Raw genomic sequence first — 144,179 nt, forward strand, 5'->3', positions numbered from 1 at the left:
GATGAGAAGGCTGGCAAGGTCGATAGAAGTATATTGGATATACATTGTGTTAATGTGTACTTCACTAGTACTCCTAGTAGCACCAGGGTATTAGATACCGGTTCGGTTGCTAAGTGTTAGTAACTCGAAACAAAAGGCTACGGAATAAACGGAGACTAGCTAAAGGTGAGCTGACGATATGTGTTGGAAGTGTTTCCAGGGTTGATATGATCAAGCATCGCACGCTCCCTCTACCATCGAGATTGGTATTAAAACCTAAATAATTGTTATTTGGTGTTTGCGTTGAGCATAGACATGATTGGATTATGTCTATCGCAATATGGTTATTCATTTAAAGAGAATAATGGTTACTCTGTTTATTTGAATAATACCTTCAAATGGTCTTACACCTGAAATGAATGGTTTATTGAATCTCGATCGTAGTGATACACATGTTCATGCCAAAAGATATAAGATAGTAATGATAGTACCACCTACTTGTGGCACTGCCATGTAAGTCATATCGGTATAAAACGCATGAAGAAGCTCCATGTTGATGGATCTTTGGACTCACTCATTTTTGAAAGGATTGAGACATGCGAACCATGTTTGTTGGTAGATATGCATGAAGAAACTCTATACAGATGGATCGTTTGGACTCACTTGATTTTGAATCACTTGAGACATGCAAATCATACCACATGGGCAAGATGACTGAAAGCCTCATTTTCAGTAAAATGGAACTAGAAAGCAACTTGTTGGAAGTAATACATTTTGATGTGTGCAGTCCAATGAGTGCTGAGGCATGTAGTGGATATCGTTATGTTCTTACTTCACAGATGGTTTGAGTAGATGTTGAGTACATTTACTTGATGAATCACGAGTCTGAATTATTGAAAGGTTCGAGTAATTTCAGGGTGAAGTTGAAAGATCGTCGTGACAAGAGGATAAAAGATCTATGATATGATCATAGAGATGAATATCTGAATTACGAGTTTGGCACAGAATTAAGACATTGTGGAAATTGTTTCACAACTAATACAGCTTGGAACACCGTAGTGTGATGTCCGAACATCATAACTGCACCCTATTGGATATGATGCATACCATGATGTCTCTTATCGAATTACCACGATAGTTTATGGGTTAGGCATTAAAGACAACCAGGTTCACTTTAAATAGGGCACCACGTAATTCCGATGAGATGACACCGTATGAACTATGGTTTAGGGAAACCTAAGCTGTCATTTCTTAAAAGTTTGGGGCTGCGACGCTTATGTGAAAAAGTTTCAGGCTGATAAGCTCGAACCCAAAGCGGATAAATGCATCTTCATAGGACACCCAAAATAGTTGGGTATACCTCCTGTCTCAGATCCGAAAGCAATAAGGGATTGTTTCTAGAATCGGGTCCTTTCTCGAGGAAAAGTTTCTCTCGAAAGAATTGAGTGGGAGGATGGTGGAGACTTGATGAGGTTATTGAACCGTCTCTTCAACTAGTGTGTGACAGGGCACAGGGAGTTGTTCCTGTGGCACCTACACCAATTGAAGTGGAAGCTTATGATAGTGATCATGAAACTTCAGATCAAGTCACTACCAAACCTCGTGGGATGACAAGGATGCGTACTACTTCAGAGTGGTACGTAATCCTGTCTTGGAAGTCATGTTGCTAGACAACAATGAACCTACGAGCTATGGAGAAGCGATGGTGGGCCTGGATTCCAAAATGGCTTGAGGCCATATAATCCGAGAGAGGATCCATATATGAAAACATAGTGTAGACTTTGGAAGAACTACTTGATGGTCGTAAGGCTGTTAGGTACATATGGATTTTAAAAGGAAGACGGACAATGATGGTAAGTATCACCATTAAGAAAGCTCGACTTGTCGTTAAGATGTTTCCGACAAGTTCAAGGAGTTGACAACAATGAGACTTTCTCACTCGTAGCGATGCTAAGAGTCTGTTGGAATTATATTAGCGATTACTGCATTATTTATGAAATCTTGCAGATAGGATGTCAAAACATTGTTTCCTCGACGATTTTCTTGAGGAAAGGTTGTATGTGATACAACCGGAAGGTTTTGTCAATCCTGAAATATGCAAATAAGTATGCAAAGCTCCAGCAATCCTTCTAAGGACTGGAGTAAGCATCTCGGAGTTGGAATGTATGCTTTGATAAGATGATCAAAGTTTTGGGTGTATACAAAGTTTATGAGAAACTTGTATTTCCAAAGAAGTGAGTGGGAGCACTATAGAATTTCTGATGAGTATATGTTGTTGACATATTAAGGATCGGAAATGATGTAGAATTTCTGGAAAGCATATAGGGTTATTTGGAAAGTGTTTTTCAATGGAAAGCCTGGATTAAGCTGTTTGAACATTGAGCATCAAGATCTATAAGGATAGATCAAAACGCTTAATGGTACTTTCAAATGAGAACATACCTTGACATGATCTTGAAGGTGTTCAAGATGGACCAGTCAAAGAAGGAATTCTTGCCTGAGTTGTAAGGTATGAAGTTAAGACTTAAAGCTCGACCATGGCAAAATAGAGAGAAAGGACGAAGGTCGTCCCCTATGCTTAAGACATAGGCTCTGCAGTATGCTATGCTGTGTACCGCACCTGAAATGTGCCTTGCCATGAGTCAGTCAAGGGGTACAAGAGTGATCTAAGAATGGATCAGAGGACAGCGGTCAAAGTTATCCTTAGTAACTAGTGGACTAAGGAATTTTCTCGATTATGGAGGTGGTAAAAGAGTTCGGCGTAAAGAGTTATGTCGATGCAAGCTTAACGCCTATCCGGATAGCTCTGAGTAGAGATACCGGATACGTATAATGGAGCAACAATTTAGAATAGCTCCAAGTAGAACAGTTATTTGAAATGGCTCCAAATATAGCATAGTAGCTGCATCTACAAGATGACATAGAGATTTGCGAAGTACATACGGATCTGAAAGATTCAGACCCGTTGACTATAACACCTCTCACAAGCATAACATGTTCAAACCCAGAACTCATCGAGTGTTAATCACATGGTAATGTGAACTAGATAATTGACTCTAGTAAACTCTTTGGGTGTTAGTCACATGGGGATGTGACCTTGAGTGTTAATCACATATCGATGTGAACTAGATTATTGATTCTAGTGCAAGTGGGAGACTGTTGGAAATATGCCCTAGAGGCAATAATAAATTAGTTATTATTATATTTCCTTGTTCATGATAATCGTTTATTATCCATGCTAGAATTGTATTGAAAGGAAACTCAGATACATGTGTGGATACATAGACAACACCATGTCCCTAGTAAGCCTCTAGTTGACTAGCTCGTTGATCAATAGATGGTTACGGTTTCCTGACCATGGACATTGGATGTCGTTGATAACGGGATCACATCATTAGGAGAATGATGTGATGGACAAGACCCAATCCTAAGCATAGCACTAGATCGTGTAGCTCGTGTGCTAAAGCTTTCCTAATGTCAAGTATCATTTCCTTAGACCATGAGATTGTGCAACTCCCGGATATCGTAGGAGTGCTTTGGGTGTGACAAACGTCACAACGTAACTGGGTGGCTATAAAGGTACACTACGGGTATCTCCGAAAGTGTCTGTTGGGTTGGCACGAATCGAGACTGGGATTTGTCACTCCGTGTGACGGAGAGGTATCTCTGGGCCCACTCGGTAGGACATCATCATAATGTGCACAATGTGATCAAGGAGTTGATCACGGGATGATGTGTTATGGAACAAGTAAAGAGACTTGCCGGTAACGAGATTGAACAAGGTATCGGGATACCAACGATCGAATCTCGGGCAAGTGTCGTACCGATAGACAAAGGGAATTGTATACGGGATTGATTAAGTCCATGACATCGTGGTTCATCCGATGAGATCATCATGGAACATGTGGGAGCCAACATGGGTATCCAGATCCCGCTGTTGGTTATTGACCGGAGAGTCATCTCGGTCATGTCTGCATGTCTCCCGAACCCGTAGGGTCTACACACTTAAGGTTCGGTGACGCTAGGGTTATAGAGATATTAGTATGCGGTAACCCGAAAGTTTTTCGGAGTCCCGGATGAGATCTCGGACGTCACGAGTAGTTCCGGAATGGTCCGGAGGTAAAGAATTATATATAGGAAGTGCTATTTCGGCCATCGGGACAAGTTTCGGGGTCACCGGTATTGTACCGGGACCACCGGAAGGGTCCCGGGGGTCCACCGGGTGGGGCCACCTGCCCCGGGGGGCCACATGGGCTGTAGGGGGTGCGCCTTGGCCTACATGGGCCAAGGGCACCAGCCCCAAGAGGCCCATGCGCCAAGAGAAGAGGAAAAGGGGAGAGTCCTAAAGGGGGAAGGCACCTCCGAGGTGCCTTGGGGAGGATGGACTCCTCCCCCCCTTGGCCGCACCCTTCCTTGGAGGAAGGGGCAAGGCTGCGCCCTCCCCCTCTCCCTTGGCCCTATATATAGTGGGGGGAAGGGAGGGCAACCACACCTAAGGCCTGGCGCCTCCCTCTCCCTCCCGTGACACATCTCCCTCCTCCCGCAACGCTTAGCGAAGCCCTGTTGGAATCCCGCCACTTCCACCACGCTGTCGTGCTGCTGGATCTCCATCAACCTCTCCTCCCCCCTTGCTGGATCAAGAAGGAGGAGACATCGCTGCTCCGTACGTGTGTTGAACGCGGAGGTGCCGTCCGTTCGGCGCTAGGATCATCGGTGATTTGGATCACGACGAGTACGACTCCGTCAACCCCGTTCTCTTGAACGCTTCCGCTTAGCGATCTACAAGGGTATGTAGATGCACTATCCTTCCCTTCATTTCTAGTCTCTCCATAGATAGATCTTGGTGACACGTAGGAAAATTTTGAATTTCTGCTACGTTCCCCAACACATGCGTCACCGTTCCGTTCCTCGCTGCCACTAGTCGAGGAGGACGCGTCGGTGTTCCGCTCCTCGCCGCTACGCGACGCGTCGCTGTTCCGTTCCTTGCTGCCACTAGTCGAGGAGGACGCATCGGCGTTCCACTCCTCGCCGCGACGCGTCGAGGTGGACGCGTCGGCGTTCCCAATCTCGCCAGCACGCGCGCCGGAGGACGCGTCGGCTCCCTGCTACGAGGAGAACGCCGCGCCGCCCACCGAGCCCCCCAGCCTTGAGGAGCTTTGGAAAGAAATGGATGTCGCCTTGTGGGAGGCTTTGCCTCCAGCAGAGTGCGCCAAAATAGAGGCGGAGAAGAAGGCCGAGGAAGAGAAGCGCACCGCGGAACAAGCTGCCTGGGAGGCCTATGTCGCGTCCGAGAGAGTCAGGCAATTGGCTCTTTGGTAGAAGGCTCGTGCGAGGGCCGTGAGGGTGGCGGAGGACGCCCGTCCCGACGCCCTGAGTGCAGTCGGGCCCAAGCGCCTCATCTACGCTTGGCGGTACGTGGACCGGGTGCACGCTTCCAGCAAGGAGGAGTACCTGTTGGCACCGGATCACCACACCGGTGAGATCGCGCTCGCCCGCCTGCAAGTCACCAATCAGAACCTCGCGAGTTGCGAGGCTGAGGAAGAGGCATTGTGTCGGCGCGCTGGGAAACGTCCGTGCACCAGGGCACTCGTGGCGCGCCGCAAGCGCTCCTGCGAGCGTCGTGGCTTTTAGGAGGAGTATAATTTTTGTTTCGTAAGGCGATCTCATTAGTTTTGGGACGCAAATGATAAATCCTGAACGTTCAGGAATTTTTAGCGTCCTTAATTAAGTATGTAAAAGGAAAAGTTTGGAAACCTTGTGTATTCGTATGCATTTTGCAAGTACGTGCATATAGCACAAACTTTACTATGTACTATCACACTACACGTCTCTCTCGATATATGCTTGCAGACTGTGCTACTCCCTCCGTCCAGGTCAATAAGTCATCTTCGGTTGTGCACCGTGACCAAGAAGGAGGGAAGACTTATACACCTAGATGGAGGGAGTACTACTATTACTTATGTACGTGCAAATGCACATTTTAACATTACGATGCGGTTTTTGTAAAAGTGGAAAAACAACACTAGTCAAGCTTGTGAAACGATTCAATGCAAAACAAATGCAAAAATGCTCGTTTGATTGTTTACTTTTAGCTTCCTTCTCTATGGTTATTTCTCTGTCGTACTTTGTACGGAGTATCTCACTGGTTGGAAAGGCATGCAAATTCCCAAACCGCTTACTACACCCTGTATCGAATTTTTTGCCTAACAGGTTGTGCCGTGCAATTGGAATTCCAACTTGACTACTACTACTAGTAGGAGTACCAGGGACCAGTTCTTTTAGGTTTCTAGATTAGTAATCCCATAACTACTACCTCCGTCCTAGTTTATTGGTCCCCATTGTAATGTGTGTCAAACTTTTGGTCATAATTTAGCACAAATTACAATGGTGAGGAAAAACCAGTTAAATCTTTGGTCAAAATTTAGCACAAATTACAATGGTGAGGAATAAACCAGGACGGAATAGTAGTTTAGAAGCCCAAATAAATGAGTGAGGCGCCTTATTGTTACTCTCCACTGTGACTAGTCTTGTGGGAAAAGCTAGGGAAGCCGCCAAAAGAACTGGCCCTAGGAGTAGTAGCTAGGGATCGAGTGTGCGAGATGAACCGGAGAAAGTAAATGCAGAGAGATGAAATGCGAAAAGACGGAGGGATGTGATGGTTGCTTGTCCGTTTATTTTACCAGGCCACTTATTACTGGGAGTGGTTGGGTTTTGTGATATGACGGCTTTACTGTCGCGCCACGAGCGGGGTGAGAGGTGAGACTCCCATGCAGCGCCGCCCTCTACACGTACTACTACTCCCTCCATCCATTTTTACAGGGCCTAACTTGTCAATCTTTCGTACCAAGGCATGTCCGCAAAAAGAGGAACTGGTTTTGGAACTAGTATCTGGATCCCGTGTAATCTTGCATGCAGCCTCCTTTGAATGCCTAGCCGCTGGCCTCCCTTCCTTTAATCCCTCGCATGCAAATTACTCTCCTCCCTTTTCTACATGCACGCCCAACCATAATTCCTCAAATCATGCATGCCTTGGTTGAAATATAGAGCTTGCTCCTCCTTTGAAAATATGGTGGTGCTATCCATGCATGCAAATCAATGCGACGGCCAGAGCATTTTCACGATAAAGGGACCACTCACGACTTGCAAGAGAAAATTAAGATGGAGATGCCTCGGTTAGTTCATTTGGATAGGTTTGTTCGGATATTATTTCATCTCTAGAGCTCACAAACATCCGGGTGAAATAGATAAAAAAGTATCTTTTGCAAACAAAAGCGTTCAACTGTTCAACCTGCATCCAAAACTTGTGAAGAAATAACTCTTATTGTGCTTTGCAGGAAATGATCTTCAAGAATTAGTTTTTGAGTATCCATTGTTATACATGTTGGCTATAGATGACATGGCACTTTCTTGTAGCCAACAGTTGGCTATACTATTTAAGTATTAACCATGCCCTTATACACCTAGACGGAGCGATTAAATCAGGATGACTTGGGAGGGTGCAGAGGATATGTAAGAAATGGTTCATCATAAGTCTTTCATCAGTACTGTAGTAAAAATTCATACATGGAAGATTCTAGACTAAACCATAAATGGATACACTTTTATTCATGCGCGATACTCCAATAGAGCAAGATCATGCATGGAAGTCTCCACATGCTTAGACAGCGGATTACATTGAGCGAAGACTAATGATCAACATTTAACTTGAAAATGCAGATGTCCAGGTGAACCTCCTTGGAGTCCCCGTGCACATTGTTGGAGTCCAAATAACACCATGGGTTTTCCATGTCCACATCGGCGGGAAAGTCCCAGCTCCGCAGAGTCCAAGTATGCTCAGCGTAGCCAGTGTCGCCGCCCACGCGTGTAGGTCTCCTCTTCTCATGCTCATACAATTGGTAGAAGAGCTCACCTTATAAAGGTCTACTAGCAAAATTCCAACATCGACCAGGCCGTCCATGAAACGGGAGTGGCTGTAGGGGATGTTGCGCCAGTTGAATATATGAGCAAGTTACTACGAGATTTAATCCGAATAAGCACAAAATAAATCATGACGGCTATAACAGATATGGAACTAATAATGTGGACTAGCATAGTAGTAGGATACAGAGTAGAAACATGAATTCTACCACGATTTCGAACAGGAAGGACAGAAACACATACGGTGCAACGGGAGCAGCACCGTTGGCGTTGAGGTTGTCGCCCATGTCCAAACACCACGTAGACACGGTCTTTGAGCATGGTTCGTAGTCGTTCCATGCTCGGGCATTGAAGTTTGTAACTATTTTAGATTAGAATATACTACTCCTCCGGTGCTAGTAGTGGAGCAGAGTCCTACTCTACTACTCTACTCAAGCAAGTTAGGGCATAGGACTGCAGGGAGTACCAGTACTGTGATCACTCAAGCAAGTTGTCTGGCATCGACACGACCCTACGCTGCTGGTATGTGTCTCGTAAGTCAAGTGGCGTGCTGTAGTCATCATCACCTGTCCACTTCCCGCAGCACATATTCGCTTCTCCATCTTTGTCCGCACATAATCTCGTCCAATGTTCCATCCCCGCTAAGGCGCCTCCCCCCTCGTCCGAAACCCAAGAACTAACAATGGCAGAACAAAGCAGTGTCCGCCGAAAGAGTGGCTGGAATTCGCTCCCCACAAAGGTAATCAAGCTCATTGTTTCGCGTGTGGACAATCTCAGTACCATGCCGCTCGCCGCGTGCTCGTCGGGGCTGTACCGTTTACTCAAAGCCCTCAGGACGGAGCTTTTCAAGCCAGCTCCTTGCTTGCTGATGCCGCCTGATCTTCAGAAACAGCGTGTCACGCAGCATAACGATCGTAGGGTGGCGAGCATCAACCCCCTTGACTGCGATCCGATCCCCGTCAGCCTCAACTACATTAACGGTATGTACTGGGTCGGCATGAACACGTCTTGGATGGTGCTCGTCGACAGTCGCGGCAGCTGGATGCTCGTGGAGGTCTACACCCGGCGATTGATCCCCCTTCCTTCGATTAACACTGCACTGCTTTGGCACCGCAGCCCAGAATACTCGGAATCTTACAGTAGCCAACATGATACCAAGTTTGATTTGCTCAAGGTTGTAATCTGCCAAGTGCCCACAAGATCTGTGAATTATAAAGACTTCAGGCTAATTGCATTCTTCAACCGCGGTCTCGCCTATCTGACAGGTCACTGCGGTAAGTGGATAAATCTGCACGTCCATCGCAGGATCATACATCCTCCATGGTTCTCTGATGCTATTGAACACAAGGGCTTCATTTACGCTGTCGACTCCTTCTATGGCTGGACGTATTGCTGGCATACTCCAGTCATCGCTACAAACGGCTGTTACAGCAGTATGTTACTTTCCTATGATATCATGATGGCTTGCTTATATTACTGTCAACATTTGCTGAAAAAATATTCATGCTCATAACATGCTATTCTTAAGATTAACTAAACCAAGAGCCCTTTTTTATTTGACTCCAACCTGATATGATGTTGTAGGCCGCCTGGTGTCCCTACCCTTCCTAATCCCAGAACCTTTCAAAGAAAAGCGGCATGGCAGTTGGAGGTGGTTCCTGGCTCGATCAGATGACGACGAAAGATTGATGATCGTTCGCACGTACCGGATGTGTTGTTTCACGGAATACAATCACAGTCACTGCAAGGTCTTTGAGCAGGATCCCAGCTTCTCTGGGCCTTCAGGAATTTTTGACTGGAGGCTGGTAAGTAGCCTTGGTACATGCTCTTTGTTTGTCGGACTGAATTATCCGGTTAACCAGGAGATAACCGACGGCAAGGATCATGATGGCAGCGCGGTTTCGTTCATCAGGCAAAACTGTGTGTACACAGCGTACCATGCGTCTCTGCATGCACCATACCCTGATATGTGCCGCCATGCTCTACAGCCCAAAGTAGGAGAGAGGGTCGCAAGTATCATACTTCGACCTGCTGGCTGGAGTTTCCCCCGTCAGGCACCCATCTGGTTCAAGCCATCAGCCAATCTCCACAGCTTAATAAATAGTAACGTCTAACTGAACCAGTTAGTTAGATGTGTACACTTGGTGTAGTAGGAACTTTATTTAGTTTGATGCATACACTTGTTCTTTTTTTGGTAGCCCTTTTGTAATGATGGCTGATGTTTGGTTTGGAAGAGAGAGCTGCGTCTTCACTCTTCTGGCCTGCTTACTGCTTCTGTTGCACCCCCAGCCCTGGTTGCTGCTGCTGCTGTTTTCAATGTACAATCAGTAGTATATTTCGTCTGTTGGTTGAATAAATGTGTTGTTAGAACGACAAACACAATGTTTTGGAAGTCCTTGCACGGTTCGATCCTTTAGTGCCCCGTATCATACATAGCGCATACTACTTATCGTACGGAACACATTTTTTTTGAAACTCGAAACACATTTTCCACTTGTTGATAACATGTAGCCCACTGATGAAGGCCCAATAGAGAAGCCCATAATTAACTGGAAGGGAGGCTCTCACATGAATCCGGCCCAGGTACATGCTCATGGTCCCCTAAACATAAATAAGTAAATAAATAAATAAAGCTAAATGCTCATGCACCAGTTCTTTGGGAAAATAGCTAGCCCAGTATTTCTTTTTGAAGAATACCCAAGCTAGGTCTATTTGTTTTCTCCGAGTTACTGGGCTGCAAATCTTTCAAGATGAGGAGGGATGCATTTCGGCCTGGCTTAAGAGTATGGTAATGTCTGTTAAAAGTAATATCAAAAGGGGTTGAAAATTCCAAAAAAATTATAGCAAATGGGATATAAGTTTCTTTTTTTGTTTTTGTTCTTCACTGATATCTTATACGTATTTCATTGGATTTAACATGACATAGTACTAATTTATTTTTAAATTTGTTTTACTATGGCTATTAATGTTTGGATTAAGAATATTTCGTTCCCCAGCAAAAATTTGCGAATTTTCAAAATTTCCCACATATTTAGTTAATTTTTTGACCCTGGTACTCACCAGAAAATGGCCAGCAATTCTAAAAATGGAAAGCGGGCTGCAATAAATTCCATATGAATTAGAAAATGAGTAAAAAATATAAAAATAATAGCAAATGGGCTGTACACGCCACGGATTTTGAGGTTGACTTGTTTACGAAAGGCTTTGTCAGTGAACACATGACTCTAGCAGCAGTTAGTGTTGGATGTCCATCCAACGGCCGACGTGCTTCTTTAATCTCTGATCTTCCTGCTCCAGCCGCCTAAACTAGCACCGGCGGGACTGCCTGCTCCCTCCTCTTGTGGCCCGCTGTGATGCCGCGCAGGCTTCCCCGGCCCACCCTACTCCCTCCGTTGGCCTGGCCGCACGCAATCAACTGCCTCCTTATTACACAAAAAAATGATTCCTCCCACTGACATCTGGGGCGCATCGGTTGGGTGGCTAACCTGTGGGCCTACTAAGTTGACGCGTATGCAGGGCTTGTCAACTTAGTCAACAAACGATTCTAGCAGCAGTAACCGTTGGATTTGAATCAAACGGTCCTGCTGCTTCTTCAATCGCTGCTCTTCTTGCACCAGCCGCCCAAACCAGCGCCGGGGAGACCGCCTGCTCCTGCCTCCAGTGGCCGGTTGTGCTGCCGATGAGGCCTCATCGCCCCCTACTACTCCCACCACTAGCCAGGCCCTGCGGTGACGGTAGCCTCACACCGCAGCCGAACCAGTGAACCCTCGTACTCATCTTCGCATGGGCATCCACTGCCACGTCTTCCCCGGCTCTGCGTCCCCTTCCTAGGCCTCGCCGTCGTCCACCGCCTTGGTGCTCTCGGCGCGGTGTGGTCAACGTGGTCACCCACACCTGCTGTTATTCTCCAGCGACGGCAGACGAACCAGTAAACCCTCGTACAGTCGTACTCCCCTCCGCGTGGGAAACAACTACCGAGTCTTCCCTGCCTCCGTGTCGTTCCCTTCCTAGGCCTCGCCTGGTCAACGTGGTCAACGACCGACATGCATCTGAAGTGGACTTTAGGTGGAGAGGCCGACAGCTGGGTCCATGGCCGCACGCAAGGAAATGCCTCCTTATTACGCGCAAAATAATGATTCCTCCACCTGACATCTGGGACCCACCGAAAGGGCCTCTGTATTTCGCGAAAAAAACGTTACCACCGCTGATAGCTCGGACCCACCAGCTATATCTTCGCACGCAAGGAAGTGCCTCCTTATTACGCACAAAAAAATGAATACTCCCCTTGTTAGCTGGGACCCAGTATAGTGGTAGGCTGACTTGTGGGCCTACTAAGTTGACGGGGATGAAGGGCTTTGTCAACTTAGTCAATATGCACGATTCTAGCTCCAGTGACCGTACGATGTCCATCCAACGGCCGTCGTGCTTCTTCAACCTCTGGTCTTCTTGCTCCAGCCGCCCAAACCAGCGCTGGTCGTGCCTCGTGCTCCTGCCTCCCGTGGCCGGCTGTGATGCGGCGGAGGCCTCACCGCCCCCTACTACTCCCACCGTTGGCTAGGCCATCCCTCTACTCACCCACACCCCCTGTTACTCTGCGGCGACGGCAGCCTCACACCGCAGCGAACCAGTGCCCTCGTACTCCTCTACGCGTGGGCATCCACTGCTGCGTCTTCCCCGGCTCCGCGTCGTCCCCTTCCTAGGCCTCGTCGTCGTCCACCACCCTGGTGCTCTCAGTGCGGCGTGGTCAACGTGGTCAAGGAACAGCTTCCATCGGACGTGGACTGTATGTGGAGAGGCTGACAGCTGGGTCCACGGCCGCAGCAAGGAAGTGCCTCCTTATTACATGCAAAATAATTATTCCTCCACCTGACAGCGGGGACCCACTGGACGGGCCACCGTATTTCCCCCCCTGACTGCTGGGACCCACCAGCTACATCCTCGCAGGCAAGGAAGTGCCTGACAGTCGGGACCCACCTGGTCGAAGCGTACGTAGCGTTGACATTCTGGTCACGAACGTGTACGTACATACTGGTCGATGTAGAGGCGCGCACGTGTCGTAGTAGAGGCGCGCACGTAGCATGTACACGTACGTACAGCAGCCAGGGTGCAAGAAAGAAAATACGGCCACGTATGTGTACATACGGGCGGGGTCTCGAATGCCTACTCGCGCATACGTACGGCGAGGGCTCGTGTACATGGCTGGGTCGGAACGGAGAAACAGCGTCGTCGTCGTGTTCATGGGTCGGAACGGAATGCGTGGTCGTGTTCATCGGGAGGGCTTGGACGGAAGAGGCGATGGAAACAAGGTCTGGCGTACCGCACAACGGAGGAAACAGACCTCCTATGGTCGAAACGGGGGTCCTGTTGATCGGGAGGGGTGTGGCGTACCGCAAAACGAAGGAAACGGACCTCCTATGGTCGAAACGGGTGTCCTATTGATCGGGAGGGGTGTGGCGTACTGCAAAACGGAGGAAACGGACCTCCTACGGTCGAAACGGGGGTCCTGTTGATCGGGAGGGGTGTGGCGTACCGCAAAACGGAGGAAACGGACTTGTGTTGGAGCGCTACGGTCGAAACGGGGGTCCTGTTCATCGGGAGGGGTGTGGCGTACCGCAAAACGGGACTCCACGAGATACTGTTCATCTCCACCGTCGACCCCCTCCAGCCTCCATGAGCTACTGTTCATCCACCGTCGACCTCCTCCAGCCTCCACGGGCTCCTTTTCATCCAGCCTCCACCGCGCGCTACTCCACCGGCTACTGTTCAACCACCCCTCCACCGTCTATTGTTCATCCAGCCCTCCACACCACGGGGTCCTGTTCAACCACCCCTCCACGAGCACCCCTCCACCGTCTATTGTTCATCCTGCCCTCCACACCACGGGGTCCTGTTCATCCACCCCTCCACGGGCACCCCTCCACCGTCTACTGTTCATCCAGCCCTCCACCACACCACGGGGTCTTGTTCATCCAGAGGCAACGCCACCGCTCACTGTTCATCCAAACCCCCCTGCAACGCTCACTGTTCATCCCATCGATCGGCTTCAGTTAGCAGCAGTAGCCAAGGAATCGCTCGATCGGGTTCAGTTAACAGCCATCGATCGATCGCTCGGGTTCAGTAACGCGTAGCCTGCAGTGCAATCGCTCGGGTTCAGTTAGAGCCCAACGCCTCGCTCGGGTTCAGTTAGAGCCAACGCCTCGCACACACGCGCATACGTGTACGAGAGAAACGCGCATCGCTCGGCCCCCGACCTCCCACCGTAACCGGGAACTCCCCGAAATTTTCCTCCCCCTCGCTTCTACCACGGTTTTTTACGTCATGGACGGCCCAAAGAATGTCATGCAGCTACGTCTCCGGCCCGCCTAGGACGAAAAGCCCATTTTCTGTCATGATTTTTTGTCATAGAAGTAGGAGCCCACCACATCTATGATGATACCAGGTTTTGTCACAATTATCGTCATAGAAGTGTCATATGTATGACAGAAAAAAATTAGTTCGGCCCAAAATGCCACGGATGTGTCTTTTCTTGTAGTGTAACTTCCTCACTAATTGGTGTAGATGTCGCAGAAACCAGTTTCTGTGATGAATTACTTTCGAATAAGGGAGCAGGTACAGTTACCTCATCAAGTTCTACTTTCCTCCCACTCACTTCTTTCGAGAGAAACTCCTTCTCTAGAAAAACTCCGAATTTAGCAACAAAATTCTTGTCTTCGGATCTGTGATAGAAGGTGTACCCAACAGTCTCCTTTGGGTATCCTATGAAGACACATTTCTCTGATTTGGGTTCGAGCTTATCAGGTTGAAGCTTTTTCACATAAGCATCGCAGCCCCAAACTTTCAGAAATGATAACTTTGGTTTCTTGCCAAACCATAATTCATAAGGCGTCGTCTCAATGGATTTCGATGGTGCCCTATTTAATGTGAATGCGGCCGTCTCTAAAGCATAACCCCAAAACGATAGTGGTAAATCAATAATAGACATCATAGATCGTACCATATCTAGTAAACTACGATTACGACGTTCGGACACACCATTACACTGTGGTGTTCCGGGTGGCGTGAGTTGCGAAACTATTCCGCATTGTTTAAAATGAAGACCAAACTCATAACTCAAATATTCTCCTCCACGACCAGATCGTAGAAACTTTATTTTCTTGTTACGATGATTTTCAACTTCACTCCGAAATTCTTTGAACTTTTCAAATGTTTTAGACTTATGTTTCATTAAGTAGATATACCCATATCTGCTTAAATCATTTATGAAAGTGAGAAAATAACGATATCTGCCACGAGCCTCAACATTCATCGGACCACATACATTTGTATGTATGATTTCCAACAAATCTGTTGCTCTCTCCATAGTACCGGAGAACGGCGTTTTAGTCATCTTGCCCATGAGGCACGGTTCGCAAGTACCAAGTGACTCATAATCAAGTGGTTCCAAAAGTTCATCAATATGGAGTTTCTTCATTATCACAAATAAGTTGCACTATCATTATCAACTCTGTATCTTTTGGCCTCAATATTATGAATATGTGTATCACTACTATCGAGATTCAACAAAAATAGACCACTCTTCAAGGGTGCATGACCATAAAAGATATTACTCATATAAATAGAACAACCATTATTCTCTGATTTAAATGAATAACCGTCTCACATCAAACAAGATCAAGATATAATGTTCATGCTCAACGCTGGCACCAAATAATAATTATTTAGGTCTAATACTAATCCCGAAGGTAGATATGTAGAGGTAGCGTGCCGACTGCGATCACATAGACTTTGGAACCATTTCCCACGCGCATTGTCACCTCGTCCTTAGCCAATCTTCGCTTAATCTGTAGCCCCTGTTTCGAGTTGCAAATATTAGCAACAGAACCAGTATCAAATACCTAGGTGCTACTGCAAGCATTAGTAAGGTACACATCAATAACATGTATATCACATATACCTTTGTTCACCTTGCCGTCCTTCTTATCCGCCAAATACTTGGGGCAGTTCCGCTTCCAGTGACCAGTCTGCTTGCAGTAGAAGCACTCAGTCTCAGGCTTAGGTCCAGACTTAGGTTTCTTCTCCTAAGCAGCAACTTGCTTGTTGTTCTTCTTGAAGTTCCCCTTCTTCTTCCCTTTGCCCTTTTTCTTGAAACTGGTGGTCTTATTGACCATCAACACTTGATGCTCCTTTTTGATTTCTACCTCCGCAGCCTTTAGCATTGCGAAGAGCTCGAGAATCGTCTTATCCATCCCTTGCATGTTATAGTTCATCACGAAGCTCTTGTAGCTTGGTGGTAGTGATTAGAGAATTTTGTCAATGACGCTATCATCCGGAAGATTAACTCCCAATTGAATCAAGTGATTGCAGTACCCAAACATCTTGAGTATATGTTCACTGACAGAACTATTCTCCTCCATCTTGCAGTTGTAGAACTTATTGGAGACTTCATGTCTCTCAATCCGGGCATTCTTTTGAAATATTAAATTCAACTCCTGGAACATCTCATATGCTCCATGACATTCAAAACGTCGTTGAAGTCCCGGTTCTAAGCCGTAAAGCATGGCACACTGAACTATCGAGTAGTCATCAACACGTGACTGCCAGGCATTCACAATGTCTGCAGTTGCTGGCGCAGTTGGTACACCTAGTAGTGCTTCTAGGACGTAACTTTTCTGTGCAGCAATGAGGATAATCCTCAAGTTACGGACCCAGTCCGTGTAATTGCTACCATCATCTTTCAACTTTGCTTTCTCAAGGAACACATTAAAATTCACCGGAACAACGGCACGGGCCATCTATCTACAACCAACATAGACAAGCAAGATACTATCAGGTACTAAGTTCATGATAAATTTAAGTTCAATTAATCATATTACTTAAGAATTCCCACTTAGATAGACATCCATCTAATCTTCTAAGTGATCATGTGATCCATCTCAACTAAACCAAGTCCGATCAACACGTGAGATGGAGTAGTTTCAATGGTGAACATCACTATGTTGATCATATCTACTATATGATTCATGTTCGACCTTTCGGTCTCCGTGTTCCGAGGCCATATCTGTTATATGCTAGGCTCGTTAAGTTTAACCTGAGTATTCCGCGTGTGCAACTATTTTGCACCCGCTGTATTTGAACGTGGAGCCTATCACACCCGATCATCACGTGGTGTCTCAGCATGAAGAACTTTCGCAACGGTGCATACTCAGGGAGAACACTTATACTTTGATAATTTAGTGAGGGATCATCTTATAATGCTACCATTAATCAAAGCAAGATAAGATGCATAAAAGATAAACATCACATGCAATCAATATAAGTGATATGGTATGGCCATCATCATCTTGTGCTTGTGATCTCCATCTCCGAAGCACCGTCATGATCACCATTGTCACCGGCGCGACACCTTGATCTCCATCGTAGCATCGTTGTCGTCTCGCCAATCTTATGCTTCTACGACTATCGCTACCGCTTAGTGATAAAGTAAAGCATTACAGGGCGATTGCATTGCATACAATAAGGCGACAACCATATGGCTCCTGCCAGTTGTCGATAACTCGGTTACAAAACATGATCATCTCATACAATAGAATTTAGCATCATGTCTTGACCATATCACATCACAACATGCCCTGCAAAAACAAGTTAGACGTCCTCTACTTTGTTGTTGCAAATTTTACGTGGCTGCTACGGGCTGAGCAAGAACCGTTCTTACCTACGCATCAAAACCACAATGATAGTTTGTCAAGTTAGTGTTGTTTTAACCTTCTCAAAGACTGGGCGTAGCCACACTCGGTTCAACTAAAGTTGGAGAAACTGACACCCGCTAGTCACCTGTGTGCATAGCACGGCCATAAAACTAGTCTCGCGTAAGCGTATGCGTAATGTCGGTCCGGGCCGCTTCATCCAACAATATTGCCGAACCAAAGTGTGACATGCTGGTAAGCAGTATGACTTATATCGCCCACAACTCACTTGTGTTCTACTCGTGCATATTACATCAACGCATAAAACCTAGCTCGGATGCCACTGTTGGGGAATGTAGTAATTTCAAAAAAATTCCTACGCACACGCAAGATCATGGTGATGCATAGCAACGAGAGGGGAGAGTGTTGTCCACGTACCCTCGTAGACCGAAAGCAGAAGCGTTAGCATAACACGGTTGATGTAGTCGTACGTCTTCACGATCCGACCGATCAAGTACCGAACGCATGGCACCTCCGAGTTCAGCACACGTTCAGCCTGATGACGTCCCTTGAACTCCGATCCAGCCGAGTGTTGAGGGAGAGTTTCATCACCATGACGGCGTGGTGACTGATACGTCCATTTTGCATCATGCTTTTATATCGATATTTATTGCATTATGGACTGTTATTTCACTTTATGTCACAATACTTATGGCTATTCTCTTTTATTTTACAAGGTTTACATAAGGAGGGAGAATGCCGGCAGCTGGAATTCTGGGCTGGAAAAGGAGCAAATATTAGAGACCTATTCTACGCAACTCCAAAAGTCCTGAAACTCCACGGAACATCTTAAAATAAATAAAGAAAAATCCTCGCCAAAGATGAAGGCCAAGGGGCCCACACCCTGCTCACGAGGGTGGGGGGCGCGCCCCCCTACCTCGTGGGCCCCCTGGTGGGTCTCCGACGTCCATCTTCTGCTATATGAAGTCTTTCGATGAGAAAAAAAATAAGAGGGAACTTTTCGGGACAAGACTCCGCCGCCACGAGGCGGAACCTTGGCGGAACCAATCTAGAGCTCCGGCAAAGCTGTTCTGCCGGGGATACTTCCCTTCGGGAGGGGGAAATCATCACCATCGTCATCACCAACGCTCCTCTCATCGGGAGAGGGCAATATCCATCAACATCTTCACCAACACCATCTCATCTCCAAACCCTAGTTCATCTCTTGTATCCAATTCTTGTCTCAAAGTCCGGGATTGGTGCTAGTAGGTTGCTAGTAGTGTTGATTACTCCTTGTAGTTGATGCTAGTTGGTTTATCTGGTGGAAGATCATATGTTCAGATCCTATATGCATATTATTACCCCTCTGATTATGAACATGAATATGCTTTGTGAGTAATTACGTTTGTTCCTGAGGACAAGGGAGAAGTCTTGTTATTAGTAGTCATGTGAATTTGGTATTCGTTTGATATTTTGACAAGATGTATGTTGTCTAGACTCTAGTGGTGTTATGTGAACGTCGACTACATAACACTTCACCATTATTTGGGCCTAGAGGAAGGCATTGGTAAGTAATAAGTAGATGACGGGTTGCTAGAGTGACAGAAGCTTAAACCCTAGTTTATGCGTTGCTTCGTAAGGGGCTGATTTGGATCCGTATGTTTCATGCTATGGTTAGGTTTACCTTAATACTTTTGTTGTAGTTGCGGATGCTTGCAATAGAGGTTAATCATAAGTGGGATGCTTGTTCAAGTAAGAACAGCACCCAAGCACCGGTCCACCCACATATCAAATTATCAAAGTACCGAACGCGAATCATATGAACGTGATGAAAACTAACTTGACGATATTCCCATGTGTCCTCGGGAGAGCTTTTCCTATTATAAGAGTTTGTTCTGGCTTGTCCTTTGCTACAAAAAGGATTGGGCCACCTTGCTGAACTTTATTTACTTTTGTTACTTGTTGCTCGTTACAATTTATCTTATCAAAAAACTATCTATTACCACTTATTTCAGTACTTGCAGAGAATACCTTGCTAAAAACCACTTATCATTTCCTTCTGCTCCTCGTTGGGTTCGACACTCTTACTTATCGAAAGGACTATGATAGATCCCCTATACTTGTGGGTCATCAGTGACGATGATGATGTTCTACCAACGCAGGGCTTCGCCTAAGCACCGCTACAGTATTATCGAGGTGGACTATGGTGGAGGGGGGCACCGCACACGGCTAAAAGATCAAATGATCAATTGTTTTTTCTATGGGGTGCCCCCTGGCCACGTATATAAAGGAGTGGAGGAGGGGAGGGGCCGGCCCTCTCTATGGCACGCCCTAGGGGAGTCCTACTCCCACCGGGAGTAGAATTCCCCTTTTTCCTAGTAGAACTAGGAGCCCTTCCAAGTAGTAGGAGTAGGAGAGAAGGAAAGGGAAAAGAGAAGAGAAGGAAGGAGGGGGCGCAGCCCTTCCCCCTAGTCCAATTCGGACTAGGCCTTGGGGGCGCGCGGCCTGCCTCTCTCTCTTTCCCCTAAAGCCCAATAAGGCCCATACACTCCCCAGCGAATTCCCGTAACTCCCCGAGACTCCGATAAATACCCGAATCACTCGGAACCTTTCCGATGTCCGAATATAGTCGTCCAATATATCGATCTTTACATCTCGACCATTTCGAGACTCCTCGTCATGTCCCCGATCTCATCCGGGACTCCGAACTACCTTCGGTACATCAAAACACATAAACTCATAATATAACCGTCATCAAACTTTAAGCGTGCGGACCCTACGGGTTCGAGAACTATGTAGACATGACCGAGACACGTCTCCGGTCAATAACCAATGCAGAACCTGGATGCTCATATTGACTCCTACATATTCTACGAAGATCTTTATCGGTCAAACCGCATAACAACATACATTGTTCCCTTTGTCATCGGTATGTTACTTGCCCGAGATTCGATCGTCGGTATCTCAATACCTAGTTCAATCTCGTTACCGGCATGTCTCTTTACTTGTTCCGTAATACATCATCCCACAACTAACTCATTGGTTGCAATGCTTGCAAGGCTTAAGTGATGTGTATTACCGAGTGGGCCCAGAGATACCTCTCCGACAATCGGAGTCACAAATCCTAATCTCGAAATACGCCAACCCAACAAGTACCTTCGGAGACACCTGTAGAGCAGCTTTATAATTACACAGTTACGTTGTGACGTTTGGTATCACACAAAGTGTTCCTCCGGTAAACGGGAGTTGCATAATCTCATAGTCATAGGAACATGTATAAGTCATGAAGAAAGCAATAGCAACAAACTAAATGATCAAGCGCTAAGCTAACGAAATGGGTCAAGTCAATCACATCATTCTCCTAATGATGTGATCCCGTTAATCAAATGATAACTCATGTCTATGGTTAGGAAACATAACCATCTTTGATCAACGAGCTAGTCAAGTAGATGCATACTAGTGACACTATGTTTGTCTATATATTCACACATGTATTGTGTTTCCGGTTAATACAATTCTAGCATGAATAATAAACATTTATCATGATATAAGGAAATAAATAATAACTTTATTATTGCCTCTAGGGCATATTTCCTTCATATAGTGCTCAATTAATGGATCCACCCGGATCCCAAGGTATATCAAAGCCAAATTTAATTAACAACGATTTGTAATTTAGTGGTGAGCACAAGGTAACATATATCATTTAATGACGAAGTCTAACTCTCTTCCTATGCATCGGCATGTCATAAAAGAACAATTCATGCACACAAAGTAAAGGCCAATGCATAGTATAAACAGTTTCTTGCAATTTTATCATATGGGAAACATAGAGAGGTGGAGATATAGTTCCTCTCTCATAATAATTGCAAGTAAGAGCAGCAAGCACATGCATATTATATTCATCAAAATCATCATGTGCAACGGTAAAAGGCAACCAATCAATATATTCCTTAATAAGAGCAAACTTCTCCGATATGGTGTAGTTTGGAGAATTCAAAAAGATAATAGGACTATCATGTGTGGGTGCAATAGCAACAATTTCATGTTTAACATAAGGAACTATAGCAAGTTCATCTCCATAAGCATAATTCATATTGGCATCTTGGCCACAAGCATCATCAAAAAGGGATATTTCAAAAGAATCAATGGGATCATAACAGTCATCATAGCAATCACCCTCCGGTAAGCATGAAGGGAAATTAAACAATGTATGAATTGAAGAGTTATGCTCATTAGAAGGTGGGCACGGGTAGCTAATCCGCTCTTCCTCCTTTTGTTCTTCGCTCTCCTCCTCATCTTTTTCATCCAATGAGCTCACAGTTTCATCAATTTCTTCTTCCATAGACTCCTGCAAAATATTAGTCTCTTCTTGGACAGCGGAGACTTTCTCAATAAGCGCATTAATATAGGAATTATATTCATAATTATCATAGCAATATTTTAAGATAGCTAAATTTTCAGGCCTATAAACATCATCATCATAAGCTTCATGCTTTTCAAACAAAGATTCAATTTCATAAGCACCCTTAAAAGCAATAAATTCTTCTATTTGTTCCACATCATAGTAATCATGTATACCATTAGCATAAGAAGCTAAGGTTTCATTATCATTAAATTCACATGAAAAGGGAAGGTGTGGAGCCTTCACCTTAGAGCAACAAGTATAATCATATCTCAAGCATAGTTGCCTAGCATACTAATTCAATATATGAATTTGATCCCATAATAGTTTCCCTTTTTGTGTCAAGCGGTAATCCCTAAAGTATTCACGTTGATCCATCGTTACTCCCATTACATAATTGAATGGGGTTTTCTCAGGATTATTAAAGTAGTACATAATATTTTTCACATAACCAGCATCGAGGGTTTTAGGAGGTTCCCCATCTTCATGAGTAGCAAGTACACCTAATTTTTTTTGGTATTTCGTTCTCCATATCCATAACTAAAGATAGAGAACAACTAAGAACAGCAAATAAAAATTACTTAGTGATAAAGCAAACAAGCACACACGAGAATATTCACCCCACGCTATTGCTCCCTGGCAACGGCGCCAGAAAAAGGTCTTGATAACCCACAAGTATATGGGATCTCAACAGTTTTTGATAAGTAAGAGTATCGAACCCAACGAGGAGCTAAAGGCAGAACAAATATTCCCTCAAGTTCTATCGACCACCGATACAACTCTACGCACGCTTGACGTTCACTTTACCTAGAACATGTATGAAACTAGAAGTACTTTGTAGGTGTTGTTGGATAGGTTTGCAAGATAATAAAGAGTATGTAAATAAAAAGTAGGGGCTGTTGTAAGTAAAGAAGCAATAAAGTAAATATAGCGAGTGTGGAAAAGTGGTGGTAGGAGTTGCGAAACTGCCCCTAAGCAATTGACTACTTTACTAGACCGATAACAAGTATTATGTGGGAGAGGCCACTGCTAGCATGTCATCCCTGACTTGGAATTCTATGCACTTATGATTGGAACTATTAGCAATCATCCGCAACTAGTAACGTTCATTAAGGTAAAACCCAACCATAGCATTAATATATATTGGTCCCCCTTCAATCCCGTATCCATCAATTTCTATGCTAGGTTGAAGCTTCTGTCACTCTTGCCCTCCAATACATGGTCTTATCAACATACAACTAACCCTAGGGTTTGATCCACGCGCGCAATCATATGATGGGCACCAAAGGACGGCAACATAACCACAAGCAAATTAAATCAATCATAGCAATTCATCAACCACTGATAGGACAACAAAAATCTACTCAGACATCATAGGATGGCAACACATCATTGGATAATAATATGAAGCATAAAGCACCATGTTCAACTAGAGGGTACAGCGGGTTGCGGGAGAGTGGATCGTTGTAGATAGAGGGGGGAAGGTGATGGAGATGTTGGTGAAGATGGCGGAGGTGTTGGTGTAGATCGCGGTGATGATGATGGCCCCCGGTGGCACTCTGGTGCCACCGGAAGCGAGGGGGAGAGAGCCCCCCTCCTTCTTCTTCTTCCTTCACCTCCTCCCTAGATGGGAGAAGGGTTTCCCCTCTTGTCCATGGCCTCCATGGCACGGGAGGGGCGAGAAACCCTCCGAGATTGGATCTGTCTCTCTCTGTTTCCGCGTTCTCAGATTCTACCCTTTCACCGTTTCTTATATTCCCGGAGATCCGTGAATCCGATTGGGCTGAAATTTTGACACGATCTCTATCCGGAAATTTGCTTTCTTGCAGCGAAAGAAGGGCATCAACCGCCTTACGGGGTGGCCACGAGGGTCAGGGGCGCACCTGCCCCCTGGGGCGCGCCCCTGCCTCGTGGGCCCCTCGAGCATCGTCTTGCATGGATTTTTCTTCCCAAAAATCATATATATTCCAAAAAAATCTCCATCGGTTTTTATTCCGTTTGATATGGATATTCTGCGAAACAAAAAACGTGCAACAAACAGGAACTGGCACTAGGCACTGGATCAATATGTTAGTCCCAAAAATAGTATAAAAAGTTGCCAAAAGTATATGAAAGTTGTAGAATATTGGCATGGAACAATCAAAATTAATAGATACGACGGAGACGTATCACCTGACACCACACCCCGACCCCCGACACCCAGACCCCGAAACAGCACCCCGACTCCGACACGGCACCCCGACCCCGACACCCCGACCCCACCCCTGACACCACACCCCGACCCCGACCCCGACCCCGACACCCTGACCCCGACACCCCGACCACATGACTACTAGGGTGGACTCGTCCGAGGAGGAGGCTACACGGACTCCGGTCCACGAGCCTTGGGTCCACGGGCCTTCGGCCCACGATAGTTGGGCACACGAGACCACGGACGAGCACACGTCTGGATGGGGTACCTGGCCGGATTAGCCTGAGGGGCCGAGTGGCCATGTTGATGATGGCGGGGAGCCGACTGATATTGAGGAGGAGGGGGCACCGTCTACCAGCGTGGTTGTACACGGCTCCCGTCCGTGCCGGCGACCCGCGAGCAGAGGTGGTTGATTTTCCCTGATGGGGAGAGGTGAGTGCATTTAATATTTTTGTACCTTCTACATTCATGTTTCTTCAAATATCTAATGTGTTGGCCTTGTCATGCTACAGGGGTTAGGACCACCATGAGAAGGTCCACCGGCCCAACTCTGTCCTTGGAGTGCTTTGCCGGCAAAACTTCCCAGGGTTTTTCACGTTGCCCGGTGAGGGTCGGCTTCCAAAGCTTGGATTGAGTTGGGAGCACTACTTGGCTGCCCCGGCCCCACCGAGTGAGATTATTGATGGTGTCTTGTGCGACACGAGGGCAGACGTGGTGATCAGAAAGTTCTGGGTAATTTCTCCTTTACATAATTAAAAATCTTCAACTAGCTAGTTATTAATTGTACTAATCAATATTGTCTCACTTGATTGCAGACATTCTACAGGTGTGAGGAGGGATACAAGGAGGAGGCGGCAAATGTTATCGAAAACGTCTGCAAGCGCCTACTAAAGAACTTACGGCATGAGGCTTGGGTGCAGGCTGTTCGAGACTACTACACCTTGTGTGGTATCAAGAACCCAAGCTGGCGTGCCGCGAGAAGTTCCTGAGTAAGGAGCAATACATGAAGGTAATTCTTAAGGCCTTGTACTTACTTCCTTCATTTAGTAATTCATAGCTGTAGCGCTCAAGTTTCTATTTGTTAACTTAGGCGCCTTCGAGATGGTGTGTGGATCAGATGGATTGTTGGGAGGTGTTGGTCAATGAGTGGTGCTCAAAAGAATGGCTAGCCATCCACAACACGGCCAAGGACAAACGTGCCCAAATGAAAGGTGTGCCACACCATCAAGGCAGCTCCAACTTATATCAGTTCGGGCGGAACTGGGTATGTGGTTTTCTTCACGATTCATGCAATTTATTCATCATGCTAGCTTGAGCCCTTTAATTACTAATTTGCGTTGTTTCTCTCTTTCAGGCACGCTACAATATGATGGATAAGGTGCCAGAGGTGTACGACCTCTATGTCATGGCCCATACTACCTCTTACAAGAAAGTCAAGGCATTCGCTCCGTCTGACCTCGATGATGCAAACAACTTCATAAACATCTCCTCCCACGACAAGCTCATGAAATATAGAGATCAAGGGAAGGCGAGGAAAGGGGAGGACTTTAACCCGATCCAGGGTCCCATTGATCCAGAGCTGGTGATGATAGCTGGTGGCGGGAGGTCCCATGGCTCGATAGCCATTGGAGATGGACTTATCCGTTGTCCTAGAACTCTCTCGGAGATCAAGGCGCGCCAGTAGAGATCCGCTCCTGAGATAAGGCCTCGTGAACGGCCAGTCCAACTCGCCTTCAAGGTTAGTTATACGTACTCAGCTATCTTTCTCCATTACATTGTGTGCGCTTCCATCAATGATTATAAATGCTAATGAGGAGTGGTGTTGCAGGTTGCTATACAGAGTGAGAGAGATAGAACGGAGAAACTTCTGTCGGAGGCGGCGGAGAGGCAGCAGGAGTTGGAGGAGAGGACAACAAAGATGTTGGAGGAGGAGAGGGCATGGAATGACATGCAGGCAAGGGCAATGTACGAGCTCCTTGTGGTAAGTTTCTTCTGCTGATTAGCCAAAACATTCATTTAGTGTTTGTCTCATTACTAACTAGTATGACTAAGTCGTCAAAACCAAATGTGCAGTCTGTGTGCGAGAAGTCCGGTCAGACCACTCCGCCGATGCCAGTGATTGCTCCTGGGACGACGGTGAGTTTAATTTGAATGGACACTACTTGCTAGTCTTAACATTTGAGTGTCATCAAGCTAACGAGACATTGGAAATGATCTTTGGTGCAGTGTAACTCCAGACAAGCATCGCACGATCCTTCTCCAGGTACCGGCACGAGCCAGCCCGCTCCCACACCTCCATGATCACGGTAAGTTTCTCTAGTGTTTTGCTTAACAAATGCATAAAAACCTAGACTTGGCTTTATTTCCTCCAAAATGACTTAATAAGCTTACTGACCTTGAAAACCATCCATTTTACCTAAGTTAGCTCTAAAACGATCTATACTTAGCTTTGTTTCCTCCAAAATGACCAAAGTTAGCTCTAATATGCTTAGTTAACTAGGTTTGCTCAACAATGGCATGTACTTAGCTTACTTATGTCAAAAATGGCATAATTAGCTTAGTTAGCTCATAAACGATCCATTTTACCTAAGTTAGTTCTAAAATGATCCATTTTACCTTAGTTAGCTCATAAACGATCCATTTTACCTAAGTTAGCTCTAAAATGACCCATTTTACCTTACTTAGCTCATAAATGATCCATTTTACCCAAGTTAGCTCTAAAATGACCCATCTTACCTAGGTTAGCTCCAAATGATCCATCTTACCTAGGTTAGCTCTAAAATGATGCATTTTACCTAAGTTAGCTCATAAGCGATCCATTTCACCTAGGTTAGCTCATAAACGATCCATTTCACCTATGTTAGCTCACAAACGATCAATTTCACCTAAATTAGCTCATAAATGTCATATATTCTTCTTCTTCTTCATTTTCTTCTTCTTCTGTTAATCTTCTTCTTCTAACTTTCTTATTTCCCATTTTGCAGAATTCATTCGCTTCATGGAAGCTTGCATAGATGGAGTGCTTGTTTGGATGAACTATGCTTCTTTTGTATCGATGAACTATGCATGTATGGTAGGATGACACTATTGTAATCTGTATGGTTGGATGCATGTATGTGGAACTTGCTATGTATGGTTGATGGAACTATGCATGTATGATGAAATTATATGTGTTGGATATCTCATATGTTTTTTGTGAACTTGCCATGTGAAAAATATATATGTATCATCTATTTGTTGTGAAAATGGTTGGGTATAAGAAAAAACAGAAAAAAAAAAAGAGGCAATGCAGGCTCTTTGCCGTCTGCCACCGATGGCAACGGGCTCTTTGCCGTCCGGCGCGGACGGCAAAGAAGCCACGTGGCAACCACCTGTGTTTCCTGGCAGCTGACCATTTGGTCAATTTGCCTACAGTGGCAGATGGCAAAGGCCTGATGCTCTTTATTGTCAGCCACGGACGGCAAAGACTGTCGTTAGCCACCTAACGGACTAACAACGAATTTATTGTCGTCGGCTTTCTTTGCCGTCCGCCGCTGATGGCAAAGGCTCCTTTGCCGTCCGCGTCAGGAAGCAGACGGCAAAGAAGGTATTTGCTGATCCTTTCTTTGCCGGCGCCTTTTGCCGTCCGTGGCAGACGACAAAGGCCTTTGTCGTCCGCCTTCCGTGCCTTTGTCGTCCGCCTTGGCAGACGGCAAAGTAGATGATTCATGTAGCGTATAGGGCTTTATCACTCTCACTTAGCCATAGGAGCTTTAGGAAAGGAAGGTAGGCGCAGCCCCTGGTGTTCGGAAGACCGCACGAGGGGCTCTATAAGCACCTGATCGGACGAAAAGCCGATCCGTCGCATGCTGCATTGGTTATGGAATTATGCGGGATAAATCCTTCAAGATTTAGTAACCTCTCGAACAGCTGACCAGCTCTCGCCGTATCATGACAGCCAGTTTTCGGCTTTCTCTACTGAGGTGCTCGTCCGGAAGAACCGGGACACAATCGCAGTAGTTCTCCCTGTGCCGCCTTAGCCGATATAGCGGAACGTAAGGCAGCAAGACATGGGAGCCGGGCAAACCCAACATTTGACCCAAGACATGATTCAGAGCTAATGCATATAATGCTATAAGTTTGGGGTGCCGAACTACCATGAAGGTGTTCGGACTTTATTGTCGTATTATGGGTAAAACAAAGCCCCTAGCATATTTAAGGCATATCGCGGTGTATGGATGCCATTTGACAAAAGAATTTTAATAAGAGATAACGGCAGATAAGCGTCATATAAATCCACATGTCGTATTTAAATAGTACGTCGATGCGTATGAGTACATATAAAGTAATAAAAAAGAGAAAGTGACTACGGAACATACTGAGACCAGGCGGGAAGAAGCTGTGTGCGGATCCGGAGTGCAGTCGGATGGTTATCGAGGGGAATATCTAAGAGTTCCCTTGCGCGTTCGAGTTGTTTCCATGTCGCCGGTCCTTGCCTGGGCAAAAATGAACCTATACGGAAAATGCAAGATGTGTTTGTGTGCTGCGGAGCGGTTGAGCCACGGCATGTGGCTTGTTCTGGCTTTCGCCGCAGTGTTTAATTGAGCTCTAGATGAGCCAGGCTATCCTGCCGCGAAGTAGTTCGGAGTCCTTTGGTGGTGTCCGGGAGCTTGGCCGTCGACTCGAGGTTCGATTGAAAGGTGCCGCTCATTGCTTCTGCTGTTAAAGCAGCGGTATACTCTTCTGTACCGAGGGGGAGTTCGGCCTTGCCATTAACCGTGATGACGCCGCACGGACCGGGCATCTTGAGCTTATGGTAGGCATAATGTGGCACCGCGTTGAATCGAGCGAACGCAGTTCGTCCGAGCAGTGCCTGATAATCACTGCGAAAGGGGACGATGTCGAAGATTAACTCTTCGGCACGGTAATTGTCCGGTGATCCGAAGACTACCTGAAGGGCGATGGAGCCCGTACAGCTGGCCTCCACACCTGGTATAATACCTCTAAAGGTGGCTTTAGTGGGCTTGATCACCGAATGATCGATGCCCATCTTGCACACGGTGTCCTGGTAAAGCAGGTTTAGACTGCTGCCTCCGTCCATAAGGACTCGTGTGAGGTGGATCCCGTCAATTATTGGGTCGAGGACTAGTGCGGCTGAATTGCCCTAATTGGTGTTAACCGGATGATCCGTGCGGTTGAAGGTGATCGGCCCTAGTTTTTATTTTGGAACGACTGGTTCCGTTAAGTTGGCACCCCTAAGGGTGCGCACCCGGTCCGGGTTGGGAGTGTGGGTGGCGTTTACCACGTTCATCGTTTGGATCTGCGGGGGGAATTTCTTTTGCCCTCCTGTAGTCGGTGATCTGGGCTCATCGTCGCTATCATCGCTTTGAGACCCCTTCTCTTTGTTTCCGGCACCTGACCTGTTGGCTTGTTTGAAGACCCAGCATTCTATGTTGGTATGATTGGCTGGTGTTCCTGGGGTGCCATGAATTTGGCATGAACAGTCGAGTATGCGGTCCAAACTGGACGGGCCCGAATTGTCATTTTTGAATGGCCTTTTCCGCTGACCGGACTTAGAGCCACTAAATCCGGCATTGACTGCCGTATCTTCAGCGTTTTCACCATTTTTGCCACGCTTGTGTTTGTTGCGTCGGGTTTTGCCGTTGCTATCTCTGGCCTCTGATGTGCCAGGATTGCTTGTTGTGTTGTTGCTACGGGCCAACCAGCTATCCTCGCCCACGCAAAAGCGGGTCATGAGTGTCGTGAGGGCTGCCATGGATTTTGGCTTCTCTCGACCAAGATGTCGGGCAAGCCACTCGTCATGGATGTTATGTTTAAAGGCCGCTAGGGCTTCGGCATCCGGACAGTCGACAATTTGGTTCTTTTTAGTTAGAAACCGAGTCCAGAATTTCCCGGCTGACTCTCCAGGCTGTTGTGTTATGTGACTTAAATCATCAGCATCCGGTGGTCGCACATAAGTGCCCTGGAAGTTGTCTAGGAATGCGTCTGCCAGGTTCTCCCAACTTCCGATGGAGTTTGCCAGCAAGCTATTCAGCCAATGTCGAGCCGACCCTTTGAGTTTTAGTGGGAGATACTTGATGGCGTGTAGATCATCCCCGCGGGCCATGTGAATGTGGAGGAAGAAATCCTCTATCCATACTGCGGGGTCTGTAGTACCATCATATGATTCAATGTTCACGGGTTTAAACCCTTCTAGGAATTCATAATCCATTACTTCGTCAGTGAAGCATAGGGGGTGTGCGGTGCCTCTGTGCTGGGCTATATCACGACCCAATTCATACGAGTCTTGTCTGGTGTATTCGGCCTGGCCGGATTTTTTTTTTTAGTATATCTGGCGTGACGGTCGTCGTCACACGTTGGGGCACGCCCCCGCGATCCGTAGATCGATCTTATATGTCTTGCTTTGTTTTCCAATACATCTCGCAGGTCCTGCGTGTAGCCCCGTGACTTGGTGTTTTTGTTTGACTGGCGACGGGGTGCGGGCTGGACTTCGGGTTGATATGCCGCTCTGTCTTGGCCACGAGGTGGCCGGTCAGCCGCATCATACGCTGGTAGTGTAGGCTTTAATGCTTCATCCTCGAGTTGGGGTAGCAACCTGCACTTTGGGTAACTTTTGGTTGGGCGCTTGGGTTCGTATTCCTCGGCTGCAAGGACCTCGGTCCATCTAGTTAGCAGACCTTGATCAACTTGAAGCTGTTGCTGCTTTTTCTTCAGGCTTTTTGCTGTGGCTATAAGCCGGCGCTTGAAGCGCTCCTGCTCGACGGGATCCTCAGGCACGATGAATTCTTCGTCGCCGAGGCTCACCTCGTCTTCGGAGAGGGGCATATAATTGTCATCCCCTGGTTCTCTGTTTGTCGCCTGTTCCTTAGGGCTCGCTTGCCCATCCACCTGCTCGAAGCCTGGCTGGAGGGGATTGTCTTCATCTTCGGCCCTGTCCGCAGCGTTATTGTCTCTTGTGACGGTATCGCTGCTTTTGCTATGGCGGGGCTTAGAGCGGCGTCGATGACGCCGGTGCTTAGATTGCTTCTTGAGGGGGTTATCCTCCGTTGCCTTATTGCCATTGCTTTCTTTGGGGGTGTCCACCATGTATATATCATATGATGAGGTGGCTGTCCAGCGCCCTATGGGCGGTGGTTCCTATTCTTCTCCTGCATCGTCGTCCATACCGTCGATGTCTTCAGAGCCGAAATCAGGCATGTCGGTTAAGTCGTCGACAGTTGCTATTAAGTGGGTGGTGGGTGGGGAATGAATTTCGTCGTCCGCTTCCCACTCAAGCCGGACATAGTTCGTCCAAGGGTCTCCTGACAAGGAGAGAGACCTCAATGAATTTGGCATGTCGCCCAAGGGCGAGTGCGGAAAGATATCCGCAGAGGTAAACTCCATGATCGCTGCCCAGTCAGATTCGATAGGCACGGACGCAAGCGGTTCAGAGCCTATGGCCGGGGACGAATCCAAGGGCCTGGTAACACAGGTCTCATAGGAGGTGAAGTCAGTATTCGGCTCTATCGCCGCTGAGTCAGCCTGGCAATCGGGTCGGGTTTGATCGGGTGAACCCTTTCCAGACCCATGCCCGGATACCTTATCGGGTGCACCTCCTGCCCACGACCCTCCCCATGGGTCTGGAGTGAGACCCATGCCCGAACCCGGCGAGTAACGCGACCCTATAGGGCACCCATCGGGCTTCAAACAAATATTGATTTTATTTTATTTATACTATTAAATCAACACACGCCTTGCACTCTGCCTAGGTCTAAGTATTTGTTTAGATGGCCAAGTGTTTTCTCCGAATGAACTACAAGCTGCATATGTTTTATAGGCAGAGCTCCACCTCGCATGCCATTCACTAAGAGAGGTGGTACTAAAGAAGAGTTGCTCAGTGTTACGTACGCTAGGCAGCAGAGACTTTTTACGTGGGCTTTCGGCCTTTAGAGGCCCCACAGGACATATTACACATTTGCCATATAGGCCAACACTTAATTCATGTGTATAGGCCCAAATACTCCAGCGTGTGGATCAGTGAAAAGGCAATATGCAAGCCCTTTAAAACAAAATGAAATAAGACGACATGGATGTCAACTAGAATAGAAGGAATATAAGCAAGATGGTTGCATCGTTAGGCATAATTAGTGCACATTTGTCCTAAAAAATGTATTTATCATGTAAAATAAAAGAAATATTTAATTCATAATAAATCGGGCGACCCATGGGTAACCCATGGGCATGATTCCATGGCCATACCCTACCCACGACTAATCGGGTTACCCATGGGTAAGACCCATGGGCGAAGTCGACGACCCATACCCTACCCATTCGGGTCGGGTGCCCATGGGCACTCGTGCCCATGGGAAGGATTATCGGCTTGACCGCTGAGTGTGCGGCCTCCGTGGCGGGGTCTACCCACCCATCCTCGGATGGCACGATCTGCTCCGGATTGAGGGACGGAGTAGCCACAGGTGTGATCTCCCGAACACTGTCCGACGGCAGAGCTAAGTCACGCTCATCGTGACTGTGCAGCGCACCTGACATGGGCTCGAATCCGTCGAAGATCAAGTCTCCGCGGATGTCGGCAATATAGTTCAAGCTTCCGAACCTGACCTGATGGCCAGGGGCGTAGCTCTAGATCTGCTCCAGATGGCCAAGCGAGTTGGCCCGCAGTACGAGGTCGCCGAATACGAAGATCTGTCCGGGGAGAAAAACCTCACCCTGGATCACATCATTGCCGATGATCGAAGGAGCCGTCTAGCCTTTATCGTGACGGCGCAGTGGAACTCTCAATGAAAGCACCAATGTCGGTGTCAAAACCGGTGGATCTCGGGTAGGGGGTCCCGAACTGTGCATCTAAGGCTGATGGTAACAGGAGGCGGGGGACACAATGTTTACCCAGGTTCGGGCCCTCTCGATAGAGGTAATACCCTACTTCCTGCTTGATTGATCTTGATGATATAAGTATTACAAGAGTTGATCTACCACGAGATCGTAGAGGCTAAACCCTAGAAGCTAGCCTATGATTATGATTGTTGTCGTCCTACGGACTAAACCCTCTAGTTTATATAGACACCGGAGGGGGCTAGGGTTACACAGAGTCGGTTATAAGGGAGGAGATCCACATATCCGAATTGCCAAGCTTGCCTTCCACGCAAAGGAGAGTCCCACCTGGACACGGGACTAAGTCTTCAATCTTGTATCTTCATAGTCCAACAGTCCGGCCAAAGTATATAGTCTGGCTGTCCGAGGACCCCCTAATCCAGGACTCCCTCACACATCATAAGCACAACAGAGTATCAACTAGCATAATTCAGATATAAGCAGTAGAACACTCCATAACAGTTCAACGCATAAACCATAAACATGTTCAAAGCAGACTCGATAGTACGCTGGAAAGAGGTGGCCCGGCCCTACTCCTTGGCAGTGAAGGCTTCGTCGTGCTTCCCGCACTTGTTGACGACCTCAATGCCATCGCTGTCAAATATGATGACCTTGAGGGTGTCGGGAGTGAGGAGCTTGAACGTCACCATGTAGCCGATCTTGATCTGATGAACGCCTACGTAGGTGGTCCAACCATGATCCAGGGTCACCCTGCCATTCATCAGATTGACCGTCACCTTCTAGAAGCAGTCGGTGTTGTTCCTGAGCTTGAACTCCGTCGGCACCGCGACGAAGTGCTTGGTGAAGTCCAGGGGCATGGGGATGCACTCAAGCTTCGGTGCAAGGATGACCTTGCAGAAGTGAGTTCGGACATTCTCCTGATGATAGTGGTTGTAGTTGCGGCGCTTGTTGCTGGGAGGCTCCTCCATGCCCTTGTCGTCGCCACCCTCAGGCGTCTTCGGGTCTTCCTCGGCGGTGGGCGGCAGCACAATCCTATCGGGCATTGGGTGAAGGGGCTGCTTGCCCTTGTTGTCAAGGGCCAGGAGCACCTCCGTGCTCATCTCATTACTCTTCTCGATCTGCACACAATTCATGGAGTCAAGCACAACACAGAGTTCATAGCTAATTGAAGAGCAGTTCATGGCTAATTGAAGAGCATGTAGTTAAAACAACATGACTGTCACTCTTCTCCTCCTCTCCATCCCTCTATATTTACTCACCCTGCCCACCACTACTTATACCCACCCCCTCTCTCTTCTCTCACTGTCAACCTTCCTCCTCCCCATCGCCATGAGCTCTAGCTCCAGCTCCAACGCCAATCCCTTCCCTTGAGGTATTGGCTGGAGGGCTTTCTTTCTCGGGTGGTCGGCTGGTGACCGCACCAAGTTCGAGAGCACCATGGAGGTGTGCTCGAACTTCGGCTCCATGCCGGACATGCAGAACGAATCTAATGCAGTGCTCATGAAGGCCACTAAAGAAGAGCTGAAGACGCAGATTCCTGACCCAGCGAAGGGCGCGATGGCAGTTGACATCATTCGCTGGGCCATGAATCAGGCCATCTCCGACGACGCTAAACAGAGGAAGAAGTGGTGCAAGTACAAGACCTACTGGGCTCCTAATGACCGTCGTGCCGCAGTGTACTGGGAGACGGCTATCGCGCCGCCGGCGGTCATCGATGGGGAGCCTAAGGAGGAGGAAGAAGAAGCGGTGCACATGCCAACGAGGGCGCTGGAGCCAGGCCATCGTACCTGGCAGATCGACCTCGACTCCGCCGAGGACAACGACGACGACCCGCCGGCCCGCACGGCAATGAAGAAGAAGATGAAGGCCAGCGGCTCGACCAACCGCTTCGCACGCCGATGACGGCCGCCGCGGTTAGCCGGTGTCCATTGTGTACCCCCTATCCCCCAATCCCCCTTCTACATTCTGATCTTGCATGTATGAACTCGTATGAACTGCTATGAACTAGTATGAATTACCCCTATGCTTATCTACCCCATTCCCCTCCGTTGTGGATCGAATCTATCGCCGTGGATCGGATCTAGCATCCATGTCGAAGAGAGATAAGTGCTTACCACCATTGATGGAGTCCGGTGGTCTTCTTCCTCTACTCCGATCCGCCGCCGCCGGTGATGGAGTCCGGTGGTGTAACACCCCGGATGTAACTTGCCTCATATGTATTCCAACTCTTGCCTTTTCCGACACTAAGTTATTCTAATTCCTCATTGTCGGGTTTTTGTCTCCGTGTGTTTTTTTCTTTGTCATGCATCTCATATCATGTCATCATGTGCATTGCATTTGCATACGTGTTCGCCTCATGCATCCGAGCCTTTTCTGAAGGAAATATGCCCTAGAGGCAATAATAAAGTTATTATTTATTTCCTTATTTCATGATAAATGTTTATTATTCATGCTAGAATTGTATTAACCGGAAACATAATACATGTGTGAATACATAGACAAACAGAGTGTCACTAGTATGCCTCTACTTGACTAGCTCGTTGATCAAAGATGGTTATGTTTCCTAACCATAGACAAAGAGTTGTCATTTGATTAACGGGATCACATCATTAGGAGAATGATGTGATTGACATGACCCATTCCGTTAGCTTAGCACACGATCGTTTAGTATGTTGCTATTGCTTTCTTCATGACTTATACATGTTCCTATGACTATGAGATTATGCAACTCCCATTTACCGGAGGAACACTTAGTGTGCTACCAAACGTCACAACGTAACTGGGTGATTATAAAGGGGCTCTACATGTGCTAGAACTCGGAGGTGCCGTAGTTTTGGTGCCTTATCGGTCGGGCCGTGAAGACGTACGACTACATCAACCACGTTGTGCTAACGCTTCCGCTTCCGGTCTACGAGGGTACGTAGACAACACTCTCCCCTCTCGTTTCTATGCATCACCATGATCTTGCGTGTGTGTAGGAGAATTTTTGAAATTACTACGTTCCCCAACAGTGGCATCCGAGCCAGGTTTTATGCGTAGATGTCATATGCACGAGTAGAAAACAAGTGAGTTGTGGGCGATATAAGTCATACTGCTTACCAGCATGTCACACTTTGGTTCGGCAGTATTGTTGGATGAAGCGGCCCGGACCGACATTACGCGTACGCTTACGCGAGACTGGTTTTACCGCCGTGCTATGCACACAGGTGACTAGCGGGTGTCAGTTTCTCCAACTTTAGTTGAACTGAGTGTGGCTACGCCCGGTCCTTGAGAAGGTTAAAACAGCACTAACTTGACAAACTATCGTTGTGGTTTTCGATGCGTAGGTAAGAACGGTTCTTGCTCAGCCCATAGCAGCCACGTAAAACTTACAACAACAAAGTAGAGGACGTCTAACTTGCTTTTGGAGAGCATGTTGTGATGTGATATGGTCAAGAAATGATGCTAAATTTTATTGTATGAGATGATCATGTTTTGTAACCGAGTTATCGGCAACTGGCAGGAGCCATATGGTTGTCGCTTTATTGTATGCAATGCAATCGCGCTGTAATGCTTTACTTTATCACTAAGCGGTAGCGATAGTCGTGGAAGCATAAGATTGGCGAGACGACAATGATGCTACGATGGAGATCAAAGTGTCGCGCCGGTGACGATGGTGATCATGACAATGCTTCGGAGATGGAGATCACAAGCACAAGATGATGATGGCCATATCATATCACTTATATTGATTGCATGTGATGTTTATCTTTTATGCATCTTATCTTGCTTTGATTGACGGTAGCATTATAAGATGATCCCTCACTAAGTTATCATAGTAAAAGTGTTCTCCCTGAGTATGCACCGTTGCGAAAGTTCTTCGTGCTGAGACACCACGTGATGATCGGGTGTGATAGGCTCTACGTTCAAATACAACGGGTGCAAAATAGTTGCACACGCAGAATACTCAGGTTTAACTTGACGAGCCTAGCATATAACAGATATGTCCTCGGAACACGGAGACCGAAAGGTTGAGCGTGAATCATATAGTAGATATGATCAACATAGTGATGTTCACCATTGAAACTACTCCATCTCACGTGATGATCGGACATGGTTTAGTTGATTTGGATCACGTGATCACTTAGAGGATTAGAGGGATGTCTATCTAAGTGGGAGTTCTTAAGTAATATGATTAATTGAACTTTAATTTATCATGAACTTAGTCCTGGTAGTATTAGCATATCTATGTTGTAGATCAATAGCTCGCGATGTTGCTCCTCGTTTAATTTTGATATGTTCCTAGAGAAAACTAAGTTGAAATATGTTAGTAGCAATGATGCGGATTGGATCCGTGATATGAGGTTTATCCTCATTGCTGCACAGAAGAATTATGTCCTTAATGCACCGCTAGGTGACAGACCTATTGCAGGAGCAGATGCAGACGTCATGAACGTTTGGCTAGCTCAATATGATGACTACTTTATAGTTTCGTGCACCATGCTTAACAGCTTAGAATCGGGACTTCAAAGACGTTTTGAACGTCATGGACCATATGAGATGTTCCAGGAGTTGAAGTTAATATTTCAAGCGAATACCCGAGTTGAGAGATATGAAGTCTCCAACAAGTTCTATAGCTAAAAGATGGAGGAGAATAGCTCAAGCAGTGAGCATGTGCTCAGATTGTCTGGGTACTACAATCACTTGAATCAAGTGGGAGTTCATCTTCCAGATAAAATAGTGATTGATAGAATTCTCTAGTCACCATCACCAAGTTAGTAGAACTTCGTGATGAACTATAATATGCAAGGGATGACGAAAACAATTCCCAAGCTCTTCGCGATGCTGAAATCGACGAAGGTAGAAATCAAGAAAAGCATCAAGTGTTCATGGTTGACAAAGACCACTAGTTTCAAAAGGGGCAAAGGGAAGAAAGGGAACTTCAAGAAGAACGGCAAGCAAGTTGCTACTCAAGTGAAGAAGCCCAAGTCTGGTCCTAAGCCTGAGACTAAGTGCTTCTACTGCAAAGGGACTGGTCACTGGAAGCGGAGCTGCCCCAAGTATTTGGCGGATAAGAAGGATGGCAAAGTGAACAAAGGTATATTTGATATACAGATTATTGATGTGTATTTTACTAGTGCTCGTAGCAACCCCTTGGTATTTGATACTGGTTCAGTTGCTAAGAGTAGTAACTCCAAACGGGAGTTGCAGAATGAACAGAGACTAGTTAAGGGTGAAGTGACGATGTGTGTTGGAAGTGGTTCCAAGATTGATATGATCATCATCGCACACTCCCTATACTTTCGGGATTAGTGTTGAACCTAAATAAGTGTTATTTGGTGTTTGCGTTGAGCATGAATATGATTTGATCATGTTTATTGCAATACGGTTATTCATTTAGGTAAGAGAATAAATTGTTGTTCTGTTTACATGAATAAAACCTTATATGGTTACACACCCAATGAAAATGGTTCGTTGGATCTCGATCGTAGTGATACACATATTCATAATATTGAAACCAAAAGATGCAAAGTTAATAATGATAGTGCAACTTATTTGTGGCACTGTCGTTTAGGTCATATTGGTGTAAAGCGCATGAAGAAACTCCATGTTGATGGACTTTTGAAATCACTTGATTATGAATCACTTGATGCTTGTGAACCATGCCTCTTGGGCAAGATGACTAAAACTCCGTTCTCCGGAACAATGGAGCGATCAACTGACTTATTGGAAATAATACATACTGATGTATGCGGTCCGATGAGTGTTAAGGCTCGCGGCGGGTATCGTTATTTTCTAACCTTCACAGATGATTTGAGCAGATATGGGTATATCTACTTGATGAAACATAAGTCTGAAACATTTGAAAAGTTCAAAGAATTTCAGAGTGAAGTGGAAAATCATCATGACAAGAAAATAAGGTTTCTACGATCTGATCGCGGAGATAAATATTTGAGTTACGAGTTTGGTCTTCAACTAAAACAATGTGGAATAGTTTCACAAATTCGTGCCACCTGGAACACCACAGCATAATGGTGTATCCGAACGTCATAACCGTACTTTATTGGATATAGTACAATCTATGATGTTTCTTACCGATTTAGCACTATCGTTTTGGGGTCATGCATTAGAGACAGCTGCATTCACGTTAAAAAGGGGCACCATCTAAGTCCGTTGAGACGACACAATATGAACTGTGGTTTGGCAAGAAACCAAAGTTGTCGTTTCTTAAAGTTTGGGGTTGCGATGCTTATAAGAAAAAGCTTCATCCTGATAAGCTCAAACCCAAATCGGAGAAATGTGTCTTCATAGGATACCCAAAGGGGACAATTGGGTACACCTTCTATCACAGATCCGAAGGCAAGACATTCGTTGCTGAGAATGGATACTTTCTAGAGAAGGAGTTTCTCTCGAAAGAAGTGAGTGGGAGGAAAGTAGAACTTGACAAGGTAATTGTACCTTCTCCCTTATTGGAAAGTAGTTCATCACAGAAATCTGTTCCTGTGACTACTACACCAATTAGTGAGGAAGCTAATGATAATGATCATGTAACTTAAGATCAAGTTACTACCGAATCTCATAGGTAAACCAGAGTGAGATCCGCACCAGAGTGGTACGGTAATCCTGTTCTGGAAGTCATGTTACTAGACCATGACGAACTTGCGAACTATGAGGAAGCGATGATGAGCCTAGATTCCACGAAATGGTTTGAGGCCATGAAATCTGAGATGGGATCCATGTATGAGAACAAAGTGTGGACTTTGGTTGACTTGCCCGATGATCGGCAAGCAATTGAGAATAAATGGATCTTCAAGAGGAAGACGGACGCTGATAGTAGTGTTACTATCTACAAAGCTAGACTTGTCGAAAAAGGTTTTCGGCAAAGTTCAAGGTGTTGATTACGATGAGAGTTTCTCACTCGTATCTATGCTTAAGTCTGTCCGAATCATGTTAGCAATTGCCGCATTTTATGAAATCTGGCAAATGGATAAACAAAACTGCATTCCTTAATGGATTTATTAAAGAAGAGTTGTATATGATGCAACCAGAAGTTTTTGTCAATCCTAAAGGTGCTAACAAAATATGTAAGCTCCAGCGATCCATCTATGGACTGGTGCAAGCATCTCAAAGTTGGAATACACGCTTTGATAAGTTGATCAAAGAATATAGTTTTATACAGACTTGCGATGAAGCCTGTATTTACAAGAAAGTGAGTGGGAGCACTACAACATTTCTGATAAGTATATGTGAATGACATATTGTTGATCGGAAATAATGTAGAATTATTCTGCAAAGCATAAAGGAGTGTTTTGAAAGGAGTTTTTCAAAGAAAGACCTCGGTGAAGCTGCTTACATATTGAGTATCAAGATCTATAGAGATAGATCAAGATGCTTGATAAGTTTTTTCAATGAGTACATACCTTGACAAGATTTTGAAGTAGTTCAAAATGGAATAGTCAAAGAAGGAGTTCTTACCTGTGTTACAAGGTGTGAAGTTGAGTAAGACTCAAAACCCGACCACGGCAGAAGATAGAGAGAGAATAAAAGTCATTCCCTATGCCTTAGCCATAGGTTCTATAAAGTATGTCATGCTGTGTACCAGACCTATTGTATACCCTACCCTGAGTTTGGCAAGGGAGTACAATAGTGATCTAGGAGTAGATCACTGGACATTGGTCAAAATTATCCTTAGTGGAATAAGGATATGTTTCTCGATTATGGAGGTGACAAAAGGTTCGTCGTAAAAGGTTACGTCGATGCAAGTTTTGACACTGATCCAGATGACTCAAAGTCTCAATCTGGATACATATTGAAAGTGGGAGCAATTAGCTAGAATAGCTTAGTGCAGAGCATTGTTCACATAGAAATTTGCAAAATACTTACGGTTCTGAATGTGGCAGACTCGTTGACTAAACTTCTCTCACAAGCAAAACATGATCACACCTTAGTACTCTTTGGGCGTTAATCACATAGAGATGTGAACTCGATTATTCAATCTAGTAAACCCTTTGGGTGTTGGTCACATGACAATGTGAACTATGGGAGTTAATCACATGGTGATGTGAACTATTGATATTAAATCACATGGCGATGTGAACTAGATTATTGACACTAGTGCAAGTGGGAGACTGAAGGAAATATGCCCTAGAGGCAATAATAAAGTTACTATTTATTTCCTTATTTCATGATAAATGTTTATTATTCATGCTAGAATTGTATTAACCGGAAACATAATACATGTGTGAATACATAGACAAACAGAGTGTCACTAGTATGCCTCTACTTGACTAGCTCGTTGATCAAAGATGGTTATGTTTCCTAACCATAGACAAAGAGTTGTCATTTGATTAATGGGATCACATCATTAGGAGAATGATGTGATTGACATGACCCATTCCGTTAGCTTAGCACACGATCGTTTAGTATGTTGCTATTGCTTTCTTCATGACTTATAGATGTTCCTATGACTATGAGATTATGCAACTCCCGTTTACCGGAGGAACACTTTGTGTGCAACCAAACGTCACGACGTAACTGGGTGATTATAAAGGAGCTCTACAGGTGTCTCCGAAGGTACATGTTGGGTTGGCATATTTCGAGATTAGGATTTGTCACTCCAATTGTCGGAGAGGTATCTCTGGGCCCTCTCGGTAATGCACATCACTTAAGCCTTGCAAGCATTGCAACTAATGAGTTAGTTGCGGGATGATGTATTACAGAACGAGTAAAGAGACTTGCCGGTAACGAGATTGAACTAGGTATTGAGGTACCGACGATCGAATCTCGGGCAAGTAACATACCGATGACAAAGGGAACAACGTATGTTGTTATGCGGTCTGACCGATAAAGATCTTCGTAGAATATGTGGGAGCCAATATGAGCATCCAGGTTCCGCTATTGGTTATTGACCGGAGATGTGTCTCGGTCATTTCTACATTGTTCTCGAACCCGTAGGGTCCGCACGCTTAAGGTTTCGATGACAATTATATTATGAGTTTATGAGTTTTGATGTACCGAAGGAGTTCGGAGTCCCGGATGAGATCGGGGACATGACGAGGAGTCTCGAAATGGTCGAGACGTAAAGATCGATATATTGGACGACTATATTCGGACATCGGAAAGGTTCCGAATGATTTGGGTATTTTCGGAAGTACCGGGGAGTTACGGGAATTCGTATTGGGCCTTAATGGGCCATACGGGAAAGGAGAGAAAGGCCTCAAAAGGTGGCCGCACCCCTCCCCATTGGCTAGTCCGAATTGGACTAGGGAAGGGGGGGCGCCCCCTTCCTTCCTTCTCCTTTTTCCTTCCCTTTCCTTCCCTCCTACTCCTACTACTTGGAAGGGCTCCTAGTTCTACTAGGAAAGGGAGAATCCTACTCCCAGTGGGAGTAGGACTCCCCTAGGGCGCGCCATAGAGAGGGCCGGCCCTCCCCCTCCTCCACTCCTTTATATAAGGGGGCAGGGGGCATCCCATAGACACAACAATTGATCATTGATCTCTTAGCCGTGTGCGGTGCCCCCCTCCACCATAATCCTCGATAATATTGTAGCGGTGCTTAGGCGAAGCCCTGCGATGGTAGAACATCAAGATCGTCACCACGCCATCGTGCTGACGGAACTCATCCCCGACACTTTGCTGGATCGGAGTCCGGGGATCGTCATCGAGCTGAACGTGTGCTAGAACTCGGAGGTGTCGTAGTTTCGGTGCTTGATCGGTCGGGCCGTGAAGATGTACGACTACATCAACCGCGTTGTGCTAACGCTTCCGCTTCCGATCTACGAGGGTACGTATACAACACTCTCCCCTCTCGTTGCTATGCATCACCATGATCTTGCGTGTGCGTAGGAGAATTTTTGAAATTACTACGTTCCCCAACATTTTCCCTGTTGTCCGTTTTGCATTCTGGCACCCCTATGTCCTCCGGTGTCCCTTTCTACCTCTTTTTGTGTGGGGGGGTTAAACGTTTTCGGATTAGACCGAGACTTGCCATGCGGCCTTGGTTTACTACTGTTAGACCGCCTGTCAAGTTTCGTACCATTTGGACTTCGTTTGATACTCCAACGGTTAACCGAGGGACCGAAAAGGCCTCGTGTGTGTTGCAGCCCAACACCCCTCCAAAGTGGCTCAAAACTCACCTAAACCTCCTCCATCACCTAGGACGTTCGATCACGATCGCGTGGCCGCAAATCGCACCTCATTTGGAGCCTCCTAGCTCCCTCTACCTCTATAAATAGACACCTCCACGAAAATCCCGGGTCTCCTCCACCCCTAGACCTAGTTCCTCCTCCTTCTGCCGCGCCGGACATGTCCGTTTCGGCCGGACGTCCCGCCGCTGCCGCCCCAGACCAATAGATGGCCGCCACCTGTCCCGCGGGCGAGGCCCACTTCACCGCACCCGCCGCGGCCCGCCCGGGCCCGAGGAGGGCCCCCGAGCCCGGTCACCGTCTTCCCGCGCCGCCCCGCTCCTCCCTGGTTCGCGCCGCCGCCTCCCTGTGCGCCGGCCACCGCTCGATGCCGCGCGTCTCGCCGGCCGCAAGCTCTGGCCACCGCGAGCCGCCCTGCCTCCGATCGTCTCCCGCCGCCCGACCTCGCCGCGGAGGACGCCGGCGCTGCCACCAACTCCGGCCGGCCTCCTCCTCACCTCCTCACCGCCTCTCCCTCCTACTCCGGCGACGACGGGCAACTCTGGCCACCTCGGACCGCGTGCAGCTACAGTGCCCGACCTCGATCCGATCTGGATCTGGAGTTTTCCTCGGTTGACTTTCCCCCCCCCCCAAACCCTAACTTTTTGCATACTTTGACATGCCATAACTTCATCACCGTGGCTCTGATTCGTGCGTGTAGCATATCTAAATGTTCGTCTCGACGAGTACTTCATTTCATCTCATTGCATCATTTTTATTTAAGCTCATCTTGATGCCCGAAATGCTGTTGGAAGAGGGCTATGTGATGATAGTTTCAGATCTGTTTCAGCAAATGCACTTTTGTCATTTTTGCCGTGATAAATGTGTGCATGCTATGATCTTGAGCTCTACATGAGTTTTGTAGTATGTCATGTCATCTTTACAGGGGTGTATGCCATGTATTTTTGTGATCTTTGTGGTGACTAGCACAAGCATGCAAAGTAGCTTACTCAATGTTGCTGATTCCAGGGACTTAGAAATATTCTAAGTCATTGCCCTGTCCTTATTTTTATGTCATATGTTCATATTGTTTTCTAGTGATCCGTGCCTCTTTTGAGCATGATCAGTAAGGATGTTTTGTAGATATTGTGGTGTTATATCCATCCATGTCTTTGTTTGCATTTATGGAGCACCCTACCTTGAGTCAATCGAGCTCTACTTTTGCTATAAAATGTTCCTGGCAAATTGTTAACATGTTTAGCGATTTTGCCGAGCTTGTTGTAATTGATCCGTGCATGCTATGTTGTTGTTCTTGCCATGTCTAGCTTCTATGACATGTCTACTTGCTGGGTGTATGCTTATATTATCATACCATGCTTTGTAGTGAGTGCATCGAGCTCGTAAACATGCCTATTTAATATCTGTTTTGCATGCTCCAGTTTTTCACCAAGTCTGAATCTGTTTTCGTTAATTGCTATGTTCACATGCTTGCAATTGTATTTTCTGATCCCTTTTGGCTTATGGTCACTAAGGGACTTTTGTTTTATGCTTTGAGTAGCTTCATGCCATGCCTTGCTTTGCCATGATATGTTCCTGTAGCATGTAGTTATCATGCTCTAAAGATTGCTTCCTGATGTTAAATTCCTAATATGTTGTTAATTTCACTAAGTCTGAAACCTGTTATCATTTGCACTTTTGCCATGCTTGTTTGAACCTGATATTGAGTGAACTAGCCGTAGCTCAGTGTTCATCTTTTGTCAAGAATCATGAGTGGATCCCTAACATGTATTTTGTTGCCATGCTTGAGTGCAGTATCTTACTTATCTTGATGCATTTAGATGGCTTCCTGCTGTTAATCGCAGACCGGTGCCATATTTGTTTTGCTTGCCATTTCCAAACCGTGCATCCGATTTCGGCGATCTTTGTATCGATTTCGACCGAAATCAACTCCTCTTTCTAGTGGAACTCTTGGAGTTCCAAGTTGAGGCCAGGTTCAACCATTCCTTTTGCAAATCTTGCATATGCATCACATATCGCATCCCGCATATCATACCATGTTTGCATCATATTGTTTGTGCATTGCACGTGGTTGATTGTGTTCCCTTTTGCTTGTTGTTCTTGTTTGGGTAGAGCCGGGAGACGAGTACGTGATCGAGGAGCCCATTGAGTACGCTTACGAGGATCAAGGCAACTCTGAGAACTTTGCAGGCAAGATGACCATACCCCCGAAATCACTTCTATCTTTGCTTGCTAGATGCTCGCTCTTTCGCTATGCCTATACTACGAACCTACCACTTGCTTATCATGCCTCTCAAATTGCCATGTCAAACCTCTAACCCACCTTGTCCTAGCAAACCGTTGTTTGGCTATGTTACCGCTTTGCTCAGCCCCTCTTATAGCGTTGCTAGTTGCAGGTGAAGATTGGAGATCGTTCCTTGTTGGAACATGTTTATTGTTGGGATATCACAATATTATCTTGTTTATCTTAATGCACATATATACTTGGTAAATGGTGGAAGGCTCGGCCTTATGCCTGGTGTTTTGTTCCACTCTTGCCGCCCTAGTTTCCGTCATATCGGTGTTATATTCCCGAATTTTGCGTTCCTTACACGGTTGGGTTATAATGGGAACCCCTTGACAGTTTGCCTTGAATAAAACTCCTCCAGCAATGCCCAATCTTGGTTTTACCATTTGCCACCTAGCCTCTTTTTCCCTTGGGTTTTCGAAGCCCGAAGGTCATCTTTATTTAAACCCCCCTGGGCCAGTGCTCCTCTGATTGTTGGTCTGACCGAGTAGACTGCGGGGCCACCTCGGGGCAACTTGAGGGTTGGTTTTACTCGTAGGATGTCTCATCTGAGTGTGCCCTGAGAACGAGATATGTGCAGCTCCTATCGGGATTTGTCGGCACATTCGGGCGGTGTTGCTAGACTTGTTTTACCATTATCGAGATATCTTGTAACCGGGATGCCGAGTCTGATCGGATTGTCTTGAGAGAAGGAATATCCTTCGTTGACCGTGAGAGCTTGTGATGGGCTAAGTTGGGACTCCCCTGCAGGGATTTAAACTTTCGAAAGCCGTGCCCGCGGTTATGGGCAGATGGGAATTTGTTAATGTCCGGTTGTAGAAAACCTGAAACTTAACTTAATTAAAATGCCTCAACCGCGTGTGTAACCGTGATGGTCTCTTCTCGGCGGAGTCCGGTAAGTGAACACGGTGTTGGAGTAATGCTTGACGTAGGTTGTTCTAGGATCACTTCTTGATCATAGTTCATCGACCGTGCCTTTGCCTTCTCTTCTCGCTCTCATTTGCGTATGTTAGCCACCATATATGCTAGTCGCTTGCTGCAGCCCACATCATACCTTTACCCTTCCTATAAGCTTAAATAGTCTTGATCGCGAGGGTGTGAGATTGTTGAGTCCCCGTGACTCACAGATTACTTCCAAAACCAGATGCAGGGACCGATGATACCATTCCAGGTGATTCGACAGAGCTCAAGTGGGAGTTCGATGAGGACTCAGGACGATACTACGTGTCTTTCCCAGATGATCGGTAGTGGTGCCCGGTTGGGGCGATCGGGGACTATGTTGTATTTGGGGTTTATCTTCATTTTGGTTCCGTAGTCGGACCTTGAGTGTATTTGGATGAATGTAATATTATTTATGCTATTTGTGTGACGTGGCGAGTGTAAGCCAACTATGTATCCTTTTCCCTTATTGTATTACATGGGTTGTTGCGAAGATTACCTCACTTGCGACATTGCTTTCAATGCGGTTATGCCTCTAAGTCGTACTTTGACACGTGGGAGATATAGCCGCATCGAGGGTGTTATAGGTGGTCTTCTTCCTTTGCTTCGATCCGCCGCCGCCGGTGAGAGTTGGGAGAATGAGGAAGAGTGGGGAGAGGGGGCGGTGAGGCTAATAACTGCTGGCGTTTCAGGAAGCAATGCGGCTTCTCGAGCGTGGCCGCGCGCGTGCAGCCTCCGCCACCCACGTGCACCGCTCGGGCCTGGCCCTGAAGAAACTGCCGATTCATGTGTTTCCAATGAGCCAGGACTAGAAATGCTTTAAGAAGCGTGCGATGCAGGCCTAATAATGTATGCGGGCTATCAAACAGATTGGATACTTCCCGCGCGGGCCTGGTCGAGGCCTATGCAGGCAACCAAACACGTCCCTGATCAACACCCTCGCGCCTCTCCATGCCGCTGCGGCCGCCGCCGGTATCTGGACCAAGCTGATCGCTGCCCATGGACGCCGTTGTCTCACGCACGCATATACCCAAGCACCTCGCGTGGACGGTGTCTCCTCTTCTTGGGATGACGGCGGCACGCCTGGACGCTGCCGCCTCGCGTTTGGGCGGCAGCGGCGCTCGCGTGTGCGTTGTCGGGTCTCACGCACAACGGAGCAGGGTGAAAGCAGCAAGGGAGTTTGGGAAGCTGCGACAACGACGTCATGTCTCTCTTTGAGGTGCGTACGCGAGCACTATCATTATCCACTGGTGCTAGGGTTGATTATGGCGCTGTTCCTGAACGTGCTTATTCCTGGACATGAGATCTTGATTTCAGTTACCATCAGTTGGGAATTAGCTAAGAGAAAACGGACTAGCTACAATATTATACTGCACAGTTGCTAAAAGTTGTCAATGTGGTTATAATTCTGCTTGTTAACAGAGGCTTCAGTTGACCTGGACATAGTTGCTATAGTGTCCATGCCATTTAGCTCAACAAATTATATTGATCTCTTCCAGTTTAGCAATATAAACATAATTGCATATCATCCTGAGCTTTCTATTACCCTCCCGTAGAATTGTCAATTATATGCCTTTTTGCTATATAGATGATTCCATCACTGTCAGGCACAAGCAAAAGATTAAGGGGAATATCTATGTCTATGTTCGAAGTGTCCGGGTACGCCTTTCGGATTAATCCAATTGGACCTGCTTGCTTCTGACTTCACTTAAAAAATGGAACGACAATGTAGCAATAAATATGAAAAGGGGAGAGAAACACTTGTACTAATTTATGTTAATCTACGGCCATGCACTTTGCTCGTGAATGTTCAAAACAAAATATGAAGGGTCCTCCAGCTATCTCTAAGTCTCTCCTCTGGCACTACTACACGAAACTATGGCCCAGTTCTTTTGCCAGAATCTGGAAATTCTCCCAGAATCCGACCCCTACCCAGCTTCTCGCAGAATCTTTGAGCCCCATTTGTTTTACAATCCTATCTAATTAGACCCTAACTAGATAGGATTGTAAAACAAACGAGGCCCAAAGATTCTGGGAGAAGCTGAGTAGGGGTCGGATTCTGGGAGAATCCCCAGATTATGGCAAAAGAACTGGGCCTATATCAATGAACTTCCACACGATATTGCTTGAGACAATTTTAGGAATTGTTAGACCTACTTAGTAGATATGATCCCATTTTTGGTTAATTTGTGTCAGACTTTCAACAGTGCTTATATTTGACCTTTCCATTTGGTCTGTGAGATGGGATTTTTTTGTGTTCGGACCGCATGTTGAAGATAACATGGCGGATAGTTCGGACAATCACATTTCTCCTCAACATATGGGTTGGATTTGGGGAGGCCGGACTGTCACGGTTGAATTTTGAGGGGTCCGATGGGTGCCCGTTCGGTATCCGAATACGCCTGAACGTATGAGGAAGAAATGAGCTTCAACCTTGAAGACGGCCTTAATTATTTATTTGATTTATTTTTCTAGCCCGTAGCATTCGCGGTAGTAAAGGTCAGCGCCCCATCTTCGTTTCTTCCTCATCTATCCTATGGCATGTCCGAGTCTTGCGTCGTGTGCTACTGTGTTGTGCCTTAGCTGGAATGATTCCCACGCCATGCATGTGCGCATGGTGGGTTATTCACGACCTTTGCCTCTATGGTCGGGACTGGCATGAGCGAGGACAGATTGATTGTTCTCGGGGGCGGCGGCGAACATCGGCGGATCAGAGGGCAAGGGCCAAGGGTCGCCGTTTGTTGGCCAGGATGGGACGGGAACCATCGCGATGGCACGGATGGAGGAAGACTTGTGTTGGTCCGTCCAACATTGGGTTGTCAAGCTAATTGGTCCGTCAAGGCAAAGGTTCTTACTCTCTTTTTAACCTTCCGTGTCTTCTTCTTCCCTGTGAAGGTGAAGTTCACGTGTCTAGAACTCTGATTACTTAGAACTATGATTGCTTGCTAAACCTTGTTAACTCAACCACCTGATGTTACACTATGTACTACGTGTATGCCTAGATTGCGTACTAGCTAGCCCTTGCTTGTTGACTCTTATGTACGTGTATGTCTACATTATTTGTTGTATATGATGACCCATATTGCCGGTCATACAAAGTTTGTTTTTTTGAATTTTGTAAGTTCAGTTCAGATTTGAAGTTTTTCACACTTCTATTTGTCTTGATAGTGTGTGTTAGCTGAGATGTGCCAATATTGAAGCTATCATTTACATGGAGCTACACCTATGGTAGTCTTTAGGTCAGTCTACTCTTCATTATACACCAATTTGCGCATTTGACACTTATTACACTTAAATCAACACTGTTTTTTGTTGTTCATTTTCAAATTCATAATACATAAAATTTGTTTTTCCAGCATGTATATCTTTAGAAGACACCCAAATCTTTTTGTTCAGCGGCAAGTGTTGTTGAAAGTTCTAAGAGCCGTCAGCTAATGCATCTTTTTGTTCTCTGTTGCATAGATTATTCAACACTAATACATTTGTATCATTTACCAGTTGTTATGATACCCGGGTGACAATTAAAGTGCGGAGAGAAACATCGCAATCCTTGCCAAGGACCTAAAATTCCTAACAGGTGATCTTCCTCTTACCACGGTTGTCACTTGAATTATTTTTATGATCTACTCTGTATTTATTCTATCCCTGTTAGACGATGTGCTGAAGTATAGTTGGAGGTACCAATTTATGTACCATCACTCCTTCGTACATAGATAGAGATGTTATGCATGTGTTTCGCGTAACAAACAAATCCTTAAAGAGAATATGACTGTTGGCATTGACCACAATCCGTATCAATTCTAATTGCATATATGTAGTCTTTTTTTAATAAAAAACAACGGTATTCTGTTCCATTACCAGTAGGAGGAAATTTCTCATCGGTTAAAGAGATAATAAAATAAGGCAAGCAACACAGGAAAGATTTGATAAATATTTATTTACACAATCGCATTAGTATGGGCAGGTCATTACAAGCTAGTAACATACTATTAGACTATTTAATATTAATGATGATTGCATATGGACCTATAGCTATTTTGTTTACCTTAATTAGGAACAATACCAATCTTAGAAAGTAACAATTACATGATGTTTTTCGCCATTCCTACGCTAGCCTTAATTTTATTATGACATATGAGAGTATGCATCAAGGGGTTTGCAGAAAGTAAGAAAAACTAGGTGGATACAAGCCCTTGTCACCTTATATGGGGTGATGATGGAGGAGACACAATGAGGTGAAAGAGATGTGATGGGCATAGAAGAGTATAGCCATGAGGGGGGCGTTCGACACCACTCGCCGGCTTTAGGGTGGCGGTGGTAGGTAGTTAGGCAGGGAGAGGTGGGCGGGTCGATAAGGTGGACGACAAAAAAATAGCGGCTGGAGGAAAAAATAACTAGTAGCAAATGAAGTGGTTGTCGTTTTAGGAGAAGGGGCAGGGGATTAATGGATTCGAGTGTAGGTACGGGTCTCGGGTGGTAGGGTTTAAAGACGGTGCAACATGTTGCAACATTTCGTTTGCACAATCCATCTCGAGCAATTATAAAATAACAGAAATTGCTAAAACTATGTTAGAAATTAAAATCTATTTGGGTGGAGAGACCGTGAGTAATACAACTCATGGCAATCGCTTTCATCATCTACGTATTGTCGACATAAGAATGCAAATTATGTCCATTGTCTCCCGTAGCAACGCACGTGCATTCTAGTAGTCAACATAGCAATTGACAATTGTGTCATCAGTTGGCCCATCATGTGGTGGTGCTTATATACAATATGTGGCAACTAGAACTCGGAGTCAGCAACTAAGTGACCTACAACTCGGAGTCTACACCATATTTAATATTTACACCTAAATGTAAAGTGACTTGTTGTGAAGGGGAAGTAAATAGATCACCTTGTCCTATCACTGCTACATTCAGAAGGTTGTTGAACACATATCAATCAGTTCCAAAAATAAGTTTAACTCGAGTACTAGACCAATGAATGCAATTAATTTGTCCAAACACAAACCTAGTTGATGTATACATACTTGAAAATATAAATTGTGCATCGGTACATAAATATTGATAAAAACACAGTTGATGTTAGTAAATAAAATATAAGCCCCCCTCGAAAGAAAGTCAATGATCATGTGTTTTTTGTTTGTGTCTATAGTACCAAAAAACTTGGCATACCACTTTAAATCGATGGGACTAAATGCCCTTCTTACCTAGAGTTAACATTCAGATCGAAACACGGGATGGATAACTGCATCTAGAAGCATGAACAAAGTCCATATCAGTTCTAGGTACAGAGCAGTTACCGAGAATTCATTTTGTCTCTACTCTAGGATACACCATCTTCCTTGTCCAACCATTAGTAAATGGGAACAAAAAGGCATTCATCATTAAACGGGAATACACCTGGTTATTGAATGTGAGTGCTCCTTTTTGTAATACATAGTAAGTTGGAAGAACAATATTAAATGAACAGTACATGAGTCGCTATTTCCACATAGATTTTCCGCAACATGATACCTTATGATAACATCGTTGTAACAAACTATTAGTTGTATGAACTCTAGCTTATCTAAACAACTGAACTAACTAATATGATGTACCATATTACTAACTACCAAGGTCGATCTTTAACCTATGAATAGCAGCCATCTCTTACATACCATATTTACAATATAATGGAAGCATATTTCAACAACAAAAAGCTTACATACCTGTCAATAAAACTGAGAACTGAAAATGGTTAACCGGTCCCCAAAAAGTTAGAATGCTGGACACGTATTGCAGAACATACCACACTTAATGATTAGGATGTGTATTGCTACTAGAGGAAATTAAGAACAAAACAAGAAAAGAAAAAACACTAGGAGGTCGAAGGCAAAATGGATACATAGACGATGAATGTTTTGTTTTTACATGCTTATTTAATCATCTATTCTACTGCGAGTGGACATAGTGTTGGTGCATAATATGCCTTATGAAATCCTAGATATTTGACTACACTTTTAATAGTATTACATGCAGACTCTTGCTATGATAATAGAAGACATACTAATTCTATAATTAGTGATAGTGCAGACCTACTCAAAAAACTGCAAATATTGTTCTTCCAACTTTCAGGTCACGGGTCCCATGATCTAACCTGCAAAACAATTTGTCATACTCTTTGTAACACCCCGGCCACAACCATCGGTGCTCGATCATTACGCCTGATTTGCTAGACATACATATGAAACTCCTAGCTACGTTGTAAATTCATTATCTAGATCGTGGCAACTTACCATGTGTTTGCTACATATATGAATTCCTGGATATGCGACAGTTTGACTTTCTAGGTTCATGGCAGTTATTTATGTGTTTGCTACATATATGAAATTCCTGGCTATGTGGTAGTTTTGTTATCTGGATAATGGTAACTCTTTCGTGTTTCATGTATTTTTATGTAATTCTTGGACATATGTCGGTTTTATTTATAGACCATTGCAATTTTTATGTGTATTGCTATATAAATTTGTGGATATGTTCCAATTGTATCTCTAGATTATGGCAATCCTTTTCTATGCTAGCTATACACATATGAAATCTTGGACATGTGGTACTTCCTTTTCTATATCATGGAAACTTTTGTGCGCTTTTGTGTGGTGCTTAAATTTGATTTTATGGGGTTGAGATAAGTAATAAATGTTCAATAAAACTATATATTGCAGTTATCTATATAAACTATCTATTGCCATGCTGAATAAATCAAGTCGCTCTCCTGCATGTGTGAGTTGGGTGTCATGCACTAGCTCTTTGGCGTGAAGTCTTTCTCGGTGATAGTTTTATGTTGCTCGCTAACTAGCAACAAAGTAAGAGGTATGGAAAAATCATGTTTTTTTGAGTGGTAGTTTTATGATGTTCGCAAGGTGGCATTCCATATTGGTTATAGGAGGCAACTTTTCTTTGCTTGTTGTAGGGGGGGGGGGGGGCTTGTGGATGCTTGATGGCAACTTGTCTACAAAATATGTCTGCAATTCTTTCTATTGACTATCAAATAACCATGAACTAGTTAGTGTGCATGTGCCTTGGTAAGTTCCCCACATTGGGTGGGGATTACCATGCAAGCGCCCCTAGTAGGTAGTGTCAAGTGCCTTGGTAACTTTATCCGTTGGCCACTAAAAAACCATGAACTAGTGAATAGAGTTCCCACTTTAATAAATCATTGGGTGTTAACTGAAAATCTAACAACTTTTATCGTAAATGTGGCATATGGTAGTAAAGTGGTTGGCAGCTACCTTCTCTTGGTAACTTTTTCCTGCCAATGAGTGACTTACAACTTCCAGCAATGACACCATGGCAACCTGATCTCTAGTTTGATAGCAACATGCATGGAAACATAATGGTCTCCTTTGTAAGGAGTGGGTGGAGGTCTGAGGTAACAAAAGTTAAATCTTATACTTTTTTAACTTCTTTATTCTTGTGCCACGGTATGGGATGGGCAGTGCAAACAAAGCAAAAAAAATCTTCACCTTTGTCATGAAAACTGTGACAACAACTTTAAACTATCGTGGACAACATCACATGTTTCTCGCTCGTGTTAACTACATGTGTCATAGGTTAATAACTTGTTTTTCTAGATTTCACAACCTTTTTAACTCACTCTTTCTTTTTGTTTGAGCAGGTATATGTGGATCAACATCAACCTCCTAGCCGCGTTGAATTATCGAAATGATGCGAATACCCGCTGCAAAAAGTAGCAACCACATAAACGTGTACACATACTTTTATATTTACCTGAAAATACTTCATACAATTTTAAATAGTGGGCCATGGCAATTATGTATAGTATTTTTTTTCATCTTTTTGGCACCTATTTGTGTGTTTGACATGTGACAGAAAGACTTGGCAGTTTTATGTTGTGGGTCATGGAAAAAAAGATGTGGCGATTTTTGTTGCATATATGTGTAACCTATATATGCGTTGGAAGAATTTGTGGTAGGTTTAGTAAGTGAAAAAACATGGCAACTTTATGTAGTATTTTTTGTTCTGCATATATGTCACTTGACTTTTTTTCATGTAAGATGTTTTTTGTGTTGGTAAGTCAAGTTTAGCTGATTTTTCAGATATTTTTATTGTGTATTGCATGGAAACTTTTGCTTTATGGACATGGTAACTAGTAATGTCGATCCACCATTAGTCTTGCCATCGGGATTTTAGATTAGGCCATAGCAATTTAGTAAGCTCTCATGGATAACACTGATGCATACTTTTCTCCTCGGGGAGATTTAGATTCTTGAATGTTTTAGATTTTTGTGCTATTTTGGGGGTCATCTGCAACTACCTAGCAAGGATCTATGCTATGGTCCTGCTCACCATTGAGAAGGTTGTGTTATTGTAGTTGGGATTGGGGGTAGTTTTCTTGAGAGAAAAAGGAGGTGGGGTTGGGAGTAGAGTTGTCCTGGCTAGGTTGCTCTCATGGCAATGTCCATCCTATCTACGCTTACGACGACTCACGCTCATGCACATCATGCTCTTGTTCTCATATGATAGGGGACAAGCGGGTTGACGCGCCAACATGGCATCATGGGATGGGTGAGCTCTATCATGTGTACGTTCATGCAGAACTCATGCACATTTATATTAGTTATGCCATTAATTGCATTGCTCTAGACCATTGAGCATTTATTCTTTTGTTGCACATTCAGTAGCAATTGTTGTTCTAAATTTCATATCTAACGATCTTTTGATACCTCGCAAACTCGTTCAATTGAGCAAGCAAAGGAAACTTTCTCTAGACATTTAGTCTTTGTGATTCTACTATTGTGGCTTGGGAATATTTGGAATGAGTGTAATAATTTCACCTTTAAGGGTAGAACTAATGCATATTTGTGTCCTCTTTATTATAGTCTCTCTATGATGGAGTGGTGCTTGTTCATAACTATAATTGTTGGCACCTGAGTCACCTTCCATCACCTTTCCATAAGGAGTCCATGTGTTCAAATTCTTCCATGTTCGTTTGGTGGTGGCCGGTGTTGTTGTGCAACTTCAGTTCCGGTCAGCGATGGGGAAAGCCGATGGACGCACGTGCAGGTTGGGTGCTACTCGTGGCATCTCTAGAGATGGAAAGTGACATGTGTTGCTTACATGTGTTTAATAAGGCTTTATTTAATTTGTCATCTTTTGTAAGCATGGATTTCTTGGATAGTAAATTCGTAAAGAAGGGCAATAATCCAAGTAAAGGAGGTGTAGCAGACATAGAGTTTCTGCTCCCGGGTGCACATGCACCCTGATGAACAATTACCTATAAACAAATAGAAAAAACAAAGCAAAACTGTTTTTTGTGTGATAAATATTTATGAGTGATTCACATGTGTGCACAAATTCGTGATGGGATATGGTAAATACAACAAAAATGATGCTCCAAATAGATTAATTTTGAAGAAAAATGGTGCGGTGATTTTTTTAATTTTCCCCACACATCCATGAATGCCGTTTCATAATGAAAATTTACACACGCTCATAAAACTAAGCAATGTTTGTTGCCAAAAAAACAGAATTTTCTTTAAAAAGAATCGATTCTATAGTTCATAACAGGTGCGTATAAATTTAGACGAGAATGACACTTTTGATGTGTAGCTTTCTATTTTGCGCATAGGGTTTGTCCCTATAAACATATTGTGTCTCTTTTATATGTGTTAACATGCATGGTACAGTAGGAGACTCATACTTTTGACAGTGTCAAAAATAAAATAAAAGTAGGCATTCCCTTTTTACATGAAACACCTCCAATTCCATCAACAAACATACTTGATTTGCCAGAAAACATAAAGAATACAATTTTCTCACTCGCTCAATACCTATATTTCATAGTATAAACTATTCCTTCCAATCTTCTCACATGCGAGAGCACTCCGCCTAGGGTAAAAGTTTTGCAGGTTGGTGAATCATGAATCAGGTACTAGTAATCATGTACATGCATTGCACATTTTCCCTTGACTTCTTCGAAGATATCACCAAGCACAAATATGTCTTCACAACCCGCAAGTATCTCGGCATACGTTGATGCGACGTTTAATCCTTCTGTAGCAGGGAATGAAGCTACCTTTAGAGTATTCCTCAAAAATGCATTTAACAATCACTATATATTCATTCAAACAGTAGCCCTGATTGTGTTCTCAGTTTTGCAGGCAGACGCTATGGGATTGCGTCTTGCGGCTTCAATGGTCAAGGCTTGGGATGGAATTTTCTTTCTTTCTTTCCTGATTGCAGGACCTTGGCTAATGATGTGGAAGCAAGGAACTTACTTAACAATCGACATTGGAAGATTAGGCCCATACTTGTGGATTTCTTCAACTTTGCTTCTTGCCCCAACTCTTTCAAGGTTTCACACATTTCTAGGACCCAAAATCTCCTTGCTCATTCTCTTGCCAAAAAGGAATATCTTTGCAGCAAAGCATCTAGATGTAATTTCAGGAAAGCCTTTGAAACTAGTACTTTTGCTTTGGAAAACTCCTCTCTGTATACTATTTGGGATGCTAAATAAATAAAGGTGAGCCCTCTTTGAGGGGCATGGTTTGCCGCAAAAAAACCATGGCTAGCTTTATTAAGTCGTAAATAATGCTTACATCATCAATGAGGATAGGCAGAAGGAAGCCAGGAGGCTATTCCAACCACATAGTCGGCACGGTTAGTACGTGCAATGTCAAGTAGGTGATTAATGCAAACATTTATATTAGGTATGCTATTTAATGTGCGCTAAACATGTACTCAATATTGGAGCAATTCAGGTCATTGATTGACATGGATTGATGGCTCAGATTAGTTGGATCTTCTTTTTGGATTTTTTTTTTATATTATATTAGGTATGCTATTAATTACATTGCTATCGAACAGATCATCGAGCATTTAATCTTTTATTTGCATCCAGCAACAACTGTTGGTCTAAATTTAATATCCAATGGTCTCCGAATACCTTGCGGATTTCTATAATTGAGAAAACCAAGGTCACTTTCTGTCAACGTTTATTCTTGGAGATTGGAGCATAACAATCTCAACTTAAGGGTATTAGAACCTTGTGACAGGAAAAAAAACTAAGGCAGATTTGCTCAAAAGCATCCTCTTTATATTTCGTCTATTGTCAACTCCGTGTAGCTTCTGTTCTGCTTCTAAGGCTTGTCGCGACTCTTCTATATGTTTGAATGCATCACAGTAAGAGCCTCTCCTACTGCTTTTAGTGTCAAAAACAAAATAAAATAAGACAATCCCATTTTTAGATGAAATGCCTCCAATTCCATCTAGAGACAGAGTTGATTTGCCAACAAACATAAAGAAAACAATCTTCTCACTTGCTCAATACTTATATTTGATGAAAACAAACAATAACTATATTTTATTTGATAATGATAATAATAATATAATAAATGGTTTACCCAAAGTCGTTCTGACCAACTCAAGTCAACGGCAGCATGCACCAGCAAACGAAGAACTAGAGAACGACCACATGACATCTGTGGTCCAGCTATAACGAATCGAACATGTCTAGCAAAAATCCAACGCTAGAGAGCAATGACGAACGAGCTTAATCATATGCGGTACGGGGCAAGCGGATCCTTGGACTCAAGCTGATCATGGTACAGCCCCCACGCGTAGCTCTCCAGGGAGAAGGGGCGAAAGCTGCCTCCATCCTCATCACCGTCTTCAGAGACCTCCTCCTTCTCCTCCTTCTCCACGTCGCCGCCGTCTTCACCGGCACCAGAGAGCGGCAGCAGCGGCGAGACGACGCTGTCCAGGGGCAGTGTGATCAGCACGGTGATGGACAGGCGGGCTGGCTCCCCGCCCTCTTCACCGTCGCTGCCGGGGGCAGGAGTGGGGCGAGCCATGCCTCTCACTTTCTTCAGCTTGCCATTGCTCCACACCTAGAACGCATCACAAAAGAACCACGGCATCAAAATGAGTGTCACTGCTACTGCGTAAAGACTGATAAAAAAAAGGTACTTTTGCAGCAAAAATATATACATGATGACCCCTCTTTGTTTTCAAAAGACGTGGTCTTTGTGACTTTGTCTCTTTTTGTTATGTGGTTTTCAACCAATCATGCTGTGATGCAGACACGCGGCCTAATTAGCTGACCTGGTTCAGGTTGAGTAGAGTGATGCAAAAAAAGGACTTAGATTCTTTTTGAAACTAAAAAAAAGACTTAGAATTTGATGGCAGTAGAACAATCTCTTCTCTCCTATCCCACATCCTTCGTTTTTGGTTTTGTTGATTTTTACTGGTTTTTCCTTGAGAACCGGCTGAACTAGTACTGACCCACCTCTTATTGGCTAAATCATGTTTTTCTGGTAAGTCAATAAGTATATACTAATAATATTGTATTTTTTAGTATTTAATTAATCACATTAATAACAATAAAATGGCTGGCATGTGCATTGTATCAAGCAAAATGAAATAAATGCATATCTACTATTATGGCAAAATGCAAGTTGTAGAATCCGCGCGCCAATTTTCGCTCGCGAGCCGACAGTTGCATGGTGCCACACGTAATTTTTACCAACGCGCGGGGAAAATGACGGCGGAAAAAGCATTCACCAAAAAATTCGGCGACCAAATTGCGCGCCAATATGCATGTATGTTGGTTATTTGCTGCAAACCAAATGGAGACCAGCTTTTTTTTTCCAATATTTTAGCAGGTTCTAGAGTTACAATCAAACAAGCTATATACTTGTCAAAATTTTGATCATGCCTTTTGTTTGGTTATGCTAAACTTTTGGTAGGGCGCTCAATGCAAGCATACCCTTATGAATGAAATAGTTGTGCAATGCACTTGTGCTTATCCTTTGCTAAATATTGTAGATGAAATGAACGATTTGCACGACTGTATACACACTACACTACACTACACATCTGTATAAATAATCTAATGCTATCATGATCAGACAAAAGCACTTCCCAGGGAATAAAAACAAAGTCAATAGAGATGGGTGTTGCAGCGATACCTGAGCAATGTCACCGATGGTGACCAGGAGTGCACCCTCGCTGGCGCCTACGGCCCTCCACTCGCCGCTGTCGTCCATCACCCAGCTCGACGCACCGGCTCCCTGCTCCCACTCGCAATGGAGTCCCAAGACGTACGGATACGCCTTTGCGTCGCCGGCGGCCGGAGGCACCGCCGGCTCGCCCGAGCCGACCTTGGAGACCCACACCAGGCACCTCGCCTTCCTTCCCCCCTCCTCCGCGAACGGATTCTCCCCGAAACCCACCCCACCAGACCCAGAGAAAAGCCCCACCACCTGCATACCCACCTCCCTCATCAGCCGCGCGTACTCCAGCGCCGCCGGGAGCGCGTCCATCCCCAGCTCGTCGACGTCGAACACCATGACGGGTTCGACGCCGGCGTCCACTCCCTGATTCTCCGCGGAGAACCCGAGCGTGGAAAGGATGGACGCGCGCATAGCGGACGCGTCGACGCGAGACAGCTCGGCGAGTGCAGAGGATGGCAGCTGGGGAGGGATGCCATGGCCGACGAGATGGAAGTAGCCCACGTCGCCGGCGGCGCGAAGGGAGGCCAAGTCAGGGGAGTCGAGCGAGACCAGCGGAGTCGCCGACGAGCGGATGTTGAGGCGAGAGGGGGCGCCTAGGCGGAGGACTGGAACCGGCGGGGAGAGGACCATGCGGTCGAACAGAGCATTGAGCTCGGCGTCGGCGATGAAGGGGAGCGGCATGTGGCCTTTAGGCGTTGGCGGAGGGGGTCTGGGGAACACGCTGTCCTCGGAGATTGCTCCTGGGAAGGACCCGACGGCGAAGGCGGCGCCGGGGGAGGGGGTGGAGGGGGAGTAAGCCATGGAGGTGGTGGGGTGGCGGAGACGGGCGGAGCGGCGGACAGGGATGGGTGTGGGTGGGAGGCTGGTGCAGGACTGCAGGTGTTGCTGGGCGAGCAGGTGCTCTGAGGGTGTGCGAGCAGGCGGGTTTTATAGCCGCCGCGGGTCCTCGGTTGGGCCCTGTCGCTGGGCGTGTGGTGGGCCAGCTGAGGGGGACGGGTCGTACCTGGACCGGTAAGCAGGCCGGAAGACAAAGGCCCGCAGAACCACTCCCTCGAAACAGTGAGCTGTTAGGGTTTTTTTTGGCGCTGCAATGGAGGCCATAATGAATATATTTATGAAAGATCTCGCAGGATCTTCTGGGAGATTTGATTTGATATCAGCGCTTGCTGACTTGCCAAAAGAAAAAGATTTTATTTTATTTGGAAGAAGAAAATTATCACGTGCGGCTCCGCATCACTGCAAATTTCCTGAGTATACTTGCGCGATGGCCCCGGTAAGAAAGTCATAATAGCTGCAGAAAGCAAATCGTTGGCCTCAGCTGTGGAGAGCCTACACGTGCAGCTGTAGGCTTCTGGAAACAGCAGAGCCTTTTGTTCACAACGCGAAGCTGGAGCTGAACCATCGGTCGGTGTCGTTGCGTCCATCACCCAAACCGAGAACGACTCGAGTCATGCATTGGATGGCGAGAGCACGAGACATCTCACATCTGTAGCACGGATTTCCTTCTGATCGAGCCTGATCACGGCAAGTCGTTCGACGCATTGACCTTCGAGCTCGAGCTCGAGCTCGAGGACACGTGCCATTCCGGCACGACACGCCACTTTGTCGATCCGGTTAAACTACTGCTGAATAGAGTGCAGCGTCACGCTTTTTCTCACTTTATGGACCTTTTTTTGGTCATGGCTCTTGGATCATGGAAATGTGGAATTTTTTGTCTAAAAAGACCACTTGCCGAACATAATTGACAGAAAAGACCTTTAAAAATGCTATCTGGTCTGATATTAAATAGGTTTGGAGACGTATCCTCTTGATGATCAAGAAATGGATGATCCTGTTCAAAAAGGATTACCTCCCCCAGATCGAGACATTCGTCCAGTGGGTCTCAGAGAAGCTCAAGAACCCCTTCCAGCTTTCGATGGGGTGACACGCCTGGACCTCGCTGGGGTGCTTGACATGCTCTCCCTGGGTGAAGTTGATGCATCGAGGAGCCCTCCACCTGCTGGGAACAAGAAGTTGTCTGTGCTCAGCCCGACAACCCCGCTGGAGCTGCTGCTGCTGCCGCCATCCCCTGAACCTTCCCCCTTGAAGAAGGCCAGGTTCAAGACAGCAGATCCGGAGAAGTTGATCTCTGCCGCCTAAGTCTCCTGTCATACGGAGTTCTGATAAAAATAGGGGACAGTGCTCTGTAATAGGGATAACTTTCATTTTTCCTCTTTGCTCATGCTTTTAGAGCAATTTTGGGATGTTTTTCCGCTGCTGTGTAGTAGCATGTTGGACCTTTATGTTTTTTCTCTCTTGTGAACCTTATGGTTTCATATATATATATGGAACCGGGAGGGCTTTGCCCCCTCCTGTTGCTCTAAAAAAAAGACCACCCTTGAGTCACATTGGCAAAACGGACCAGCTGGATCGTGACGGCAGTCTCGGCAGCTGACACATGACGCCTGCCGCCACACGCGGAGGCGGCAGCCCCTGCCGCCATAGAGCCAGGCGGCAGGTGGCCTGCCACAGGATTCAGCAACTGCGAAACGGAACGGAGCGCCCTACCACCTGCTGATGTGGTGGCAGCACTGTGCAAGGCTGTGCTCCTTTGCATTGCAGCTCCTCCATGCGAGATGCATCGTTGTGCACTGGATTTAGCCTGTTCCGTACTGATCCAACCAAGTGTCCGACAAGTACTCCAGGGTCATGCATGGTCGCTGTGAAAAGCTTCCAAGAGAGTCAGACGCATCTACAGTGTGGCGACAGGGGCTAATGTATGGTCACTGTGAAAAATAGAGGAGTTGTTTGGTTGGAGACTCAAATTGCCACACCTAAGGTTAGTCACTAGCCACAAGTGTGGCTTGCCACAATGTGTGGCAAAATCAGACTGTTTGGTTGGTAGCCATGCCTTAGGTTAGGTGTGGCAGATTTTGTGTCGTGTGTGTTTGGATTGCTTCCACACATGTTTGGCAAAAAACTGTGGCTTATGTTTGGTTTCCTGCCACATCTGGTTAGAATCACCTTAGTGCTAGAGTGGTGAGATTATGCCATTTTTGTTACAAACCAATCAGATTACAACATGCTCTAGTAAATGTAAGAAGATTTTGTCACATTACTAATAGCCACAAAAAATAACATGGATCATTTTCCGTTAAATACCATCTGTGCAAAATAAGTCACAACCACAATTTAGTATCAAGATACAAAATAAGATAGATGCATGCAAGTTCCAGCCATCATTCATAAAGTCATGAAGTAACAGTCCTAACCATAGCACAAGTTCCAGCCACCTTACATTAAAGTGTTTCGCTACACATCAACAGATCAATAGGTGTAGCACAAGTTCAACTCACAAAAGCAGCGAGCAGACACATCACAATCTCCTAAATACCAAAAGTTGCCATCTTCTAAACATCACACTTGAGCAACTAGCAAACCACAGAGGTTGCTATCTCCTAAACATCATCTTTGTCAAAGAACTTCCAAACCCAAGTTTCAAAAGTTTTGTCACTTGCACAACATAACCAACCACGCAAACCTTCATTGTTCTTGCTAGACAAGTGCATACCAATAGTAACTCTTTGATCCATGGTAATTGGGAGTACCTCCAACCTGTGCCATAAACTAGCATATGGGTCAATAACTTGGGGCATTTGAGGAGCAGGGGCAGCAAGAGATTGCTGGAGTGACTTCAATGTAGAGTTGATTTCTTCAGCGGACTCCGCGAAAGACTCTTGATTTTTTGTCGCTTCTTACTAGACGACCTGCTACCTCTTGGGCGCTTTGTACCAACTCGGCTAGTGCTAGATGAGGAATTATCAGCACGTACATGAACTGGAGGTCTTTTAGGACCATATGTTGTTGGCAAAGTGTCAGAATCCTCCTCAAGAGGGCCCTCATATAGTCATATTGTGGATAGCAATTAAGGTCATACAACCCTTCATCATTATCCGAGTCATGAGAATCAATTGTGCATGTATGCTGGTCCATGGCCAAAGAACCATCAGCACTAGTGCCTGTGAATAGCTCTTGCATCTCGTAGATGCAAGAGAGGCAAAACCAAGCAGCTGCTAGACTAGGAAATCCTGCAGATCACAAAAGAAGGCTGCTATTTTTCTCTTGAAAAAACAAGAACGCCCAGATCTGCATGTTTGAGATGAATAGTAGGTGATGAGATAGAGGAGATGGCGGAGATTACTATTGCGGTGGTGAGGATTTTTACCAGGGAAGAGAAGGTCGATTGTAGCGGCGAGCTCCTCCTCAGTTGGATCGGTCAGGAGAGAGAAGGGCTCTCATCCATGGCGGTCAAGATTGTGTGAAGCAGAGTTTCGGGGGAGGAAACAGGGAAGCGGCGACTTTATTAATCAGGCCCGCGCGGATTTTCACGGCTTCTTTGGCACGCCGCGGCGAGTATAGCGGGCAAATCGAGCGCCACACATTTGGCGAATTTTTCTGCGGCAAAGGCTCTGTGGCGCTGTGGCGAGCCTAACCTTGATGGAGAACCAAACGCCTGCCTACGAAGTCGTGGCACGCCTCACCTTAGGCGTAACGAGCTGAGGCTCTGAACCAAACAGCCTCAGATTTGCTAGCTCGCTCGCCATGGCCATCAGCCCATCATCATATGAGATCAGATGGACCGTGCACACTGTTGCTGCACTGCGCGCGTAGCGAATTTAGCCCGCTTACAGTACTACCGCCACACCAGCAGGCGGCAGGGCCCACGTGCCCAGCGCCCCGTTCCGTCACGCGTCGGTTTCGTTCGCTGAATCCTGTGGTGGGCTACCTGCCGCCTGGGCCTGTGGCGGCAGCCCCTGCCGCCTCCGCGCGTGGCGGCTGCCTTGCCTGCCGCCACAACCCAGCTGGTCTGTTTTGCCAATGTTATTTAGAGGTGGTCTTTTCTGTCAATTGTGTTCGGCGGGTGATCCATTCCGATAAAAATTCGGAAATGTGTAGTGCATATGATTGTCAACTCACAGATGTGGTATACATCTCTTTAGAATATTGTGCGGCCATACCATGCTGTATCTGCTATTATTTGATTATTATCGACTTATCGTTCGTGCATGCTTTGTTGGCACCTAAACAAACAAAATGGCTTTATCGTCAGGGTTGAGATACTGCCACTGGCCTCTAATAAAAGAATGCAGGGGGCAAAAGTTTCAGCGATAAGCATAAGAGAGACCATCCCCAGAAAACAAGCTTGTCGACAACTACGTGACACTCTTTACATTTGTTTTTGGTGTTATTATAGTTGGCGTGTTAAGTTGGAGAGCAACTTAATCTAATTTTCTTCCTCGTGTCCTATAATATAAAGATTAATTCGAGGTTCTGCTCGCTCACTGTAGCCTAAATTGCACATTCAGAATACAGAAAATCTGTATAGTCTGTCTGTACTGCATTCAGAATAGAGAAAATCTCGATCGCCGCGAGTCATTAGAATGTTGCTACTTATGTTTTTCTCCTTTCTTTCTTTCTTTTTCTTTCTTCTTCCTCTTTCTGTGTGTACCGGCAAGTTTTTCTTTTATGATGGTACTAACAAGGCCGCTGATCAAACAAATCATCTATACATGGTGCGATGGGCCGAGAGACGGACCCAAGTACTGGACCCAACTGCATGTAGGCTCAAAAACACGAAGGAAGCTGGTACCTAGTGGCCCAATTGGCCTGCTTGCTTTAATTAACTCAGGTTGCTCTCCTACAACAGCTAATTGTACCATTGTCTCAAAAAAAAAGCTAATTGTACCACATCGGTTGTGCAGAATTAGATTGAGGATGATGGGGTATAAGAACAAATATCAGCCTTGCGCTTGGGGCAATGATGGAAATAATGAGGTTGGGCGTTAGCTTTCCCCAGTGCCATTAGCGCCCCAATAACACTGAGTCGCTCGCTCACCTGAATCTAGTTGCTTGCTAGCCCGGGAGTTCCTAGTAGGGGCAGATCTGACGACCGCTAGCCTGAAAGAATGGGCCAGCCCATTGGCATTTGGTTTGTCGGTCAAACTTTGACTTTTGCAAGTCTGTGATTAAATAAATCAAAAAATATTCATAGATTTTAAACAAACTTCGAGTTGGTTCATGAATTTGAAAATTTCATCGATTTTTTAAAACAAGTTATCAAATCTGAAAAGATCACAAATACTGAAAAGAAAGTACAGCAATTTTGAAAAGAGAAAAAAAGTTAAAAGGTTCATCAATTTTGAAAAAAGTTCATTGATTTTACAAAAGAGTTCACACTTTGAAAATATTTTCTAAATTTTATAAAAAGATCACGAATTTCAAAAAAAGTTAGACGTTTAGAAAATCACGAATTTGAAAATTTTCATGGGTTCTAGAAAACACTTCATCGAATTTAATTAAAAGTTTCCTAATTTGTGAATTTTTAAAATTACAAATAAAGATAAAAGTAAAGGATAGAAAAATAAAAAAAAAATACAAAAAGGAAAAGAAAAAACATAACAAGACCGGTCCAGGAAAAACCAAAATTGAAAAAACAGAAAACAAATGGCTGCATGTTGCACCCATGGATGGGCCAACCCGGTAAGAGCGCCTTCATCGCCAATTAACCAAATGTACGTTAACGGGCGCTGAAGGCGCCGAATAAGAAATGCCTGCTGGCCCTTTATTCTTTTGTCACCCACGTCGCCTGCTCGATTTGCTCATTTACCAGTTTTTTTAAGAAAAAGGAAATGAGAAAATGTTTGTGGTCTAGCAAAAGGTTCATATTTTTTTAGAAGTTCACCAATTCAAAAAAAAAGATCATGGGTTTAAAAAACTGAACGAATTTAAAAATCAGTTTCAAGATTTGTAAAAAGTTCACGAATTTAGAATATCATGATTTGGAAAAAGGCGTGGATTGAAAAGGTTAAATAATTCATAAAAAAGTTTGTAGATTTCAAATAAGTTCATGAATTTGAAAAGGTTCATGGATTCTGCGGATTTAAAAGAAACTCACGGAATTCAAAAAGTTAAGGTAACACATTCTAGAAGGTTCACAAAATCGGTGGGAAAAAGAACACGCACGATGCGAACTTGTGTATTATTTGAGCGAGAAAGTGTTACCCTACATGGGCCCGTCACAACAAAACTTGCTTCTCCGGGAGGTAGGTGGAGGGTGCGCTTTTTATCAGAACCAGCGCGTAAGGCGCCAAATAGCGAGATCACTAATTAAGGGGTAGCCCTTGTAAACGTCAGTCCACTTTTCTTTGGTGCTAAGTGGCACACTTCATGTCACAACCTGGAAGTTTTCCTTTTCATACATTCGTTTCTCTTACAAAATGGTTTATCTGTTGAACCGTGTGTCCAAATCACAAATTGTTTTCACCGTTAAATTTCATGTCGATCTTCGAAACTAGATCTCGTGTTAATAGGTTTTGTTGAACTTTTTTTCACGAAGGCCGAGAATAAGAAAAAATAAAAAATAAAAATAAAAAACAAATCAAAAAATGAAAATCCGTAAAAAGAGGAGCAATTGTCCGAAAACCAAAAAATGGAAACCCGAAGCACAGTTGTGCCTTTTCACCCTTTTTAAGAAAGACTGTGCTTTCTCCTTTTCAGGAAGCACAACTGCACTTCTCGCAAAAGCACGGGATGTGATTTTTCATTTTCGAGAAGCATATTGTGCTTCCTAAAAAAAGGAAAAAGTCACGGCTCGTGCAAGTGTAGGTTATGCTTCTCACGCAAGCACGGGTTGTGCTTCTCGTAGAAGCACGAGTTGCATTTTTCTATCATTTCAGAAACCACAGTCATGCTTCTCGTAGATGTATATGCTATCCTTCTCATGGAAAACACTGTTTTCCAAAAAAAATACCAAAACCTAAATAACCCAGGCAGAAGCTAATAAAAGTATGAAAAAATATCTAAAACCTGAAGACCCGTAAAAAATATATCACAATCTAGAGGGAGCGCGAGTGCGCGGCACATGTCGGCCGCTAAGCGCATCACTTGGTGCCCTCAGACAAAAAAGACCTTTGCGAGAGCCCCCAAAGTTATAGTTAGTTAGTTGCTCCCATCAAATGGGAACCAGCCCACACCATAGCACCTGCCTCGGCGGAACAAATGCCCAAGCGCACCTAATTATCTCAGTTTGTTGCTGTGTGAAAAGGTGAGCTAATTGTATCACATCGGTTGTGCGGAAATAGTTTGAGGATGATCCGGGTATTAGAAAAATTTCTTCAGGCTTTGGCACATCCATCTTTGCACTTGGAGCAATGACACAGCTAGTGAGATTTCAAGAGACGCGTTAATTGTTGGTTGAAAACTATTTCAAAACCCCCTCTTTGGCTCTCATTGGTCATTGAGAATTTTTGGAAGGGTTCCAAACATTTTTCTTGCTCCAAACATTACTTGGTACACTCTTTTTGAGTTGGAAGTGATCCAATTAATGCCCAAGCATTGGGCAAGAAAGAAAAATTGTAGTTGTTTCCAAGCTTTGCATAAAGACTCTAGGGAGAATACCTCGCGAAAGAGTAGATTTTGTCTCTAGTTTGATTTGGTGTTAAGTAGGTTTCCCCTGTTGTAGTGTGAGAGGTAAAACCGCAAGCGACCGCGTCACTCACGTCAAGCGCCGGCGATGCTGACAGTTCCTCTCCCCTCCGTCTGCCATGGGCAGCGTGAGGTGGGAGAACCCCGTTTCTCCCCTTTCGGCTTGTATATAGGGTTAGGGTTAGGTTTCACCGTAGCGGTGATGGCGCCCCGTCAGAATAAGGTGATGTCATTCCACCTCCACCATGACGTCTCATGGGGCGGCGTGAAGGACCTGGCAGCTTAGTCTTCTCGATGCTCATGCGTGACAGTAGGATTTTTTTTTCTCGTGGCATCGGCGCTTGGAAGATGGCAGCGATGTGATAGGGAGTTTGTCAGCTCGGATTCGGTCCACTAAAACTTCACCGATCCAAATGGAATCGTCGGATCCTCGGCGTAAATTCCTGACATACTATGGGTGGCAAGGTTAGGATGCTTCTGCCCGTGGTGTCATCCGCTTGTGCGTGGGCGGAGCTCTTTTGGACTTGTGGCATATTGGACATCGATGACTCTTTTCTCCATGGCGATGATCCGATAGGATCGGGGACCGGAGTTCCCATCCGCCACCAACATGGACATGCTGGCTCCAGCAGTGGAGCATCGGTGGAGGCGCGCCACCGGCCCGTTCTGGAATATGGAGGCAGTCAACTCCCTTTGACCTTGGTGTAATTTTTCTTCCTTTGGGGGGTTGTTTGTATTGCTGGTGTTGCTAATAGATCTAAGGGTTTTTTTCCGCAAAAAAAGACAAAAAATGGTGTGGTGTCTTTTTGCCTTCCAGTCATCATGTGATTGGACTTTGAAAATCATGTAAAACTTATTCTCTCATTCTATAAAGATGGTACGCTTAAGCATACCCCCCCCCCCCCCAAAAAAAAAAACTTTACACCTAACCAATGGTACCCAATTATAGTTGTCTAATCCTTGGTGCAAAGAAGGCGTGTAGATTTGATTACAAGTTAAACGGTGCAATGTTTGATTAAATTTATAGAAACTAAGAACTGCAATATCAAATTAGAATCATGAAGTACGCAATAAAAATTTAGAACGGGGTGATACAAACTATAATATAAGCAAGCTGGACGACCTGCTTAATTCCCTAAATGTACAATTCTACCTGAACGCGCCATGCTCAACCATAACGTCGAATCTAAACCCCTGATTGAAACCTGGAGCAACTGCTTCTCCGGCAGCAGTGGCACGCATTTGCCTTACTCAGGCAAACTTTTCCCATCCAAATGTAGTTCCGACCTTTCCTAGTCCGCGAAACATTTTAGATGATTTATTAATCAGCAAGGCTATAAAAGAAGATGGAGAAGAAAGAAAAAATAAAAAGAGGAAGGAGAAGTAGCACAGGTTTCACGTTACGCGCACTCGCGGATAGGTACAAGAACTACAGCATTGTTTTTTCAGTGGAAATACAAAAGCCACTAACGTGGTGCCATGGGCCGAGAAGCGGCACAAATCTAGCCATATTATTATACTGGTGCACCGGGAGGCTCAAAGCGAAGGGCTGGTACGTGATGGCCCAATGGGCCTTTCTGTTTTACGTAACTCAGGTCGTGTTTTCCAGAACCAATTAGCTCAGGTCGGTGATGGGTTAATTGTACCACATCGTTTGTGCAGAAATTGTTTGAAGATGACCCGGCTATAAGAAGGAGATCTCTGGGCTATGGAACACTCGCCTTGCGCTTGGGGCAATGATGCGGCTAGTGAGGTTATACTGAGGCGCGTCAATTGCTGGTTGAAAACTATTTCTAAACCCCCTCTTTGGCCTTCATGGGTCACTGAGAATTATTGGAAGGGTTCCCTCCTAGTGAGGGTAATACCCAACAAATTGAAATATAAAATCTTTCTTTCCGGCAAAAGTCAATGGTGTTGACAAGATTTATTTTACATATAATTCCGGTTCAACCCCTTGGCATGTTGTGCTGCCAATATAGTAGCAGGGAGCGCCGGACTCTCTTGTGCTGCCACCAGGAGGATCTCTACCTGACTAACGAACACCGAAAATAGTCTGAATGAAAATAGCAATATCTTAGTATCTGATTTGTGCAGTACTGAAAACAAAGTGTGTGTAAAATTCAATGGATGTGGTTGAGTTGGGAAGCAATCTGGAGATGCAACTTTTTAGTGTTCAGAGAGTAATGTTCAGGTCTAGCAAGTCTAGGCAGCCCCCAAACGGATGGAGTCGCCGATTCTACCTGCTGACCGTTCCTACTTCACTGGCGAACAGCGATTATCTGTAGTTTATGCATTACAATGTAGTAGTAGTAGTGCACAAACAAGGCTGAACGGTCCGCTTAATTCCTACACAGACAGTGCTACAGAGACGCACCATGCCCAACCACGACGCCTCGTCTGAATCCCTGACTGAACTGGCCTCAAGCAAGACTTTTCTCAGGCAAAGGCCGACAGACTTTTCTCGTCCCAAAGTATCTTGATTATCAAAAAAGAAGAAAAAAAGTATCAGCCTTTCCTTCCTGGTCCGCTAAACTTCCGATCCATTTCGGCCGTGATCGCGACCCCGCACCAGATTGTTCACGTGCAATCTAACTACTATGTCATTTAGGTAGTTGTGATGAATTATTGTACTTTGTTGAACTATTCTGTGTGCTGGAACTTATTTGTAAGGACATATTATTTGCTGAAATTACTATTTGTAATGACTATTATTTGCTGAATTATTGTACTTTGTTACTATTTGTAATTACTATTTAAGTTACTTTCTCAATGTCCAAATCCTTGCAAATTGTGAGGGTAATCTCACCACCTCAAGTAAAAAAGATTACCACAACCCTTATCCTTCATTCATCCCTCGAACCAAACACTCTGATGGGTATCCTCTACCACGTTTCATCCTCTAAACCAAACAAAACATGGGATAACCCTACCCTTCCAACCAAACAGAAAAAAAAGGCTATCCCTAGCCACCTGGTTGGGGATACCCACAACCACCCTAGCTTGTCCATGCAACCAAACACAAGAATTGAATTTGAGGGTTCTACTAGTAATGCTCTAAGAGCAGGGCAAACCATACAGACAGCTCGTGAAGGAGCTACACACCGCTCCTGAACCAAGATCCAACGTTACAATGACTCACGGCGACAGACTCTGAATTAGTCCATGAATATGTGATGCAATAATATAGACATACCATACATATTTTCTGGATTCAGACTGTACAGACCACACACTCACACGGTCAGCAAGCAGAACCTCGAATTAATCTCGATGGGACATGATGACGAACGAAGTAACATTGGACAAGCTTGTTTGACGTAATACCACCCGGAATCAAGATTCAAGAGACTCATTGCTTGTTCATCATCTCGATTACGGGTTAGAGACTTTCCGTTGGATCGGTGAGCGGGGTGGCGAGCCCTTTTGCGCAAGTCCAGGCTGCTGGTGCGCTCTGGTAGATCTCGATGTACAGAAAAGTTAGGATGTGTTTGGTTGCAGGAATATCCTCTGAGGGACAGGGATAGCCCTTTTATCCGGGAGATGCCACACGTTTGGATCCGAGGCGAGGGAGGATAGGGGCAACCAGATGCCTCGAATATTCGCCAAAAACGGGGCTGGGGTCACCCGCGAAAAACGAGCGGGTCGCGGCAGCCACCCCGCGCGTGCGTCGCTTCGTCCAGGCACGAAACAATATTTTCGCGTATTGACCCCGCCTCACCCCCCGTGAAACCCTCACTTTCCCCATTACTCATCTCCCTCTTCCGTGAGCGGCGGCGACAGCGGCGGCGGCGCATCTAGCAGAGAGGCCGGCGAGAGGTGAATCCTCTACTCTTTCCCTCTCTCCTCCTTTCCTTCTATCTCCCCACCTCCATCAATCGCGTGTGCCGGTTGGTTGCGGAGGGTGTGCACGGGGGCGACGCTGGCTAGATTTGAGGCGGCGGCGCGAGATCTGAACGAGGACGGCGGCTAGGGGCTTGAGGAGGCGCGAGCGGCACCAGGAGGCCACCCATGCCCACCGTGGGGAGCCTGGCCATGGGAGGAGCTCGCCACCAGGGCCTGCAGGTGGAGGTGGAGAAGGATTCTCCAACGAGCGGCGCAAGTGCACACGGGAGCTTCTCCACGGCGAGCGCAAGTGCATCCGGTGCCGCGCTTGGCTGCATGTGCACGGCTGAATCCGCTCGGCTGCATCGGCGTGTGTGTGTTCTGAAGTTTACTGTTGCAGACTGATGCATAATGTTCATGAGTGTGTGTTCTAGAGTCTGCTCATGTGTGTGTGTACAAGACTGATCTATACTATCTGTATTTTTTTGTGGGAACTGATTGTATTTATCTACTATTGCAGGATATTTCAAGGTCACCGTGAACACTTCTGGCAGCACAACTCCTTCAATTGAGGTAACACATACACCCCACTGTCTAACCCCATGTTTCTTTTTCTGAAATGTTTGACAGTAGAAAAGAATGTTGATTTACCTCTGAATAATTGGCTTCTTATAGACAGATTGTATGCTATTGAATTATTCTTGTTAACATGTTAAAGTATCATTTATAATTGCATTGTAGATGGACGGAAAAATAAAGATGTTAATTTATGGAGTGAATTCTAGTTTTTACCTCTAAGTTTGACATTTTTGACGCTAATTACCCCATTTAAGAGAATTTCATCCGGCATACCCCATTTAACAAAAGTGTTGCCAGGGTTTACCCACTTCTATTTTTTGTGAGCATTCTGATTCATGGGTCCCGATTGCAAAGTCCACGTGCCATGCCACGTCGTCGGTTTTTCTGGGTTTTTTCCTCATGTGAAACCAGTCCACGCCGCTGAGCCCGACCGGATCACTGAACCGCACGCACCGTCAGTCGTGGCGATCGACGCTCGACCCAGGCCGCACCGCGTTCGCGTCTAGCCTAGCGCACGCACCGGTCGCCCGGCTTCTTACTGCACGCACTGCTCTCGCTCGCGCCTAGGGTTAGGGATTCGCTTACGACGGCGACGGCGACGGCCTGTGCTGAAGGGAAATGATGGCAGCTGCAGGTGCTGAATGACATCGACGGCAATTGCGGGTGCTGAATGGCGGCAACGGAGACGGCGGGTGCCTAAGGGCCGCGACGGTGGCGGCGGTGCTGAAGGGCCGTGACGGTGGCGGAGGGTGTTGAAGGGCGGCGACGACAACAGCGTGCGGCTGCCGTGCCTCGAGTGTGTAGTCCCATGCTGGCGCGTTATCCCGCCCCGCCCGTCACTGTCAGCAAGTTCAGGTATTTCTTTCTTCCTCTGAATTGTTTCTCCATGGAACTAGACTCCCTGTGCATACATCGTTGGCCTACTGTATGTGTGAATAGTTCTTGCTTGATGCAGGGTGCAGTTAACTCCTCTAGTGATTCTGTGATGGTTGGTTTGATGATGCTCCGGTGATCCATGGGCAAAGTCCAGGGTTTACCCTCTCCTCTAGTGATCCATGCGTGGCGCAACAGACTCCAGCGAGATATGCGTGGCGGGATTGGATGGGATCGTGGTGCATCAGACTCAAGCGACCTGTAAATCGGTGAGGACATGCGTCTGCGTGTGCTTGCCATCGGCCCGGTCCGGTCGGCAGAAGCTGGCGAATCGGTTCAGTCTGTAGAAAAGTCGCCAAGGAAAAAAACTGACGACGTGGCACGCCACGTGGACCTGGTAATCAGGGCCCATAGATCAGAACACTCACAAAAAATAGAAGAGGGTAATTTGTGGCAACACTTTTGTTAAATGGGGTATGCCGGATGAAATTCTCTTAAATAGGGTAATTAGCGTCAAAAATGTTAAACTTAGGGGTAAAAATTGGAATTCACTCTAATTTATGCGGCTGCGGCACAATGGTTTATCAACATGATAACATTGGTTGTTCAATCCAGAAAAAGAAAAAGAAGAGAAGCAATTACGTATGCCCCAATTGATGAGAGAGATAGGATGAGAAGAGAGTATTTTGACAATAAAATATGAAAGAATGACACAACTTGTGTGAACATGCTTAGGCTTCGGAGAGAACCTTTCTTTAGGTTTTGTCAACTGTTTAGGGATCGCAACTTGCTAAATGACACAATACACTTGACTGTTGAGCAACAACTAGCAATGTTCCTGCACACCGTTGGGCACAACGTTAGAAATAGGGTAATTGGCGCCAATTTTGGTAGATCCGGTGAAGTTGTGAGCCGTTACTTCAAAAGGGTACTCCATGCCATTGGTGAGCTTCGAGATGACCTTATTAGGAAGCCTTCATTGGAGACCCAAACCAAAATAGAAGGAAACTACCGGTGGGATCCATACTTTAAGGTATGTGAGACGGAGTGACAACTATATTTTGTCATTGTAGGCATGAATTTGTTTAGATACTAATTTTTGGGTTTTGTTTTCACCAAATAGGATTGTATTGGAGCTATCGATGGCACACATGTGCGAGCCTCCGTTACACCGGATATGGAGGTTGCCTTTCGTGGTAGAAAGACTTATGCTACTCAAAATGTGATGGCGGCTGTAGATTTTGACCTTCGATTCACATATGTTTTGGCCGGTTGGGAGGGGACAGCACATGATGCTCTAGTTTTACGTGATGCTTTAGAACGTGAGAATGGTCTACGTGTCCCACAAGGTAATAGATGAACTATATACATCTGTATTGTCAATGGGGTATTTATATATATAACCAAGTAACCTGAATGTCCCTCGTTTAGGAAAATTTTATCTAGTTGATGCTGGATATGGAGCCAAACCGGGTTTTTTGCCTCCTTTTCGTGGCGTGAGGTATCACTTGAATGAGTGGGGAAACAACCCTGTGCAAAACGAGAAGGAGCTGTTCAACCTTAGGCATTCTTCTCTTCACGTGACCGTAGAATGTGCATTTGGCTCATTGAAGAGAAGATTCAAGATACTTGATGATGCCACCCCATTCTTTCTATTTCCAACACAAGTTGACATTGTTGTGGCTTGTTGCATTATTCACAATTGGGTTATAAATGATGGGATAGATGAATATATCATACCCGAGGATGAATGGGTGCCAAATATTACTCATGCTTCGTCATCAAGTGGTCAAGCACATGAACATGCATACATGGCTAGTTTTAGGCAAGGACTTACTGATCAAATGTGGGAAGACCGACAAAACCATTTGCAAGGTCAAAATATGTAGTAACTACTATGTCATTTAGGTCGTTGTGATGAATTATTGTACTTTGTTGAACTATTCTGTGTGCTGGAACTTATTTGTAAGGACATATTATTTGCTGAAATTACTATTTGTAATGACTATTATTTGCTGAATTATTGTACTTTGTTACTATTTGTAATTACTATTTAAGTTACTTTCTCAATGTCCAAACCCTTGCAAATTGTGAGGGTAATCTCACCACCTCAAGTAAAAAAGATTACCAGAACCCTTATCATTCATTCATCCCTCGAACCGAACACTCTGATGGCTATCCTCAACCACGTTTCATCCTCTGAACCAAACAAAAATGGGATAACCCTACCCTTCCAACCAAACAGAAAAAAGGCTATCCCTAGCCACCTGGTTGGGGATACCCACAACCACCCTAGCTTGTCCATGCAACCAAACACAAGAATTGGATTTGAGGGTTCTACTAGTAATGCTCTAAGAGCAGGGCAAACCATACAGATAGCTCGTGAAGGAGCTACACACCGCTCCTGAACCAAGATCCAACGTTACAATGACTCACGGCGATAGACTCTGAATTAGTCCATGAATATGTGATGCAATAATATAGACATACCATACAGATTTTCTGGATTCAGACTGTACAGACCACACACTCACACGGTCAGCAAGCAGAACCTCGAATTAATCTCGATGGGACATGATGACGAACGAAGTAACATTGGACAAGCTTGTTTGACGTAATACCACCCGGAATCAAGATTCAAGAGACTCATTGCTTGTTCATCATCTCGATTACGGGTTAGAGACTTTCCGTTGGATTGGTGAGCGGGGTGGCGAGCCCTTTTGCGCAAGTCCAGGCTGCTGGTGCGCTCTGGTAGATCTCGATGTACAGAAAAGTTAGGATGTGTTTGGTTGCAGGAATATCCTCTGAGGGACAGGGATAGCCCTTTTATCCGGGAGATGCCACACGTTTGGATCCGAGGCGAGGGAGGATAGGGGCAACCAGATGCCTCGAATATTCGCCAAAAACGGGGCTGGGGTCACCCGCGAAAAACGAGCGGGTCGCGGCAGCCACCCCGCGCGTGCGTTGCTTCGTCCAGGCACGAAACAATATTTTCGCGTATTGACCCCGCCTCACCCCCCGTGAAACCCTCACTTTCCCCATTACTCATCTCCCTCTTCCGTGAGCGGCGGCGACAGCGGCGGCGGCGCATCTAGCAGAGAGGCCGGCGAGAGGTGAATCCTCTACTCTTTCCCTCTCTCCTCCTTTCCTTCTATCTCCCCACCTCCATCAATCGCGTGTGCCGGTTGGTCGTTGCGGAGGGTGTGCACGGGGGCGACGCTGGCTAGATTTGAGGCGGCGGCGCGAGATCTGAACGAGGACGGCGGCTAGGGGCTTGAGGAGGCGCGAGCGGCACCAGGAGGCCACCCATGCCCACCGTGGGGAGCCTGGCCATGGGAGGAGCTCGCCACCAGGGCCTGCAGGTGGAGGTGGAGAAGGATTCTCCAACGAGCGGCGCAAGTGCACACGGGAGCTTCTCCACGGCGAGCGCAAGTGCATCCGGTGCTGCGCTCGGCTGCATGTGCACGGCTGAATCCGCTCGGCTGCATCGGCGTGTGTGTGTTCTGAAGTTTACTGTTGCAGACTGATGCATAATGTTCATGAGTGTGTGTTCTAGAGTCTGCTCATGTGTGTGTGTACAAGACTGATCTATACTATCTGTATTTTTTTGTGGGAACTGATTGTATGTTATCTACTATTGCAGGATATTTCAAGGTCACCGTGAACACTTCTGGCAGCACAACTCCTTCAATTGAGGTAACACATACACCCCACTGTCTAACCCCATATTTCTTTTTCTGAAATGTTTGACAGTAGAAAAGAATGTTGATTTACCTCTGAATAATTGGCTTCTTATAGACAGATTGTATGCTATTGAATTATTCTTGTTAACATGTTAAAGTATCATTTATAATTGCATTGTAGACGGACGGAAAAATAAAGATGTTAATTTATGGAGTGAATTCCAGTTTTTACCTCTAAGTTTGACATTTTTGACGCTAATTACCCCATTTAAGAGAATTTCATCCGGCATACCCCATTTAACAAAAGTGTTGCCAGGGTTTACCCACTTCTATTTTTTGTGAGCATTCTGATTCATGGGTCCCGATTGCAAAGTCCACGTGCCATGCCACGTCGTCGGTTTTTCTGGGTTTTTTCCTCATGTGAAACCAGTCCACGCCGCTGAGCCCGACCGGATCACTGAACCGCACGCACCGTCAGTCGTGGCGATCGACGCTCGACCCAGGCCGCACCGCGTTCGCGTCTAGCCTAGCGCACGCACCGGTCGCCCGGCTTCTTACTGCACGCACTGCTCTCGCTCGCGCCTAGGGTTAGGGATTCGCTTACGACGGCGACGGCGACGGCCTGTGCTGAAGGGAAATGATGGCAGCTGCAGGTGCTGAATGACATCGACGGCAATTGCGGGTGCTGAATGGCGGCAACGGAGACGGCGGGTGCCTAAGGGCCGCGACGGTGGCGGCGGTGCTGAAGGGCCGTGACGGTGGCGGAGGGTGTTGAAGGGCGGCGACGACAACAGCGTGCGGCTGCCGTGCCTCGAGTGTGTAGTCCCATGCTGGCGCGTTATCCCGCCCCGCCCGTCACTGTCAGCAAGTTCAGGTATTTCTTTCTTCCTCTGAATTGTTTCTCCATGGAACTAGACTCCCTGTGCATACATCGTTGGCCTACTGTATGTGTGAATAGTTCTTGCTTGATGCAGGGTGCAGTTAACTCCTCTAGTGATTCTGTGATGGTTGGTTTGATGATGCTCCGGTGATCCATGGGCAAAGTCCAGGGTTTACCCTCTCCTCTAGTGATCCATGCGTGGCGCAACAGACTCCAGCGAGATATGCGTGGCGGGATTGGATGGGATCGTGGTGCATCAGACTCAAGCGACCTGTAAATCGGTGAGGACATGCGTCTGCGTGTGCTTGCCATCGGCCCGGTCCGGTCGGCAGAAGCTGGCGAATCGGTTCAGTCTGTAGAAAAGTCGCCAAGGAAAAAAACTGACGACGTGGCACGCCACGTGGACCTGGTAATCAGGGCCCATAGATCAGAACACTCACAAAAAATAGAAGAGGGTAATTTGTGGCAACACTTTTGTTAAATGGGGTATGCCGGATGAAATTCTCTTAAATAGGGTAATTAGCGTCAAAAATGTTAAACTTAGGGGTAAAAATTGGAATTCACTCTAATTTATGCGGCTGCGGCACAATGGTTTATCAACATGATAACATTGGTTGTTCAATCCAGAAAAAGAAAAAGAAGAGAAGCAATTACGTATGCCCCAATTGATGAGAGAGATAGGATGAGAAGAGAGTATTTTGACAATAAAATATGAAAGAATGACACAACTTGTGTGAACATGCTTAGGCTTCGGAGAGAACCTTTCTTTAGGTTTTGTCAACTGTTTAGGGATCGCAACTTGCTAAATGACACAATACACTTGACTGTTGAGCAACAACTAGCAATGTTCCTGCACACCGTTGGGCACAACGTTAGAAATAGGGTAATTGGCGCCAATTTTGGTAGATCCGGTGAAGTTGTGAGCCGTTACTTCAAAAGGGTACTCCATGCCATTGGTGAGCTTCGAGATGACCTTATTAGGAAGCCTTCATTGGAGACCCAAACCAAAATAGAAGGAAACTACCGGTGGGATCCATACTTTAAGGTATGTGAGACGGAGTGACAACTATATTTTGTCATTGTAGGCATGAATTTGTTTAGATACTAATTTTTGGGTTTTGTTTTCACCAAATAGGATTGTATTGGAGCTATTGATGGCACACATGTGCGAGCCTCCGTTACACCGGATATGGAGGTTGCCTTTCGTGGTAGAAAGACTTATGCTACTCAAAATGTGATGGCGGCTGTAGATTTTGACCTTCGATTCACATATGTTTTGGCCGGTTGGGAGGGGACAGCACATGATGCTCTAGTTTTACGTGATGCTTTAGAACGTGAGAATGGTCTACGTGTCCCACAAGGTAATAGATGAACTATATACATCTGTATTGTCAATGGGGTATTTATATATATAACCAAGTAACCTGAATGTCCCTCGTTTAGGAAAATTTTATCTAGTTGATGCTGGATATGGAGCCAAACCGGGTTTTTTGCCTCCTTTTCGTGGCGTGGGGTATCACTTGAATGAGTGGGGAAACAACCCTGTGCAAAACGAGAAGGAGCTGTTCAACCTTAGGCATTCTTCTCTTCACGTGACCGTAGAATGTGCATTTGGCTCATTGAAGAGAAGATTCAAGATACTTGATGATGCCACCCCATTCTTTCTATTTCCAACACAAGTTGACATTGTTATGGCTTGTTGCATTATTCACAATTGGGTTATAAATGATGGGATAGATGAGGGTTCTAGTCTTTGCCTCAACCCCAACCTTTAAATCTATTATTTGACATCTCACAATTTATGACAACAAGAACACAATCAACTTCCAAACAAACTATCAAATGACAATCATTGATGCATGGTTTAATAGTTTACATCACAAAATCATCATCTTCCTCCTCTTATCGGCACCATCACCAAAAGGTTGCACCTCGGCGCCATCTCCTAGACCACATGTGGGCTCCATCAAGCATCTCCATGGGCACCGATGGAGTCGTACACACCGCCATTGCCACAACTACTCATCGGAGTGTCACCTCGAAAAGTAGAGGACGCAACACGGAACATCCTCTTCCTCTCCGCGATGTCCTCCTTGTAGTCCTTCCACCATTGTAATTGGTCTTGATCCATGTCCTTCTTGGACATCATCATGTGCTCTTTCTCTTCCACCATGAGTTCTTTACATACCTTTGCCTCTGATCTTGATCATCCTCTCCTCCAACTCGGCCTTGCGCCTTGCTTCTTCACGCTTTGCTTCAACTTGTGCAAGCTTGACCTCTTTCTTCTTCTCGGTGATAACAAGTTTCGTCTCCAATGTCTTCGTTGTCAATTCCTCTCTTGCCTTCATCATGTGGTCCATCTTCTCCCTTAGGCTTGACGCCTCTTCTTCCATCTTCACCCTTAGCTTGCCCTTCTTGGTTCCCTCGGGCTTGCCCAAGTTCCTCTCCTCCTCATCTTCACTATCATCCATCCTAAGCATTGCCAACTTCTTGGGTGCGGTCTCTTGATCCCTCAACTTCCACTTGTCAAAGGTTTGAAGAATTGTCCAAGCATGCTTAAATGGGAATGGCTTGCCCTTGGAAGCGGCCATCTTCTTGTACCTCATGCCGGCAATTGTCTCCTATCAACCACACATAAATTACATAAGAACCCACCAATAGCATAGTACACACACATAATCAAAATAGTGAAGAAATATGTACTCACATAGTCACTCTCCACGGTTCGACTAGGTGGTGCATCCCTCACTTGGTCCATGGCCGCACTCCAACGAGCACAAGCGGGCTTCATCAACTCCCACCGGCCTTGAAGCGACCGGTAAGTGCGAGAGATGAACCCACTATTCTTCGGCTTGATCCTACAATAGGTGTCCTCGATCCTTTGCCAATACCGTTTACCGGTTTGATCGGTGCCGGTGGTTGCATCCATTCCGACAGCTTCCCAAGCACGAACCAAGAGGATATCTTCCGCCTCGGTGTAGTTTGTCGACCGCGCGTGTGGGCGGGAAGCGGCGGTGAATGCCTCCTCCCCTATCTCGGCCACCTCCTTGTCATCATCACCTTCATCTCCTCATCTTCCTCTAAGTTGTCACCAACCCTAAAGGGTTCGAGAGGCGGAGCCCCGAGGTCCACCTCCGCGTTTTGGAGGAGGTCCATGAACGAGGATGGGGTTGCCATTTTCTCGAACACCTCGTGCGCGGCGGGAGGAGGTTCGGCCACAGCGACAAAAGGAGGTTCGGCGACGGAGGAGGGCGGGGGCATGGGCTTCTTCCGCGGCATCTTCACGGCCGGGGCGACCTTGGATGGTTTCTTCGGCCGGCTCTTCTTGGTGGCCGGGGCGGGAGCCGAGGAGGCGGGGGGGGGGGGGGGGGGGGGGGCGCCGGGGCGGTGACGGTGGCCGGGGCGGGAGCCGGGGAGGCGGGAGGAGGAGGTGCGAGGCCCTCCCGCCGCCGCTTGGCCCCGACATGGGTCGCCGCCACCACGTTGGCCACGGTCGGGTGGGCGGGCACCGGGGCGGGCGCGGCGGCGGGGCCCTCCATGGCCGGCGCGGCAGGAGGCGACGGGAGGAGGAGGGTGTTTCCTCCCGCGCGAGAGAGGAGGAGGAGTGCGGGTTGGGGGGAGATTTCCCTCTCAACCCCTACTTCTACAGGTTGCAAACTGGTTTGAGGGTTGGACCTCTAATTTTTTTTACGGGTTTGAGGGTTTAGAGGTTCTAGTCTACGATGTTTTTTCGGCGAAAACTGTAAAAAAGACGGTTATTTTTAGAGGTTTGAGGGCTCTATTAGACTTGCTCTTAGGCGCTGTTCGGTGATCCACTAGCTCCGCCAAATTTGAGGATCTGCAGAGCACCTATTCCCCCACTCCGAGATTTTTAACTTGCGCTCCGCCAACTCCCGGAGCGAGAGTGTGGAGCGGAGGAGGGCCGAACAGGCCCTTAGAGCATTACTAGTAGAGCCTCAAACCCGCAAACCCTTAAAAATAACTGCTTTTTTTTTTTTACAGTTTTTGTCGAAAAAAAGCCGTAGACTAGAACCCCTTAACTCTCAAATCCTCAATTTTTTTAAAGGTCCCACCCTCAAACCCTCTCCCAATCCTCAAAAGTAAGGGTTGGGGAGCAAAACCTACCCAACCCTCATTTGGCGGTTATCCTCGCGCGGGAGGGAAAAATCCTCCCAACTCCCGCGACCGCCGCTGCTAGTCGCCCCCGTCGCCGGCGGCCGCCCCGTCGACCTCCCACGCGCAACGACAACGTCGTTCATGGGGAATATTCCGTTATAAGGGTTGGGTTTGAGGGTTCTAATCTTTGTCCCTATTTTTTAACTCGTAAAAGTGCACAAAATAACATTTTTGGACCCTTAAAACGCTAGTGAGGGTTTGAGGATTTGAGGGTTCTACTAGTAATGCTCTAAAACTGAATGACCGGCCAGCAGCCCAACGTTCAGCAAGCAAACCTTGCTTCAAATAAAGGGGGAGAAGAAAGGAAAAACGGAAAGAAAGCGGCAGAAGCAGCAAACAGGACTCACGAAGTTTTTTTTTTCTTTTTTTCTTTTTGAGCAGGGACTCACGTGGGTGCAAGACCTACTGCCCGTAAAACAAAACATAATGTCATGGGCCGAAGAGATAGCTTGGTACCTTATGGCCCAACGGGCTACCTGCTTTAATTAACTCAGGTTGTCGCTCTGCGGCGTGATGAGCTAATTGTACCACATCGGTTGTGGAGAAATAGTTTGAGGATGACCCGGGTATAAGAAAGAGATCCCTGGGATAAGGTACACCCATCTTTGCGCTTGGGGCAATGACGCAGCTAGAGAGGTTATACCGAGGCGCGTCAATTGCTGATTGGAAACTATTTCTAAACCCCCTCTTTGACTCTCACGGGTCATTGAGAATTTTTGGAAGGGTTCCCTCTTTGAGGGTAAAACCCCACAAATCAATATGTAGAAAAAGATTTGACAATATCAACTTTTTGACCTTTGCCAAATGTGATGTTTGGGCTGTAACTTGTGGTACCTTTCAGCCTTTTCTTTCTGAATGGCAGTTCAAAAAACAAACTTGTATCAAAGTAAGACTAATACTTCATCCGTTCACAAATTCTCTCTCCGTTTCTAAATATAAGACTTTTTAGAGAATCCAATACAGACTAAATGTGAAGCAAAATGAGTGAATCGCAATCTAAAATACGTCATTATACATCCTGATGTAGTCCAAATCTCTAAAAGGCTTATATTTAGAAACGAGGGAGTATAAGATGTTTCGAATATTTTATTAATATGGATTATGTACAAACTGAAATTAGTTAACAAATACACTAAAGTATGCCTATATACATAGGATTTAGAAAAAAGTTAAAATATCTTATGCTTATTTATTAACGAACGGAGTAGTAGTCTAGCTAGTACTCCTCGGTGCTTCAAAGAAGCCGTATATATTTTATCCAAAGTCAAACAGTGCAATGTTTGACCAATTTTGTTCAAAATACCATCAAGACTACAATACCATATTAGTATTGTTGAGTATTGTCGTGGGAATAAATCTGACAATATGTAGAGGGATAGTGACGGATTGTTCCAAAGAAGAGTGCTCCCTCTGTTCCAAAATATTTGAAGTTCTAGGTTTCTTCTAAGCCAAACTTCTTTATGTTTGACCAAGTCTATAGAAAATATACCACCATCTAAGACACTAAGTAGTTTTATTAAATTCATCTAATGTATATTTGCATACTATATATGTAGTTGATGTTGTGGATCTTAGTATTTTTTTTTTCTATAAACTCGGCCAAACTTAAGGGAGTTTGACTTAGAACAAACCTAGAACTTCAAATATTTTGAAATGGAGGTGGTATTCTCCAAAAAAGAAAACTACAAACTTGTACACGTGTCCACCATTTTCATGAAGTATTTTATTTCCCAATTCAATTTTATGCAGCTAGGGCTACAATGTACAGACTAATATAAGTCTCAATAAAAACAAGCTGAACCACATGCTTAATCCCCTACATGGACAATTCTACAGCAAGAAGCCGTGGCCAACCATGATGTAAAATCTGAAAATGAGGAAGAAAAGAAAAAAACAGAAGTATCAACCATCTATATGCACAAAATAAGTTAGTAATTGCAAAAGAATAAAAAAATCTGATTTTTGTGGAATCAAATATGATTAAGTATTATACTTGTATAAAATGTTTCACCAAGAAATAACTCCCGTTGAACTCAGGGCAAAAAAATCGAGGATAATACAGTGTGAATAGTATTTGTATATAGCATTTGATTTTTTTCGCCCAAATTACAATGAAAGTCGGTCCTTGGCAAATCTTTTTGTACGAGTTCAATACTTGATCATATTTGATTTAAAAAAAGTTTCAGATTTTTTGACATTTTTTTCAGTCACTAAATTATTTTATGCATATAGGGTTCGCTGACACCGGGTGCACCAGGGTATCTTCCCAGGTCTCACGTTATCACGTATAGGTACAAGACCTTTTTTTGTACTCGCAAAAAAAAAGGAACAAGACCTTTTTTTCTCAAAAACAAGAGTGAATGCAAGAGTTTTTTTTTCTTTTTGAGAAAAAAAAGAGTGAACGCAAGAGTTACTTCAAAAGACAGGACGTACCATGGTCTGGAAGACGCCCCTACTCCCCCGTCCTTGGACGCAGATCTGCTGGTATGTAATGGCCCAATGGGCCTTCCTGTGTCGTTGATTGGTTATTTTTCGAAAGAAAGAAGTATACAAATCATTCTCAAATCCATTCTTTAGGATACATAACCCCCTAAACTCAAAATCGAGACAAATAACACCCTGAAATTACTAAAACCGGGTTAATAACCCCCTTGAGTGGTTTCTGTCCAATCTAGAGCGGTTTTGTCCCCCATGATGCAGATTACGCGTTGACTGGACAAATTACGCTGAGAAGGTCCAATTAGTCAGTTGTCTCTCTCATTTCTTCCTTTTTATCACCTCGTCTCCTCCCTTTCTTTCTTCGTCAGAGCATCGTCGCCTCCAGAAACGCCTCTCCCCTTTCGTTCGCTAGGACTTGGCAATCGCAGGCGCCGTCCGCCATCCGCCGTCGCCTGCCGCTTGCTCGTCCCCGAAGGAACGAAGCCATGTGTCCAGGTGCGTGTGCCTCCATCTCCGCTGTCGCTGTGCTTCGCTTCTGGTGTCGTTCGTCGGCGGAATCGCGAGCTCATACAAGTGGCAGCGCCCACCGACGATGGCTCCGTACGTACGGCCGGCCACGCGTTTCCTCAAATTTACTAGTCTCCCGCCTGGCGCACGACGCATTGCCATGGCCGAGACTGAGCCGCCCGTCGTGTAGCAGTGAAACTGTTGCGGCGCCGCGCCCTGCATGGCACTCTGCGGTTGTGGTCGGGCGTTCTCAGCTTGCAACAGCGCTACGTCGCCCGGTCTTCGCTGGAAGGAGGGACCAAATTAATAATCAACGTTGTTGTTCTCCTACAGGAGCCCGTTGCTTTTTATATCTGGACGGTGAAGTTCCGAAGGATGCTCTGGTGATTTGCGGGATGTTGTGTATCGATTGAAGGAACGGTCAAGGAATGAAAATGGTCTGCTAAATGCCAGCTTGGCAAAGAACATGATGCTAGATGCATATGTGTGTGATTTGGAAGTCAGCATCGTGGAGAAGTTGATGTCCTGAAGAAGAGGATTCAGAAACTGCAGTTGTCCTTTGTGCTTGCTCTGTTCTGCTTTGTCATTTCACACTTTTGGAAATGATTGTCATGAAGAAAAAGAAGCATCCTGGAGAAATTAGTCCAATAGGGAGTCATTTATGTATGTTGTTTTTCTTTGTAAGCTGTTAAGCAAAATTCAGAATGTATGATGTTAAAAAGGTTTAGAATTTGTCTTGTATCTTGTTATGCAAAATTCAGAATTTGGTACAATGCCTCTTGGAAGTGTTATGAAAATATTTGGAATTTGGTACAATGCAAAATCGCAATGCTATGGCTGATCTTCTTATGTATATTGTATAATGTATGCTGATCTGAAAAGATTCGGAATATATGTCTGCTTATATGTGTTCTCATGTATGCAATACTATGTTTTATTTACAGTGAACCAAATATACAAATATAGTGTATGCTGTTATGAAAAGATCATCTCACTGTAGATGCACTAAATGAAATTTTGCTATCTTGTTCAGTGACTGTGCACCAAAATGACAGTACAATTTCAGTACTGACTTGTACAAGCCCTGAAGTACTATCTTGTTCAGTTCTGACAGCACACCTTGTGCATTTTTATGCTTCACAGAGTTATATTAGGAAAAAAATCATGTACTTCATAGAATGCAAATAACAGCAAATTGACAGTAAACTGTTCCAAAAGATCATGTACTTCACAATACACCATAATTGAGAGTACATTATAGCAAATAGATGTTCCTATCTTGCTGAAATAAACATATGGACCCCATAAACTAATTCAAACAAAAACACTTCATTCAGACAAGTATAGCAGATAATTTACTATGGACTAACATGTTCAGTTCATTCAGAGAAGAAAGTGCACTTTTCTCCTTAACTAAACAGGGTAATCATCCACAATAAATTCTCCTAGCAATGCAAGTTCATTCAGACCCATTTACTTTGCACGAGAGATACCAGCTTGTCCTGCACCAAAATCTGCTGAAAAGTCACACCTTTTCCCTAACAAAAACATTTCTTTTTTCATGAACAGAATAGGGCATCATCCAAAACGCACTTGAACAGAACAGGGCGCATCCAAAACACTACTTCTCCCCCTAAATCCCTAGCACCGAGACGCCCCATTCCCCTCACCCGAGCCCACACCTCTGCGGCGCACACGATCGTTCACTGGAGCTCGCGATTCCGCCGATGAACGACACCAGAAGTGAAGCAGAGCAGCAACGAAGATGGAGGCGCACGCACCTGGACACATGCTTTCGTTCCTTCGGCGACGAGCAAGCGGCAGATGACGGCAGCGAGGGCGGACGGGGACGGCGGCGACGGCGGACAGCGCCCTAGCAAACGAAAGGGGAGAGGCGTTTCTGGAGGCGACGACGCTCTGACGAAGAAAGCAAGGAAGGAGACGAGGTGATAAAAGGAAAGAAATGAGAGAGACAACTGACTAATGGGACCTTCTCAGCGTAATTTGCCCAGTCAGCGCGTAATCTGCATCATGGGGGACAAAACCGCTCTAGATTGGACAAAAACCACTCAAGGGGGTTATTAACCCGGTTTTAGTAATTTCAGGGTGTTATTTGTCCCGGTTTTGAGTTCAGGGGGTTATGTATTCCAAAGAGTAGATTTGGGGGTGATTTGTATACTTCTTTCTTTTCGAAATGGAGTTGATGAGTTAATTGTACCACATCGGTTGTGCAGAAATAGTTCGAGGATTGACCGGGCTATAAGTGCTAGATCTCTGGATACAGATAACTCATCCTTGCGCTTGGGGCAATGACGCAACTAGTGAAGTTATACCGAGGCGCGTCAATTGCTGGTTCCCTGTGCCGGGGCGCGAGCGGGGGCGTCGCGACGGCTGCCGTCTACGCCCTGGAACGCTTTGACGGCACGCGGGCCTCCTTCGCCAACTTCATATGGGGGTGCGCTGCACCGTCCCGTGTCCGGTTCTTTGGGTGGCTCCTTGTACAACAGAGGATTCACACGAGAGATGTCCTGCTCTGGAAGACTATTGTGACGGCTGAGGAAGCTACATGCCCCGTGATCGAGACGGCGGATCACCTGATCTTCGATTGTCCCCTTGCCCGCTCGTTCTGGCTGGCCGTGGGCGTTGAGGTGGCCGGGAAGGGTTACCATGTTGGTGCGCTTCAGGCCCTGGACGTGCGGGGTGTGGCCGGTGATGTTGCCCACGCCTCCTTCACCCTCCTTTGCTGCTGGCAGTGGTGGAAGCATAGAAATGTCGTGGTGTTCCAAGGCGCCCGGCCTTCTCTGGCCCGTTTGCTCGGGTGCTGCCGGGAAGACTCGGTCCTTTGGAAAGGCCGTTTGAAAGTGGCCGACTGCCCGTGTGTAGATAGGTGACTGCGCGCGTTCTCTCAGGCGAATTAGCCTTAGGTTTTGGGTTTGGCGTGCCCGCCCCCCCTCTCTCAGTCCCTCTCTCCCTCCCCCACATGTGTAAAAACCTTCCCCTTTCCAGGGGTGTGATGTAATAGAAAAAAGAAAAAGATTCAGGTGGACCTTCAAAAAAAAAAATTGCTGGTTGAAAACTATACCCTCTTTGGCCATCACTGGTCACTAAGAATTTCCGGAAGGGTTCCCTCCCGGCGAGGGTAAAACCCAACAAATCCAAAATTAAAATCTTTAACCCCACGCTGCCGCGATCTTCCAGCCCTAAAAGCACCTTGTGCAAGGACGAGCACAACCGAAGATCCAGAGCACCCGACCTCTTCTTCTCAACCAAAGAGAATGAAGCATCGGCATTTGCTTTGATCCATCTCCAGCAAAGGCCATCTTTCCTTAACCATCATTGTTGTCTTTGTTGCCTCGCCTTGCTCAAGCCAAGGCAGACAGACTTTTCTCTCGTCCCCAAAGTATATAGTATCAGCCTTTCCTTCCTGGTCCGCTAAGCTTTGGATCCCACTCCGGTGCCGACGGCGACCTCGCACCGGATGTTCACGTGCAACCAAACTTCCCTGTACTGTGCATCGAGAGCTACCAGAGCGCACCAGCAGCCACGACTTGCGTACAAGGGCTCACTGATCCAATTCCAACGTAATCTGGAATCGAGATGATGATCAAGTAATCAGTCTCTTGAGCCCGGGTGGTACTGCGTCCAAATCTGATAATGAGCCGATACATTGCTGGTCCTTCCTCCCGTCTATGCAGGCCTGCGCTCACGCGCGGCGATGGGGATCGCGGAAGCTTGCCCGCGCGTTCCGGCCGGGTCCTTGACCCCCTTGCAAAGCACATGACTGACAGAGGCATTTTGGCAAGAAGCTTCCTGGCAGACGGCCACAGACGCAACGAAAATCCGGACTGTTCTGACTGCGTCGCCCGACCCGTCGTGGATCGTTGATTGCCGTCGTTAGCCGGCCGGCCGTGGTTTCTCTTCCGTGCGACTGTGAGCCGGTGACGAGATGGGTTATGGGTACATGCCATGATCCTGAACCTGAACGCTACATAGATTGCACCCATGCCTTGCAAGAAAAGGAGCATGGCGACGGCCGCGCGATCCACTTGAGCGGCCCATCCTTGTGCAAACGCTTCGTGTCCCTGCTCTCCGCTACCACCACATCAGATACCAGCAGTCGAGATCACACCCGAAAGCGGAGAATTCTCCGTCCATCCCTGGCTGGACGCGAGAAGAACACGAGGACTCGAGGAGAAGCGGTTGGTGCCCCAGCAGGACAAGCGAGAACCGGGCCGGGACAAGAGGAGCAATTCAGATTCCTCACGATTCCACCCCGACTACTTGCTCTCTCTCGCGGAAAGTGGCCGCGGTCGCTCTCCGGCTTTGTCCCGGCCAGCGCGGGCCTTCGTCGCGTCCGAGAGCACGGCGCGCGAAAGCCGAACCATCCACTGGCCCTGGAACATCGCTGTTGCCGCAAAGAAGTTCTTTGGACGACGCGCGCAGATCCATCACTTTTCGCTGTTCTGGTAGGTGGTCCGTGGCCGGCCGAACAGTGGAAGCGGATGGATGCAGAGTGGCGCTGGAGGGCCGACGACGACGACGGCCTGCGAGCAGTGTGACAGGAGGCTTGTTGTCATTGGGTCTGTACTGTACCGTGCGCCTGCAGATGAGACTTGACGGCAGTTCGGCTCGCAGCTGATCATCGCGTTAGGTTCTCGACGGGTCGCCGTCCGTGGAGACGTGCGCATGCTTGGCACTCGAAGCAGCAGCCTCGTCAGGTTCTTAGCGCCCGATCATCAGCTAGTCCAAATAATCTCTCTTCTTGACAAAGCATGAAAAAGAAGTTATATGCACCACGGTCTGTCTTGTGTCTGTCTGCTTGGATTCATCCACAGCCCAACACTGTGAGCTCCTCTCGACGTCTGAACTCTGAGCTGAGCACAAACAAAAACAGAGAAGAAACGGTGTGTGTGTGCGTGTGCTCCAAGGCCGCCGGCCGGCAATGCACGCATCGTTTTCCCAGCAGTAGCACAGCTAAGGCGTTGCCTTGCTGTTGAAAATGATCGCGAGATGATTGGGCAAGGCAATGCAGTGGGGATGGTATCTGCCAAAGAAACTAGGCTCGTTGCTTCAGGCGTAATCAGGGACAAATAAGTCATCTGAGAAAACTTAGTCAAATGGCTCAATCATATGCACATTGAGAGCACTGATACAGTGTCGTGTGGTGGACAGAACACAAGCATTCAGGCTTATATGCTCCACTGGTATGTCGATAGCTCCAAGTGAAGAGACAATGTTTATTAGGGATATACGTTATTAAAGTACTAAAGGCATAAATATATCATGTACTCTTTTCGTCTCATATTATAAGAACGTTTTTGACACTAGTGTACAGAGTGAGTAATTGCTAGTTAGAGGCACAATGTGCGATACTACTATCAAGTTCTCTAGTTAAACTTTCTGAATTTGCTATACGGCACACACAACGCACAAATTAAATTGTTTATGGACAATACAAAACTGAATGAGATGCAAATGTCAGGCGAGTGCTCTTTTAAAGGAATGTTAAACTCCCCCGACTTCCATGTCGGCGGATACACATAGCCACAATATTATTGAAGTTGATACAAGGTAATGCAACCAAAGCATCAACAAGCAAGTACAGGAAATAGGCAACAATGATAGAGCCATGACATGACATGACATGTAAACACTTATGACTAACTCATTTTCTTCTGCAGCAACGCCTCCAAGAAGAACACACGGCAACAACACAATTATGCCAAGTTCAACCAATCAAGGCTAGAGTGTCGGTCCAGAAAATGCCTTCAACAAGTTAACAACACAATTATGTCGTTATTGAGTCGGATGAGTAAAGGCCAGAGCATGGATCCCCACCCCCGGCATGAAGTGGTATTTCTGTCACCATGTTGATGGCAGATTTTCCAGAAGCTCTCTCACCTAGCAGTCATCAAGAAAACCACAATGGAATCCTATTTAGATAGTTGTAAAGTAACCCGTAAACCGAAACTTATCACGAATGTGCACCAAAACTGGCCCAGATAGAGGATTGGCCTCGATTGGTTGTCCTCGGACTCATGAGACAAAAAGGAAGAGACGACAGCATGAGTCGCATCAAGATCCGTTGATCATATAGATTTGCAAGCACACCATTGATGCGCTTGCGGTCTGTGGATGATAGCACATAAGCTTCACCATAAGAGAGTCACCTACCTGTTTGCCTCTAATGGAGAAGTGTTATAATGTGGCGGTGACAAAGGCCGAGCTAACGGGAAGTCGATGATGAGACATCTCCTACAAAAAGCTGCCACCAGCCAAGACGGATCATGGTCAAGCAGCATGCCAACGCCCGCCACTGCTCCTACACGGAGGGAGCCGTGCTTGCCGGTGAAAGGATCACGATGGATTGCCACCGACTCGATCAATCGTCGCAGTTCCCCACAACTACACTGACATGTCCACCATTGCCGGATTCCGGGGGTCATCACCCTAGTGTGAGCTCTGTTTTTCCATCGCCCATGGTTATCACATTGCCATAGTCGGAGGCCCCCTCTTCGTGCGAGAAAAGACCCCCCCCCTCCCCCTCCGCAACCCTCTCGACCATCTATTTAGTTGGCTTTACCCGGTAGCATCATCTGATGACGGGGAGAGGAATATGATGGGAGGAGACAATAGTAGCGGCGGTGGCTAGGTTTCACCTTTCGTCCCAAAGCTTCCCTAAGAATGACGCGAATGAGTTGCATTCACAAATAATAATATTTCCTTGTTGCGGATGAGGTGAATGAGTGATGCAAATCACACAAAAAAATTTCCTCGACGGGCAAGGATAGTGGTATCTCATGATTAAAAAAAGGAAATATATTCAAAATCACCATGTGGAATGCTCCTTTTTCTTCCAGGTATAATAATGCTCCTTTTTTTGTAGGATATATATAGAATGCTCCTTGTACTACACCCAGAGGAGTACAAAATTTTACCAAATATTGCATATTTGAATTCCTTTGCCTGCAACTCGGGGAACAATTTGGAAGCATCCGTGTTCATGAAGAAAAAATGGCAGGTGTGTATTTCCATTTAGAAGCGAGTGAAAGCCCACCATGATTATGATATTCATAATGTTGAAGTCATGGTTAGTCACGTCGCTGCAAAGTTCTTCAGTTCCAGAAGGCTCGGACCGGTAGTAGTTAGCATATCAGCAAGAAGGATAGCTTACTAGAACTCTACACGGACGTCATTGTACTTGTAACCCCAGACCAAAATAAAGAACACTGGAGATATGATGGGCCAGTTGGTTCATCTTAAATGTCATTTCGCAACGCGTGTGCGTGTTGCTGATCTATGTTCCCTTCAGAAGCCAATCTGGTGTTTGGGCTATGTTTTTCCATTGTCCATGGTCGTCACATTGCCATAGTCGGAGGCCTCCTCTCTGCGCGAGAAAAGAACTCCCTCCCCCTCTCAGCACTACTCCCGACTATCTATTTAATCGATATGATGGGAGGAGACGATAGTAGCGGCGGTGGCTAGGTTTCATCTGATGTTGCAAGCTTCCCTAAGAACGACGCGAACGACTTGCATTCGCAAATAATAATGTTTCCTTGTGACGGATGATGCGATTGAGTGAAAACTGATTACGAGCTTGTATGGTGCAAATCACATAGAAGTTTTTTTTTCTCTAGCGGGCAAGGATGGTTGTACGCTCCTTTTTGTTTCATGCATATAGAATACACCCTTTTTCGCGGGATATATAAAATGCTCCTTGTACTACACCCAAAGCAGTACAAAATTTTACCAAATAAAGATGACCTTTGAGTCTGCAGAACCTAAGGGAAAAAGGCTTATGTGGCAAATGGTAAAACCAAGGTTGGGCCTTGCTGGAGGAGTTTTGTTCAAGACGAACTGTCAAGGGGTTCTCATTATAACCCAACCGCGTAAGGAACGCAAAATCAAAAAACATAACACCGGTATGACGGAAACTAGGGCGGCAAGAGTGGAACAAAATAGCAGGCATAAGGCCGAGCCTTCCACCCTTTACCAAGTATATAGATGCATTAAATAAATAAGAGATATTGTGATATCCCAACAAAATCCATGTTCCAACAAGAAACAAAAGTCAATCTTCACCTGCAACTAGCAACGCTATAAGAGGGGCTGAGCAAAGCGGTAACATAGACAAACAACGGTTAGCTAGGACAAGGTGGGTTAGAGGTTTGACATGGCAATATGGGAGGCATGACATAGCAAGTGGTAGGTATCGCGGCATAGCAAAAGAGCGAGCAACTAGCAAGCAAAGATAGAAGTGATTTCGAGGGTATGGTCATCTTGCCTGAGATCCCGCAAAAAAGAAGAACGAGTCCATGAAGAAGACAAACGGACGTAGATGAACGGATCCTCACAACTCCGGAACGAAATCGAAGCTAACGCGAGAAGTAACCCGGAAAGAAACAAACAACATAGTAAACAACCATCACATAAACATGGCATGATGCACAACCAAGTATGATGCATGTCCGGTTTAAATATGCATGGCATGGCAAAGTGCACAAACAATACTACAAATTAAGTGGAGCTCAATATGCAACGACTTGCATATTGACGAAACACCACATGACTTATTTAGTTCTCTCTCGTTTACGTACTCAACAAAATTAAATGTTGGTTAACATGGCAAGAGGTGAAACATGAATAGAAAACACGGTTAGGCATTTTAAATGAGGCCGGAAACATCAACCAACAAATCCGGTAAAACCCCATATGCATTTAGCAATTTAATGTAGCAACAATGTTAAACATTTTAATTGTTGTTATCATGATGCGGATGACATGAACAAGTTTATGCAATTTTTTATTAAAAGTTGACAAGAGCATTACGACGCATTTGTCACCGTGGTGAAAAGGAAAGGGGTGCCACGGCAACGATAACGAAAACGGTGCCACAGCAGCGTTTCGGTTCCGGTAACTCGATTGAGATACCGATGCAAAGGAGAAGTGTGCAGATGCGTGCAAAAGATGGTGGGGCGCTCCCGGATTCCGGGTGTCCCACGAGTTGGCGACAAGGAAACGAGTGACAATTTGGACACGGTGCAAACATGAGCATCTCAAACATCGCAAGCATTCGTTCACGGACGTCGTCTCGAGGTTATACCTTCGAAGCGTGCAAGCGGGTGCAAACTAGAGGAAGTAGAAGGTTCTCGCGACGGCGGTAGTGGAAGTAGTCGTTCTCGCACGCTCTAGGGTTGACGGTAGAGATTCTCGCGATCTCGGCGATGGTAGTGGTACATGTTTATCGTTGCACGAGTTTTCATAGACGTGCATGTCATCGGTGTCGTGGTACTTGGGGTCTTCGGACTTTCCGGTCCCGTTCTTGCGACGGTAGTCGTTCACGTTCGTTCGGAGAGGTACTTGATGACTCCAACGTCTTCGGGGCGACGATAGTTGTACACGGTCCACGAGACGTCGATCATTCGGGGTCCGACTTGCGGGTCTTGCCGACATGAGGCGTTTTTGTGTAGACGAACTTGGCGCATCCGAAGGGTCACACTTGTCGTCGTGGGAACTTGGTGAATCCGAGGTCTTCGAGGTCGGCGGTAGTTGTACATCTCATAGTGGAACTTGACGGATCCGAGGACTCCGAGGGTCGTCGTGGTACTCGTTCACGTTGTAGTCGTACATGTACTGTGGTCGAGGTCTTGGTGGACTTGCAGGTCTTGGTGATTTCAAAGCGTTCATCGGTAGTAGAACTTGGCGGTCTCGACGGTCGTCGTGGTACTTGACGTAATCCACGCAAACGGTGCTTATCCAAGCATCAATCTTGACGAAGATGTACTTGACGAGTTACCCGAACGCGTTAGTCCTCGGACTTGGGCTCCGGAGATGGTGTCGTGGTGGTCCTGCAGCAACAGCCTCTGCAAGGGCGTTGGGGGAGGAGATGGTCGCGACAGAGGACGAAACCAAGGAGCAGCAGTGCGAGGAGGGCCATGGCGGGCGTCGTGGTTGAAGGCCCGAGGTGGTTGCGGCCAGAGCAGCGTCGAGTCAGGGTGCTGGACTCACCCGAGTCAACGTGGGCGCGTGTGTCTAAGAATGCAGCAGGCAGCAGCGAGTGAAACAGGGCAGCAACGCGCGACAAACGGGCGGCGACCAGCTGCAAGGTGTGCTGGGCTGACTCTCTCTCTTTCTCTCTCACTCTAAAGAACAAAAGAAAAAAACAAAACAGAGATATGAAAGAAAAGAAAGAGAGGTTAGGGAAAAAAGTTGGACATATGGATAATTTTCACAGACTCGTAAAAATGTGCATGGTCCACGAAAAATAGGAGAGGCATGATTGCAAGGATTTAATTCAAAGTCATTTGAATTTAATTCAGATGATTTGAACAAGGCCTGGGAAATAGAGGTGTCCAAAAATGTTTGGATTTTGGTGGAGCTCCGGAAAATGATGAAAGAAAAATATGTCAAAGTTAGAGACCAAGAGTTGAGAAGGAAAAAGGCATGGGATATTTGCAAGTGTGTTATGGTTAATTCCAAATAAATGGAATAATTTTTATCATAGCTCCCTAATAGTATTGAGAGGCTTTAATATGTTATAAAGAGAAATCACAAGTGAATTCCCTCAATTTAAATGGATCAAAGATCCATGCCATTTATTTAGATGGGTTAAGAAAAGAAATGACATGATGGCATGCTGCAATGCACATGATGCAATGATGAATGCAAAGAACCAAACAAATCAGACGACGAAACCCGGAAATCCTGAAAGGCATCTGAAGCTCCGGTCTTGGGGCGTCACAGGATGATAGCACATAAGCTTCACCATGAGAACACATATAGTAAGAGAGCCACCTACCTGTTTGCCTCTAATGGAGAAGTGTCATAATGTGGCGGTGACAAAGGCCGAGCTAACGGGAAGTCGATGATGAGACATCTCCTACAAAAAGCTGCCACTAGCCAAGACGAATCATGGTCAAGCAGCATGGCAACGCTCGCCACTGCTCCTACAAACGGAGGGAGCCGTGCGTGTCGGTGACAGTGTCACGATGGACGATGGATTGCCACCGACTCGATCAATCGTCGCAGTTCCCCACAACTACACTGACATGTCCACCATTGTCGGATTTCGGGGGTCATCGCCCTAGTGTTTGAGCTCTGTTTTTCCATCGCCCATGGTTGTCACATTGCCATAGTGAGAGGTCCCCTCTCTGTGCGAGAAAAGAACCCCCTCCCCCTCCGCAACCCTCTCGACCATCTATTTAGTAGGCTTTACCCGGTAGCATCATCTGATGACGGGGAGAGGAATATGGTGGGAGGAGACGATAGTAGCGGCGGTGGCTAGGTTTCACCTTTTGTCCCAAAGCTTCCCTAAGAATGACGCAAATGAGTTGCATTCACAAATAATAATATTTTCTTGTTGCGGATGAGGTGAATGAGTGATGCAAATCACACCCAAAAAAAATTCCCTCGGCGGGCAAGGATAGTGGTATCTCATGATTAAAAAAAGGGAAATATATTCAAAATCACCATGTGGAATGCTCCTTTTTCTTTCAGGTATAATAATGCTCCTTTTTTGCAGGATATATATATATATATATATATATATATAGAGAGAGAGAGAGAGAGAGAGAGAATGCTCCTTGTACTACACCCAGAGGAGTGCAAAATTTTACCAAATATTGCATATTTGAACTCCTTTGCATGCAACTCAGGGAACAATTTGGAAGCATCCGTGTTCATGAAGAAAAAATGGCAGGTGTGTATTTCCATTTAGAAGTGAGTGAAAGCCCACCATGATTATGATATTCATAATGTTGAAGTCATGGTTAGTCACGTCGCTGCAAAGTTCTTCAGTTCCAGAAGGCTCAGACCGGTAGTAGTTAGCATATTAGCAAGAAGGATAGTTTGCTAGAACTCTACACAGACGTCATTGTACTTGTAGCCCCAGACCAAAATAAAGGACACTGGAGATATGATGGGCCGGCTGGTTCATCTTAAACGTCATTTCGCAACACGTGTGCATGTTGCTGATCTATGTTCCCTTCAGAAGTCAATCTGGTGTTTGGGCTCTATTTTTTCCATTGTCCATGGTCGTCACATTGCCATAGTCGGAGGCCTCCTCTCCGCGCGAGAAAAGAACCCCCCTCCCCCTCTCATCACTCCCGACTATCTATTTAATTGATATGATGGGAGGAGACGATAGTAGCGGCGGTGGCTAGGTTTCATCTGATGTTGCAAGCTCCATAAGAACGACGTGAACGACTTGCATTCGCAAATAATAATGTTTCCTTGTGACGGATGATGCGATTGAGTGAAAACTGACTACGAGCTTGTATGGTGCAAATCACATAGAAGTTTTTTTTTTCTCGAGCGGGCAAGCTCCTTTTTGTTTCACGCATATAGAATACACCTTTTTTCGCGGGATATATAGAATGCTCCTTGTACTACACCCGAAGCAGTACAAAATGTTACCAAATATTGCATATTTGAACTCCTTTGTCCGCAACTCGGGGAACAAATTGGAAGCATACGTGTTGATGAAGGAAAAATGGCAGGTACGTGTGTATTTCCATTTAGAAGCGAGTGAAAGCCACCATGGGCTCTTATGATATTCATCATAATGTTGAAGTAATGGTTAGTCACGTCGCTGCAAAAGTTCTCCAGTTCTAGAAGTCTCAAACGGGTAGTTAGCATATCATCGTGGCAGGAAGGATAGCTTGCCAGAACTCTGCACACACGTCATTGTTCTCCCGGACAAAAACAATGTGCACCGGAGATACCACGAACTACGAATAAAAGGCCAACTGCTTCATCTCGAACGTCATTTCGCAACGCGTGCGCATGTTCCTGATCCCCGTTCCCTTCAGAATGTCGATAAGCCATATGGCGTTGACTGCAGGGACAAAACACATCGTTGGATGCACATGGTAACTACGTTTTGCCTTGCATTTTTTTCTTTCTTTTTGGAAGAACAAGTGTTCCTCCAGTGGGGTGGCCTTGGTTAATTTAGTCTGGCCTAGCCCATCACTGACGTGCTGCACCACGTTTTTCCATGCCCCCGTCCGTCTCGTCTGGCCGAGTCTCCGGCCATTAGAAATTGGCAGAGAATAAAATCGCTCTCGACAATCCAGCCACTCGCCCAATGAAAACCGATTGCTTGCTCGTTCAACGGCAAAAAAAGAGAGAAGAAAAGAGGCCATGGTGGCTTCATCCCCTCACCAAATCCACAGCCCCCCGGCTCTGACTCAACCCCGTTCGCCCATAAGTAAAGCCACCCTCTCTCTCTAGCCGGCTAGCCCGCGCTCTCCCCCTCTCCGCGGCACGCACCATCACTCCATCAGACGACCCACGTACCACGTACCAGGAGGCAAGAGGAAGGAGGGAGGGCCCAGCGAAGCGACCGAAGCTGCACGCGGGCGCCATGTCACTCCCCGGCCGCCGCAAGTCGTCGCTGGCCGGCGCCGGCGGGGGTGCGGGCGCCGGGCCGTTCGACACGCTCGGCGCGAAGCACGGCGCGCCGCGCAAGGGCGGGCGGCTGCCGGTGTACGTGGCGGGCGTCTTCTTCGTCGTCTTCGTCATCGTCATGTACGGCGAGGACATCCGGTCCGTCACCCTCGAGCCGTTTGCCCGCGGCGTCGGGCCCGTCAGGCAGCAGGCGGTCGTCGTCTCGGACGCCGGCCGCGCCGCCGCCACCCCGCGGCGGGACGTGCTCTCTTCTTCCTCCACGGGGAAGAAGACCGTCGCCCCCCGGCGCGACGTGATCGCTTCTCCGGAGAGGCCCGTCCCCGTGGCGCTGCCGCGCGACGACGGAAGAGAGAGGCCGGGGCACGCCGCGGCGAAGACAGAGACGGCGCCCGAGCAGGCGATCCGGAAGGTCACCGCCCCCAAGGTGAAGAAGCCGAAGAAAGCGAAGAGGCCGAGGCGGCTGCGGCCGGCGAGGAAGACGGTGGCGGCGGGGGCCGTGCTGGGGTCGCCGGAGACGTGCGACCTGTCCAAGGGCGAGTGGGTGTTCGACAACGCGAGCTACCCGCTGTACCGCGAGGAGGAGTGCTCGTTCCTGACGTCGCAGGTGACGTGCATGAAGAACGGCCGCCGCGACGACAACTACCAGAAGTGGCGGTGGCAGCCCAAGGACTGCGACATGCCCAGGTGCGTTTCCGCTCGTCGGTCGTTCCGGCCGGCGACGACTACCCGATCACCCCGGCGATCGCCGTGCATGCCCGAAATTGGGTTGGACGCGCATGCATGCTCAGGCGGCGAGCTTGTTGAAACTGCATGCAGGTTCGACGCGAAGGTGTTCATGGAGAGGCTCCGGAACAAGCGGTTCATGTTCGTGGGGGACTCGCTGAACCGGAACCAGTGGGAGTCGATGGTGTGCCTGGTGCAGTCGGCCGTGTCGCCGGACAAGAAGTACGTCACCTGGGAGGACCAGCGGGTCGTCTTCCACGCCTGGGTGAGTAGCACGAAACAATGGCCGTCCCGGCAGCATCTCTCTCTCTCTCTCTCGACCGGCCGGTTCGTGCCCCCTACGATGGAGAACGAACCTTAGCCAGTTGGCCAACCGGCAGGGCCCACGGCTGCCGCAACGGTTTTTCAAATGTGACGTCGTACGTAGTAGTACCTGTACCGTAGCCGTAGGTGGCGGCTTAGCTAGCAAGTGCACCAACTACTTGTACTACTACGACGTATTCCATCCGTCTAGGGTGTCTTCTTGCGCCTTCTTGTGATCAGGTCAAATAACGTCCATTTCTTATCGACAACAGGAGTTCAACGCGACGGTGGAGTTCTACTGGTCGCCGTTCCTGGTGGAGTCCAACTCGGACAACCCCAAGATCCACAGCATCCCGACCCGGATCATCGACGCGGGGGCCATCGCGGCGCACGCCCAGAACTGGCGCAACGCCGACTACCTCGTCTTCAACACCTACATCTGGTGGATGAACACCCTCAACATGAAACTCAAGTACGTCTACGTGCACAACACAACACGATCGAGAACATGCCGTGCCGTCTCGTGCGTCGATCGCCGGGGCATGCACGGTCGAAGTGGTGGTAAAACTGCATGCGCTGCGGTGACACTGATGGACTGACATGGAGGTTGGCTGATGGATGGATTGGCAGGAGGCCGGGCGGGCGGGACTGGGAGGACCATGAGGAGGTGGTGAGGATCGAGGCGTACCGGAAGGTTCTCAGCACCTGGGCCGGCTGGGTGAACGACAACATCGACCCGGCGCGCACGTCCGTCTTCTTCATGAGCATGTCCCCTCTTCACCTCAGGTACCGTACCCTACCCTGCCTACCCCCGTAGTAGTTTTCTATTCTGTTCCACTGTAGATAAGTCGTTTTTGTTCTTCTGGTGGTAGTCAGTACGCACACCTACGCGCACCTGCACCGTAGTTCCTAGGAAACGCCGAAATCTCGACACGCGCGCATGGCGGCGACGGCCAAAAAGACGAGGCCGGCAGCGCGTGGTGCGTACCGGGTGTCTGCACCGGTCCAACCCGAGACCGGTGCACGCGTCGGGCCGCGGCCGGGAAGTGCAGACGCGCACGGGCTGGTGGTCTAGTGGGGTCCGGCACGCACGGTCGGTTTCCGGGGCCGGACGGCGAGCGCGCGCGCGGGATTGGAAGTTGGAACGAGTCGGGCGGGCGCGTCGCGTCTAGCGGGTCGGTCGCTGTCTTGGGAGAAAATGGAAGCGACAGACAGTCGTGGCAGACCCGGTCCGGCGGCGTGCTCGCTCGAATATTCCCAGGCGACGTGGAAGTACCAGCAGGTTTTTATTTTTAGTTGCAAAAAAAGCAGGCTTCTGTTTTTTGGGGGTGATGGCGCGGTATATATCCCGTCGACGGAGCAGCCGGCCGGGTCGTGCAGCATTCTCTAGGTGCGGTGCGACTAGCAGAGCATGTACGTACTGGATGGAATGGAACACATGGCCTCACGTTGCCCACCCGCTCGTTGACCCTCTCTGTACGCATGTGGATGTGGTAGCATACTCTTGTACTAGTAGTTGGTGTAACGGATACCGTTGTACGTGTAGTTTAGTGAGCCAGTTAGGATATACGTACTTTTTTTTTTCAACATGTTAGGATATACGTACTGCGCCATTAGTTTACACATGCATGGTTTGATATTCCAAACAGCGTGGTGCTATATGCTAATGCTAATAGAATAAAGTAAGCACAGGGTACATGCACTAACCGTCTAATCTACAGTCACAAGGAATGCCACCCCACCAGTAAGGTGCATGCATAATGCCACTGCCACCGGAGTTTTCAAATAGTCACTACTCCATTGGGATCGCCAACGGAGTATACTAGTACTAGAGTACTACGTATACGTAGTACTTCTGTAAACCACGGTAGCTCGGTATGCATGTCGTGACCAGCACTGCAGGGAGCAGTACAATATGCGCAAATCGTGTACGTACACGTCTTTTTAGATGCCACTTGGGGTGGAATCTACGCGGTCAAAACGATCGACGTGCGTCACAACTCGCAGCACACAAGCGGACTTGGTAAACTCCTTTACAAAAGTCCAAGGAGAAGATGCTCCTCCAATGGAGCGGGGTAGTTGCTCCCCTCTCGTTGTCGCCCAAGCAGCACTCTCAGAAATTAATAATGGAGAACTACGTACTCGATAGGACCCTAGGAAGGATACATTATACATACATGGGTATGACCATGTAGTATAATTCTGCGTACCTGTCAATCACATGGACCCTCGGCCTCGGCTCAAATCATTCCGCGCACATGAATCTTAGACGGAAGCTTCCGTCGTCGCGAACGAGTCCCGGCCCCGTACATGGTGCACCAATCATGCATTCCATGCACCAGCGACGTACTACTGGTCTCGTGTGCTCGTAACCGGCCGTGTTGGTGCTTCGTGGGACGTGGAATAGTCTTGGACGCCCCTGCCAATGATCGTTCCGAGCAGGTTCCGAGTGATCGTCCCGTGACCGCGAGTTTCGGATCTTGGAACGGACGACGCATTTTTTAGGACAAGTAGCCGGATGCGGGTAGTTCCAGCAGCGTTTTGGGGTTTTCCTTCTGCGTGGTAATCCAATTATTCCTGGCTATAAGGATCAAACAGACGGTTGTGTTGTGTTGTGTTGGTTACCTAGCGACTACCGGAGTGGCTCGATAAGGACGTGCGGTGGACATGGCCCTGGGATGACGCCTCACGAAAGCTCCCCTAAACCTTTTAGAAAAGCAGCGTGACCCCATCCTGAGATTGATGGATACTCCTATATGTTTAGTTCCCGTGAAGCAAACCACTTTGATTTGCCTTGGTATTTTTATATAGTCAGCGATCCTATTTAGTAGTGGTAGTGTGTGAGAAGATATGGTGCAACCGGAGAAACTGCCATGGCGACCGGTGAATGCATGAGCAAACCAATCAGCTTCAGAGGCTACTAGCTATGCCACGTTATTTTGCGTGTTCAGCAATCCCGAAGTTGTTAAGTATTTTCAGTCGGGATTGCGTCCACGATCGAGCGAGTTGATGAAGTCTCTGGCTAGCTTGGAGTTGGAGGCATGTCGCATCAAAAGACGTACACAGCTAAAGTTGGTCAACAACACTATTTTACGTGAAGATAGAATCACAGAACTGGATTAGAGTAGTTGGGTTGCGTGATCGACTCATGCTGCGAATCCGCTAGAGCTAGCGTGCTCCACAGAAGAAGAGTAGTAGTATCAAGTTCTAGTACTATGATTATTAACTGGTTCTATAACTCTGTTGGAAATTGACTGGGGCTTTTTTTGGGTGTGAAAAACAGCCCGCAGGTGTGGGGAAACCCTAACGGGATCCGGTGCGCGAAGGAGACGATGCCGCTGGTGAACTGGCGCGGGCCGATATGGCTGGGCACGGACTGGGACATGTTCAAGGTGGCGTCCAACATCACCCGGGCGGCGGCGCCGCGGGTGCCCATCACCTTCGTGGACATCACCACCATGTCGGAGCGGCGCAAGGACGGGCACACCTCCGTGCACACCATCCGGCAGGGCCAGATCCTCACGCCGGAGCAGCAGGCCGACCCCGGCACCTACGCCGACTGCATCCACTGGTGCCTCCCCGGCGTGCCCGACATCTGGAACAGCTTGCTCTACACCAGGATCATGTCCAGGCCGGACGCCGCCACGGCTGCTCTCACGGCCAGATAGATAGATACATGTTGGGAATTTCTGTCGATTCGAAAAGTTCTTTCTTCTTCTTCTTCTTCTTCTTTTTTCTTTACATTCTTTCTGGCCTGTTTAGTTTTTACGTGTCAAATACGCCAGCTTTGTTTTCTTTCTTCTTTCGTTGGGGGTAGGTTAAGTAAGTGGAAAGAGATTAATTATATAAGGTGATACATGGCTCGTGGCCTGCCATGTGCGTGCACATATGCGCTGTAAGGGGGAGGTTCCTGCTCAAACTGTAAATTCTGAAGTCAAAGAGATGAACAGAACAGATGGTTTATAGAGAAATGGGCAGTTGCGTCCGTGCCTCCAGCTGCACTGCACAGCCGTCTTGCGGCGCCTCGATCTGTCCGCGAGCTCGTTTCTTTGGCAAGATCGACGTCGCCAGCTCTCCGGCTTATTCTCTTCTTTTCTAGGGCAGAAGATCAAAAAGGGAACGGAGCAGGAAGCGCCTTTTGGCGATCATTCCATGGATGATTTACCTGAAAAAGGCGGGCAGCAACAAAAACAATGGGCGCCACTTGGCTGAACTTGACAGAGCTAGTAGTTAACTGACTGACGACAGTGTGCATGCAGGTCCGGAAATGTCCGGGCTGCCTTTCGCCTTCTTTCTGGCAGCAAAGCTCCCGTATCTCTGGCCCGGATCGGGCGTTGCGACAGGTACCGAACGTGAATCGTGGCACCAACTTGTGGTACTTTTTTTTAGCATCAGTACAGACACAAGCGCTTATATACACGCGCATACATTCACCCCTATGAACGCACACACGCACATCCTACCCCTATGAGCACCTCCGAGAGACTGAGCCGGCATATCATCTTGAGATTTACGAAGTCACCGTAGACGCCTCGTCGTCGACGGGAACGCCTCCTCCACTGAAAGCGCATTGTCGGAAATCCTGAAATAAATCCAGGAATAATGCGAGCACCAGGAAAATCCAGGAATAATGCGAGCACCAGGATTTGAACCCTGATGGGTTGAGGATGCCACTGTCCACCTAACCAACTCAACCACAGGTTGATTCGCACCAACTTGTGGTACTACAACGTAGAGAACGGAGCAGCGACGTCTCTGGCAAGTGGCTGGCGCAGGGGTAGCCCTGGTGCCTGCTATACGAGAGGCGTTGGTTTTTTTTAAAACATGGAAAAAGATTGGAAATGAAACCGAATTCGTATTCATGTCCACTACGGTTTCATGGCTGAATTGGAAATGAAACCAATTCAATACGGAGGCCTTCAATACAGACATCTAAACACAGCGTAAAGGAAGAGGTTGCAAGCAAGCAAATGGAGCTCCTCCCTAAGGTTGTGATGATCCAATCCATTAACTGTTCTTCTTTAACTTGCGTTTCCACCATCTTTGATGAGATTGTTCTAGTCCCTATCGGTGGCGGAGCTAGATGGATTCTGCTGGAGGGGCCAATGGCAAAATACGAGTGTTTGGAGGGGCCAAAAGCTAAAAAAGTTTTCATCCAAGTCCTTCTAATTTTTCCCTTCACAAATTGGTTCAAAGCTGGGGGGGCCACAGCCACCCCAGCACAACACATAGCTCCGCCGTTGGTCCCTATCTCTTGGCCCCCAAATCTTATTGTGTCCATCCAACATACTGTAACCTTGATATATGAGAACCTATAGTGCTACAGAGAGAGGAACTTATTGTATCTCATATTTAATTATAGTGGAACAATAATTGTGTGGTGGCTTCGACCCATGGTTTTTACCCCTAACTTGGGGTTTTCTGTTTAAATACGAATGTTCATCTCTGCTGACTTATGTACTTTTTGTGTGGTTTCGCGTGGCAAGAAACACTTTGAATATGTATGTTTGATTTGGAGTGTTGGAGAAACTGAAAAATGTATTAAGTTTCGGGTAACCAAACTTAGTTTTTAGATACAGGCACATATGTTCCCTTCCGTAACTGAGCAACGATATGTGGATTACTTTATTTTTTGCTTTATCAACAAGACACAACAAGAAAATTACGGGGTAGCACGAATACGCGGTTTGCTCTATCCAAGGTAGCCAGAATCATGATTCCGTATTGGAATGGAGCTCTAGTAGTAGGATCACAAATCGCAGAATCGTAACTATAGGAATGATAGGAACGTGGATACCAAAATCGTAGAATTGCAGAAGTAGTTTGGATCGTACAGTTGTAGAATCGTGTAATAGAATCACGATTCTTACTACCTTAGCTTTATTGACCGAAAGAGTCAGGCTTCACACCTGTTAAAAAATCAGGCTTATTATGATGTAATGAGTCATGCTAGTCCGATTGGGAAATTGATGTAATGAGGTCACCAGTCGTTCTTGTTTCAATCTTGTGGCGGACAATGTTACTTTTCTAGAAATGAACACATGATGGTGCATCCAATTATGCGTGCAAATCTTAAAACAGTGACAATTAGCAATTTTCATGGGGCACATTGTTCGCTCCCAGACACTTTCCCAGGGGACGACACAATAGTTTGCTCACATACACCTTCCCGATGGTACAACCACTATGTAGCATAACACCCCCTCGATGTAGGCAAACACTTGAGGAATTATGTAGGGTACCTACTCTGCGTAGCATGAAAATCTCATGTTTTAGTATGATCATTCCTGAACATGTGGGCAACTCCCCCCTTTTTATTAGCCTTACAACTATGTCTGTTGAAGCATGGAAAATTCCAAGAATGCATCACAATTCTCAGGTTCTGAGCACTAATAAGGTAAAAGCGGAAACAACCATGAGTGTGCTCTAAGCCATTAGATAGGATAACACTAGATCAAATACATAACTACATATTACATGTCAAATAATAAGTCAATGACAAATAATATAGGACAACACTACAACACATGTCCCATCGAACGGGGGACGGAGTGTGATGTGCCTGAGGCTACTAAAGGGGAGGCCTGTTTTAAGGTTTCTTGCCACAGGGGTTTGGCCCTATTAATCGCTAGATTCCTGATTAATCGTTTGTTAGAGCGATAAATCAACCCAAATGATAAATATTAAAGATAAGGTAAAATACTAGCGATCACCTACCAATAAGCGATAAATTGGTGAATCATATGTTATTTTGAACATTGCTGGAAACTAAAAAACTAATATGAGTATGCATTCGCAGGTTCACACAGATAGATAAATAGGAATATTTTGTGTGTGGAGATACATAACTTTCTTTAGTGGTAGGGATATATCTCTACTCTCTAGTACTTAAGAAAGATGTAAGGTCCCTGTTCTGTGAGGCAGAAGACTTCATCTAACCTTATATATGCCCCCCTTTCTCTCCCTATTTTCTATTTTTAGTCCCTATCTTTGAAAATCATCTTAAATGTCCCATCATTTATCGGCTTACAAATAAAATTATGCTTTCTTTGGTAAGCCAATAAATTCTCACCAAATGAGTAATTATCAAATAAAAAATTAGGTACGTAAATCCCGGGCATAATTTAATGAATATTTATTTACACAATCACATTAATATGGATAGGTAATCATCATACGTGATAGAATATTTATATCTCATTTCAAAGCATGGTAATTATCTAGTCATATACGTAGTATATAGGTTAACAAAGTTTTAAAGGTGGAACAAGAATTCCGGAGGAACAAGTATTTTTGGAAGTCAATTTTTGGCATGGTGTTCCTAGCGGGCCTTAGCCCCCTTTCAATTGCTGCTTCTTATCAAAATTTTACTAGCGGGCTAAGGCCCAATTTGAGTGGTTCTCCTGGGCCTAAAAAAGAATCCAAGTTATATTTCTGGCATGGTGTTCCTTTTTATTCTGAAAACAAAAATTTATTTGCGACCTCAACCTTCTATCTCTCTTTCGCAGACCTCTCTTTGAACAAACAATTGACCACACTCGATGAAGTTGCAAATTTGTTTCCCAATTATTTTCCATGCTCATCTAGAATTTTCTTCTAAGTTTTTTCCTACTCTGATTTGTATTTATATTACGGTCTTCTAGTTTTTCTCATTTTTATATTTCCTTTTTATCTTTTGTTTTTCCTATTAAAAATTACAAAAACTTTTTTTAAAAAAATTTCCAGAACATTTAGCAACTTACATATTTTTTAAAATCCTTGAACAATTTGTAAATAACACCAACCTTTTAGAAAAATATAAACATCTTAAATATATACATGAATAATTTTTAAAATTACCCAATAACTTTCGAAAATAAATAAATATTTTTGAAACATTCATGTAATTTTAAAATATTTCAACACTTACTAAACCAACACAAACATATTTTTTAAATGCATGATACTTTTCAAAATTATAAATGCACAAAAGATTTTCAAAAGTGTACAAATATTTACACAAAAAACTTTCAAAAATTGAACGGTCATTTTTCTAATGTTTTTTTCTTCAAACACGAAAGTATTTTACTTCTTTTCATTTTTAAACTATTGTTTTCCTTTGTGTTTTTTAAAATATACGAAATGAAACTCCATTGGGCCGCATGGATCCCTACCCATACTTTGTACCACTTACGCGAATTTTCTTTTTAGTATTGTATGTTTTTCTCCATCTGCTTTTAATTTTTGGTTTACTATTTTTTACTTCATATTTTTTCATTTATTTTATTTTTGAAATACATGTGAGACTTTTATTAATATGCATTCAGTTTTTTTTGTACATGTAATTTTTCAGATACATGTTAATGTTTTTCAAATACACGTTGAACATTTATTTGAATACATGTTGAACATTTGTGAAATGTACATTGAACATATTTCATGGACACAGTGAACATTTTTATCTTCATTTTTTTTGTAAAATGATAGTGCAACTTATTTGTGGCACTGCCGTTTAGGTCATATTGGTGTAAAGCGCATGAAGAAACTCCATGCTAATGGGCTTTTGGAATCACTTGATTATGAACCACTTGATGCTTGCGAACCATGCCTCATGGGCAAGATGACTAAGACTCCGTTCTCCGGAACAATGGAGCGAGCAACTGACTTATTGGAAATAATAAATACTGATGTATGCGATCCGATGAGTGTTAAGGCTCACGGCAGGTATCGTTATTTTCTGACCTTCACAGATGATTTAAGTAGATATGGGTATATCTACTTGATGAAACATAAGTCTGAAACATTTGAACAGTTCAAAGAATTTCAAAGTGAAGTGAAAAATCATCGTGACAAGAAGATAAGGTTTCCACGATCTGATCACGGAGACAAATATTTGAGTTACGAGTTTGGTCTACAATTAAAACAATGTGGAATAGTTTCACAAATCCGTGCCACCTGGAACACCACAGCATAATGGTGTGTCCAAACGTTATAACCGTACTTTATTGGATATAGTATAATCTATGATGTTTCTTACCGATTTACCATTATCGTTTTGGGGTCATGCATTAGAGACAGCTGCATTCACGTTAAATAGGGCACCATTAAAATCCGTTGAGACGACACCGTATTAACTGTAGTTTGGCAAGAAACCAATGTTGTCGTTACTTAAAGTTTGGGGTTGCGATGCTTATATGAAAAAGTTTCATCCTGATAAGCTCAAACCCAAATTGGAGAAGTGCGTCTTCATAGGATATCCAAAAAGAAAATGTTGGGTACACCTTCTATCACAGATCCGAAGGCAAGATATTTGTTGCTGAGAATGGATCCTTTCCAGAGAAGGAGTTTCTCTCGAAAGAAGTGAGTGGGAGGAAAGTAGAAAACTTGATAAGGTAATTGTACCTTCTCCCTTATTGGAAAGTAGTTCATCACAGAAATCTGTTCTTGTGACTACTACACTAATTAGTGAGGAAGCTAATGATGATGATCATGTAACTTCAGATCAAGTTACTACCGAATCTCGTAGGTAAACCAGAGTGAGATCCGCACCAGAGTGGTATGGTAATCCTGTTCTGGAAGTCATGTTACTAGACCATGACGAACTTGCGAACTATGAGGAAGCGATGATGAGCCCAGATTCCGCGAAATGGTTTGAGGCCATGAAATCTGAGATATGATCCATGTATGAGAACAAAGTATGGACTTTGATGGATTTGCCCGATGATTGGCAAGCCATAGAAAATAAATGGATCTTCAAGAGGAAGACGGACGCTGATAGTAGTGTTACTATCTACAAAGCTAGAATTGTCGCAAAAGGTTTTCGACAAGTTCAAGGTGTTGACTACGATGAGAGTTTCTCACTCGTATCTATGCTTAAGTCTGTCCGAATCATGTTAACAATTGCCACATTTTATAAAATCTGGCAAATGGATAACAAAACTGCAATCCTTAATGGATTTCTTAAAGAAGAGTTGTATATGATGCAACCAGAAGGTTTTGTCAATCCTAAAGGTGTTAACAAGCTCCAGCGATCCATCTATGGACTGGTGCAAGCATCTCGGAGTTGGAATATACGCTTTGATAAGTTGATCAAAGAATATAGTTTTATACAGACTTGCGGTGAAGTCTGTATTTACAAGAAAGTGAGTGGGAGCACTACAACATTTCTGATAAGTATATGTAAATGACATATTATTGATCGGAAATAATGTAGAATTATTCTGCAAAGCATAAAGGAGTATTTGAAAGGAGTTTTTCCGAAGGACCTCGGTGAAGCTGCTTACATATTGAGCACCAAGATCTATAGAGATAGATCAAGACGCTTGATAAGTTTTTTCAATGAGTACATACCTTGACAAGATTTTGAAGTAAGTTCAAAATGGAACAGTCAAAGAAAGAGTTCTTGCCTGTGTTACAAGGTGTGAAATTGAGTAAGACTCAAAGCCCGACCACGGCAGAAGATAGAAAGAGAATGAAAGTCATTCCCTATGCCTTGGCCATAGGGTCTATAAAGTATGCCATGCTGTGTACCAGATCTACTGTATACCCTACACTAATTTTGGCAAGGGAGTACAATAGTGATCTAGGAGTAGATCACTGGACAGCGGTCAAAATTATCCTTAGTGGAATAAGGATATGTTTCTCGATTATGGACGTGACTAAAAGGTTCGTCGTAAAAGGTTACATCGATGCAAATTTTGACACTAATCTAGATGACTCTAAGTCTCAATCTAGATACATATTGAAAGTGGGAGCAATCAGCTAGAGTAGCTCCGAGCAGAGTATTGTTGACATAGAAATTTGCAAAATACATACGGATCTGAATGTGGCAGACCCGTTGACTAAACTTCTCTCACAAGCAAAACATGATCACACCTTAGTACTCTTTGGGTGTTAATCACATAGCGATGTGAACTAGATTATTGACTCTAGTAAACCCTTTGAGTGTTGGTCACATAACGATGTGAACTATGGGTGTTAATCACATGATGATGTGAACTATTGGTGTTAAATAACATGGTGATGTGAACTAGATTATTGACTCTAGTGCAAGTGGGAGACTGAAGGAAATATGCACTAGAGGCAATAATAAAGTTATTATTTATTTCCTTATTTCATGATAAATGTTTATTATTCATGCTAGAATTGTATTAACCGGAAACATGATACATGTGTGAATATATAGACAAACAGAGTGTCACTAGTATGCCTCTACTTGACTAGCTCGTTGATCAAAGATGGTTATGTTTCCTAGCCATAGACATGAGTTGTCATTTGATTAATGGGATCACATCATTAGGAGAATGATGTGATTGACATGACTCATTCCATTAGCTTAGCACCCGATCGTTTAGTATGTTGCTATTGCTTTCTTCATGACTTGTACATGTTCCTATGACTATGAGATTATGCAACTCCCGTTTTCCGGAGGAACACTTTGTGTGCTACCAAACGTCACAACGTAACTGGGTGATTATAAAGGAGCTCTATAGGTGTCTCCAAAGGTAAGTGTTGGGTTGGCGTATTTCGAGATTAGGATTTGTCACTCCGATTGTAGGAGAGGTATCTCTGGGCCCTCTCGGTAATGCACATCACATAAGCCTTGCAAGCATTGCAACTAATGAGTTAGTTGCGAGATGATGTATTACGAAACGAGTAAAGAGACTTGCCGGTAACGAGATTGAACTAGGTATTGAGATACCGACGGTCGAATCTCAGGCAAGTAACATACCGATGACAAAGGGAACAACGTATGTTGTTATGCGGTCTGACCGATAAAGATCTTCGTAGAATATGTGGGAGCCAATATGAGCATCCAGGTTCCGCTATTGGTTATTGACCAGAGACATGTCTCGGTCATGTCTACATTGTTCTCGAACCCGTAGGGTCCGCACGCTTAAGGTTTCGATGACAGTTATATTATGAGTTTATGAGTTTTGATGTACCGAAGTTAGTTCGGAGTCCCGGATGTGATCAGGGACATAACGAGGAGTCTCGAAATGGTAGATACATAAAGATTGATATATTGGACGGCTATATTCGGACACCGGAAGTGTTCCGGGTGATTTCGAAGAAAACTGGAGTACCGGAGGGTTACCGGAACCCCCCCCGGGAGAAGTAATGGGCCATATGGGCGTTAGTGGAGAGAGAGAAGGGCAGCCAGGGTGGGCCGCGCGCCTCCTCCCCCTGGTCCGAATTGGACTAGGAGATGGGAGGGCGGCGCCCCCCTTTCCTTCTCCCTCCCCACTTCCTTCCCCCTCCTAGTAGGAGTCCTACTCCTACTAGGAGGAGGACTCCTCCTTGGCGCGCCTATAGGGCCGGCCGGCCTCCTCCCCTTGCTCCTTTATATACAGGGCCAGGGGGCACCCCTAGACACACAAGTTGATCCACGTGATCGTTTTCTTAGCCGTGTGCGGTGCCCGCTTCCACCATAATCCTCGATAATATTGTAGCGGTGCTTAGGCGAAGCCCTGCGGCGGTAGAACATCAAGATCGTCACCACGCCATCGTGCTGACGGAACTCTTCCTCGACACTTTGCTGGATCGGAGTCCGGGGATCGTCATCGAGCTGAACGTGTGCTAAAACTCGGAGGTGCCGTAGTTTCGGTGCTTGATCGGTCGGGCCGTGAAGACGTACGACTACATCAACCGCGTTGTGCTAACACTTCCGCTATCGGTCTACAAGGGTACGTAGATCACACTCTCCCCTCTCGTTGCTATGCATCACCATGATCTTGCGTGTGCGTAGGAATTTTTTTGAAATTACTACGTTCCCCAACACAATTGACCGGGTTAAAGATTAACTTTCATAAGAGCGAGTTGTTCTGCTTTGTTAGAGCCAAAGAAGAACAGGAGGCTTATAGGCAATTGTTTGGATGCGAGCTGGGGGATTTACCTTTCTCTTACCTAGGTATACCAATCCACCATCACAAGCTGACAAACAGAGAATGGAAGTGCATCGAAGACCGGTTCGAGAAGAAACTGAGTTGCTGGAAGGGCAAGCTCATGTCATACGGAGGCCGATTAATTCTGATAAATTCCGTGATCACGAGTATGCTTATGTTTCTCTTATCGTTCTTTAAAGTCCCAGTTGGTGTTAGGAAAAAACTGGACTTCTATCGATCGCGTTTCCTCTGGCAGGGTGATGAACTCAAAAGAAAATACCGGCTAGCTAAATGGGATATCATCTGTAGACCGAAAGACCAAGGGGGTCTTGGTATTGAGAATCTTGAAGTTAAGAACAGATGCCTTCTCAGTAAGTGGCTGTGGAAGCTGTCATCAGAGACTGATGCCACGTGGCCGCAAATCCTTCATAGCAAGTACCTACAGACAAAAACTTTGTCCCAGGTTGCAGTCAGGCCGACCGATTCGCCTTTCTGGAAAGGACTGATGAAATTCAAACAATCCCTATTTAACAGGACAAAGTTTATTGTTGGCAACGGTGCTAGTACGCGTTTCTGGGAGGATACGTGGCTCGGAGAGACACCCTTGGCCATTCAATATCCGTCTTTATATCGTATTGTTCAACGGCGTGAGGTGTTCGTTGCAACGGTATTTCAATCTACCCCCCTTAATATTCAGTTCAGACGGTCGCTAGCGGGCAATCGTTGGGAAGAATGGCTCCGTCTAGTTAGGAGAATGATGGAGGTTCAGCTTTCTCAACAACCCGATGAATTACGCTGGAAGCTGACTAGGTCTGGAGTATTCACAGTTAAATCAATGTATATTGACGTTATTAATTCGAGCTCCATTCCTACCTCCAAGCATGTTTGGGCTGTCAAGGTTTCTTTAAAAATAAAAGTGTTTATGTGGTTTGTCCATAAACAAGTTATTTTAACAAAGGACAACTTGATAAAACGTAATTGGACAGAAACTACTAGGTGTAGTTTCTGTGGTCGGGATGAAACGATTAAACACCTCTTTTTTGATTGCCCGTTGGCCAAAGTCCTTTGGCGGACGGTTCACATTGCGTTTAATATTACTTCACCGAATTCTGTCAACACGTTATTTGGAACATGGCTTAATGGAATTGAGTCTGACTTAGCGAGACATATTCGTGTTGGAGTTTGCGCTTTGTTGTGGACTATCTGAAATTGCAGAAATGATTTAGTTTTTAACAGAATACTCCCTCCGTCCGCGAATAAGTGTACTTCTAGTTTTTGTCTTAAATCAAAGTTTTGTAATTTTGACCAACTATATACAAAAGAGTAATAACATATATGACATCAAATTAATATATTATGAAAGTACATTTCAAAATAGATCTAGTGATATTAATTTAGTGTCATAAATGCTAGTACTTTTTCCTATAAAGTTGGTCAAAGTTCTAAAACTTTGACCTAGGACAAAAGCTAGAAGTACACTTATTCACGGACGGAGGGAGTATCACGTATTCACTTTTTGCAGGTTATTTTTCGAGCCACGACAGTGATCCGTTCGTGGTCGCTACTCACTCCGATGGAGGCCAGAGAGCATTTGGTTAGTGGATCTGTCCGTTGGGAGATGGTAGCTCGGGATATCATCAACCGGTTTGGATGGCGTCATGTAATAGGATAGGCAATTAGTTTACTTATCTATCTTTAGCCAGCCGGTTGTGGCATCTTTTCTTGGCTAGTCTGTGTATCTAGCCCATTTTGGCTCTGTGTGAGCTATCTTTTCAGTTTTTCCAGTTGGAGACTTTGGAACTTGTTGGATCTTTTATTTAGTTAATAAGATGGTCGTATGCATATTTCTGATGCAGAGGCCGGGGCAACTTCTTTTCGGAAAAAAAAGATATGATGCAAACGGGGTAGGGAAGGATGCAGCTCGTTCTACTATTATTGATGTGGGCAATATCAAACGCCCGTAAAAACTCACTGATATGCAAATTAACCAAGGAAAATAACTAAGCAAAAATGATCCGTTCAAAGACAAAAAAACACTCAACAAAAATGATCCGTCGTCGCCGCCAATCAACCATGCCTGAACACTGGCACGCACGTGCAACAGCCATCGGTCAGGGCAATGGAAATTGGCGGCGAGGCTCCAATGTCAGTCGCAGTGTCGCTGAGCGGCGCAGTTCCGAACTTGCTGCCGCGAGTGGCACTGTGGCAGGGTCGATCAGACAGCTTCGCTCGCGTCCACAGTTTTGACGGTGGAGGTGTCGGCGAGAAGCGAGCCCCGGCACAGCGGGCAGCTGGGATGCGAGCACAGCCACGCGTCCACGCACTCCGGGTGGAAGCAGTGTCCGCACCGCGGCAGCGCCTTCACCCTCTCGCCGTCCGCGAACTCGCCGAGGCATATCGGGCACTGCGTCTCGTCGTCCTCGCGGCCAGGGGACGCCGACGGAGGACGACGGTATGGCGTCACGGGCAAGCCGGCTATCGCGGCAGCGTCGAGGCCAGCCACCGCGGAGGGGGCGCCGGGCGCCGCAGCGGAGGACGACGGCGACGAGGAGGGGTAGGAAAACGAGATGGGAAGCGTCGCGTCGGCGTTGTACCGGCGGCACACCCAGCGGAGGTAGACGCAGACGCCCACGAAGAAGACGAGGACGGCGAAGAGCGTCGCAAGCAGCGGCACGCCGCGCCCGCCGCGCACGGAGAAGTTGCCGTCGTCCACGTCGCCGTAGCGCCACCGCAGCGCCTGCGACGCCTCCTGCGCGGCCATGCCACTGCTTCCTCTTCCTCTTCCTCCTCGACCGTTTCCTTCTCTGCCGTGGCGGGACAAAACTAAGCGCGCGCGCGCGGGCGTTGGCGGCCGGGCTAGCTGCACGTCGGCACGGGCTGCGTGGCTTCCGTGGGCCTGCTACGTACCGCTTCCCCAGTGTGCTGTGCGCTCATCAGATCAAGTGGGCGGCCGGTGCGTGCGATTCGTGTGATGGGGGGGCGGTTTTAAGCTTTCCCGCCGCCCGGATCTCGCGCCAAAAGTGGCCATTTCCTCTTACAGGTTTGACGAGTGCCGTATCCCGGGTAATTCAACGTGGCAGCGACTGTCCGTGCGATGGCGTTCATGGAGAGTGGGGCTCGACAGGGACCCGAAAGAGAATTAGAATATAAAATGATGGCTCACGCAGGCGATTAAGTTGTTCTTAGCTTGCAAAACTTGCATTTCTGGAAGCATCTTAGTCCGTCGATGTTCCTCCTTATCAAGGCCCTGTGGCTGTCACGAGGTCGCGCCAGTACGCCATTACGATGCTGTTTGCACAGAACCACGGAACCAGAGCGTGCTGGTAGTTGAAGCAAGGAACCATCTCGACGGACGGCCGGGGATTAATCAGTGTATGGGGTCGTTTTCACCGTAAGGTTATCTGTATGTATATATATGCGCATAAAACTGGGTGTTCTGTTTTCATGCGTGTACTCCATACATATACTCTCCAGAAAGTTCGTATGGCATCGGAGTTAGCAAGGTTCAGTGGACGTGGGCTACTCCTACTATGTACACGAACAAATACTTGGGCACGCCAAGGCCGAAGGAAGAACCTACTAGTATATTTTTGGTATTTCCGAGCTCAAAAGAAGCCATTCACATGGAAAGAAATACTGTAACGCCACATGTTTAACCTCTTGGCACATGGGCGATGGTAACAAACGGCAGAAAGAGAAGTAGGCACTGCGCCAAATTGCTGGAGCTGACGCGATACAATTGTCAAAGCCATGATATACACCGGTGTACAGATCGGGGCATGCACGCACACTCCTTTGACAGGGAAGTAGTGTCAAGAAAAAGTATCATATGGTAAGATGGCACAAGGTTTTTTTTTTATTTTGGAAATAAAAAAATCGGACCTCACTGAAATATGTGAAATTTCTGAAATTTCGCATATTCTGGAAATTATTTCGAATTTTGAGATTTCAAATTTCACTTAATTTAATGAATTTTGACATCATTTAAATTTATTTTAAAATCAGTTTGAAAATGCCTCAAAATTTCAGGGTTAAAAATATTTTCAGACCCCACTGAAACATGCGATATTTCGTTGAAATTTTTAACCCTCCATGTAGAATGTTGGCACAAGAAAAAAAGTGGAGTGGGCGTTAATACAAGGTTGAAAATTGAATTCATCCGATAAAAGACACAGTTAGGGCCAATCCATGCTGGGCTGGTTTAATCAGAGGCTGGGTTAGGTGCCTAGGTTGTGAGGTGTGACCGAGAGACTGATTTAGTTTTCAACAATAAGACTATAAAACTGTTAAACAGATGATGGATGGAACCCGACCTTCAAGAGATATCCGAGTTAAATAGAATGAAAAATATGTGCAAGATGTTAACCTTGCCATTGGATGGGGATGCTGCACCTAGATGGTCTTGGAATAAAAGTGGCATGTTCAGTGTAGAAACCTACGTATAACCATCTACCAAATGATAGTCCCGATAGATCCTTTAAACATCTATGAAAGGCTAAAATCCCCTTGAAATCAAAATATAGCTTTGGTTGATATGGCACAGTGCCATTGCTACCGAGCACAACATGATCAAAAGGAAGTGGGTTCACGACCCTTTGTGTCGCCTTTACCCAGATCCCATGAATATTCATCATTTGTTTTCACCGTTCTGCTGGCAAGCATGCATGGAGTGTGATCTGTAGATGCATTTATGCTAATTATAGACCCACTTGTTTCTCGCAATATTTATGTTGATTCAAAGGTATTTGCCCATCAATAGAAACCTATCAATTGTAGATTTAGTTGCTCTATGCTAGCTAATCTAGAAACATCCTAATTGGGCTTGTTTTGAGAAGTATCTTGTTCCGCTACCATGTTGAATTTATTTGGTATGCATGCTCTTTCATTCACTATTGGGCAGATTTGCAAAACAAAAGGTGAGCGAGCTGCACTGGAATAGGGTATGGCAGCTTTGGAATTCCATAATGATTGTCATGCAGAGAGAGGAAGGGATGTGCTAATGTGTAGCTCTTAATTTCTTTTTCCTCCCCTGTGGATTTGGGGCATTTTTGGTCCCATGTGTAACATATTCTGTCAGGTTTTCCTAGCAGGGCATTTTTGTGGCGGTGGCTAGCGAGACTCTTTCATTTAAGCCTTTTGTTATTTTTTTTCTTTGCACCTGGATATGTTTTTCCTTTTTTGCTCCATTATCGATTTGATACTGAAAGTCGATCCTTTTTTGGATTGAATGGAAAAACACAGTGCCTTCATCTACGGCTTTTCATGTACTACTCATTATGATTGCAATCATCACCTTGTTGTGCAGCCACTTGCATGTATCCTCATTATATATTTCAGCATAGTTCCCTATGTAAAAAATTTGGACTCCGTTTGCAACAAACAATTTTGTTTGGTACATCATACTACATAATATGATGTGTAGCTACTTCCCCAAGGGTGGCATGACTAAGTTCTTTAGCCCATGTATGAAACCACGGTTTTTATCCTACGTGCTTATCTAGAACCGCCACACTATCTTCAAACCCCCCCTCCCCCCCCCCCAAAAAAAAAGGTGATCATCGTCTTTAGCGAGCTGTTTTTGTTTGGTCAAAGTTTGTTATTCTTCAGTGTTTAACATATCGTGTTAATTTAGGCTTGCCTTGGATGCACAATATTGTGTGTTGAAATTTCTTTTGTTGTTAAGGAAAGAATTTCCTAGCTAATTTTAGTTATATCAAGCAATAGTTACATCGTCCACTAATAGGTTAACTATAGAACTAGGGGGAGAATCCAATCAAATAGCCCATGAATTACAACACCCCAACTTATTAGCTAGCTCATGTGCGAATACATTCGATTACCTATTATAGTGTTGAACTAAAGCCTTTGCAAACTAAACTCCGTCAATCAAGAACCTACAATCATCGATGATATTCGCCCCCACTAGTGAGTGACGTAAATTCGTGTTGAGTGCTTCTACTAGCTTTGCATTGCCAGACTATACAATGAGATGATTGCATTGTGTGGCATGGGCAAGTGCCAAACCTTCCTTCAATGCAGCAACTTCTAGAGTGATAACATCAACAACGTGCTCTAGACGAGCCATTGTTGCGCCAACAAATAAGCCGCAATGTCGAATTTAACAAATGTACAATCAAGCAGTTGGGCCATAATACCTTCACAATGATGTGTCAACATGTTAGCACATTGGGGACCAGTGGCAACTACCTGGAATAGGGACGGGGATAAAGGTTGTCGACGCGAGCATGGGGGACTGGTGGAGCTCACGGGATCTGCAAAAATCTCTTCGTGTTGGATGTAGAGGAGCTCCTGTTTCCCTCTGATGCCGTTCTGCAAGTCGCTGACATGGGCATCTGGAGAGGGCGCATGACTGATGGAAGAGATGAATGAGTGGAACTATCGTCCCATGTGGACCCTCATGCAGAACCGAGGCTTTAAACGCTATCTATATACTTAGATATACCAAATCCAGTCTACTGGGACCTCGCCATGTTGGCCCAATCACGCCCAGACACCTGCCCAAGCAGTTGATGTCTCCGCGTGCAGATCGTGCGCTTTTGTTAGACCATATTTACCGCATAGGGCGTGTAATAGACGACCATTCGTGGCCAATGGATCGGTCCGTTAACGAGCACACATGATTTTTTTTGTTTGCTTTCATCGGCGGTGCTATATCGCTTTAAGCATGTGCAAAAAGCTCATGTTGATATATATAATTTTTCCCCTGTGTTGTGATGTATATCTTTCTTCAGATATTTATTTTTTGATTTTTATTTCCAGGTATGCTCTAAAAGTAAAATAAAATTTGATGATATTTCTAATTATAAAAAAAGTTCTCAAAGCAAAAAAATGCAGGAATCTGAAAAATGCAGCAAGAACTGGCGCCTACAGCGACCAGCCATGGGCCGCGGCCCATTAAAAGATCGCTCGCTCGCTCCCTTTCCGTTCGCTCGCTCGCTGGATGTAGAAAAAAAGACTCGCATCGCTTGCTTTTTTGGGCTGTGCTGCGCCGCTGGTTCAGGAAAAAGACCGGCCTCTGGTTTTTACAAGTTTGAATATGTTTGCGAAAAAAGGTCACATATTATTAAGAAAAGTTCATTGATTTTGAACAAGAAACTTCACAAATCTGAAAAATGTTCATCTGATTAGAAAAAAGTTGATCAAATTGAATATAGTTCACTGGATTTGGAAAAAAGTTCACCGAATCGAAAAAAGTTCACTGGATTTGAAAAAAAAGTTCATCCAATTGAAAAGGGTTCATCGGATTTTAGAAAAAGTTCAGCGATTTTTAGAATAAGTTCAGAAAAATGTTCAGAAGTTCATTCACTTTCAAAAAAAAGTTAATCAGTTTGAAAAGAAATCATTGAACTTGAAAAAGTTCATTGAAATTAAAAAAAAGTTCATCAAATAGAAAAAAGTTCATCAATTTAAAGAAAAATGTTCACGAATTAGAAAACAAATATCGTCTATTTGTAGACATTTCATGCATTAAAAAAAGAAAACAGGAATGAAAAAAAGGGGATCAAACACAGGAAACAAAAAGGTATAAAAATACGGAATCGAGGCTTGTATTCACAAGTCAAGGCGGTGGCGTAGTGGTCTGCTAGTTTTCTATCAACTCAGAGATAGTTGGTTTCGATTCTTGGTTGTGCACGTTTTTCCTACCTCTCCTTTTTTGATTTCGAAAACAGGGGGCAAAATGGGAGTTGGGCCGAGCCCAGCTAGCGCCGCTGCAGGCGCCGGTTATGGAAACAGCTATAACCGGCGCTTGCAGCGCCAAATAGGAAATACTGGTTTTGGAAGCTTCCAGAAGGAGGTTTTTTTTTTCTGGTTGTTTTGCCCTTATTTCTTCATAATTTTATCTTTGGAAAATCTAATGCCCACACGTGTGGGCGTTTGCACATCGCCCACACGCCTTCATCATAACTCATTTTGTCACGTGTGAACAGATGACATCAATAGAAATCTTTTTGATTTTTGGCTTAAAAATGTTTTATCTTCTAATTAAAAAAGCAAATTAAAAATACGTTTTCACCATTAAATCCGTCTCGACGAGATCTTCAAAATCAGACCCCATGTTGATATGTTTCAACGATTTTTTTTGCCCAAAAGTTGCCATGATGTTTACACTGTAGTTGCCATGGTGCTTAAACTAAAATTGCCCAGATCATGGCAATTTTAGTTTTTGATGATAGCAATTCCAGTACTTTGATCATGAAAATATTTTTTGTCTGAACCATGACAATTTTAAGTGCATGTATCATGGCATTTTTAGTTTATGATGCATGGCAAGTCTAGTTTCTTAATTTCCTGTTTTATAATATGTCAAAATTTACTTTTAAATATAGAAGAAATAGCTAAAATATAACATGGCAACTTTAGTGTAAACATTATGGTAATTCATGTCCAATAGACATGGCAACTTTTAACAAAACAAATTCGTAGAAAAATATTGATATGAGATCTAGTTTCGAAGATCTCGTCGCGAGTGATTTAATGATGAAAACAGATCTTAAATCAGAATTTGCATTTAAGAGATAAAGCATTTTAAAAACTAAAAATCCAAAAATATTTTCACATGCATGCATGCGATGACATGACTGAAAGTGCGTTATATCGACTAGAGGGGGGTGAATAGGCGATTTTTATGAAAGTCTTCAGAACATGGGAGTTTTGAAGACAAACGATAAAATTAAATCTATTACCATGCAGCGGAAGGTAGGCTACACTAGGCAAACCATAGTCAAGTATTCAATGAAGTGAAAGCATAAAGACTAATAGCAGCTAGGCAGTAAGGATCAGGTAGGAAGATATTGTGAAGCCAAACAGAACACGCTGTCACTCAGTGAAGACAAATGATAGAGCAAACATACAATGACTTCACAAGGAGTAACAGTAAGTAAAGTGAAGTGAAGATGAAACCAGTGACTCGTTGAAGACAATGATTTGTTGGACCAGTTCCAGTTGCTGTGACAACTGTACGTCTGGTTGGAGCGGCTAGGTATTTAAACCTTAGGACACACAGTTCCGGACACCCAGTCCTGAACACGCAGTTCAGGACACCCAGTCCTCACCGTATTTTTCTTGAGCTAAGGTCACATAGACCTCGCCCAATCACTCAGGTAAGTCTTCAAGGTAGACTCCCAAACCTTCACAGACTTCGTTCACCGGCAATCCACAATGTCTCTTGGATGCTCAGAATGCGACGCCTAACCGGCTGGAGGATGCACAGTCCTCAAGTGTAATAAGTCTTCAGATCACACAGACAAGAAGACTTAAGTGATGCCCAATTCTCTCTGGCTCTGGGTGGTTAGGGCTTTATCCTCGCAAGGAATTCTCTCTCAAAGGCTTCAAGGTGGGTTGCTCAAACGACAAAAGCCGTACTCTCAATCTGAGCAGCCAACCGTTGATGGTTGTAGGGGGTGGGCTATTTATAGCCACTTGGCAACCCGACCTGATTTGTCCGAAATGACCCTGGGTCACTAAGGAACTGACACGTGTTCCAACGGTCAGATTTCAAACTCACATGGCAACTTTACTTGGGCTACAAGCAAAGCTGACTTGTCCGACTCTGGACAAGATTCGCTCTCATTGTCTTCATTCGAAGACATAGGTTTTTGGTTTAGGCATCACTTCAGTCATTCTGACTGGTTCTCTTAGACCCCACTTAACAGTACGGTGGTTCCTATGACTCAACACAAAAGAAAAAGAACTAAGAAAGATCTAAGTCTTCGAGCTCCATAGGCTTCATATCGTGTCTTCTCTTGTCATAGTCTTCAATGTGAATATCTTCATATACCACCTTTGACTTCAATGTCTTCATACATTTTTAGGGGTCATCTCTGGTAGTAAAACCGAATCAATGAGGGACTTCTACCTGTGTTATCCTGCAATTCTTACAAACACATTAGTCCCTCAACTAGGTTTGTCGTCAATACTCCAAAACCAACTAGGGGTGGCACTAGATGCACTTACAATCTCCCCCTTTTTGGTGATTGATGACAAACTAGTTGAAGTTTTCAACGGGGAATATAAACTGTGAAATTGTAAAGGATAAGGAATTGTCTTCATAAGATGCAAGGGCTCCCCCTGAAGATGTGCATATAAGTTAATTTGCTTTTGGAATGCAAATGCACATGGCAGGTTGTACTTGTGGAGATCCTCTTCAGCTTATGATGACAATCCACTATGCATGTAAAAGTATATGAAGATAATGACATGCATAATGGAAAATGGACGTCTGCAGAATGAGCTAAGTGCGGAATTTATCGTCGCACATGCGGAATTTATCTTCGCAAAACAAGGTGGCAAATAAGTAGCAGACGACCATCTAGTTTAAGTGTTACAACTCATAAGAACCAGATGTAGCAAAAAGGAGTTGTAAGCACGAAGCAAAATATAAGGCACCCGCCCATATGAACCCGCTTGAAGACTATCAATCTCATATGCTTCTCCCCCTTTTGTCAGTAATGACCAAAAAGGTTTGAAGACATAGAGTCTCTACTTGTTCCCATGAGGAGTAGATGAAGTTGCAGGGTTGTTGGTGTTGTTTGGCGGTGCAGAAGAACTTGGAGGTGCTGAAGAGTATGGCGGTGAAGTAGCATCGTCTTCTTCGTCAATAATTTTGGCAGTGACTGTGGCAACAGAGGAAGAGTACTCTGAGTCTTCAAGGGATGGAGTTCCTAGCAGCACAGCCCTTCGAGGAGGTGTGGAGTCAAACTTGAATCTCTCGGTGAAGCCATCCTCTTGAAGATCAGCTTCAGAAAGCATCATCGTTAGCCCTTTCCATGTGCGGCGACAGGTTTCATGGGCAACGAACACATTCTTGGTGGCAAGATTTCGAGTACGATTCACATCCACCAAGAGGCTTTTCATCTGACGCTTCAGCCAGTCATGATGCCTATCTTGTTTCTGATGTAGAGCCACAAGAAGCTCTCAGTCGTTGAGAACACGAGTGCGCTTCTTGGGTCTTGGAGCAGTGGCACTGTCAGTGGCTTCAGTTGATGCAGGGTGTGGTGCACGTGTAGTGCCAGCCAAAGGATACACCCGAGAAATTGCTTCAACACCTTTAACGTTTTGTGTAAAACTCTGATGTTCTGCATTCTGAAGACTTAGGGGTTACTTAGCAGGCTCAGAATATATGGCTTCAGCAGACATGTCCACGTCAGGCAAGAAGATCCGATGGTTGAGGGCTGAGGGCTGATACGAGATGGCGGAGTGCAGCTTGATCAGCCGCATGACCCAAGGGGCGTAGAACTTCAAACCAAACAGATCCATGCCTGATGCAGCAAGTTGGCGTATGAAGAAGTCCTGTGCATTGAAGCATTTGCCATGAAGTATATAGAGGACCATAGTATTCATTGCACCCTGAAGCTTGGCATTTGGAGAGTGCCCTTTGATAGGCCAGAGAGTTCGCCTGATGATGTGATAGATAGTTCTGGGCAGGTACTCAAGGTCTTCAACGAAGAACTCTGTGGGATACGCAGCATCTGGGGGTAATGGCTTCATCATGTTGAGCATTTGACTCATATTGGGTTCTGGCCGCTGAAAGATGCTCTCAATAGGTTCAGTATGCAGCTGACAGCCTTGCTCGAAGAGATCGCCAGGAGTGGGCAAGCCAGTGAGCTCAATGATGTCAAATGCATTGGCTTCATGATGAACATTGCCAGTCATCCACTCCAGGACCCAAGTCTTCGGATCTCTGATGTACCCTTTGATGTGAAGTGTGGCATAGAATTGTAGCAGCAGCTCTTTATTCCAATGCTCTTCATCTGTAACAAACTGCAGCAGACCTACTTGCTTGAAGCAATCCAACGCTTCTTCTAGACAGGGCAGACCAGCTATAGCTTCAACATCAAGGCGCTTGTGTGGGAAGATGCGACCTTGGTTGTAAAGTATGCAGGAGTAATAGCTTCTTTGAGTATAGCTCCAGAACCGACCAGATGAAATCCTTTCCCTTGAGTAGGGGTTCCTGGAGCTATGGAAGAACGTGTTGTTTGCCCTGAAGCCATTGATGTTGAAGGAGCCAGGTGCTGATGCAGGACCTGGAAACCTTGACAGTCTTGGGATTGGCTTCTGGACCTGAGGCATGTGCTCAACATGATAGTTGAATTGGGGACCGGCAACAGATTCAGGAACAGAAGTGGCTGGATCAGTGGCTTCGCTGTCTTCTGAAGCTTTTGCTGGGGAGGGCTCCACATTAGCTTCATTGTTGGTTGTGGCAGCCTCACGATTTTCATCCTCCACTTGACTAGCTGGAGGGTCGGTTACAGGCACGTTCTCCTGGAGAACTGCTTCTTGGTGGAGCAGGGGAGTGGGATTTTGTGGGACTCATTCTTCTTCTGCGGCTGATGCAGCCGGAATGTCTTCAGCAAAGACTTGAGGCCTTGGACCTTTGCGAAGCCTGCGAAACGCAGATGACGCCTGTGGAGTTGGAATGGTCTGGGCCTCATAGTCTTCTTCTTCTTGAGGGCGATCCGCCCATGAAGCATCCTGTGCGATTGGCGTCAGTGGACGACCAATGCTGATGAGTTCGCTGTTTTCGAACTGAGGAAGGACTGCATCATCTTCTACATTGTCATGATGACCAATGTCTTCAGCAGCGATGGGATCGGCTACTGGAATGTCTTCAGCTTCAGGAGCCTCTGTGGAAGCAGGCTGATGAACTGTCAGTTGACGTTCTGCGTCAGGATGAACCATAGAAATGGGTTCAACTAGCAAGGGCTCTGTGGGAGCAGCCCGAGCTTTCTTGATCTTTCTCTTTTTCTTTGTGGCAGTAGGAGAGGCTTCAGAGTGTTTCCTCTTTCTGACTTCAGCCTCAGCAGTTCTTGTCTTCTTGAGCTCTGAAGCTGTTGACCGGCTCTTTGGCTTCGAGCCAGTCGTTCTTGTTGGGAAGACAATTGGAACTGCTTCTTGCCTTGGTGCATCATCTTCAGCCGTAGCAGGCTTCTTCTTCTTCTTTGCGGCCATCCTGGGGTCGATGCCAGGACGCCCAAGTGCTTTGCGCTTCTCAGCCTCATTATAGGCTTGTACACATCTGTCAGCCAGAGTCTTCATGCGCTCACGCGAACCCTGAGCTTCTGCACGCTTCTTCACAAAGGCTTCCTTGAGCTCGTGCATCATTGCCTTGAAGTTCTTCACTTCTTGCACGCTGAGCTTAGCCATATGCTTCTTGAACTGAGCCTTTTCATAGTCAATCTTCTGCTTCAGTTCAACAATGCACTGGGCAATTGCAAGTTCTGAAGCAATGGCGCCTTGGAAGGCGACACTGAGGCCAATGGGCAGCTGCAGATCTTCAAAGCTGATATTTGACGTGTCAAACCACTCGTCAATGAAGTTGTGGATGATGTTGACATCAAAGAGAGGCAGATCATTGAAGATTTCTGCTTCTTCTTTGCTCTTGATGAGTTGCTCAAGAGCGTCATCTGCAAGATCTTCATCACTTGATAGATCAATGTCTTCGTTGCGCAGAATGGCAGCAGCTGTTAGCTCTTTGCCAGTGTGAGATAGAGGCATCTTGGCCTTCTGGGGCATGGAGACGCGGGATACGTCTTTAGACTGCACACTGTCTTCAGGAGGTGCAGTTGCAAGTGGCTTCACCCTTGAGATTTTTGGTGAAGGGGCTGGCTTTGAAGCTTTTGGCTTCTTCTTCAACTGCTTTGGCTTCGGCACTGCAGGCGCGTCATCAGACTCAGTGTCAGCCGCAGGCTCATTCACTGCAGCCCCTTGAACCAGGATGTAGGTGATGAGGCCTTCAAGGTTGGCGAAAGGACCAGTGACATTGGGTTCTGCATCTCGTGTGCCATCTGCCCTTGGTGCTGAGGGACCGGGGTTGAAGTCTAACCCAAACTTCTTCTTGTTCTGCTTTGCTAAGTTTTGGGCAAACTGGAAGTTGCGCTTGAATAGATTGTCGTCACGACACCAGAGTAGTGACGACGGATGTGCATCATCAGGCTGTGGCCCACGAACCATGCATGGATAGAAGCTTTGGGCAATAGCTTCATCTCTGGACCTGGGTGCAAGATTCTTGTATAAGATGTCTCCCCACGGTCTTTTGATGGCACTTTTCTCAGCATACTCTTGGGTTGTGAAGCGGTATTTGAACCATTGTTCTGCCCAATAGCGTCGAATCCATTGGATTCGGGTCTTGCGCTGACCATAATCCTCTTCAGGATCCGTCTTATACATTTCTGCGAGTTCATCAGGCAGATCTTTGGATGTTCCTCCACGACGTTGTCTGCCCTCCTTCCTTGCTGCTTTCTCTGAAACCGTAAACTTTAACTTGAAAGGCTTCAAGACGTTCAAAGGCTTCAAAGGCTTTCTCTTGCTGGACCAACAGGAACTGGCTTCGGGAGAATTTATGTGATGCTGTAAGAGTTCTGCAAATGAATGCAGACTATGAGAACCGAAGGATTCTCCCACGGACAGCATTAAGGTGCGAGGAAAGGGGAAGAGGTCATATGCATTCTCAGAAGATTTTGAAGATAAATCAGTTTAGAAGACATTGACCTCATCGTGCGAAGACATTCACTCATAGATAAGAAGTTGGTTCCAGATTTGTACGAATCCACAGATCAGTATAAGTGAGGAATCTAACTACTTTGTGAAGCAAAAGTGAATATACTAGGCATGTTATGAGATGCAGTATGAGAGAGATCTAGCTTGTGTGAACAGAAACTGCTTGTGGTAGAAAGTGACAGATCAATAGGATCAACGGTGCTGTAAAAGGGAGTTTTATTTACCACACTAAGAACTGCTAGATGGAGTGATAGATGAGGCCGAGCAGTTCACTCTTCCGTGCCCTAACTTGGCGACGGAGGAGACCTACGGCGACGGCGGAGAGGATGATGTCCGCGGTCGGCGTGAAGACGGCGTCGGAGAGGTTGCGGCAGCGAAGCACTTCGTCGCCGGCGTCGTCGAGAGCTAGCGGTGGCGCTAGGGTTCGTGCGAGGGTGGAAGAAGAGATAATTACCGCTGTGAGTATGTATTTATATGCACAGGGGCGGCACTGTGCTATTACACAGGTGCCCCTGGCGATTCGCATCTGAGGAACACGTGGCCAGTATGCGGAATTTTGGGGTTTGTTCTACGTCCCACGCACGCCTGGATTGTCGGGTGGTCGTTCCTACTTCTCTGGATTTCATGTGAAGGAATGAGCATTGAAAACGGATTTAATGGTTGTCTCTGTATCTTCTGCTGACAAGGATGCAGTGAAGACATTCGACAGTTTCAATAGAATGCATATGACTTGGAGAGATAGAGTTTGAGATAGAAAGCATAGAGAAGTTGGGGTCCGATCACATTCACTTAGTTCAAAAGATTCAACACGAAGACATAACTATAAGTGAATGCTGTAGAGGACAGAACACTAGCATATATATATATATATATATATATATATATATATATATATATATATATATATATATATATATATATATATATATATATATATATCGATGATCAACATAGTGAAGATAATCATGAAAACTTGTTGAGTTCGAAGCCAAACCAAATGTGAAGACATTGCAAGGTAACGCCATGAGTGAAACACTTCAAAATAGAACGTTTGGTGGTGGCGTTACCCACCGTATAGGAAGTATTAGACCCAGACACGGCGCACAATTATCGTGGCGCTGCGAAGTCAAATTCCACATTAATGTATTCACACTTAGAATGTATGTCTTCATTGACTGAAGATATACTTTGCTTCGTGTATTGCACATTTAAGTCATCAATATGCATAAGGGTTAGGATGTGTGCCTGATCACAGGACATTTAAGGATTCTAGGATATTTAGCTCACACCGTAACTTGCAAAACCTCTTCTCATCCAAGGGCTTGGTGAAGATATCTGCCAATTGCTCTTCAGTGTTGACGTGTATGATATCAATGTCTTCCTTCACAACATGATCTCTGAGAAAGTGATGACGAATTTCAATGTGCTTTGTCTTCGAGTGCTGAACTGGGTTGTTAGCAATCTTGATGGCGCTTTCGTTGTCGCGGTAAAGTGGCACTCACTTCAGATGAATGCCATAGTCCTTGAGTGTTTGCTTCATCCACAGAAGCTGAGCGCAGCAAGATCCAGCAGCAATGTATTCCGATTCAGCAGTGGAGAGAGATACACAGTTCTGCTTCTTTGAAGACCAACATACACGTGATCGTCCCAGAAAGTGACATGTGCCTGATGTAGACTTGCGATCAACTTTGTCACCAGCATAATCAGCATCCGAGAATCCAACCAGATCAAACTCTGAGCCCTTTGGATACCATAATCCTAGAGTTGGGGTGTGAGCCAAATATCGAAGGATTCGCTTCACAGCTAAGTGATGCGACTCCTTTGGTGTCGCTTGAAATCGAGCACACATGCAAACACTAAGCATAATATCTGGCCTAGATGCACATAGATAAAGTAAAGAACCAATCATGGAGCGGTATACCTTTTGATCAAACTCTTTACCATTGTCGTCAGGACCCAGATGATGTTTGGCTGGCATTGGTGTTGTGAAGCCTTTGCAGTCTTGCATACCGAACTTCTTCAGGCAGTCTTTGAGATACTTCTCTTGAGATATGAAGATGCCATTGCGTTGTTGTCATATTTGAAGACCAAGGAAGAACTTCAGCTCCCCCATCATGGACATCTGATATTGCTCTTGCATCATATATCCAAACTCTTCACTGTACTTCTGATTGATGCAGCCGAAGATAATGTCATCCACATATATTTGGCACACAAACAGTTCGCCATCATATGTCTTCGTGAAAAGAGTGGGATTTAGGGAACCAAGTATGAAGCCTTTGCTCTTCAGGAAGTATTTGAGTGTGTCATACCAGGCCCTAGGGGCTTGTTTGAGGCCATACAGTGCCTTGTTAAGCTTGTATACCATATCAGGATGTTTTGGATTTTCAAAGCCAGGCGGTTGTGCAACATACACTTCTTCTTCAATCTTGCCATTGAGAAAGGTACTCTTCACATCCATTTGATATAGAAGTATGTTATGATGATTTGCATAGGCCAGCAGTATGTGTATGGCTTCAAGTCTAGCCACAGGAGCAAATGTTTCATCGAAGTCAATGCCTTCCACTTGAGTATATCCTTGAGCAATGAGACGAGCTTTGTTTCTGACAACTTGACCATGCTCATCTTGCTTGTTGCGGTATATCCATTTGGTGCCTATTATATTGTGCTTCCGTGGATCAGGACGCTTAACCAGTTCCCATACATTATTCAGCTCAAACTGTTGAAGCTCTTCTTGCATAGCTTGAATCCATTCAGATTCCATGAAGGCTTCTTCAACTTTCTTGGGTTCTGATATTGAGACGAATGCGAAGTGCCTATAGAAATTTGCTAGCTGAGTTGCCCTTGAACAAGTGAGTGGACCAGGTGCATTGATGCTATCAATTATTCTTTCAATCTGCACTTCATTGGCAACGCGAGGATGTACAGGGCGAAGACTTTGCTCTTGCTGTTCATTGCTGTTGTTGGAAGGAATGTCTTCAGGCTGAGCATTGTCTTCATGTTGATCAGGTGCTGAAATGATAAGTTCTTCTTCAGGATGAGCTTCAGAAGGTATAATTTCTCCAGTTTCCATTAGCTTGATTGATTCACTGGATGGAACTTCATCTAGCACACTTGGCAGCTGCTCTCTTTGTGAACCGTTGGTCTCATCGAACCGCACATCCACTGTTTCAACCACTTTGTAATGAAAGAGATTGAAGACTCTGTAGGAGTGCGAATCCTTTCCATATCCAAGCATAAAACCCTCATGTGCTTTTGGTGCAAATTTTGAGGTGTGATGTGGGTCCTTGATCCAGCACCTTGCGCCAAATACTCTGAAGTAACTGACATTTGGCTTTTTGCCAGTAAGGAGCTCATAAGATGTCTTGTTCAGTAGCTTGTGAAGATAAACACGATTGATTGTATGGCATGCCGTATCAATGGCTTCGGGCCAGAATTTTCTTGGGGTTTTGTATTCATCTAGCATCGTTCTGGCCATCTCAATTAGTGTTCTGTTCTTGCGTTCGACGACGCCATTCTGCTGTGGCGTGTACGGGGCTGAGAATTCATGTGTGATGCCCAAGGTATCAAGATATGTATCAAGGCCAGTGTTCTTGAATTCAGTTCCATTGTCACTTCTGATGTGCTTTATCTTGGCGCCAAAATTGTTCATAGCTCGATTGGCGAAGCGTCTGAAGACATCCTGCACTTCAGTCTTGTAAAGGATTATGTGCACCCAAGTATATCTAAAATAATCATCAACAATAACGAAGCCATAGAGGCAAGCAGTAGTAGTTAGAGTTGAGTAATGAGTGGGACCGAAAAGATCCATGTGAAGCAGTTCGAAGGGTTGAGTAGTAGTCATGATTGTCTTCGAGGGATGTTTGGCCCTCGTCATCTTCCCTGCTTCACAGGCACCGCATAAGTGGTCCTTTTTGAACTTGACGCCCTCGATGCCTATGACATGCTTCTTCTTCGCAAGGGTGTGGAGGTTCCTCATGCCAGCATGTCCAAGCCTCCGATGCCAGAGCCAGCATTCTGAAGCCTTTGCTAGAAGACATACTGCAAGCTGTGGCCCTGCTGAGAAATCTACCACGTACAGATCATCTTTTCAATACCCTTCAAACACTAGAGATTTGTCAGATTCCATTAGTACAAGGCAACGATATTTTCCAAACATTACGATCATGTTCAAATCGCAAAGCATTGAGACAGACATTAAGTTGAAGCCAAGGGATTCAACAAGCATGACTTTATCCATGTGTTGATCCCTTGAGATTGCAACTCTACCTAGACCCAATACCTTACTTTTACCAGTGTCAGCAAATGTGATGTGGCTCTTGTCGGATGGACGTAAGGTTGAGTCCATAAGAAGACTTCTTTTGCCAGTCATGTGATTTGTACACCCACTGTCAATAATCCATTCTAAAGACGCTGGTGTCGTACCCTTGGCACCGCGTGCCATGAAGCAGTAGGTAGAAGCGGAGTAGTCCTTGTCATTTGAATCGGTGTCGGTGATGAAATCATTGTCTTCAGTGTTGAAGATGGACTTGGCAACGTATGCTGTAGCCAGACTTGCGACGCTTGAGTCAGATTCCTCCTCAGACTCCACCTCCGCCTCTTCAGAAGCGGACTCCTCCTCTGAATCCATTTCCTTGCCAACAAACGCACGTGCCTTGCCAGATGAGCTCTTCTTGTGTGATGAAGACTTTGAGGAAGACTTGGAAGAAGACTTTGGGTATTTCTTCTTCTTCTTCTTCTTGTCGTCAGAGTCATATTCCTTGCTCTTCTTCTTCTTTTTGTTCTCATTGTCCCACTGTGGACACTCAAAAATGAAGTGGCCAAGTTTCTTGCACTTGTGACATGTTTTCTTCTTGTAGTCATGAGCAGGAGCTTCATCATTCCTTGAACTTGATCGGGAAGACTTTCTGAAGCCTTTCTTCTTGGTGAATTTTTAGAACTTCTTGACAAGCATAGCAAGTTCCCTTGCAATGTCTTTAGGGTCATCAGAACTGCTGTCAGATTCTTCTTCAGATGAGGAGACAGCTTTTGCCTTTAAGGCACGAGTTCGCCCATAGTTTGGACCGTAGATCTCTCTTTTCTCCGAAAGCTGAAACTCATGTGTGTTGAGCCTCTCAAGTATGTCAGACGGTTCGAGTGTCTTGAAATCAGGACGTTCTTGAATCATCAGGGCCAGGATGTCAAACGAACTATCAAGTGATCTCAGCAGCGTCTTGACGATTTCGTGTTTGGTAATCTCAGTGGCGCCGAGGGCTTGAATCTCATTTGTGATGTCAGTGAGTCGGTCAAATGTGTGCTGGACATTCTCATTATCATTTCGCTTGAAGCGGTTGAAGAGATTGCGAAGAACACTGATTCTTTGATCTCTCTGGGTTGAGATGCCTTCATTGACCTTGGAGAGCCAGTCCCAGACCAGCTTGGATGTCTTCAAAGCACTCACACGGCCATACTGTCCTTTGGTCAGATGACCACAGATGATATTCTTGGCAGTAGAGTCCAGTTGAACGAATTTCTTGACATCAGCAGCAGTGACACCTTCTCCAGCCTTGGGAACGCCGTTCTCGACGACATACCATAGGTCGACGTCAATGGCTTGAAGATGAATACGCATCTTATTCTTCCAGTAGGGATATTCAGTTCCATCGAAGACGGGGCACGCAGCGAAGACTTTAATTATCCCTGCAGTCGACATAGCTAAAACTCCAGGTGGTTAAACCGAATCACACAGAACAAGGGAGCACCTGGCTCTGATACCAATTGAAAGTGCGTTATATCGACTAGAGAGGGGGTGAATAGGCGATTTTTATGAAAGTCTTCAGAACATGGGAGTTTTGAAGACAGATGATAAAATTAAACTTATTACCATGCAGCGGAAGGTAGGCTACACTAGGCAAACCATAGTCAAGTATTCAATGAAGTGAAAGCACAAAGACTAATAGCAGCTAGGCAGTAAGGATCAGGTAGGAAGATATTATGAAGCCAAATAGAACACGCTGTCACTAAGTGAAGACAAATGATAGAGCAAACATACAATGACTTCACAAGGAGTAACAGTAAGTAAAGTGAAGTGAAGATGAAACCAGTGACTCGTTGAAGACAATGATTTGTTGGACCAGTTCCAGTTGCTGTGACAACTGTACGTCTGGTTGGAGCGACTAGGTATTTAAACCTTAGGACACACAGTCCCGGACACCCAGTCCTGAACACGCAGCTCAGGACACCCAGTCCTCACCTATTTTCCTTGAGCTAAGGTCACATAGACCTCGCCCAATCACTCAGGTAAGTCTTCAAGGTAGACTCTCAAACCTTCACAGACTTCGTTCACCGGCAATCCACAATGTCTCTTGGATGCTCAGAACGCAACGCCTAACCGGCTGGAGGATGCACAATCCTCAAGTGTAATAAGTCTTCAGATCACACAGACAAGAAGACTTAAGTGATGACCAATTCTCTCTGGCTCTGGGTGGTTAGGGCTTTATCCTCGAAAGGAATTCTCTCTCAAAGGTTTCGAGGTGGGTTGCTCTCAAACGACAAAAGCCGTACTCTCAATCTGAGCAGCCAACCGTTGATGGTTGTAGGGGGTGGGCTATTTATAGCCACTTGGCAACCCGACCTGATTTGTCCGAAATGACCCTGGGTCACTAAGGAACTGACACGTGTTCCAACGGTCAAATTTCAAACTCACATGGCAACTTTACTTGGGCTACAAGCAAAGCCGACTTGTCCGACTCTGGACAAGATTCGCTCTCATTGTCTTCACTCGAAGATATAGGTTTTTGGTTTAGGCATCACTTCAGTCATTCTGACTGGTTCTCTTAGACCCCACTTAACAGTACGGTGGTTTCTATGACTCAACACAAAAGAAAAAGAACTAAGAAAGATCTAAGTCTTCGAGCTCCATAGGCTTCATATCGTGTCTTCTCTTGTCATAGTCTTCAATGTGCATATCTTCATATACCACCTTTGACTTCAATGTCTTCATACATTTTTAGGGGTCATCTCTGGTAGTAAAACCGAATCAATGAGGGACTTCTACCTGTGTTATCCTGCAATTCTTACAAACACATTAGTCCCTCAACTAGGTTTGTCGTCAATACTCCAAAACCAACTAGGGGTGGCACTAGATGCACTTACAATGACGTAGTCTGTATGTTATAGGGCATGTGGGCAGGTTTGGCTTCCACCACACGTGTGGGCGTTAGCGTTGTCCTTTATCTTTTGTTATTTTCATTTTATCTTTTATCTTTTAATTTTTTTAATTGGATCAACTTTTTTAAAATTCGGGAACTGTTTTCTATTGCCGTGAACTTTCTTATATTCGAAACATTTTCAAATTCAAGATTTTTACCAAATTTTTTGCACTTTTTCTCAATTTGAATTTTTTGACAGAAAGTTATGAAAATTTCACAAAGTCGTGTATTTTTCAAATTCATGAACCTTTTTTCAAATATATCATTATTTTTCAAATTTGCAAACTTATTTTTAAGCTATGTTTTTTTAACAAATTCATGACTTTTTTGTTTTTTTAGCAAACATGGTGCTTCTTTTTTTTTTAAACAACACTATATTTTAAACAGTGAACTAGCGAGCCAGGTGGCCAAACGAGCGGGGCGGGGGCAGCCTAGCAACAAGCCTAGTGGGCGGCCAATGCCGCAGGTCTCAGTGGCTGCTAGGTTACTAGGAAGTCCTATAGGATGCTGTTTGCGTCAAAATGCTGGGGCTTCGCACAGGGCATCCAGTTGGTGGGCTTTCTCGGGCATTTTTTTCGACTGTAGCGACTGGCTCCCAAAAGAAGTACCACCGCAGGGAATGGAACACAGTATCCCGTCATGAGAGAGAAGGCGATACAACCAATTTAGCTAGCCAACTTTAGTGATTATAAAACAAAACAAACTTTTAAGAACCGAACACCAGCGCAGATTCTAAAGGCAGCACAAATTCTAAAGGCAGCGCAAATCATTAAATGCTGAAAAACATTTTCTGAAAATCGTCAACACTTTTCAGAAATGGGAACATTTTTTATAATTCCGCTTTTTTTATAATCAAACATTTTTTAAACTACTAAAAAAATGTAAACATTGACTTTTTTAAAAATTTGTAATCAATTTTTGAAAATGGGAACATTTGCTAAGTTCCAAATAATTTACAAATAACCTTTTGAACATTTTTTTGATAAACCTATTTTTTTAAAAAAACACAAACATTTTTTCAAATTTGCAAACAATTAATGAAACTCCTACAAAAATGGTAACTTTAACATTTTTTTTAAAATGAACATTTTTCTAAAGCAGGAACATTTTTTGAAATTCCAATTTTTTTGAAAATTATTTTCAAAATGATCAGTTTTTGAAAATTGCAAATAATTTTTGAAACATGATCATTTTTGGAACAACTCATAAAATGGACATTTTGAGAACATTTTTTTAACATGAACAATTTTTAATTTCTGAACAATTGTTTATAATGGGACATTTTAAAAATTCTGAACATCTTTTGAAAAGTACAAACATTTTTTGAAAATTTTGAACATTTTTTCAGATTTTTGAACAAAACAATAAAAGACATGAATTTAAATAAATAATTAAAATTGAAGAAATAAAAATCTTTTTTTGAACAACAAAGAGCGCCAAAGGCGCCAAATTGCATTCAGCTCAACAACATAATACAACATTTATTACAATGCCCTGTACTAGTGTAGCAGACTAAAGAGCAAGCAAAACAAGACAACAGTTTAAGGAATGAGCTGATTTAGAGCATACATAGATAGATTGGTCAAGGCGTCGCTTTCGAATCTGTTTTGCACAACTATGTGCCACACCATTGAGCTCCCTCTTGATATGAAATACCTGTATTAAATCGGTACTAGTGGCTTGGAGAAAATATGCAATTATATCTCTAGTGTCCCAACGCATTAGTGGATGGTCCAACTTCCTGGCGATCGCCACCCTCGCGAGAACCTGGTTATCAGTAAGGAAAGTTGGGCACTGAATTTGAAGGATATGCGCCAAAGTTGCCGCCAGCAGAAGAGCTTTCGCTTCTGCCTGAAAGGCTGAAGATGCTTGCGGTGCCGATGCTTGTATCATGATGTTATAATCCCTACCAGCAAGGTTGCTCCTGATGTATACCCTAATGCCAGTGGCCTGAAGACAATCCGCACCTTAAATATCCCTGCACTTTCAAGAAGCATCAGCAAAGATAAAGCAGCCAGGGATACTCCTGTCAGTGGAGATGGTTGATACTTGCATAGACACCACCCGCTCTAACAAAGGGGTTTTGAGCTACTTCTCCTGCAACTTTGCATTAACAGGATCAAATCAAATGAAAGGAAAGAAAAGAAAACGAAATAGAAAAAAAGAAAAAAGGGACAGAAAGGAAAAAACTAGAAAAAGGAAAAAAATAAAATAAATAAAACAGAACAAGGAAAAAACCGGTTCAGAAACCTTCTAGAAGTTTCCCAAAACCAGATAAACCGGCTAGGAACCTCTAGAAGGTTCCCAAAACCGGGGACGTTGAAACGCTTAAACGGGCTGGCCCAGCAGAACTATCGCTCGATCTCCCCCGTGCGAAACCTCGACAGTTTGACACAGCATGTGTCCAATAGGAAATTCCACTACGATCGTCTCGTGGTTCCTATTCTGTGCTTATGTCTCCGATTACTGGAAATTCCACTACGATCGTCTCGTGGTTCCTATTCTGCGCTTATGGCACCGGTTACTTTGGTAACCATCGCAACGCACCCCCCCTGCTATAACTGGGCCGACCCATATAACGGGAGAGTGAACGTTCGATGGTCGCTTGACGGTTTTACAGTGGACCGGTCAAGGACAATTGTTTTTTTAGTTGACCAGTTGAAGATTCCCAAAGCTATTAGGAAGCTTTTAGAAGCTTCTGGCCGATTTTTTTTGTTTTATTTTCCTATTTTATTTTGATTTTCACCTATTTTTTTCATTATGAAATTTCACAAAAAATTCAAATTTGTGAAAAAATAGAAATCATAAAAAATGCGAACCTTTTTCGATTTTGAGAATATTATCCAAAATGGGGACTTTTCCTAATTCATTTTTCTAATTTGCCAAATTATTTTCAAATTTGAAACATTTTGTATTCGTGTTTACCGAATTCATGAACAATTTTTCAAATTCACAAACTGAAAGCACATGTGCTCCATGGGTGATTTTGATAATTAACGTCAACATATCTCTTGTTAGACTAATATTTGCATCTAGTATATTTCAGAAAGTTCAACAATGGCGTGGCATGGACAAGTGGATGTGGAACCCCTTCAAGATGCTAAGGACAAAGATTGACAAAACTCAAGACGCTTCATTTCTATTTTAGTGATTCAAGATCACGTTGAGTCCATAGGAAAAGCTAATACTATTGAGAGGGGATGAGGTGTTGTTTAAGGATCTACTTGCTCAAAGTGCTTAGTGATATGCTCCAAAGACCTCAACCACTTTCTCAAATTCAAATATGTCCTAAACCTCAAGTTAAACTCGGCCCCACCGATTTGATCTATACGGCGCCACCAAGTTCTTTTGACATAGCCACTGCTAGAAACCCTAATCAATTCGATCTCACCGATAGGGATCTCAGTCTCACCGAGATGGCCTTGCAAACCCCCTGTTGTCTGTTGTAATTATTTCGGTCTCACTGAAATGTGCAATCGGTCCCACCGAGTTTGCTTGACCAACTCTCTGTTTGCTCATTGCTGAAATCGGTCTCACCGAGTTCATGCAACCGGTCACACCGAGATGAGATTTTGCCCTAACCCTAGCACACCGGTCACACCGAGTTGATCATGTCAGTCCCACCGAGAATCCTAACATTCACGTTTTGAACTGAATCGGCCTCACCAAGTTCACCTATTCGGTCTGACCGAGTTGGGTCAAATGTGTGTAAAAGTTAGATTTTGTGTGGAGGCTATATATACCCCTCCACCCCCTTCTCTATTCAAGAGAGAGCCATCAGAACATGCCTACACTTCCACTACTCATTTTCTGAGAGAGAACCACCTACTCATGTGTTGAGACCAAGACATTCCAATCCAACCACAAGAATCTTGATCTCTAGCCTTCCACAAGTTGGTTTCTACTCAAATCATCTTTCCACCATAGCCAAATCTATGAGAGAGAGTTGAGTGTTGGGGAGACTATCATTTGGAGCACAAGAGCAAGGAGTTCATCATCGATACACCATTTATTACCTTTTGGAGAGTGGTGTCTCCTAGATTGGTTAGGTGTCACTTGGGAGCCTCCGTCAATATTATGGAGTTGAACCAAGGAGTTTGTAAGGGTAAGGAGATTGACTACTTCGTGAAGATCTACCCAAGTGAGGCAAGTCCTTTATGGGCGATGGCCATGGTGGGATAGACAAGGTTGCTTCTTCGTGCACCCTTCATGGGTGGAGCCCTCACTGGACTCGCGCAACCGTTACCCTTCGTGGGTTGAAGTCTCCACCAACATGGACGTACTATAGCACCACCTATCGGAACCACGCCAAAAATCTCTGTGTCTCCAATTGCGTTTGCACACTCCAATCCCATCCCTTTACTTTCTTGCAACTTGCATGCTTTACTTTCTGCTACTCATATACTCTTGCCATGCTTGATTGAAATATATTGTGAATGCTTAAACTTGTGCTAAAACTCCGTCTCAACTTGAAAAATCTAAAAACTGCCACTTTTGCTTGTTGAGGGTCTAATCACCCCCCTTTAGACACCTCTTCTCGATCCTTTCAATTGGTATCAGAGCATTGATCTCCATTGCTTTGGTTTAATCACCATTGGAGGAAGATGGATGAGTCTACGATGGGGAGTTTTAGACATAGAGTGCCTATGCTTGACGGAGAGTTCTTTAGTGCTTGGAAAAATGAGATGCTTGAGATTTTCAATGAATATATCACTTGAACAAGTACATTACTAGCCCTTGTGCACCCCTTATTGATCCATTGCATCCTACCCCCGATGAGTCTCTTGACATGATCTGTAATCTTAGAACCATTAATCTTATCATTAGAGGATTGCCTAGAAATTTGAGTGTATGCTTGCCTGCTCTAGAATGTGCTTATACCATATGGAGATTTCTTGAGGAACGTTTTCCAAACTATTCATTGAAAAATCTAGATGTGATTCTTCAAAAGACTATAGATTTTCATAAAATGAAACCTAGTGATCCTAAATTTGATGATTGTCTATTTGAGCTTCGTGACCTTATGCATGCCAAAGAAGATGTTGGAGTCATTAGTAGCATCGTCTCTCAAGTCATTAGAATTCATAAAGATGAACATTGCCATGGTCATACATCTAATGAATCACTCTCTCTAGGTGATGATCTATCACAAGACGATGTTGAATATGGATACTATGATGAGGATGATGATAGTGACTTTGATCTCAATGAGTCTATGAGACACTTTGGTCTTATGGCTAACCTTCGCGGCTATATGGCTGGAGGAAAGGAATGGGTTCTTGACAGTGGATGTACAAATCACATTACCGGAGACAAGGATATGTTTCGTGAGCTTGCTGAAAACGACAGCCCTCGAAAGTATGTCACTTTTGGTGATAACTCAAAGGGTAAGGTGGTTGGCCTTGGTAAGGTGGCCATCTCACATGACAGCTCCATCCATAATGTTATACTCGTTGAATCTCTTGGCTATAATTTACTTTCCTTATCTAGACTAGTGATATGTCAATTTTGCATCATATTTTCTTACTGTTATTTATGATGTTTTTATCCATAATAATGTTTTTTTGAGTAATTCTAATGCCTTTTCTCTCATAATTTACAAGGTACACACCAAGGGGGAGAATTCTGGCAGTTGGAAATCTGGACCTGGAAAAGCTACGTCAGGCTACCTATTCTGCACAACTCCAAACAAGCTGAAACTTCACGGGGATTTTTTATGGAATATATAAGAATTATTGGAGCAAATAACTACCAGAGGAGGGCCACCAGGTGGGCACAACCCACCTAGGCATGCTAGGGCCCCCTAGCGCGCCCTGGGGGGTTGTGGCCTCCTAGGCCCACCTCCGGTGCCCATGTTTTGGTATATAAGTCATTTTGACCTAGAAAAAAATAAGAAGAGGACTTTCAGGACGAAGCACCGCCGCCTCGAGGCGGAACTTGGGCAGGAGCACTTTTGCCCTCCGGCGGAGCGATTCCGCCGGGGGAACTTCCCTCCCAGAGGGGGAAATCATCGTCATCATCATCACCAACAACTCTCCCATCTTGGGGAGGGCAATCTCCATCAACATCTTCAACAACACCATCTCCTCTCAAACCCTAGTTCACCTCTTGTGTTCAATCTTGTTACCGGAACTATAGATTGGTACTTGTGGGTGACTAGTAGTGTTGATTACATCTTGTAGTTGATTACTATACGGTTTATTTGGTGGAAGATTATATGTTCATATCTAAATGATATTTAATACTCCTCTAATCATGAGCATGTTTATCATTTTTGAGTAGTTACCTTTGTTCTTGAGGTCACGGGAAAAATCATGTTGCAAGTAATCATGTGAATTTGATATGTGTTTGATATTTTGATAATATGTATGTTGTGATTCCCTTAGTGGTGTCATGTGAACATCGACTACATGACACTTCACCATATTTGGGCCTAAAGGAATGCATTGCGGAGTAGCAATTAGATGATGGGTTGCGAGAGTGATAGAAGCTTAAACCCCAGTTTATGCGCTATTCCGTAAGGGACCGATTGGATCCAAAAGTTTAATGCGATGGTTAGAATTTATTCTTAATACTTTTCTCATAGTTGCGGATGCTTGCGGGAGGGTTAATCATAAGTAGGAGGTTTGTTCAAGTAAGAACATCACCTAAGCACCAGTCCACCCACATATCAAATTATCAAAGTAGCGAACACAAATCGAACCAACATGATGAAAGTGACTAGATGAAATTCCCATGTACCCTCAAGAACGCTTTGCTTATGATAAGAGACCGTTTTGGCCTGTACTTTTCCTCAAAAGGATTGGGCTACCTTGTTACACTTTTGTTACTACTATGGTTACCTGCTCGTTACAAATTATCTTGCCATCAAACTACCCTGCTACTTAGAATTTCAGCATTTGCAGACATCACCTTACTGGAAACTACTTGTCATTTCCTTCCGCTCCTCGTTGGGTTCGACACTCTTACTTATCTAAAAGAGCTACAATTGATCCCCTATACTTGTGGGTCATCAAGGCTATTTTCTGGCGCCGTTGCCGGGGAGTGAAGCGCTTTTGGTAAGTAGAATTTGGTAAGGAAACATTTATACAGTGTGCTGAAATTTATTGTTACTTGTTATTATGGAAAACAATCCATTGAGGGGTTTGTTCGGGGTATCTTTGCCTCGTACGGAACTACAATTAGCTACCCCTCAACCTACTGCACCTGCTGAAAATATTGAATATGAAATTCCTTCGGGTATGATAGAACAACTGCTAGCTAATCCTTATGCAGGAGATGGAACCGAACATCCTGATATGCACTTGATATATGTGGAACAAATTTATGGATTGTTTAAGCTTGCAGGTTTACTCGAATATAAAGTTATGAAGAAGGTTTTCCCTTTATCTTTGAAGGGAAAAGCATTGGCATGGTATATGCTATGCGATGATATTGGATCATGGAATTGGAATCGTTTGAAATTGGAGTTCCACCAAAAAAGTTATCCTATGCATCTAGTTCATCGTGATCGGAATTATATATATATATATATATATATATAATTTTTTGCCTCGTGAAGGAGAAAGAATCGCTCTAGCTTGGGGGAGGCTTAAGTCAATGTTATATTCATGCCCCATTCATGAGTTCTCAAGAGAAATTATTATTCAGAATTTTATGCTCGGCTTTCTCGTAATGATCAAACCATGCTTGATACTTCTTGTGCTGGTTCCTTTATGAAGAAGACTATTGAATTCCGGTGGGATCTTTTGAAAAGAATTAAACGCAACTCTGAAGATTGAGAACTCGACAAAGGTAAAGAGTCAGGTATTAAACTTGAGTATGATTGTGTTAAATCTTTTATGGATACTTATGCTTTTCAAAAGTTGAGCACTAAATATTTACTTGACTCTGAGATAGTACCCTCCTTTTGTGAATCTTTTGCCACTCATGTTGAACTCCCTATGGAGAAGTGGTTTAAATATCACCCACCTATTAAAGAAGAAATTAAAGAGCCGGTACTAGTTAAAGAAGAAACTATACTTTATAATGTTGATCCAGTTGTTCCTTCTGCTTATATTGAGAAACCACATTTCCCTGTTAGGATAAAGAAACATGCTAAAGTTTCAACTGTGGTTAACAAAAGCTACATTAGAACACCTAAACTTGATGAACAAATAAAATTTGAACTTAGTATTACTATGGTTAAAGATCTCTTGGAAGAAGATATGGATGGGCATGTTATTTACTTCTGTGAAGAAGCTGCTAGAATTGCCAAACCCGATAAGAAAGATAAACATAGACCCATTGCTGGCACGCCTGTCATCTCAGTTAAAATAGGAGATCAATGTTATCATGGTTTATGTGACATGGGTGCTAGTGTGAGTGCTATACCTTACACCTTATATCAAGAAATTATGAAAGACATAGCACCTACAGAGTTAGAGGAAATAGATGTTACCATTAAACTGTCTAACAGAGACACCATATCACCATTTGGGATTGTTAGAGATGTTGAAGTCTTGTGTGGGAAAATAAAATACCATACTGATTTTCTTGTTCTTGGTTCCCCACAAGATGACTTTTGTCCCATTATTTTTGGTAGACCTTTCTTGAATACAGTTAATGCTAAGATAGACTGTAAGAAACAAACTATTGGTGTTAGCTTTGGTGATTAGTCTCATGAGTTTAATTTTTCCAAGTTTAGTACAAATCTTCATGAAAAAGAATTGGCTAGTACGGATGAATTAATTGGTCTTGCTTCTATTGTTGTACCACCTACTGATCCTTTAGAACAATATTTGCTAGACCATGAAAATGATTTATGTCAGGGTTCAGGAACGACACCTATGGGATCCCTCGGGGAGTCCCTTCTACGGTTGGCATGGCGTGGGGCTACGCAAAGAGCGGGTCTAGAAGATTAATGCGGTGGGATTTTTACCCAGGTTCGGGCCACAAACAATGCGTAAAACCCTAGTCTTGCTTTGTGTGTATTTAGTGTTCTTGAGCTCCTGAACTAGCTGCGGTGCATGCCTAGTCCAAAAAGTCTGAATCCGTCCTCAGTACGCCCCGGTCCTCCTTTTATATGTCAAAGGGGTTGCCACAATGGCACATAGGAGGAGAAAAGTATGTACAATGTACAAGTCTATCGCCTGGCACCGTAGGACAAACACATTTAATGCGCCACCGACGTGCCCTCTTGCTTTAACGGGGACGGTAAAGAAGCTCGTACCGTCCATCACCGCCTCGCCTTGCTTTGACGCGCATCCAAGGTGACGAGGCATGCAACGCCATGCTGGCTGGCCGGCTGCTGAGCTGGTGTGGTGGCAGAGTCTTCACGAAGATCTGCATGCCACCAAGCAGGTGCTTTGGCGAGTTGGCCTAGAAGCTACATGTTGTCACGCAGGCGCTCGCCTAGTTGGTGGGTTGGCCGCCATGTCGGAACGGGTGCGGGGCAGCGAAACTCTGGCAAGTGTGAGCCTGGCCTCGGTCCCGCAGATGCTCCCAGCAAGGGCCTTGCTGGGATCTCGTGGGTGTCCCCAGCAAGAGTCTTGCCGGGGGGCTTGCGAGCGTCCCCGGCAAGGGTCTTGCCGGGGGTCTTCGGTCGTCCCTGACAAGATCTTGCCGGGGGTCTTCGTCTTCTGGTTCTTATCTAGGCCTACAGGCCTTTGGTTTTCTCAAACATCTGCATGCCACCATGCAAGCGCTCCCGAGCCTTGGTCTTGACGTTGTTGATGGCGTCATAACTCTCAGGCTCAAGGGTGGCAGTCTTGCTGGTGTTGGGCAAGTTTCCCCGGCAAAGCTCTTGCCGGGGCCATGTAGGCCGTCCCGGCAAGGGTCTTGCTGGGGGGAAGTCCATCTTACCCCTTTGTTCTTCATGCTTTTGGTTCGAGTGCTACCTTGGCAGCCTCGTGATACGTCTCCAACGTATCTATTATTTTTGATTGCTCCATGCTATATTATCTACTGTTTTGGGCAATATTGGGCTTTACTTTCCACTTTTATATTACTTTTGGGACTAACCTATTAACCGGAGGCCCAGCCCAGATTTGCTGTTTTATGCCTATTTCAGTGTTTCGAAGAAAAGGAATATCAGACGGAGTCGAAATGGAACGAAATCAACTAGAGAAGTTATTTTTGGAAGGAAACACACCTGATGAACTTGGACCCCACGTCAGGGGAGACACGAGGTGCTCACGAGGGTGGGGGGCGCGCCCCCCCTAGGGCGTGCCCCCCTGTCTCGTGGGACCCCCGTGGCTCCTCCGACGTCCTCCCTGCACCCATATATACCCACGTGACCTAAAACTTCTAGAACGCAACATAGATCGGGAGTTCCGCCGCCAGAAGGCTTCGTAGCCACCAAAAACCAATCGAGACCCATTCCAGCACCCCGCCGGAGGGGGCAATCCTT

The 144,179-nt window shown here is 45.3% G+C and overlaps 3 protein-coding genes, 2 non-coding genes and 6 pseudogenes across 5 annotated transcripts; 5 read left to right on the plus strand and 6 right to left on the minus strand.

Moving 5' to 3' along the window:
• Positions 1–15,791: 15,791 nt before the first annotated feature.
• On the minus strand, positions 15,792–16,688 carry LOC147980619 (uncharacterized; annotated as a pseudogene).
• Positions 16,689–33,460: 16,772 nt separating this feature from the next.
• Positions 33,461–34,140, minus strand: LOC147980620 (putative B3 domain-containing protein Os03g0621600; annotated as a pseudogene).
• A 23,612-nt stretch (positions 34,141–57,752) lies between these two features.
• Positions 57,753–60,242, minus strand: LOC125548781 (2-oxoglutarate (2OG) and Fe(II)-dependent oxygenase superfamily protein). Its single transcript, XM_048712322.2, has 2 exons — positions 59,320–60,242; positions 57,753–58,239 (listed from the first exon to the last, which is right to left on the minus strand). The coding sequence occupies exons 1-2, from the start codon at positions 60,163–60,165 to the stop codon at positions 57,907–57,909; spliced, it is 1,179 nt and encodes a 392-aa protein (XP_048568279.2). The 5' UTR covers positions 60,166–60,242; the 3' UTR covers positions 57,753–57,906.
• A 2,559-nt stretch (positions 60,243–62,801) lies between these two features.
• Positions 62,802–63,947, minus strand: LOC147980621 (uncharacterized; annotated as a pseudogene).
• Positions 63,948–67,535: 3,588 nt separating this feature from the next.
• Positions 67,536–67,667, plus strand: LOC125549797 (U4 spliceosomal RNA; annotated as a pseudogene).
• Positions 67,668–69,545: 1,878 nt separating this feature from the next.
• Positions 69,546–69,693, plus strand: LOC125549795 (U4 spliceosomal RNA). Its single transcript, XR_007301513.1, has one exon. It is a non-coding gene; the product is annotated as a U4 spliceosomal RNA (small nuclear RNA).
• A 10,151-nt stretch (positions 69,694–79,844) lies between these two features.
• LOC147980622 (uncharacterized) lies at positions 79,845–80,841 on the minus strand (annotated as a pseudogene).
• Positions 80,842–82,441: 1,600 nt separating this feature from the next.
• Positions 82,442–82,587, plus strand: LOC125549794 (U4 spliceosomal RNA). Its single transcript, XR_015600057.1, has one exon. It is a non-coding gene; the product is annotated as a U4 spliceosomal RNA (small nuclear RNA).
• Positions 82,588–87,077: 4,490 nt separating this feature from the next.
• Positions 87,078–87,142, plus strand: LOC125549798 (U4 spliceosomal RNA; annotated as a pseudogene).
• A 10,723-nt stretch (positions 87,143–97,865) lies between these two features.
• On the plus strand, positions 97,866–103,190 carry LOC125545196 (xylan O-acetyltransferase 1). Its single transcript, XM_048709078.2, has 5 exons — positions 97,866–98,877; positions 99,010–99,181; positions 99,492–99,691; positions 99,850–100,005; positions 102,503–103,190. The coding sequence occupies exons 1-5, from the start codon at positions 98,150–98,152 to the stop codon at positions 102,885–102,887; spliced, it is 1,641 nt and encodes a 546-aa protein (XP_048565035.2). The 5' UTR covers positions 97,866–98,149; the 3' UTR covers positions 102,888–103,190.
• Positions 103,191–113,987: 10,797 nt separating this feature from the next.
• On the minus strand, positions 113,988–115,071 carry LOC125548782 (RING/U-box superfamily protein). The gene has a single exon (XM_048712323.2). It carries the CDS (start codon positions 114,841–114,843, stop codon positions 114,298–114,300), a length of 546 nt encoding a protein of 181 aa, XP_048568280.2. The 5' UTR covers positions 114,844–115,071; the 3' UTR covers positions 113,988–114,297.
• Positions 115,072–144,179: the final 29,108 nt, after the last annotated feature.

This window comes from Triticum urartu, chromosome 3A (genome assembly GCF_056163025.1).
Source record: "Triticum urartu cultivar PI428250 chromosome 3A, HENAU_Tu73, whole genome shotgun sequence".
Lineage (NCBI taxonomy): Eukaryota > Viridiplantae > Streptophyta > Magnoliopsida > Poales > Poaceae > Triticum > Triticum urartu.

What these genes read in the sequence shown, in the direction of transcription:
- LOC125548781 (XM_048712322.2), bottom strand. Translation starts at nt 60,165, where the DNA reads ATGGCTTACTCCCCCTCCACCCCCTCCCCCGGCGCCGCCTTCGCCGTC. An exon ending in CCATCGGTGACATTGCTCAG is followed by an intron (nt 58,240 to 59,319) that starts GTATCGCTGCAA and finishes GATGCGTTCTAG; the next exon opens with GTGTGGAGCAATGGCAAGCT.
- LOC125545196 (XM_048709078.2), top strand. Translation starts at nt 98,150, where the DNA reads ATGTCACTCCCCGGCCGCCGCAAGTCGTCGCTGGCCGGCGCCGGCGGG. An exon ending in GGGTCGTCTTCCACGCCTGG is followed by an intron (nt 99,182 to 99,491) that starts GTGAGTAGCACG and finishes TATCGACAACAG; the next exon opens with GAGTTCAACGCGACGGTGGA. An exon ending in ATGTCCCCTCTTCACCTCAG is followed by an intron (nt 100,006 to 102,502) that starts GTACCGTACCCT and finishes TGTGAAAAACAG; the next exon opens with CCCGCAGGTGTGGGGAAACC.
- LOC125548782 (XM_048712323.2), bottom strand. Translation starts at nt 114,843, where the DNA reads ATGGCCGCGCAGGAGGCGTCGCAGGCGCTGCGGTGGCGCTACGGCGAC.